This window comes from Mixophyes fleayi, chromosome 1, assembly GCF_038048845.1.
Source record: "Mixophyes fleayi isolate aMixFle1 chromosome 1, aMixFle1.hap1, whole genome shotgun sequence".
NCBI classification, from domain to species: Eukaryota; Metazoa; Chordata; class Amphibia; order Anura; family Limnodynastidae; genus Mixophyes; species Mixophyes fleayi.
This window is the reverse complement of record NC_134402.1, coordinates 44,227,085-44,371,263: the sequence shown is the minus strand read 5'-3', so window position 1 is coordinate 44,371,263 and position 144,179 is coordinate 44,227,085. Positions and strand designations below refer to the sequence as shown.

The 144,179-nt window shown below is 42.0% G+C and overlaps 2 protein-coding genes across 3 annotated transcripts; both read right to left on the bottom strand.

Moving 5' to 3' along the window:
- Positions 1 to 54,666: 54,666 nt before the first annotated feature.
- On the bottom strand, positions 54,667 to 71,626 carry LOC142136539 (ADP-ribosyl cyclase/cyclic ADP-ribose hydrolase 1-like). Its single transcript, XM_075194683.1, has 8 exons — positions 71,327 to 71,626; positions 66,707 to 66,836; positions 65,632 to 65,767; positions 63,964 to 64,046; positions 62,304 to 62,380; positions 58,835 to 58,927; positions 57,360 to 57,446; positions 54,667 to 54,805 (listed from the first exon to the last, which is right to left on the bottom strand). Exons 1-8 carry the CDS (start codon positions 71,515 to 71,517, stop codon positions 54,736 to 54,738), a joined length of 867 nt encoding a protein of 288 aa, XP_075050784.1. The 5' UTR covers positions 71,518 to 71,626; the 3' UTR covers positions 54,667 to 54,735.
- A 21,947-nt stretch (positions 71,627 to 93,573) lies between these two features.
- LOC142104335 (ADP-ribosyl cyclase/cyclic ADP-ribose hydrolase 2-like) lies at positions 93,574 to 137,566 on the bottom strand. 2 transcript variants are annotated; one of them, XM_075188946.1, is made up of 9 exons: positions 137,199 to 137,566; positions 119,751 to 119,961; positions 117,866 to 117,995; positions 116,754 to 116,889; positions 113,996 to 114,078; positions 111,329 to 111,405; positions 110,542 to 110,634; positions 109,544 to 109,630; positions 93,574 to 93,851 (listed from the first exon to the last, which is right to left on the bottom strand). In XM_075188946.1, the coding sequence occupies exons 2-9, from the start codon at positions 119,927 to 119,929 to the stop codon at positions 93,704 to 93,706; spliced, it is 933 nt and encodes a 310-aa protein (XP_075045047.1). In that variant the 5' UTR covers positions 119,930 to 119,961; positions 137,199 to 137,566; the 3' UTR covers positions 93,574 to 93,703. The 2 variants fall into 2 exon arrangements, with proteins under 2 accessions (XP_075045047.1, XP_075045056.1); XM_075188955.1 differs by lacking the exon at positions 137,199 to 137,566 and adding an exon at positions 125,376 to 125,651.
- Between the last annotated feature and the right edge of the window lie 6,613 nt (positions 137,567 to 144,179).

Sequence of the window (144,179 nt, the reverse complement as noted above, 5' to 3'; positions counted from 1 at the left end):
CCCCGTCCTAAGCGTACCACCTCCCGCCCTGCCCGCCTCAGATCTCTCTCCCCCGCTGGTTCCTCCCGCCATCTTGCCCCCGTTCAGTTCTCCCTGGTTCCCCTGAACCTGAGCGCTCGTCCCGCGGCCCTCCTGGCTGCTGCATCCACCTCCTCTGCCCGCCCATCGTCGGAACGCCGTCCCAGGTCCTCTTCAGGCCTCAGGGGACGTGCATCTGCCTCCCGTTCAGCGGCCGGGACGCGCATGCGCAGAACCAGGGCGCCATCGCGCCCGGCCGCGGCAGCCTCAGACAGTGCAGCGGGAGGGAGGAGGGGGGAAGCTGCGGGCAGCTACTATCCCCACGAGCCTGCTGGCATCCTTGTGCGGCAGGCTGATAGCCTGCACGGGCTTAGTACAGCGGCCCTGGTGGGTAGTTCACCGTCCAGCCATGTATCTGCACACAGGGACACATCCTTCATACAGTGTCCTATTACTCCCCCTGTGTCATCCCGGGGTATGCCCCCTCTCAGTCACAACCCTCCGGCCCTCCACCAGTTGCACTTTCCACCAAGCCCCTTTTTGCCCCACAGCGGGCGGGGCTCTGCATGGGGGTCTCAGTACGTTCCAGATCCACGGGCAACTAGGGGTGGGTACAGCCAGCCCCTGACTCCTGGCGGGCCCGCTAAACGAGTCAGTCGGGAACGGGGTTTCACTGGGGCGGATCCCTCGGACAGGGTTACCACACACACTTTCCCTGACAGGGTATTGCCCGTACGGCACTCCATGACCCGTTTTAGCCTATCTCCACCGGGGAGGGGTTTATGGCCGGTACATAGGGAATTTGTTTGGGATACTTCCCCTAGTGGCCCGGTTGGGGTACGTAGCCCTGGCGGGGACGGGGTTATTTTCGATTATCACCATGTCAGCTCGTCTCTATTTCCCCTCAGGCCCCCCCTCACCATGACACCGCCCGCTCTGGTAGCCACCGGGTGGGTTTCCCGCGGTACTCCAGCCCTTCCACGTCACGGCGGGAGGATGTTGGGGGGTTTCCCAGTTCGGCCCCCTATTCGGCCCCAACACATGAATACAGCGGCGAGAGACTCGGCTCAGCGCGGCGGCGCTTAGACTATTTACCCAGACCACAACTCACTGCTCCTATTTCTATTTCAGAACCGGCTCATAGAGGATCAACGGTCGATCCTGGTGGACGTGCCGGGTTGGAGTCGCGTGATCAGAGGGCGTCCAGAGATGGCGATGAGTTTGCATCAGGGACTTCAGGGGGCCTGGTCGTGCCTGCAGGGGAGGCTGTATCGCCTACCGGAGCTGGGAATCCTGTTATCAGCGGTGAGTCTATTTCCGCTACTACACAAAAAACACAGTTGCTGGGATCCCCGGTTCTATCCACCAGCAGCGGGTCATCTGACTCCGAGGATAGGTCTAGAAAATTGATTAAATTGTTGGAGACTCAGTTGCTAGGAGATCGCAGTAAGCAGACTAATCGGGTAGCTGACACCGAACAAACAGTAGCTCGCAGTGCGCTAGGGCAGGTAGAAACGTTGGAAATTACGCATGGGATCAGGCCTAGCGTGAGAGATAGGATTAGACGAGGGAAGTACGTGGACATGTACGCACTGACGGGGGAGGATAAGAAGGCATTGGCGGCGGCTTGTGATAAGTCAGGTATGGGGGAGGAGAAGTACCGTTCTTTCTCCAGATGGGTGAATGCCTTCTCCATTTTTGCAACAATTTATCTTGAAAGTAGGCCCAGCGATCAAGCGGAAGTATGGCGTTACATGCACCTGATTAGCGGGATGTATGTGAAAGACGGACCACGAATTTGGAGGTGAGCTTTTTAGGAAGCGTATGAGCGGACGCGAGAAATTACCTTTAGGGTCGAAAGACATAGACACCTGGCTAGAATTGATGAGGCCGGGTAACCAGACGGTGGAGGGCAGCTTAGGTAGGCGGTTTCAAGGGCCGGGGAGGGCGCAAACATCCCTCCCCACCAAAGGACGGTGCTATGATTTTAATGCAGGCACCTGCCAGCGAGGGTCATCCTGCAGATTCAAACACAACTGCTCCTCATGTGGCGGACAACATCCAGCCTCTGATTGTGCAAAGGCCCGAGGAAGTGGGGGCAGGGGAAGAAGCGCAAGTTCAGCTTTGCAGAGTCAAGGGTCCATCGCCAATTAATTTGGCCGAATTGGACAAATGGCTCGCGTGGTATGAGGATAGAGATACCGCTGCCCTCCTTCACGACGGTTTTTACCTCGGCTTTAGACTCCCAGTGCAGGGCAACATTTCTAAGGCAGCGCCGGTTAATTTGAAGTCAGCACTCGCTCTACCAGAGGTGCTTGATGAAAAAATTGGGAAGGAGGTTGTTTTGGGTCGCATGATTGGCCCATTTCAACTTCCTCCTATCCCCAACTTGATTTTGTCCCTGGTAGGGGTTGTTCCCAAGAAGGCGGCGGGGAAATTCAGACTAATACAACACTTGTCGTACCCCGCCGGCCAATCCGTTAATGACGCTATAGACGCCACGCTGAGCTCAGTTAGTTACCAGTCGTTTGAGGCAGCGCTAGCTTTGGTGCAGGAATGCGGTGGGGGTGCCCTGTTAGCTAAAATTGATATCGAGTCGGCTTTCCGGTTACTGCCCCTTCATCCAGAGTCGTTTCAGTACATGGGTTTTCGGCATCGTGGTGGATACTATATCGATCGCTGTCTTCCCATGGGTTGTTCGATATCCTGTGCGCTATTTGGGAAGTTTAGCGGCTTTTTGCACTGGTGCATACAGACGGGAACGGGATGTCGGTGGATAGCACATTATCTTGACGACTTCTTGGTTATCGGGCCAGCTGATTCCACATGTTGTCGGGATGTGCTGTTTTCCACTGAGGCCCTGTTCAAGGTGTTAGGCGTTCCTATTGCGGCTGACAAAACGGAAGGCCCAGTCACGTGTCTCTCATTCCTCGGAATTGAGATCGACACAGCGGAGGGAATTTGTAGGCTCCCGGCTGATAAGGTTTCCAGGATGTGCGAGGCTATTGGGGAGGTTTTAGGATCCAGCTCCAGTTCACTTAGGCAGGTCCAGTCCCTGTTAGGGAGGTTTAATTTTGCCTGTCGGGTGATCCCCATGGGAAGGGTATTCTGCAGAAAGCTACAGAGAGCCACAGCGGGTAGGTGTAGGCCGCATGCGGCCGTGCGTCTATCCCAGGTGATTATGGAGGATTTGCAGATTTGGCTCACCTTTCTGAAGGAGTTCAACGGCAGTCGAATTTGGCCGTCACCACCCGTAACAAATTTTAATATCAATCTGTTTACGGATGCCTCCGGAGCATGTGGCTTTGGGGCTTACCTGGATGGGCACTGGTGTGCCGACAGCTGGCCGGATGAGTGGCATAGGCTGGGGATTACCAAGAATTTGTTGGTCTTGGAACTGTTCCTCATTGTGGTAGCAATTGAACTGTGGGCGCCTGCTTTGCAGGGGAAACACATTGTTTTTTGGTGCGACAATTTGGGGGTGGTCCAGTCGATCAACAAACAGAGTGCTTCGGCGCATCATGCCATATCCCTCCTGCGTCACCTAGTATTGCGCTGTCTTCAGCATGACATCTCATTTAGGGCTAGACATGTTCCGGGGGTTCAGAATGGGTTGGCCGATGCGTTGTCTCGCTTCCAATGGAGCAGGTTTCGCAGTTTGGCTCCCCAGGTGGACAGTGTTGGTATTCCATGTCCCTCTTGTGTTTGGCAGATCATCAAGCCGGCATAATTGGGCTCGTGGAGCAAGCGGTAGCTCCCTCCACCCTGAAGACATACCAGTCGGCATGGAGACGGTGGTCACTGTACAGCGGGCAAAAAGATCAGTCTGAGGCAGGTCAGCGTGACGCTATTTTAGCCTACATGTGGGATAGGTACTCCAGCGGGGAATCTAGGGCCGCTATGGCATCTACCTTGGCGGGGATATCGTTTATGGCTAAGCTGCAAGGTCTCCCTGATGTCACCAAGGGATTTATGATCAGTAAGGCCTTAAAGGGGTGGGGTAGGACAAGACCTGCACACGTCGATGCACGCTTGCCAATCACCACTAACATTCTGGACAAGTTGATAGGGAACCTGATTTTAGTTGCAGTTGACGATTACGAGAGGCTTTTATTTAGCACGGCTTTCTCCATGGCCTTTTTTGGAGCTTTTCGTGTTTCCGAGCTGGTGGCTAGGTCCAGAAGGCATCAGGAGTCCGGTTTGAGGGCAGATTACGTTATCCTTTGCGAGGGTGCTGTGTCATGTAAATTACTTAGATCTAAGACAGATCAGTGTGGCAGGGGATCGTGGGTGCAGTTACACAAGCAGCCAAATCGTAATATATGTCCGGTCACTTTAGTGTCACAGTTGATGAATAGGAGGCCTCAGGCCTGCTCGTTTTTATGTCATTACAATGGTATGCCTCTGACGAAATATCAATTCGGGGCCATTTTGAAGCGAACCCTGCAATCCCTAAATCTGGACAGCGCAATGTACGGAACCCATTCGTTTAGGATTGGTGCGGCTACATCTGCTGCCATGGCCGGATCCTCTACTGAGGACATAAAAGCCATAGGCCGTTGGAAATCTACAGCTTATAAATCCTATGTTAGGATTGACAGTGTTGATGTTTGATGTTGTGTTTTACTAACTATAATGTTGCCTCCACAGTTTTTCCTTTTTCTTCTTTTCATCCTTTCCTGTGTTATCCCACCCACCCCATTTTCCTACCCCATCCCGTCTTCTCCCTCCATTTTGGTGGGCTACCCTGGGCTTTTCCGCTCGTCGCTTTGGAGCGGGGGCGCGAAGGGATTTTCACCCGGGTTTCCCTGGGCGTAAGTCCTGATTAGTGGTGTGCTGCCGGGGTTTTTCCGGGTGTTGTTTACCTTCGCCTGGGTGGCCTGCTCCCCGTACGTGTCTTTTAGCCTTCTCCTCCCCTGTGGACGGTATTTCATCATTCTATCCTTCTGGTGCTTTATGCTAAGCCTGACCTGTCTTCCTAATAAGGTGGTATGTTTTTCTAACACTGTTTTTCTGCTTCCAGGTGAGAGTGCTCCAACTAGGAAAGTGTGGATCATCGGCCATTCCTTTGTTTTCTGGGCCGCTGGCCATCCCAGGTCTAAGGTTATCCCGGATCACGAGAGCATAGTGATAAGCTGGTGGGGCAAACGAGGTTTACGATGGGCCGAGCTTATACCTTGGTTAGAGAAGCTTATTGAACAACAGGGCCCGCCGAATGTTCTGGTAGTACATGCGTGTGGTAATGACTTGGGAAAAGGAAAGTCACTTGATCTTATCATTGAGATTCGGGAAGACCTTAGGCGTATTCATGAGGCGTGGCCAGACATCATTATTGGTTGGTCAGCATTAATTCCCCGGCTGGCATGGAGAACGAATATACCCTTACAAAAGATGACAGTTATGGTCAGGAAACTTAATAGCGCCATTCGGAAGGTCATACGGTCCTTGGGGGGTTTGATTATAGAGCATCCGGGTTTGGGGGTAGAGTCACCCCAATTTTTTAGGCGGGACGGCGTGCACCTAACGGAGGAAGGTATGGGGTTTTTTGTAGAGCGGATTTGCGGAGGAGTTGCGGCGTGTTTTGTTTAGTTGGTGGCGGGCTGCGGCGTCTGTGGGGCGCAGCGGGGTAGGAAGGCACTGCGTTCAGCGGCTTATTTGTGGGCGCACAGGTAGTTGGGCATAGGTCACTGTTCCCTAGGAGGCACTAGTAACTCCTTTTTGGTCCTTCGGTGAGGAGGGTCCCTGTCCGGCTCGGTGAGGGAGGGCAGAGTGAGTTTTAAAGGGGCAGTCACTCTGACGCCAACTCAGCGCCAGTTTTTTGATGGGATTTGTTCCCCTGTGTGTGGACGTACGGCGGTTTGCGCCAGTCCACTTGTGATTTAGTGTTACCAGCTTGAGAGCTGTTTCGCAGTGCCCTTTCTCCGCCACCATAAGTTTAGTTAATTTAGAAAATTCTAATAAAGTTCTGGCAATTTTTTAATAACTTATTCAAGTCTCCGTGTCATTATTTGCATGCAGATGTTTAGAATATTAAGGGTTATGTGAGGTTTATGGGCACATACACAGTGAGCCCTTTAGGACAAGTGAGGCCTCATGGGACGAACGCACTTAAAGGGCGACAGGGTTTGTAATAAACCAAGCACTAACCTGAAGGATTTAAATTTGGGTGGGGTCCGACCAATGGTTGATCCAGGGGGAGGAACCTTGATGTATATAGTTGACTGCACTTCCTGGAATGTCCATTCCACAACACGAGATCCCACCCACCCACTCCTTGGGGTACATTTTGGACTAATGTTGCGGTAGGAAGGCACTGCGTTCAGCGGCTGATTTGTGGGCGCACAGGTAGTTGGGCATAGGTCACTGTTCCCTAGGAGGCACCAGTAACTCCTTTTTGGTCCTTCGGTGAGGAGGGTCCCTGTCCGGCTCGGTGAGGGAGGGCAGAGTGAGTTTTAAAGGGGCAGTCACTCTGACACCAACTCAGCGCCAGTTTTTTGATGGGATTTGTTCCCCTGTGTGTGGACGTACGGCGGTTTGCGCCAGTCCACTTGTGATTTAGTGTTACCAGCTTGAGAGCTGTTTCGCAGTGCCCTTTCTCCGCCACCATAAGTTTAGTTAATTTAGAAAATTCTAATAAAGTTCTGGCAATTTTTTAATAACTTATTCAAGTCTCCGTGTCATTATTTGCATGCAGATGTTTAGAATATTAAGGGTCATGTGAGGTTTATGGGCACATACACAGTGAGCCCTTTATTCTATCTCCCTTACTATAATATCAAATCTGTTGGTCAAACACTATTGTAATTCATAACACTATGTGGGCACTATCTGTATTAGTAAGAGGATCACAGTGAGTGCAAGACGCTAGACACAGCAGTCAGTCACTGAAGACATCTAAGACTACTGATATGTGTGTCTCTTGCATTTCATCTATGTGCAAAAGACCACTCATCTGTCAATCAGTGGTCAGTGGTGTCAGCTGGTGCAGTAAGAGGCAGGCATGCGAATGAGTTGGCATGCAGAGTGGGTAGCGATGGAGAAGTATTAAACTGCAGTCAGGCAATGAAATTAAGTTTCCACACAGATTTGATAATCCTGTGAAAAAATCATAGCTTGGGATGTGGTTTAGTGACAATGATATTTGTGACATCACTGTGAGAGGGACATGACATCTTAGGGGCCATGGTCAGGTCTGGAATGGACTGCTAATGCGACATTGAGCAGGCAAAGTGATAGCAGAAACAACTCCCTAAGTTTACTCATACCATACACTGAGGGATAACAAAGCTATGTCATCATCATCATCACCATTTATTTATATAGCACCACTAATTCCGCAGCGCTGTACAGAGAACTCATTCACACTAATGTCTATCATATACATACACTACATTTACCCTGTGCTAGGCACAATTAAGCAAAGAAAAGTGTGAAGGCTGCAGCTCCTTTACTATTCAGTGTATTACCAAAATCAGCCTAGCAGTAAACCAGTTTTACAACTTCCTATTTCTTCTGCAGTTGTATAATGTATGTGAACTCCCTATGCAGTTCAACACCAAGCAAAGCACAGAGATATTGTATACTCTGGGGCCGATTCAATTCGGCCACGTTAGTCTAGGATTAACGGGGCGCTAGTACTATTACCTTTAATACGGTAATTTTAACCCAGATTTTTACTCACAGCCCAGAGAGCTGCGAGCAAAAATCAGGGTTAAAATTACCGTACTAACGTTAATACTGTGCACTTTTACCGTACTAACGGTATTAGTGCGCATGCCGCGTTATTCCTAGAATAACACGGTCAAATTGACTTAGCCCCTATGTGTGTCTGATGGCTGTGAATCCACAAGTGCTGTTAACTCTCTTATACAACATATTAGTAAATATATATTTTTTGGTATTTTTAAGATATGCCTTGGTGGGTAATTTAGTTACCCATACAAAAGTTAATCATAGTTTTTTTCAACTATTCATACATAAGTTCTATAATATATTCTTGTTATCATTATGTATTTTTAAAATAGTGGCTGAGGGGCACATGATATCTGTATTGTGTGGCATTTACAAGGAAGATCTCCATTTTGTGTGACCTGTGAGCAATCAAATACAAGTCAGGCAGACACGCCATAACTAGTACTTTATTGAAATACCAAATCCTGTGAGGTAAAGGCAAATTAAATCGGGCAATAGATGAGGACTGAAAAACATGCCTAACTGTGTTTGTGACGCTCTGTATGTTTGCCACTTCCTTGCACGCATAGCAATGCAGAAAGAGGGTGGAGGGCGGAGTTACATTTGCTAAACACAAGTCACACCCTCTACGGGCTAATCTAACCTACTCTGCGGACAGGCCATGCTCACCACTATTTGTCCCTGGCTTTCATTTGAAAAAAATCTGGTCACCTTATTTTAGGAAAATAAGGACATTGATAATATAATCTCCTGGCAGTTCTGAAACAGAGTGTGGACATTCCATTACTATTTCTGCTAGTGTAAAGGTGGCTATCAGCACTTTGGTGTAACCCTAACATGTCCCTAGATAATTGTAATAAATGTGCTGCTAGTCATTCATAACTACAATATAGGGGTTTATTAGGGTTGGCCCAGACAGAAGCACAGGGCTAGATTTACTAAAAGGTGGTTTACTACAAACGCCACTTTTCGCCCATTTTTCTGATTTACTAAAGGCCAAACCGCCATTAAAATGGCCAGAATTGAAATTTGGGAAAACCACCACTTTACAAATCGCCATCACGATTTTAACAACGATGAACATACAGAACATACAAACTGCCGGATTTACTAAGCTGGGTTTTGCAAACCATCCAAACGGGCAGAACAAAATAGGTGCTTGTGATAGGCGAAACTGATCAAACTGCATGCTGTTTGAGCTATCTTGCCATTCAGAACATAAGAATGGGAGCAAACATTATTTATTGAGTAAAAAGCAAAATTAATTTACAATTAACTTATGGGGGCAAATTTTATTTTTCATTATATTATAGGGATAATATTATTGCATTATATTATGGAGAAATATGAATATATAACTAAATTAATTCGGCAATGACGATTGTTAATGGTTGATATAATTATTTATGATGCACAATGTGGCCCATAATATAATAATTCAATAATTTTGTCCCAATAATATTTAAAAAAAAAAATTTGCCCCATAAGTTAATTATAAATTACTTTTGTCCCGTAATCAATTAATAATTAATGCCCCCAAAATGTATATGTCAATGGTGCTTCTTCTTATGCTCTGAATGGCAAGATAGCTCAAACAGCATGTTTGAGCTGTCAAGCCAATCAGAAGCAGGCATTTAAAAACCTGTCTTTTTAATGGCAGTTTTGATGGCAGACCTTTTACATTGCAGCCTCAAACCGAACAACAGTAAATATGGTGACTTGGAGCACTAAACTGCGAAAACGTGTGGTGGTTTAAAACCGCCACCAAACACGATTCTTAGTAAATTTACCTCATGGACTTTTTTCAGTGTTGAAATGACTGCACTCAGTAACCCTGGTAGCAACTGTGTTATGTGTCAGTGATAATTGGATATAACTGGCACATACAAGACGTCAGTTATAACTTGCTTTCCTAGGAGACTTCAGTAGAATACTAAAGGAGGAAAGAACTTCAGCCTTGTCTTGAATTGCTAATGTATTTCTACATTATTTCCCACAAAGGCCTATTAATGTAAATATGAGGGACTTCTCTCCTAAATGTAGTTTTACTCAGAGGGAAAGAGACCTGTAGGTCCTGCTTTTAACTTAAAAAGCTAGTAGTATTATATCTAATGTGATTGCATTGCTCAAGTCATTATTTTTGCCTTAAGGACTTGTTACTTTAGTTACACAATAGCAGCAAGAAGCTACTGAACATATGTCAATACTATATTATTCATTACTGCATGAGTACAAGCATCGGAATTCTTTACTATCTCCATTAATTGATTTTTGCACACAATGTTCTGAACCCACTCGACCTCCTTTATAAAGCACATTGGTTTTGTAACTGCGCACCTAGATGGTCTGATCAGTGTAACTTAAGGTGCAACTCTACTCTGCTCTCTGGGAGAATCTTCCGTAAACTAGAAGAACAAAAGTGAAGACGTCACATCAACATCCAACCTCTTACCACTTTGCTGAATTAGACGTTTCCACACAAGTACATCATAAGTTACTCGAGTCCGGGAACGTTGTGTTTTTCCAGATGCTGTCTGCTTTATTCAATGCGCTTAACACATTCAACGAATCCAATATAAAATTCTTCCACTAACTTACAAGGCCATCAACAAAATTGCAACAACATACATTTCCTCACTTGTCTCAAAATATCTCCCAACTCGACACCTCCATTCCACAAGATCTACGTCTCTCTTCCACTGTCATCACATCCTCCCATTCTCTGTTACAGGACTTTTGCCGGGCTGCACCCACTTTGTGGAATTCCCTCCCACGCACAGTAAGACTTTCCTCTAGTCTTCAAACCTTCAACCGTTCTCTGAAAACCCACCTCTTCAGACAAGCTTATAATATTCCTCAACCACCATCTTAGTCTACCTAGATTACCCTATTACCACCGTCTACACAGCTAACGCACGACAACAACCCTCTGACCAACATTGCCACACACACAGCGCGCTCAATACTTTTACCTTTGCATTCTAGCTAGTCCATTGTGCAATATGATGTATAACATGCCCTTGTGTTTCAAACTCCCATTGTCCTATAGATTGTACGCTTGCGAGCAGGGTTCTCTTACCTCTCTGTCTGTACTACCCAGTATTGTCTTATTAATGTTTGTTCCCAATTGTAAAGCGCTACGAAATTTGCTGGCACTATATAAATAAATGTTGATGATGATGATGATGATGATGAAATGCATTCAGATCAAGGAGTGATCTCCAATGACCTCCCAAAGGCTAGTAAAAATAACAACTGCATGTCAAATGGGTTTGCATTGGACAATCAGTTTTTCTGGCAGTAAAACTTGCAAATTAAACGCAAAATTAAATGCCAGAGGCCACCTGGTATTACAGTGGTGAAACTATGGGCCTGATGCAAAGTTAGGAGCAAAGCAAAACTAAGGAGCAAACTTGCAACTTGGCAAAAACCATGTTGCATTGGAGGGGGAGGTAAATTTAAAATGTGGGGACACATTTATAGTAGGGATAGGGTATATCCTAAATCAACTTTAAATTCAGTGTGAGAATAAAGCTAACAAGTATCTGTGTGCTATATGAAAAAGCAGCCAGTATCCTTGTGTGCACAAAAAGTAAGGTTTGTCCAGGAGCAAATGTACTCTATGGGCTAGATTTACTAAGCTGCGGGTTTGAAAAAGTGGGGATGTTGCCTATAGCAACCAATCAGATTCTAGCTTTCATTTATTTAGTACCTTCTACAAAATGACAGCTAGAATCTGATTGGTTGCTATAGGCAACATCCCCACTTTTTCAAACCCGCAGCTTAGTAAATCTAGCCCTATGTCTTCGTTTGGCTCCTACTCAGCATCAGTTCCTATGTGTTCTATATCTGCATTTTGCCCTACAGCAGCTACTTATTGTCTACTAGTATTGTTAAATCCATTTCTATCTATGATGATCCTAGACATTAAAGTCTAGTAGCTGTTACTAAGCCCTAAGTACATTATCTTATCATATGTTATTTCCCTGCTTAATTTGTCATTTCTGTAGTTAATTGATTTCCTGCTCTGTGGTAATGACCATGGTTTAGTGTCATCTGAATATATGTACTCCTTACTTTCGAGAGCATTCACAATTAATTTAATAAAACATTGACATTGACATGGTAAGTGCTGAACTCTATAGCACTGTACCCCACTGATCTTAACCTAATCATTCTGTCTACTTTAGACCCTCTCTAGTGTGCCTCATTTTACTCCCGCTGCTGTTTGCCTTTCTTATGGTTTTTACTATATATATATTATTGGATTATTATTTTTTAGTTAATACTGTGCGTTCTGTTTGAATATTATTTTTTGACACATTAAAAAACATGGGCAACGTAAGAAATATGGGGAACGTGTGCACATTTACTTACTAGGTCTTGTTGACCCATTGACCAGTACACAAATAGCCCCACCCTGACCTGTGGTTTGACAATCAGCACGGTCCTCGGCAACAGGACCAATTTTCATTGTCTGTACCCTCCACAGGGGCGCACGCAGGGGGGGTGTTCTGGGTCTCCAGAAACCCCTCCCCTCCGCTAAAAAAGTGCCCTACATAGCGGCACTGTACTATACAGCAGCCGCGGCGCTGTCAAAGAAGCGTCTGCGGCGGTGCAGTATTGTATACAGCTTCGCCACGGATGCTTCTTTGACAGCGCCGCGGCTGCTGTATAGTACAGTGCTGCCGAAACGGAGCTGCTGCGCATGCGCGGCAGCTCTCGCTTTTTTTTTTTTCCCCTTAAAAATCCTCCGTTCCAGGTTTTGTTTTTTTTTTTACTGCAGCTTCCCAGGGAAGCTGAGAACCCTTAAACTTGTATTTATGCTACATCAAAATTGACTTCTTTTTTTTTTTCAAAATCCCTACTGTAGTGTTTTAATTTGTGTAGCATGAAAAATAATGTATCACACTCAGGCAAAATCTGGCATATTTGCAGTGATTGGTGTCAGTTATGCACATATACAACAGTAATAAGTTTATGTTCTACTTCTTGACATGAAGCTGAAGGATTCTGGGATACCCTCATGAGGAGCAGATAACACATATACAAAGGGTGTGATATGAGGGGAAGGTGAGAGCAGAGAGCGTGAAGTAGTGACACACCCAAAGTTCCCATTCACCTATTTGGCAGAGCCCTGGCCACGCCCACCTCGCATTCCTCTCCTACGTCAGAAATTGGCGGTGACTAACCCAGCCGTGCAGTTCTCACAGGACTCCGCCCCGCCCCCTCCCGCGGTTTATCCACTCACATGCGAGCGCCTGATATCTCCTCAGCTGCGCCGGCCAATGGGCGCTCAGTGCGTGCGCTCGGATGTTGTCCTTCCTCCCCACACACCTTGATAGAAAGTTTTGGCTGTGGACCAGCTGATAACTTTCCCATCATTTCAGTCAATGTATATGGGACTGTGGCTGCCAACACACCTTCCACGTGTGTCCAAAGGCACAGCCCAGATGTACTCCTACTTGGCCAGATCTGTGCTGTAGCAGACATGCCATAGTGTACATGGGAAACACATGTACTGCATCTCTAAACATAATAAAACCAAATAATATATAGTATATGTGTCATATTATTTGGTAGGCATAATATGTATAATAATAGATGCTATAACAGTTCATCTGTGGATTTTCAACTTCAAGGCAGGAATAGGGCACTTAAATGCTCACATTCAAATAAGGTGATAATAACTATCATTTAGTTTTCTCGAGAGATTATTGTAATAGAGGAACAAGGTTGCTGTACATGATCCAACAGATACCTCTGACAGACTATTGTCAGTCTCTGAATAAAGAATTTTATTTGTTAACATACCTATTTCCTTGTCTTTGATCTTCCGAATATTGACGTGTCTGTACTTTGAAGCTATGCATGACATTTAGAAGTTAATGGAAGAGATTGTTTGCTGATCATTTATTACAGTAGGTGGTGTGGGTGGTATAGGATCAATGTGTAAAAAATGACATCTTTGGGGCAGCACAGTGGCCTAGTAGTTAGCACCTCTGCCTCACAGCACTGGGGTCATGAGTTCAATTCCCAACTATGGCCTTATCTGTGTGGAGTTTGTATGTTCTCCCTGTGTTTGCATGGGTTTCCTCCAGGTGCTCCGGTTTCCTCCCACACTCCAAAAAACATACTGGTAGGTTAATTGGCTGCTATCAAAATTGACCCTAGTCTCCCTCTCTCTCTCTGTCTGTCTGTGTGTGAGTGTGTGTCTATATTAGGGAATTTAGACTGTAAGCTCCAATGGGGCAGGGACTGATGTGAATGAGTTCTCTGTACAGCGCTGCGGAATTAGTGGCGCTATATAAATAAATGATGATGATGATCATAGCTGTCATGTTTAGTAGGTAAAGGGAAATCATTGTAAAATGGCTGGTGTTAGTAGACATGCAGAAGTTGTTTTGTTTTTTAGATTTCAATGCAATATTGTAAAAGGTAATGTCCTTGTTTTATAGTGTCCTCTCATGTGCGCAATATGGCAGCTGTCAACAAACCTTGGTCATATGACACATTGAAGAAGAATTAAATTGTCTTTAGAAAGACAAATCATACATTATAGTTTTTCAGTGTTGGTCCATGTATAGTAATTATGTCTCACCGAACCAATCACTTTCAATCTACATCCTGTAAAATGCACTAGGACACAGTCACTCAGGTTATCCCACTATGCAGAAATACCTATGCAACAATCGCTACCACTTCGTCAGGTATGGCATTTTGTCACAAGTGCATTTGATAGAAGGAGCAATAGACAAATATATTTAATGTCGTTTTCAGGCCTTTGTTCTGGAAACCAGTTATGTGGATTTATGGATATATGCATGCCACAGGAAGGAACAGTGACTCCAAATTAGTACACACAATTTGTCTAAAATGTAGTAAGGATCTACAATTTTCTTTTACTTCGCTTGCAGGCATTTAAAAATATGGTCTGTTGCACAGAGAAAGATTACAAAGACTGTGAAGTAATTTCTCATTCAAATCCTTCATAATTCTGAAATCCGATGAAAAGTATAAACTATTCATTGTTTAAGCAAATTGTTGGTATATTCCTTTTAGAAGAACCTTTGGTTCTCATCTGATGTGTATGTTTGTTCTCTAGGGACAGGTCCTGCCGACTTGTGATACATAACTTGAAAGTAGCTGTCAGTGAAGACACTACCCGCCAACAGACCTTATGCAAGCAGCTTATTTGATTAAATGGTCATTGGATGACAAAAATGCATATATTTTTTCCTTTCAACCCTTTGCGCTTCAGAGCAGTGATTGAGGTAATTGTTTGAATGGAAAGCTTTGTTCAGGGTCAGAAGTTGTTGAATAGTAATGCAGTGTACACACAGAGACGCAGTATAGTTTTTTGAAAAAGGTAATTTACGAAGGAGCAAAATGTGCCTCATGCGTGTTTTGGTTTTGGATCCCAATTTTTTTTTGTTGCTTTTTTCCCCCCTATATTATTATTAACCTCAATAACATTTCAAGTCATTTGCAGTCAATTTTGACCACATCACATGTCACATTATTTTCATACACTTTCAAACAAAGACTGCAGCGAGCTGGCTGGATGCTAAGCTACAGAGCAATGACACAAACACACAGCAGTTCATAGCACATCTAGGAAACATTGCCACACACCAGTGGCAGAAAAGAAAAGTGGTGCACAATGGAATTGTCCTTGGGCCCTCCCACCCACCCTTATGTAAGATATTGAAAAAGACATGTACAGTTTAACAAAGCAAGCACTCCAGCAACAAGCAGTGCCACTTTTGTGGCTAAAGTGCTTGGTTTGTTTGGGCCCCCACAAAACAAACTTAACAATGGGCTTAAGGCACCTAAGCAAACAGTGCTGTTAATGAACTCTACTGTGGCAAGTCATGCACCAGTGGAAACAGTTCTTGCCAGTGATAAGAAGAAGGCCATTGTCATGCCTGGGCATGTGTGGAATTATTTTTACACAAATCCTGACAACAGTTGTCTAGCCATTTGAAGCATTGTAAAGCCACAGTCAGTAGAGGTAGGGATCTTAACCATCTAGGAACCTTATCCATGTTGCGCCATTTGAAGCGAGTTCATGGAAAGCTTTTGTGAATATCAGAAACTTATGCTAAAATATAACAAGCAGTCCAGCATCAGCTACCTCCCTTCTCTCAACTAGATCCCAGCACCTGCAATCCACACCCCCAACATGTTCATCATCAATATCCTCACAAGTGATCGGAGAAGGTCCTGCATGCAAGTTTCTAAGGAGAGATGACTTGTCCCCTATTCGGGACTCCTCAGAAGAATCCTTGAGCGTTAGGCCCACTACTGCTGCTCCTGCTGGTGGGGGTGGATCTTCAACTCAGAAGCAAACCAAGAAGAAGACTACTAGTAGTTTACAACAATTGACTGTTAAACAATCCTTTGCAAGAGGAAGCAAGTATGAAAGCTGTCACCCAGTTGCAAAGCGGATCACAGATGCCATGGCGACTATGCAAGTATTAGATCTGCGTCCAATATCCTTCTGTCCCCGTTACCAAATTCTATCACAACACCATTTTACTAGAAAAACTATTTTTAAAAATGTAATTATTGGGCTACCAAATGAAATTCTACCCACTGTACACTTAACCACCGATATGTGGACAAGCAGAACTGGGCAAACTAAAGATTATATGATTGTGACAGCCCACTGGGTTGGTGATTCCCCTTCACCTGCAGGGACAGCAGCTGCATGTACCCAAGAATGTGACATTTTTCAGAGGCAGGCTACTCTGTGTATCATCTGCTTTGTTAAGAGGCATATTATTATTATTATCGTAGATTTGTAAGGCACCACAGTGCTCCACAGTGCCGTACAATAGGGAAGACAAGGACATATATAAAACAGGACATACACAAAACAAGAACAGACAAAATGAATGGAGACATGAAAACAAACGGTATGGAGGACCCTGCTCATTAGAGAGCTTACATTCTAAAGGGTTGAGGGCACAGCTGAAACAAGAGGGAGCGAGTGTGGCTCAGAGTGGAGATTGGGATAGTTGTGAGGGTGCATTAGTGTGAATAGTGTTATTGAGGATAAGGTCACCTCTAAAAAAGAGAGGGGTTTTCAAAGAGCATCTAAAGATTTTAAGGTTGTGGGAAAGTCTGATTGAGCATGGTAGGGAATTTCATAAGTGGGAAGCAGCATGGGAGAAGTCTTAAAGGCGGGAGTTAGAGGTGGTTATCAAAGACGATACAAGGTGCAGGTCATCGGTAATATCGCTGACAACCTCTTTGAAAAACTAAGGGATGTCATTGCAACATGGCTTATCCTGCTTGGACTCTCCTAAGGATATGTGATTTCTGATACTACCAACAATATTGTTAGAGCATTACAGCGGGGGGAAATCCATCACATTCCCTGTTTTGCTCACACAATCAACTTGGTGGTAGAGAACTTTTTAAAAAATGAGAATGACATGCAGGAGATGCTGTCTGTGCCCCAAAATATTTAGGGTCATTTTCGGATTCTGCAACAGCATGTAGGAGAATGCAAGAAGAATAGAATTTAGAGGGAATGTACTTTAGTCCAGCGCAGTGGAGAATACTTTCCGTTTTGTGCAAGGTGCTGAAACCACCCAAAGTAGTCACCTGTGAATAGAGTGCAGACACTGTTAGCTTGAGTCAAGTGATTCCCCTTTAAAGACTTTTTGTAAAAGCAGCAAGACAAATTGAAGGAGGAAATGAAACAAACTAATTCCACTAATTATGTTGGCTTGTAGATTAAGTACTTTATTTGCTTAGCCAGGATCCAAGAGTTATTAACATCTTGAAATCGGATCATTACATTTTAGCAACTGTGCTTGATCCTAGGTTTAAGAGCTATGTCTTCTCTTTCTAGTGGTACATGACACAATGCCTTCTCCTTCAGTTTCTCTGGAAATTGCTGCTAGGAAGAAACTTAGCTTTCCCAAGACACCCAGGGGTGATGCAGATGAGTCTGCACAACATTTTGACATTTGGTCTGGTCTAAAAAAATTGCCCAAAAATTGTGACAACTCTTCCGTAAAAAGAACTACAAATTCCATGAGGAAGGCCATTACCAGCAATTGCATCAAAGTACACAGACTTCTGCAATGGTGGAATCCAGCGGGGATGAATTAGTATTGTTTGAGGATGATGTACACACTGATAAGGGTGAATATGATGACAGTGTAGATTGCAGGTGCTGAGATCTAGATGAGAGAAGGGAGCTAGCCGATACTGGTATGCTTGGTAATACTTTGGGTAGAATGGCATGTTGGCAATTTTATATTTTTCTACAGTAACAAGCCTTTTATTTACATTTTTGTTTCCCTGACTTAAAACCACTATGCACTTGAACATAGGCTTTAGCACATGAGGTAGAGGGATTAATATCATCATGACTGAGACTAGAGAGTGACAACAACAATGTGACTGAAAACTCTAGTGTGAGAAGGACACTGCCACCCCTCCTGTTTCTCTTTAATTAATGACGTTACCTAACTGGTGTAACACTCCGGTCCCGCAAATAGTACCTGTCTCGTTACCTGCATTTCATTCATCTGGAAACTGCCATGTCCCAGCATCAGACACTCCTCATTTCATTCATTCAGCTATATCCAGATCTGCGCAGGTCCAAGTCTATTGCACTTCAGGACCTCCTCCCTCTTTTCATTGGCTAAGCATTTCTGGAGCACTATTTAAACCTCCTGGATTCACCTGTCTGATGCCTGTTCTTCAAGCTCACTTCCTGCAGCCTGTGGTTCTGGTTCCTGTTCTCCTTGTGGTTTGCATGTAGTCCAGCTTGCTCTCAATTCGTGGCCTGTGCTGAACCTTCGCTGCTCCAGTACCTCTCTTATCATCTCCAGTGTACTTCATCGTGACAGCTCCGGTTCTCTCATCGCTACCACTCAGAGCCGCTACTATGCCTGTGACTCATCAGCTGTTATTCCGAGTTGCTTCCGCTATTCCAGTCTGCTCTCAGTTTGTGGCCTGTGCTGAACAATCGCTGCTCCAGTACCTCTCTTACCATCTCCAGTGTACTTCATCGTGACAGCTCCAGTTCTCTCATCGCTGCCACTCAGAGCCGCTACTACACCTGTGACTCATCAGCTGTTATTCCGAGTTGCTTCCGCTATTCCAGCCTGCTCTCAGTTTGTGGCCTGTGCTGAACCATCGCTGCTCCAGTACCTCTCTTACCATCTCCAGTGTACTTCATCGTGACAGCTCCAGTTCTCTCATCGCTGCCACTCAGAGCCGCTACTACACCTGTGACTCATCAGCTGTTATTCCGAGTTGCTTCCGCTATTCCAGCCTGCTCTCAGTTTGTGGCCTGTGCTGAACTATCGCTGCTCCAGTACCTCTCTTACCATCTCCAGTGTACTTCCTTGTGACAGCTCCGGTTCTCTCATCACTACCACTCAGAGCCGCTACTACACCTGTGACTCATCAGCTGTTACTACGAGTTACCTCCGCTACTCCAGTCTGCTCTTAGTCTCTGGCTGTGTTGAACTATTGCTGCTCCAGGACCTCTATTACCATCTCCAGTGTACCTCATCGTGACAGCTCCAGTTCTCTCATCGCTACCATTCAGAGCCGCTACTTCTTTGGTGAGACTCATCAGCTGTTACTACGAGTTACCTCCACCACTCCAGTCTGCCTTCAGTCTGTGGCTGTGTTGAACTATTGCTGCTCCAGTACTTCCATTACTATCTCCAGAGTACTTCTATGTGACAGCCTCTGTTCTCTCACTGCTGCCTCCCAAAGCCACAACTACATATATGACTCATCCGCTGTTGTCCTGAGTTACCTCCGCTTCTCCAGTGTGTTCAGCTGATGTCTAGTTTTGAACTTCCGCTGTTCCAGTATCTCTACTACCTACTCCTGAGTACACCATTATGACAGCTCCTGTTCTCTCATTGTTTTACCGCAGGGCATCTATTCTCCTAGTGTCTCATTGGCTGCTGACCATCAGCCTTATTATTGTTGTTCCTATATCTATACCACTTACCTGTGGATTCCATCGTCTCTACCCACTTCACCTGGCTCCCCTACATCGTTCTGCTGTTCACCCACTCTCGGGACCGCGACCTGCAGGTTTGTTGCCGCTAAGATCATACCTCCTTGCGGGGGTTCCTGGTGAAAACCACCTGCCTGTTAGACTCCACGACCGTTGGTGGGCAAAGCCATGTTCAGCAGAGCCTAGGGATCTATTTCCAGTAAGCCAACCGTGACAACTGCACTGGAGCTATGGCACAGTAAAATGTGACTGGAGACTTTTAACAACAATGCTTCCCCTATTATTTCTGTTTCAGCACTGAACACTGCCACCTCTCCTGTTTCTATTTGAGCTATTGCACAATACAATGTCACTGGAGACTTTTAAGAACACTGCCATCCCTCCTCTTTCTCTTTAATTAATGACGCTGCCTAACTGCAGTGGAGACTGACAAGAACCCTGCTAAACCTTATGTGTCTCTCTGTGAAATGGCGCCGGATCTCCTTGGAGGGCGGTACTTATAGAATCCAAAACACTGCCAGTCCTATTATTTGAATTTCTGTTTCAGCACTAAACACTGCCACCTCTCCTATTTCTGGGTGGCTATGGCACACCACAATGTAACTGCAGATTTTGAAGAACACTGCCAACCCTAATTTTTCTATTTCAGCTTTGACAATTAGTAATGGAGCTCTCCTGTTGGTGTGTGGGATATATAACACCGTGCAATGTAACTGCAGATTTAGACCAAGACTGCCAGCCCTATTATTTCTATTTCAGCAATGACAATTAGCAATGGAGCTCTTCTGAATGTCACTGGAGACTTTGAAGAACACTGCTACCCCTCGTCTTTCTTTTCTACCTATGATGCTGACTGTGTCCCTCTGTGAAATGGCGCTGGATCGTCGTAGAGGGTGGTACTTATAGGATCCAAAACTCGCGAGATCCGACAACATAACAATGATGTTTTGCCTCGTTTTCAATCCGAGGGCGCGCGAAGGTACTCGGATCTGCTAAGTTCGGGTGTGTTCGGTTCTCAGGGAACCGAGCCTGAGCATCTCTAGTTTAATTTTGCAGGACCAGATTATATGAGATTTAAGGGATATAGAGGACACTTTAAGGGTCATTCCCTGTTTAACAGTTGTCCACAAAGTATTTCTCCCAACAAGTGAAATTTATTTTACACATCCTCGGAGGTAATAAACCAAACATTAGCCTATACTTTCACTTGGATGCCTTTTGCACCTTGCAAAAAAGTGTTTTTCTAGGTGCATTTCGGCCAATGTATACAAAACTTTCAAACACACAAAAGTGACACATATCATAAAGACGGTCGCAACGACCCCCACCGTCATGACTAATTTAAGAAATGAGGCTCAAAAGAGCATTCATGTTAGGAGAAAAATTGAGGGGCTGAGTCATTAAGGAAAGTAAGGCAAAAAATGAGTAAATGTTCTCTGGGACAAACCATGTTACAATGCAAGGGGTGCAAATTAGTTGATTATTGTGCACATAAGTTAATTACTGGACGTTTTCTCATCTAGTACACAAATACTTCATATTTTTATTTTTACACCAAAACTTGAAGTTGATCTAGGATATGTCCTATCCAGGGGCAGACCTAGACATTATTTTTAGAAGGGAGGGATTTAGCATAGACACGCCCCCTCCATTCTGATTATCTGGCTCTGGTTGGCCCTGCCCCTCAACCACAATTGGCCACCTCCTCCCCATTTTGATTGGCGTCTGGGACACAATTGAAAGGCAGGCTTCTGTTGCTAGTGGGGGTGCGATTTTCCCGATCGCATCCCTATCCCCCCTGGATCTGCCACTGGTCCTATCCCAAGTATAAATCTGTCCCCACATTTTAAATTGACCTCTCCCACCAATGCAGCATGATTTTGCCCAGGTGCAAAGTTACTTCTTTTTTATGCTTTGCTCTCCTTAATGACTCAGACTCTCAAAGTTTAAATACATGAAGTGGATGGTCCTAAAGTGCTAGTAGGATAGACTTATAGTGGCTTTTGAATCTTTCCACCATTTCCAATCGGACCTGCAATTCTGAAAAAGTAGCAACTATTTGTTTTCTGGAAGCAGTTTTCAAAACCAGAATGTTCTTATATATGTGTGAGGTGGACCAGTAGGCTCCTTTCTGCACAATCATAAGCTATCTATGCATGCCCTTAGGTTTTGCACTGTTGTAAATGGGATTTATTGTCCTTCATGCTGGCATAACTAGTACGAAGAACATTTTGACATTCTGGGAGAACGAGTCTCCTGTGCAGCTAAATCTTTGTCTGAAATTAATTGTACTATATCTAAAAGAAACTGTATTACCAAAGTTACACAATATTGTAAAAATAATTTTATTTCAACACGCTCAATTTAACTTTATACTACCTTCCCATACAGGGGCGAGTTTCTGAATGGAAACAGAATCTGGTGTCTTCATAAATATTTAACTATCTTTAATAGTCTTTTGAACATTTTTGTAAACTGAGACAAAGTTGTAACCCTCCCTGAAAATTACTCTGCTTTCATCTATGTACAAGTGGTATAATCACCTTATTAAACAGGTTGGAGGTCTGTGCCTGTACATGTAGCACAGTTCACATGATTACTGAAGAGGGGTGGAGGTCCTGCTTAATGTATAAAAACACACACATCCACTTTTGGTTCATAGAGGAGAATTCCATTCAATGAATTAAATAACAATAATGCACATGATAATTACTGACCTGAAAATTATTACAAGTGCGCACACCATAGCACACCTAAAAATTTAGTATTTCTGAAATGCATAATATGATATGTTGTAGAGTGTAACTACTGTCCTGATTGTTACTTGAACAGTGCAGTTTACACAGTACTTAGTAGAAGTTTCTGTATAACACTGTCATGTTTCTGTCATACTTGCCAACTTTATAATTCTCCAAGCCGGGAAATCTTGGAGGGGAGGTCAAGTGGCCAATGAGGGGGGTGGTGCAGTAAAATACGTAATTTTGGCGAACCACAGGTGCAATCTGCTGTGAATTCGGGAATAAAGGCCTGCTCTCCTGGTGGTCCGAACTTTTGTAAAGTCTCCCACACATACCAGGAAAGCAGGTAAGTATAGTGTCTGTGAAAGTCTGTCTCACATGTTTTTACTTGGTTCAAATGTTGCACCCAGTAGCTGGATTTCCTACTTGCTCCATCCGCATCGTGACAATCAGCCTAAATCTTTCTTCCCTATTACTACCTAAAACACATTACCAACCACTTTGAAAGACATCATCATAATATGTCCATATTGACCAAGGGCATCACTTTCACAGCGGAATCTCCAGTATAATAGGGGAAAGGTGCAACCTATTAACTTCAATATTACATTGACTGAGCAAACAATCACTTCACAATTCGGCAGTTTCCTACTTACAAAATCCCAGCATTCCATATAGCCCGTGTTACCCTGCCTTAAAGATGAAACAATAAAACCAATGTAAATCAATATTTATTACCCATTTCTCACTTTCACAAATTAATAGATTCCAGAAGCTTCATAATAAGTGTTTTCATTTTTTGTGTATCTGTATTGCAAATGCCAATTATTCGTTTATGGCACCATGTTAAATGTCACATCAATATACTTAAAAAAATTATATATAAAAAATTACAGTTACTTTTTCATTGGGTTTTGAGGAAGAAAATGTTAGAAAATATTAGGGATGTGCACCGGCGACTTTTGAGGTCTCGTGTTTTGTGTTTTGGATCCGGATTTTCGTTATTTTTGGGGTTCGGATTTGTCTCGCAAAACACTTGACGAAAGGTCTCGGTTCGGATTTAAGGTTTTGGATTCGGATTTTTTTTGAAAAAAACATAAAAAGTTTAAAAATCAAGTTTTTGGGCTTATTTTCACTCCTAGGCTATTATTAACCTCAATAACATTCAATAACAAGCATTTCCACTAATTTACAGTGTATTCTGAACACCTCACAATATAGTTATTAGTCCAAAACGTTGCAACAAGGTATCTTTCTGGACTGCGTAGAGGAGTGGTTTACCACAATATATATTAAAAACCCTGAACTTTTATGATTCGCACCAATAAATGTACCTGGACTGCGTAGAGGAGTGGGTCACCACAATATATATTAAAAACCCTGAACTTTTATGAATCGCACCAATAAATGTACCTGGACTGCGTAGAGGAGTGGGTCACCACAATATATATTAAAAACCCTGAACTTTTATGAATCGCACCAATAAATGTACCTGGACTGCGTAGAGGAGTGGGTCACCACAATATATTAAAAACCCTGAACTTTTGTGAATCGCACCAATAAATGTACCTGGACTGCGTAGAGGAGTGGGTCACCACAATATATATTAAAAACCCTGAACTTTTATGAATCGCACCAATAAATGTACCTGGACTGCGTAGAGGAGTGGGTCACCACAATATATTAAAAACCCTGAACTTTTATGAATCGCACCAATAAATGTACCTGGACTGCGTAGAGGAGTGGGTCACCACAATATATATTAAAAACCCTGAACTTTCATGATTCGCACCAATAAATGTACCTGGACTGCGTAGAGGAGTGGGTCACCACAATATATATAATAAGAAAACCATCAACTTGTATGATTCGCACCAATAAATGTACCTGGACTGCGTAGAGGAGTGGGTCACCACAATATATTAAAAACCCTGAACTTTTATGAATCGCACCAATAAATGTACCTGGACTGCGTAGAGGAGTGGGTCACTACAATATATTAAAAACCCTGAACTTTTATGAATCGCACCAATAAATGTACCTGGACTGCGTAGAGGAGTGGGTCACCACAATATATATTAAAAACCCTGAACTTTTATGATTCGCACCAATAAATGTACCTGGACTGCGTAGAGGAGTGGGTCACCACAATATATATAATAAGAAAACCATCAACTTGTATGATTCGCACCAATAAATGTACCTGGACTCCGTAGAGGAGTGGGTCACCACAATATATATTAAAAACCCTGAACTTTTATGATTCGCACCAATAAATGTACCTGGACTGCCTAGAGGAGTGGGTCACCACAATATATATAATAAGAAAACCATCAACTTGTATGATTCGCACCAATAAATGTACCTGGACTGCGTAGAGGAGTGGGTCACCACAATATATTAAAAACCCTGAACTTTTATGAATCGCACCAATAAATGTACCTGGACTGCGTAGAGGAGTGGGTCACCACAATATATTAAAAACCCTGAACTTTTATGAATCGCACCTATAAATGTACCTGGACTGCGTAGAGGAGTGGGTCACCACAATATATATTAAAAACCCTGAACTTTTATGATTCGCACCAATAAATGTACCTGGACTGCGTAGAGGAGTGGGTCACCACAATATATATAATAAGAAAACCATCAACTTGTTTGATTCGCACCAATAAATGTACCTGGACTGCGTAGAGGAGTGGGTCACCACAATATATATTAAAAACCCTGAACTTTTATGAATCGCACCAATAAATGTACCTGGACTGCGTAGAGGAGTGGGTCACCACAATATATATAATAAGAAAACCATCAACTTGTATGATTCGCACCAATAAATGTACCTGGACTGCGTAGAGGAGTGGGTCACCACAATATATATTAAAAACCCTGAACTTTTATGAATCGCACCAATAAATGTACCTGGACTGCGTAGAGGAGTGGGTCACCACAATATATTAAAAACCCTGAACTTTTATGAATCGCACCAATAAATGTACCTGGACTGCGTAGAGGAGTGGGTCACCACAATATATTAAAAACCCTGAACTTTTATGAATCGCACCAATAAATGTACCTGGACTGCGTAGAGGAGTGAGTCACCACAATATATTAAAAACCCTGAACTTTTATGAATCGCACCAATAAATGTACCTGGACTGCCTAGAGGAGTGGGCACTGGGCACCACAATAAAATATATAAAAAACCTTCAACAGGTCTGCATTACACTACACATACGGCTGCTCCTCCATCCTCTCCATCATATACATGTTGGAGTTTTAGCGTGTGACAACCTCTTGTTTTTGATAATGTCAGTGCATTTTGAATATTTTTCAATTTGCCCCACACCACTGAATGTACTTTATCTATGATACGCATCTATCTATCTTGACTGCGTAGTGTGGTGACCCCGGTACACAATTTGGTACCGAGGCCACAATATAATTAAAAAACCCTCCACGTGTCAGAATTCCACCAAAAAAGGGTATGGACTGCGTAGTGTGGTGGCCCCGGTACACAATTTGGTACCGAGGCCACAATATAATTAAAAAATTGGGCATCAACTGTCACCGTTGTTTAATATATGATACACCTAAATATGGACTGCACAGTGGAGTGGCCCCGGTAGTAAATTTGGTGCCGGGGCCACAATAAAATAAATACACCCTCAACTGGTCTGAATTCCACCAAACAAGTATCTGGACTGCGTAGTGGGGTGGCCCCGGTACCCAATTTGATACCGGGGCCACAATACCTCCTCCAAACATGGTACAGACAATTCGTCATTGAGATCCCATCAAGTATGTTAAAGACAGACAGGGTCGAAGTGTTATTGGTTGACTTTGTAAACCAAAAAACTGTCCCTGTTGCACATAGTCGTGCAATGAAGACTGACTTTTTCATTTAAAGGCACCATCTTTCAAGTGTAGTGTTTGTAAGTCTAAGTCATATTATACTTTTGGTAAAATTGGTTTATTTTGTTCCTCTTTATGGTAACTACTAATAGAATTAAAGTATTAAATAGAAGCGGCAGTTCCTCTTTATGGTAATTAGTAATAGAATTAAAGTATTAAATAGAATTAAAGTATTAAATAGAATTAAAGTATTAAATAGAGTGGTATAGAGTTGTAGTGTGGTATAGATAGAGTGGTCCCCACAATATAATAATAAAACCCTCAACTGGTCTGAATTCCACCAAACAAGTATCTGGACTGCATAGTGTGGTGGCCCCGGTACACAATTTGGTACCGAGGCCACAATATAATTAAAAAAACCTCCACGTGTCAGAATTCCACCAAAAAAGGGTATGGACTGCGTAGTGTGGTGGCCCCGGTACACAATTTGGTACCGAGGCCACAATATAATTAAAAAATTGGGCATCAACTGTCACCGTTGTTTAATATCTGATACACCTAAATATGGACTGCACAGTGGAGTGGCCCCGGTAGTAAATTTGGTGCCGGGGCCACAATACCTCCTCCAACTTCCAAGTGTAGTGTTTATAAAGACAGACAGCGTCGAAGTGTTATTAGTTGACTTTCTTAACCCTAAAATTGTCCCTGTTGCAAATATTCGTGCAATGGACAGTTACTTTTTTATTGAAAGACTCAAGCTTTCAAGTGTAGTGTTTATAAAATATAAACAACAATACAGTAGTTTTAGAGCACGTCAATACCTCTTGTTTTAAATTATGACACGGCATTTTACTTTTGGTTTAATTTCTTGAATTTTTTTAAATTTGGTTTTACTTTTTGAACATGGCAAACGACTGTTGATTGGTCATATAATGCAAAAAAAAAAGGTCCAAGATGGAATTGTCCTTGGGCCCTCACACCCACCCTTATGTTGTTGAAATAGGACATGCACACTTTAACAAACCAATCATTTCAGCGACAGGGCCTACCAAACAACTTTGGCTGAAATGATTGGTTTGTTTGGGCCCCCACACCAAAAAAGCTATTCATCTCTCCCTGTACAGACTAAACAGGCTCTACTGAGGCAAGATGTCGTCCTCATCCTCAACCTCTGATTCCTCTCCCCCTACAGTGTGTACTTCCTCCTCATCACACATTATCAATTCGTCCCCGCTGGACTCCACAACCACAGGTCCCTCTGTAGTATCTGGAGGGCAGTGCTGTACTTCATTGAGGAATTGATTATTCATTTTTATAAACATCATTTTTTCAACGTTCTGAGGAAGCAACCTCCTTCGCCGCTCACTGACCAGGTTCCCCGCTGCACTAAAAACTCTTTCCGAGTACACACTGGAGGGGGGACAACTCAGGTAAAATAGAGCCAGTTTGTACAGGGGCTTCCAAACTGCCTTTTTTTCCTGCCAGTAACAATATGGACTGTCTGACATGTCTACTTGGATGGTGTCAGCAAAGTAATCATCCACAATTTTTTCTATTGTGACAGCATCCAATGCAGCGAGAGTAGACATGTCTGCAATGGTTGGCAGGTCCTTCAGTCCGGACCAGATGTTATCAGCATCCCCGCCAGTGCCTCTTTTAGGAAAACTGAGCTTTTTCCTCGCAGCCATAGATGTGGAAGAAAATGAGGGTGGAGCTGTTGGCATGTCACGGTCCTCTTCAGAGGACAATCTCCTGACCAGCAGGTCTTTGCACCGCTGTAGACTTGTGTCCGCCGGAAACAGAGACACAACATACGCTTTAAACCGAGGATCGAGCACGGTGGCCAGAATGTATTCCTCTGACTTTAAAAGAGTGACCACCCTCGGATCCTGGCAAAGCGTACGAAGGGCTACATCCACAAGAGCTACATGCTTGGTGTAATCGCAATGGCTTACCAGCTCCTCCCTCACTTTCTCCAGCTGCTTCTGCAACAGCCTGATCAGGGGAATGACCTGACTCAAGCTGGCAGTGTCGGAACTGACTTCTCGTGTGGCAAGTTCAAATGGCTGCAGAACCTTGCACAACACGGAAATCAGTCTCCACTGCGCTTGACTGAGGCGCATCCCCACTCCTTTGCCTATGTCGTAGGTGGCTGTGTAGGCCTGAATGGCCTTTTGCTGCTCCTCCATCCTCTGCAGCATATAGAGGGTGGAGTTCCAGCGCGTCACAACCTCTTTGAGGTGATGGCAGGGCAGGTTCATGCTTTTTTGATGTGCCTCTAGTCTGCGGTAGGCACTGGCTGAATGCCGAAAGTGTCCAGCAATTTTGCGCGCCACCGCAAGCATCTCCTGCACACCCCTGTCACTCTTGAGGTAATGCTGCACCACCAAATTAATGGTGTGGGCAAAACATGGGATGTGCTGGAAATTGCCCATATTTAATGCCCGCACAATGTTACTGGCATTGTCTGACACCACAAATCCCCATGAGAGTCTAAGTGGGGTAAGCCACTGGGAGATAATTTCCCTCATTTTCTCTAATATGTTGTCAGCATTGTGCCTCTTATTAAAGCCTGTAATACACAATGTTGCCTGCCTTTGCACGAGCCGCCATTTTGTAGTTGCTGCTACTGATGCAGCTGTTGCTGTTGCTGCGGAAGGGGATGCATCTACCCAGTGGGCTGTCACAGTCATATAGTCCTTCGTTTGCCCAGAACCACTTGTCCACATGTCCGTGGTTAAGTGGACAGTGGGTACAACCGCATTTTTTAGAGCACTGAGGACACTTGATCGTACTTCTCTGTACATTTTTGGTATCGCCTGCCTAGTGAAGTGGAATCTCGACGGGATTTGGTACCGGGGACACAATACCTCCATCAACCCTCTAAATCCCACTCCACTGATGGCGGACACCGGGCGCACGTCTAACACCAACATTGCAGTTACAGCCGCAGTTATACGCTTTGCAATAGGGTGACTACTATCGTATTTTGTGGTCATGGCAAACGACTGTTGGACGGTCAATTGTTTTGTGAAAGACTTAGCGGTCTTACGACTTCCCCTCTGGGAAGATGACCGACTAACAGCAGCGACAGCAGCAGTGGCAGTAGTAGGTGTACCGCTGCAGGATTCCTCGGATGAATCCCGTATTGAGGAGGACTCAGTCTGGCTGCTGACTTGGGCTGCAGGACTGAATCTGATGGAGATTGTGGAGGAAGTTGACGAGGAGGGTGTTGCTGGTGTGTATCCAACTGGACCACGGGATTTAGGTGTCCCTGTACCGATGAGGGTCCTAGCCCCAGTTCCTGAACTAACCACTGAACTATGAAGGTTATTCAGGTGACGTATAAGGGAGGATGTTCCTAGGTGGGCAAGATCCTTACCCCTGCTTATTTGAGCTTTACATAAGCTACATATGGCCATACATTGGTTGTCTGGATTTGGATAAAAATAACTCCAGACCGAAGAGGTGCATTTTTTGGTCTTCTGACCAGGCATGACGATGGGCTTTTTCATCCCATGGACATCAGCTGTTTCCCCCCCTAGTGCCTCATTTACAATAACCACATCACCATCCTCATCATCAAGTTCCTCCACAGCGCCAGCTACATCATCAATAGCCTCCTCCCGAGCCACCTCTTCCCGTACAGTGATGGGAAGGTCAGGCTTGACAACCACCAACATCCTTGGACTCGCCTTGTGGATTTGTGATAATTTCTCTTTAGAAGGCAGAGTTGTTTGCTGTTTTGTTGCTGACAGCATAACTCTCTTCAATTTTTTGTAGGGGGGGGGGGGGGAGGAGGGCTAAGATCCGTGGGTGAAGCTGAACCACTAGTCATGAACACGGGCCAGGGCCTAAGCCGTTCCTTGCCACTCCGTGTCGTAAATGGCATATTGGCAACTTTACGTTTCTCCTCAGATGATTTTAAGTTTCTCTTTTTGCTACTTTTTCTTAACTTGGGCTTTTTGGATTTTACATGCCCGGTACTACGAGATTGGGCATCGGGCTTGGAAGACGACGTTGATGGCATTTCATCGTCTATGTCATGACTAGTGGCAGCAGCTTCAGCATTAGGAGGAAGTGGGTCTTGATCTTTCCCTACTTTATCCTCCAAATTTTTGGTCTCCATTATATGTAGCACAAGATACTGCAGAATGTGTGAACTTGGTAATATTGCAGTACCAATGGACTTATACTGCTGTATTGGTTTTGCAAATTTGGTTATAATTATTATATATTTTTTTTTTTTTAAATTTTTTTTTTTTTTTTACTTTTTTTTTATTTTTTAAAAACTTGGGAATAATGGGGAAATAACTATGCCCTTAGAAGCACAGAGCACAGGACACAGCACCACTGGACTGAACAGGACACGGCACAGGACCCAGCAGCACTACGGAACTCAGCAGGACAGAGCACAGGACACAGCACCACTGGACTGATACTGCAGAATGTGTGAACTTTGTAATATTGCAGTACCAATGGACTTATACTGCTGGATTGGTTTTGCAAATTTGGTTATAATTATATATATTTTTTTTTTAATTTTTAATTGTAATTTTTTTTTTTCTTTTTTTTTATTTTTTAAAAACTTGGGAATAATGGGGAAATAACTATGCCCTTAGAAGCACAGAGCACAGGACACAGCACCACTGGACTGAACAGGACACGGCACAGGACCCAGCAGCACTACGGAACTCAGCAGGACAGAGCACAGGACACAGCACCACTGGACTGATACTGCAGAATGTGTGAACTTTGTAATATTGCAGTACCAATGGACTTATACTGCTGGATTGGTTTTGCAAATTTGGTTATAATTATATATATATTTTTTTTAATTTTTAATTGTAATTTTTTTTTTACTTTTTTTTTATTTTTTAAAAACTTGGGAATAATGGGGAAATAACTATGCCCTTAGAAGCACAGAGCACAGGACACAGCACCACTGGACTGAACAGGACACGGCACAGGACCCAGCAGCACTATGGAACTCAGCAGGACAGAGCACAGGACACAGCACCACTGGACTGATACTGCAGAATGTGTAAACTTTGTAATATTGCAGTACCACTGGACTTTTACTGCTGAATGTGTGAACTTGGTAATATTGCAGTACCAATGGGCTTATACTGCAGGATTGGTTGTGCAAATTTTGTGGTAATTAAAAAAAATTAAAGTAGTTTTTGGTATTTTTTTAAATAACTTTTTTTTATTTTTTTAAACACAGGGGAATATTGGGGAAATAACTATGCCCTTAGAAGCACAGAGCACAGGACACAGCACCACTGGACTGAACAGGACACAGCACAGGACCCAGCAGCACCACTGACCTCAGAAGGACAGAGCACAGCACACAGCACCACTGGACTGATACTGCAGAACACAGCACAGCACAGAACTAAACAGCACAGCACAGAACTAAACAGCACAGCACGAGATCTACCAGGACAGAGGACCACCTAACACACCCTCCCTCTACCCTGATCAATGCCCGAGTGAAGATGGCGGCGACTAGCGGGGAATTTATAGGATCCGAGTATCGCGAGATCCGACAACGGGATTATGAGTCAGAGCCTCAGTTTCAGATTTGAATTTGGCGCCAATACCCGGATCTGTCTCGGATCCGACTCGGATCGGCAACGTTCGGGTGGGCTCGGATTTCATAAATCCGAGTGCGCTCATCCCTAGAAAATATAGAAAAAAAAAATTAGAAAAAAAATAGAAATACTCAGATAATGATATAATTTATAATATCCTGCGGTGGAAATAAAAGCAAAACTCTAAGATGTTGCTTTATTAAAATGTGGTGATAAGGCTGATTTAAGCTGCAATGTCAGCTGGGATGCACTAAATGTAATATCTCACTTGCAAATATTGCAAAATCCTCTGGCTTGTTAGCAGTTGTCCCTTTGGAATTAAATAATCAACTTCACTGTTCCTTGGGAAGGAAGGTGAGAGATATACAGGAAGCTGTTAGTTAACCAATATTCATAGGAGCTGGGTATCACACCAGGAACAAAGATGGGGAAGGGAGAAGGGAGATGAGGTTAAAGCAGAAGGTAGAAGCCATGCCCATTACTATGAAGTGGGATTAACCAGGGAATGAATTAGTTGAGGGGCTCTAGGGCACAATGGAAGCAGTTTAACCAGAGTATTGATAATTTATCACTCTGTACCGATCCACAGATTTATGCTAAATATGTCAAATTCTTTAACTAGGTTCAGGGGGGAGATTTGTGGTCTTGTGATAATGACTAAAAAAATAATTGCAAATAATGCAGATGTGTGATATTGTGATCTAATGGTCATTATATCAGGATTCAAATGAATGGGAACACCATACAAATAATGAAAAGGAAGGTGGAAAGATAACATCCTTAAGCCTGGACTCAAGCTGGGAAATGCCCCTTCACTCTATGACCAACGTGCATGCAGTTTCAGGTCAATGTTTAATAGGGATTAAGGTCTGTAACTTGGTTAAATGTTGGGGGTCTTTGTCTGGCTTGGGTAGGACATAGATATGAGCAGTAAGAGACTGAGAAGAGAAGGGAATAATTGGTAGCTTTAAGTTAAAGATGAAGCAGTTCGTGCTGGAATGTTTTATTAATGTAATATTAAACCAGGAAACTTTTCAGGCTTTTCTCAATAGTTTTTTTTTCTGGCAGAGCCTTATGAAGTTCACTAAGGGTAAATGGGAGCCTAGCTCCTTTGCTGTTTGATTAGTAAGAGTGGGTATGTCCACCTTGTCAAGGTATGTCTGGATCAAATGTGTCCTGGATAGCTTAAATAGTAAAGTATCAGGTTACTTTAGAAAATAGAGAGTGGAGTTAAAACTCACTGGCAGAGTCAGCTGAGGAGAATTTAAGAAAACATTTATTATCAAATATTGTGGCACAGTGGTTAGCATTGCTACCAATGCTAACCATTGTGCCACATTGTTCCAACCAGAGCACTGTGTGGAACTTGTATACTCTCCTGGTGTTTGTGTGGGTTTCCTCTGGGTGCTCCGGCTACCTCCCATTCTTACGTGTGTATGCGTTGTAGAGAAATTTGACTGTAAGCTCCACAGAGTAGATGCTGATGTGAATGATCATTTGTCACAAACGCCCAGCCTGTCCTAGATACAGCGATCTGAACAGCTGGCCGTGACTGGCGTCACCTTCGTTACTTAGCAATGAATACACCTTTTCTGCCACCACAAAGGATTTATTTTGGTGTCCTTACGTTCACCAGAACCACTTATTAATGTTTCACACTTAAATCATATACACCTGTAGCATGAGCCTCCCAGGGCTTCGTAAATTTACAAAGAATCACAGAGAACACACTAGATTAAATTTATTTAATATGAAAAATGCTTCCAAGGCTTAGTTACAAAAATTAATAACAAGGCATACAATATGTTTGCACAAATAAGTTTCAGAAAATAAAATAGGAAATAAAATCAGAGTCACTACTTACTAGTTAAGACCTGGGGGTAAATGTATCATACTCCGGTTTTTTCAAGCTGGCGAGTTGACAGCAAAAATTTAAAGCGGCGCTGCCTTGTAAATGGAAACTTGCCTAGAAAGTATTAGCTCCCATAATGAATAATATACAACACAAAAAGACAGTTGTAAGCGTTTATCCTTAACACTGTATATATATGTGTGTATCTGGCAAAATGAAAACATGAGGTATTAGTTCATATTTTGATTAAAACATTTAAGCCTGCATCCCAGCGTCAAAGGCACCTCATTATGCGCAGGTCCTACACTGATCTATATGTTTCAAACAACATTAAAATGCAGTTAAAATCACATGCACTCACCCACTCACCTCCCCAGGTATAGGGGCTTACATCTAGTAATGGCTGGCTTGCAAGCCACACCCAAATGAGCCTTAAATAGGCTTGAGGGACAGCTGACAAGACAATATAAGGCAATATTTTGAGACAAAGCCAGAGAAGAAATAGGCCCGCGCTCGGTATATCCCATTTTACATATAGTACCAGCTGTATGGCAATATAAATGCCCATATATGTATACAAAACAAAAGGACAGTTGTTGTCAGCGCTTATCCTTAACACTGCTTACCTGTGTGTATCTAGCAAAATGAAAACATGAGGTATTAGTTCATGTTTTGATCAAAACATTTAAGCCTGCATATATATGGGTTATAGATTTGTACCAAACATTTTAATATATTCAAATAGGAAGATCTGATAGTGAAGTTGGCCAAGAAATTGCAGTCCCACCAGTCCAATACTCAGTGGTGTGGATAAGAATGTGAAGCTTAAAAAAATCTGATAAAATGTCTAAACAAAGCAAAGTGTAATCAACTAGAAGAACCTGCAAAGCATTACAAACATAATGGTAATTATTGTTATCTTCAAACCTGCTCTCCACGCTCTAATAAGCATAAAAAGAGTAACTGATTAGTGTAATAACTTGTAGGGGTGCCAGCTTCTTTGAATATCCATCAAGATAGAGGGAACAGCTCCTATTAATGGTAAGGTGAATACAATGAATGCCTCTACAGTCTATGGCTCAAACAAACATGTTCAGATAGGTGAGTCTGCCGAACATTATTAACCCGTATCAACCATTAATTGAGTGATGCATGTGGACAAAAAGCATGAGGTCAACTTTCAAATACTGCAACCAGCACCTGAATTAAGTCCCAGGAAGCCTTAGCAGCAATTGACTGCTGGGTCATGCTGGCGCTTTTTAAGCTACAACCATCTGCATGCCCATGGCTACCAGTGGCAATGGAGGTCAATAAAGTTCTTTCATTGACAACAAAGGGTCAATAAGTGAACAGTGAATCAGTGGTTTTCCCATGCTAGAGCCAATCAGATGCAAGTGATTAACTATTCACATATTGTCCACTTTTCATTCATTTGTGCTGCATCTCCGCTAGGTGCAAGTAATTGTCACTCATTCTGGTTCTTTATTTTTTCATAATGGATTACTTCAGGACAGAAAAAAAGAAGAGTCTATATGGATTTAGGTGAAAAAAGAGGGATTTGATGTGTATTTATTTCAACCAAATATTAAAATATGCGGTTTTTTTAATACTATATATATTTGTTGTGCTACATATTTTAGTTGGCCCTGGCTGTCAGGGTACTTGCAGTTCCACATACATAATTTTTTAGCACTTGAACATTGGGCTGGTTTGCCTTGGGTGTGGGGGCCTGCACATTTTCTTGTTGGCCCAATTCCCTTTGGGAATTCCATCTCCTGCTGACCAGTCTGGGATTGGCATCACCTGATGACAAGAGAAACGCCATACTCCGGTAGCGTTAAGAATCATTCTAAGCCATAAACCTACACAATATTTTGAGCTGTATTTTTCTTGAGATATGTGCAACTCGAAATGCATGTACCCAATTTTGCAGACATAAATTTACTCTTAAGTTCATACTGCAAATTTGTGGCCTACTATAAATGAGGCCCTTGGTATATATGTTAGAAAATATAGACACTTTTTTCTCCTTGTTAATGGCAGTTTATAATTACCAATTAGTACAAATACAGAGAATAGAACAGTTTCAAATCTCTTTGGATCATCAATAAAGACCCTCATTTTATCAAGAACTGCATGATCTTGTTTGCATGCTGCCAATACCACCAGCCGCCCACAGTCCTCCTGTTACATCAAAAACTGAATGTTAATATATTCCTGTGAGCACTTAAATAATTTAACTGCCTTTTAAAAAAGACTGGTTTTCTTTTAATATAAAAGTCATATAAACTAACATTCTTAACAGTGCATGACTTGTGTTGTGCAGAGCATCATTATATACACAGTTGCACATATTTTTACTGTTGCATACACAACCAGACGCTACTTCTATGTGTCCTTAGTCCAAGTCTATTGCAAATTTAAAGGAACATGTCTTGTAAAAGTAAAGACATCTCTACCAAGCAAGCCTTGTATTATATTTTATATTATTATTATTATTATTATTATTATTATTATTATTATTATTATATTTAATTTATAAGACACCACGAGGCTTCTGCAGAGCTGTCCACAGTGGGATAGAACTTACAACAAAATTACATAAGTACATACAGTTAAGAACAATGCCGCTCCTCCTCTGCCTCCCCTCTCTGCCTTGCCCTTCACTGGCTCCCCTTCCACTACAGAATTATTTTCAAACTCCTCACCACCACTTACAAGGCTCTCTCCCACTCTACTGCCCCTTATATCTCCAACCTCCTCTCCATTCACACTCCCGCCCGCTCCCTGCGCTCGGCCAATGACCGTCGCCTCTCCTCCACTCTGATCACCTCTTCCCATTCCAGAATCCAGGACTTTTCCCGTGCAGCCCCCCTTCACTGGAATGACCTCCCTCGCTCCATCCGCCTCTCTCCCACTCTGTGCTCCTTCAAACATGCACTCAAAACTCCCCTCTTTCTCAAAGCCTACCACCCATCCACTTAACCCCTATCTCCTCCGCTCATTCTCCCCTCTCTCCCATTGCCTCAACCGGCTCCTCTTGTGCCTGGTCTGTCAACCCAACCTTAGGATGTAAGCTCGAATGAGCAGGGCCCTCTTCCCTCCTGTCTCCTTACCCATTCTTCTGCTCCGTGTCTATTGCATCTGCCTGCCTGGAGTTTCTGAAGTCTTGGTACTTTTTGTTTATTGTTCTGTACTGTTATACCCTGTATAGTCTACTGTTTGCACTATGCCTCCCCTCTCTGCCTTGCCCTTCACTGGCTCCCCTTCCACTACAGAATTATTTTCAAACTCCTCACCACCACTTACAAGGCTCTCTCCCACTCTACTGCCCCTTATATCTCCAACCTCCTCTCCATTCACACTCCCGCCCGCTCCCTGCGCTCGGCCAATGACCGTCGCCTCTCCTCCACTCTGATCACCTCTTCCCATTCCAGAATCCAGGACTTTTCCCGTGCAGCCCCCCTTCACTGGAATGACCTCCCTCGCTCCATCCGCCTCTCTCCCACTCTGTGCTCCTTCAAACATGCACTCAAAACTCACCTCTTTCTCAAAGCCTACCACCCATCCACTTAACCCCTATCTCCTCCGCTCATTCTCCCCTCTCTCCCATTGCCTCAACCGGCTCCTCTTGTGCCTGGTCTGTCAACCCAACCTTAGGATGTAAGCTCGAATGAGCAGGGCCCTCTTCCCTCCTGTCTCCTTACCCGTTCTTCTGCTCCGTGTCTATTGCATCTGCCTGCCTGGAGTTTCTGAAGTCTTGGTACTTTTTGTTTATTGTTCTGTACTGTTATACCCTGTATAGTCTACTGTTTGCACTATGTGCGGCGCTGCGGAAAGCTTGTGGCGCCTAACAAATAAATGATAATAATAATAATGGGTACAGATAAGCAGAATAATTAATGCATGGATCTAATTAACAGAACAAATTGCATGGTATACAAAAACAATTCAGTGTTAAGCTGGGTACACACTACAGAAATTTCGACCAACTTTTTATGCAGAGCGATTTTACATGCGATCGATAATCCGATCGCTCGGTCCATGGACTGCATACACACTAGCCTTGTTTAGGACGATAAAGGGAAGAGCGGACATCCCTATAGCGACTTTTTACAGCCATGTTGTGGTGACCAATGACTGTAATTTTGTACTCACTGTTGTGGATCAGTCGGAAGTTTATACACACTGCGCAGCGGAAACGAGATTGGACCGAAAATATTAAATGGTACGAGCAACCAAATGAGGCGATAATCGTCCATTTGGGCAGACTTTTGACCATCGTGTCACTGCACACACTGACCCGACTTTTAAACGAGCGGTCGTATGTTGGCTGTTTGAGCCGATTATTGGATGAAAACAGTGTAGTGTGTACCCAGCTTTACAAAATAGGGGAAGAGAGGAGATGAGAGAGTGGGCAGACATGGGACGTAGAGTACAGACATGAGACATAGGGTAAAGGACCGTTCCTGTGAGATCTTACATTATAAATAGAAGAGGTAAGGAGAGTCAAAAGGAGCAAATGGGGAAAATAAGTATAGTGGGGTACACTATGGTGCAGAGATCTGCAAGGTACATAGGTCATTGTGTAGAAAGGCCTAGATTAGGCCATGATGGGTCAAGGGCCTAGGTCAGGTCTGGGTAACCTGTGGCTCTCCATGTGTTGTGAAACTACAAGCCCCAGCATGCTTTGCCAACAGATAGCACGCCGATGGTTGGCAAGGTATGCTGGGACTTGTAGTTTGACAACATCTGGAGAACCACAGGTTGGCCAGGCCTGGCCTAGGTGGTACAGACTCCTGGAGAGTCCAGATAGTACAGAGGCCTATTTGGGCAATTTCCAGGATGGTGCAGGGGCTATGATGGTGTCTGAGCTTAGTTAGTGTAGAAGCCTGGATGGTCACAAGGGAGGTATGACAGTGGCAATGTGGTAAAACTACGGTAAAGTAATGTTATGGTGGAGCCATAACAGCCCCATCAATTAAATTGTTTGTTTTCACTTGCACTGCTTTAGTTGTATGTTTGTTGCCAATACACAGGACTCACATAATTTAAGATCTACTATACTAAGAAATGTGTGACTATTAGTTCCTAAGAAATAGGTCTATCGAGATCCTTAGAGACATTTATTATACTAAATTGCAGAATTTTTTGGATTGGTATTATATGTCCCAGCCTATAACATCCTTTGGATCAATTACCAACAAGGAAATGTTTGCTCTTGGAAGATTTACACTCAGCTCTGTATCAACTAATTTTCCCTATTTTAATTGAATATGAATATATACTAATGGTGATAGGTTACAATGTATGTAGTATACTGCAATGATTTTATATTTTATGTTTGTTGATATACTTTTAATAAAATATTAATTTTAATGACCCGGTTATTAGATATTTTTCCTGATATACTCTTTATAGTGCTGTTCTAAGTTTCATTGTACAAAATCAGCAACAGTGTCACTGCCATAGATCGTTATAATATCTGATCCCACAAAATGAATTGTTGCCTCCACCCTCTGCTCAAATCCACCCACCCTCCCACAACATATGTACTCACAATTCTATAGTCTTAATAATAAATATACAATACTGTGAGGATACCACCCTTAGCTGGGATGGCAGTTACCCTCTGTGGGATTCAACTCACTCGGGTAGACCAGAATATATCCAAAATAAGACTTTATTACGACAACACAACACCACAAGATGTTCACAAGTTACAAGGTAACCTGTGGTAGCAAGTATCCTCCAGCAGCCTCCTGCAGTCAGCACTCCAAAGTAATAATCTCATTCTCTTTCAGAGTCTTATCCTCTCGCAATATTTCCACTACCGATTAGCAAAACAGCTATGGTGTCGCCCAGCCTGGGTTACTGGCTCACGCCAACCCTGTCCTGGTAGGAATTCCTCCAGTGGCACCACAATGCCTGGACCAGAGTCCTTTTCGCTTATGTCTTGTACACCAGGATCCTCCAAGCTAGAATAGCTCCCCTGGCATTCTGCTCTCCCTATATTCTTCCCTTGTCGAAGTCAGCAAATTGGATAAAGTTATTTCAATTAAAATCGAGCAAACTTGGTTGTCTTTGTCTGAAAAGATGCGGTACGCTACGGCGTACAAGGGCACACTACGGCGTGAAAGGGCGTAAGCAGCTACTACACGTGGCAGCAACAGTATTTGGTCTTTTGCCATACATTCGCACAAACACGCATACTTGTAAAATAGTACACATTAATGGTAGTTGCAACACATAGTCAGTTATGTCGAAATATAGTAGTATTTATGTGTTATATTAAAGTTACATGCATATTAGTGAAATATATGGAACAGGTTGAAGGAATCATATCATGAGTGGTATCATAATAAACCTCTTTACATTTCCTACTGTTTGGTTCACTCTGCGAAGGAATCGCAGAGTGCATACGCAAGTTATGAATGATAGGGAATTATGGACTACTTAAGACTAAGGAATCGTCGCGGGAAGAGCAGAGCATACCCCCTGGAGAGATGACCCGCTCCTTTGGATTCCTTAGAATGAACTAGCCAATGATTGACAACCCCTTGGACCTTCCTGAAACCTGGACCAATGGAAGCAAGCTATACCATCTTCATTGTATTACTGTATTTCTGTGTGCATATAAGCAGCAGCTTCACATCTAGTGTTCAGACATCTTGTCCCCAGACTTCAGGATTGAATGACTGTACACTGGATCCAGAGCACCTGCGATAAGTAACGGCTGTACTTATTATTATCTCGCTTGAATATATTTTGCTACTTTAAGAGAATAAATCTTTGTGCGTTGGAAACACAAATCGAGATTCGACAATCGTTATTGGTTAGCGACAATACGCACTTAACACCCTGTATACCCAGGAAGTCGGGTCAAATGTCTCAAACTTCCCCCTTACAGCAGGGACACTTTAGCTGCTAGACATACTGTCCCTGTTACCTTGATTATACAATAGAATGGCTTAACTCAATTAGCTATTTTGGCTGGATACACTAAACATGGGGTTACAATATTACAGCAGGGAATGACACTGCACGCTTACATGAAACAATAAGACTTTTGACACATTGTATCAGCAGTGTCACGCCATCTGAATCTGTGATACATTTTGATGCAATAACATTTATATTGATACATTTCCCAATGCTATTTTCACCCAATATATTACTGTGGAGGCACATTTCATATCATTTAGAAGTTCTAACCTCATTGCCTCTCAGATTACCTGTTGACCTAGCTAATTAACATGGGCTGCCAGCTAGTTAACTCAGATATTATTCTGATTACAACCAAATCTAAGCTGCCCCTCATAACAATGGACATTTGAGACAAATGGTAATAACATTAGCTAACACTAGCAAAATTACTGTTGCTGTCCTGTTATTTTCACACAGTATGGTAATATTCTTTATATCTATACTACATACAATATTGCAGGTAATAGCAAGGGCAAAATGTACCTAATAACATGAAATAATAATACACATAATACACCGATGCTCTGGTGTATATACTTACACTGAGCCAAGGATTAAAAAGTACATTAAACCGAGAAACGAGTGATGAATACAAAGTCATCAGTCCAGTAGCACCCCGTTTCCTCACAAATACAATTATTTTTCTTCTTTGTCTTTTTTAGAAAACGATGCAGTTTGTCCCATTTACCAATGGGACATAACCTCTGTAACAGACCTCTTTGATCGCATTGCTTTTTTTAAAAACAAATTAGTGAAAAATACAAGTCTAAGTTGCATGACAGGTTCAAAGTAGAATTGATCCTTCCTGTACCAACAATAATCCCCAGTAACACTATCCTTATCCTAGTCATTTACTGTTAACTACTTTGGCAGACTTAGAGACATCCCGCTGAGTGGGAGGAAGTATAACCACATATATATATATATATATATATATATATATATATATATATATATATATATGTATATATATTTATATATATATATATATATATATATATATATATACTTATGTCCATTCCATTAGAGTATTTGAAAAGCTTGTCAGTCACATCTTGTGGTCAGCAGTAACCTGTAAGAATGCATAAATACAGCATTGCTTCATTATCTGTGGGTAGAAAGTTTGCGCTACAGGGAACTGCTAATTGGATGCACCTTAGGCATCATGTGTAATAAGGTTATTTGAAGATTTCTATGAGGAAGCACAATGCACTAACTCCAAGGAGAGTTTTCTTGTTGTTAATTTGCATGTGTACTTCCCCATAGAGATCAGTTAACCAAAGTTCATATAAAACTTAGGACGGTGCTATAAAGAGTATATCAGGAAAAAATCTAATAACCGGGTCATTAAAATGTGTTATCTGCTTTCAACAAGCGACAGGACTGATTGTAGCTCATCCTTACTGTACCATGGATGCTGAAGCAGTGGTGTGTGCACACAGCCTTAGGAAACAGGCTAAATGTGCTTACATTGACATCTATATAATTGCCTTTAAGTGCCAGTATTAAGTCTGTTTGTACTGTGGACGATTTGTTGCTGGTATTTGACAGACAATGCTGTAACAATACATATTGTAGAACATTTATGAAACTTGTCACAGAGAAAAGGTATTGTCACCAATAGCAACCAGTCAGATTCTTAGGGCTAGATTTACTAAGCTGCGGGTTTGAAAAAGTGGGTATGTTGCCTATAGCAACCAATCAGATTCTAGCTATCATTTTGTAGAAGGTACTAAATAAATGAAGGCTAGAATCTGATTGGTTGCTATAGGCAACATCCCCACTTTTTCAAACTCGCAGCTTAGTAAATCTAGCCCTTAGTGTCAGTTTTCTAGTAAAGTAAAATCTGATTGGTTGCGTTTTTTGCCAGTTTTCCTAAAAGTCACTGAGTGTCTTTAAACCCAGTTTATATGTTCATGTTGAGCTATGTGGGAGGTCAGTCACTGTCTGATAAAACAGTTTGCATCTCTGGCAATTAAACAGGTGGGACGAGTACTGTCGACCGCGTGTTGTAACCACAAGCACGTCTGTACAAGGTTTACACAACTTGGAACAAAAGCATAGACATTAAAAGGTTAGTCATATTAAATGCTACAGGATTTAGCTTTTCACAAGAGTTACATATAGTTCTTCCGGTGGTTTACAAGTGTCTTATTAAGGGTTTATTGTAACGTTTTATCCAGACAACAATTCATTTTATGCGTAGGCATTTTTTTTGCTTCAGTTACCCAAAAGGAGTTCACATATTTATTAGTAAAATTGCCCTTTAAATCTGTTTTTCTAGTGGCGTTCTGTGTAAACCCCTAGCATCTGAGCGTTCTCTGATACATAAATCCCATGACATCAAAATTTGTGTTTTATATGATTTGTAAGTGACTTTCTGGCTCTGTGGAGCTTTGTGGTGCTTTACCAATAATATATAATATGTGGCTTACTAAGAAATTTGTCAACTTCCCCATCATAATTAAGATAAGCAAGACGTTATTGAAAATAGAGCAAAAAGTCATTATCTTAAGAATAAAATATATACCGGAGTTTGGGGAGCAAGATCCATTGGAATAATATTTCTGCAGCATTCCGAAATAACAACTTATTTTAGATTGACCCTCAAACCACGTTTTCAAGATCCTTAGACTACAGTGATCCTTAGAATACATTTATATATAATTAAGGAAATGATATTGCAAATGTTGGACAGCCATAAAGTGTAATATGGAGCATACATTAAGCAAGGGTTAACATGACGATGAGATGAGATTGGACAAGAAGACAGGTTTATCTGTATCCAGATGTACTTGAGTTGCAATTACGCAAACATACCTATCTTGTACTTGACCTACGGCTTGCCTGCCTCCTCCGTCACCACTCCTGGTGTAAGGAGTCTTTAGTGTAAAAAGTCTACATATGGACATAGGCGTATGTTATTTTGTTACATATGTGCAGTATAGAAATGCGTATCTTATTAAAAAGAAAAGCACACGTACGTCGAACTTTACATAAGTCCCTTAATATCCATTAAATCCTCTTCAGGGTCCCTGCCATTAAGTTCTAATAAGATTATAGAGGTATATGACACCAATCTATACAACTCTCTTTTGCAACTCACCCCTCTACTATTCCTCTCTCACCCTATTAGAAGCAAAAAACGATTTTTTAAAGCAATGTGCTCTCCCTATATTTATACTTTTTTGTTGAACAAACTCAGCCTCGTAATATCTACAGAAGAAATCATTCAAACTGTGATAAAAGTCAGGTAAAGCTCTGGGACCTAATGTCTCACGGCAGCCTGTTAAATGTCTTTTTCACTAACATGAAGCTCAAAGCTCTAACTGGTTCACTCAGAATTCAAGGAGAATGAAGAGTGGGAAATATGTCCCAAATGTTCCTATTGTCGGGAAAATATATTTACAGAAATAAATAGCACAACAAGCAAACTATAATATTAACTGCTTGCGCAATGTCTGCCAGTAATTTTGAGTCAAACTATATTATGAATTGAAGTATTTCCAATATCCTAAATAAAAAAGTATGGGATCTCCTATCTGAAAATTGTTTGTCCAAAACATCTTAGGCTTACTGCTCCAAATTATAGAAAGATCTCTTATGCAGAAATGTCTAAAAAATAAAAACAGATTGTTATTTTTATATCTGTTGTAATAAATTAGTCCTTTCGATGAGTCTTACTATTTAAACTATTATCCTCTCATTTATTATTTCTATTTTTATTTTATTTTTATATGATTTATACTTTGTAACATATGGTAGGATTAAGCTGAGCGCCTCTATTTTGTTGTTGTTTACTGAACAAACTTAGTATGTTGCCAAATGCATGATCAAAAGCAGGGCTGCCAAGAGGAATTCCGGGCCCCGGTACAACAACTTCATGGGGCCCCCCTTATAGTTGAGCATTGTAAAAAAGTAGGCCTTCCTCCAGCCCCAACATTAAAATAATAGTATTCCCATTTAATAAATATACCTATTTCCCTTCCTCCAAACAGTCCCAGCAATAAATTAATGGTATTTACATTTCATAAATATACCTATTTCCCGCAACCATCACCGCCATTAAATAATTCATAGTCATATTTACTAAAGAGATCTTATTCTCTCTAAGCTCACCCCCACATTCAATAGCCCCCAAACCACCCCATCTTAAATTTATAGTCTCTACTATTACATTGCCCTACCATCGCCCCACAAACAAAATAGCGCCCATTAATTAGCCACCACCTACCTCACACACACTACATTGCCAAAAGACCCCTGTGCCATCACACACATATTACTGTGCCCCTTCATCATCACCACAGTATGCTCCCTTATGATCACACTGCGCCATCCGTGCTGCTTTACCCCCCTTCACCTGGCCCCCCTTCATCACACTGTGCCATGCTGCTTTTGCTCCCCCTTCTCCTGGCACCCCTTCATCACCCTGTGCCTTTCTGCATTTGCCCCTATTCGCACTCTGCCATACTGCTTTTGCCCCTCTTCACACTGTTCCATGCTGCTTTTGCCGCTCTTCACACTCTGCCATGCTGTTTTTGCCCCCCTTCACACTCTGTCATGCTCTCCCACCCTTCATCGCTCTGTGCCATGCTGCTACCCCCCTTCATCACTCTGTGCCATGCTGCTCCCCCCTTCATCACCCTGTGTCTTTCTCTACCCCCCTCTTCTTCATCACCCTGTGCCTCCCCCCCTCTTCTTCATCACCCTATGCCTTTCTCTCCCGCCCCTCTTCTTCATCACCCTGTGCCTTTCTCTCTCCCCCCCTCTTCTTCATCATCATGTGCCCCCCTCTTCTTGATCACCCCTGTGCCTTTCTCTCTCTCCCCCCTCTTCTTCATCACCCTGTGCCTTCCACCCCTTCTTCATCACCCTGTGCCTTCCACCCCTTCTTCATCACCATGTGCCTTTCTTCCCCCCCCCCCCTTTTCATCACCCTGTGCCTTTCGCATCACCCTGTGCCTTCCTGCTTTCCTCCATCTATTTTATTTACCTTTGTATTGGCTTCTATCAGCTCATTTCTTTCCTTTTCTTCTCTACTCTCTTCTTTTTGAGGACTCCTCTCTGCGCCGCTCCTCGCTGAATGTCGTCACGCACGACATTCAGTGCAAACAGCAGGGAAGAGGGACGCCGGCGCCGAGATCACATGAGTATTTGTATACTCACATGATCGCGCCCCCCCCCCCCACCCGCACGAAAGGAGAAAAAAAATCAGCTTAAAAAAAGTCGCCAGTGAGGGCTCAGGTAATTAGTACCCGCCACCCCCTCTCGGCGGCCCTGATCAGAAGCATATTTTCTATTGAATGATGTACGCGATATAGGGTCTAACTTCCCACACCTTGTTGAACCCTTCCCCTTTGTTTGTTTCTGTACCCCTTCCCCTCCCATCCATATTCACCCTCTTTAAATTCATCATAAATCAGTTTCACTTCCCAAAATTAAAATAATGTAAAGTCAGGAATATTTTATTTTTCAACCAAGAGTTAAAAAAAACAACAATACGTCAAAGATTCCTTAACAAGTCAAAAGTGCGTGAAGAAAAGCTGAAGAATTTACTCTGATGTAAAATTCGGATGAAAAACGATAAACAACTGTCGATGCTTGTAATTTAGAGTGGAAAATATGCAGAATCATCACTTTAATCCTTTTTATATAGCCCACTCAGGTAGTCTGCAGGGCTGGGAGGGACAGTACATACAGACAACTGTTCCAGAGAAAGGTTATTCACTATGAGTGTGAGTAATCTTGTTGTAACTTTTACATTTATTAATTTCAAAATGACATTTTCTCAGGCCACTAGAATATATTAGTCTGTAGGTAAATAGTTAAAGATTTGGCCAATACATATCCTAGCACAAGCAAATTCTCCAATCATTTGTATCAGTAGTGATCATTATCTATCATTCAGGAGCGGGCTGGGCCGGGGGGCAGAGGGCCGCTCAGTCTAACCGCTGTTTGGGCCGGCCACCGCCCCCCCCTCCTCCTGTGGATGCCAGCTGCACACAGGCGGTCGCATCACATGACATGCGATGCGGCCGCATCATCAATGACGCGTCGAGTGTCATGTGATGCAGCCGCCTGTGCGACCCCCGGGCTGGAATTTGCCAGGCCGCCCCTGCTATCATTCATACTTATTTTATTTCCTTTTTTCTACTCAAATTGTACAAGCAGCCAGCTATTCACTGTCTCCTCAAAAGTCACATAGATTTATTATCACCCATACAATAATAATACAATAATAATACAGGTATGAAGAAAAAGACAGAAGTATTTGCATAAGCACTGACCTGTTTACATAGTTACTTGCAGATACAGAGACACAAGCAAATGTGTAACTGTGTTTGCAGTGTAAATACAGGCACAGTAACACTGTTTTCCTTAACAACGGTCGGAAGGAACTTTATATAATTATATAAAACAGGTTATTATGCACGGCTAACATACCAACATTGCCAAACCTCACAAAATGCGTCATATTATATGTTTAGGAAACAGAACAATACATTTGGTAGTTTACCCATAAAGATTTATACTTTAGGCCCTGGAAAGAGACAGTTTGGAAGGAATGAGTGAAGAGAGTTGTGAAGATACCGGGTTTCCTGGCCCAATTCTACCCACTTCACGCTGGCTGGCCACACAGGGGTGCCTTACAATGCCAGGGAAGCCTACCAAGTACCTTCTAGGGTTTGTATAGTCACTCTGGCAAATGCAGTTGGAAAAGTACAACAGTACATTTATTGTAATAAAAACAACACTAGAATATTATGTACAAAGAGTAAATAAATCCACTAGCTTAAGGAGTTACAGTCACCTGGCTGCCCTGACTTGAAGACCCATGGATCTGCAGATGTAGTTCACTGGTAGAGAACGGCAACTCAAACCAGCCACCCTGCAGCTTCCAGCCATCAATCCCCAGCATGAACATCACCTTGCCCCCTGGAATGGCTCCTTATATCTAGGCTCACATTTCCATAGTGTTTTTCCCTCCCTGTGCAAACCCCTGGGTCTCTTCTTTTAAAACATTGGTGAGTTATGGACTAGGGGGGGTTGGAGGAGTGGAGATGTGCTGTTATTCCACAGTAGCTCCCCTGCGGTTTCCCAGACAGAATGTCTCAGGTAGTCCTGTGGAGGACAATGGGTACTAATTGGCCTTCCCCACCTCCAAATATCAGATAACAGTTAACTCCTCCTGAAATTAACCCCTTACACTACTTTATAATGTCACAGGGTCCACAGCTGTTCCATGCTTCTTGTAGAAAAAGGAGGAGGAGAATGAATGTAGCTACAGCCCCTGTATCCTGGAATCTCATCCTTACCCATAACCCACCTGGTTTCACTTTAAGAATAATGAATAACACAGCTTCACTGCAATATCAACAATATAAAATAACCAATATACATATTTACAATGAGCTTCAATGTCCCCTTATCCACATGTAATTAGACACTGCAGTACTCTGGTGAGTTGGGGAACAAAACCAGGGCTATAAAAAGTACATGTCGTAATCCACATTTTGGGAGAAACGAGGGACAGGCTGGTTAAGGTGTTATCAAACTCGTTTCATTACAGAAGTTTTGAGTCCCAGGGGTAAATTTATTAAGCTGAGGGTTTGAAAAAGTGGAGATGTTGCCTATAGCAAACAATCAGATTCTAGCTATCATTTATTTAGTCCGCTTTTACTGTAAGGTGTTATTTTGAATATTCAGATATTTGCTACCAACTAAGATATATTTATAGGCAATTGTCTTAATTGTCATATGTGCACATAGTTTTTGCCAATGAGGTAACCCTGACGACAGAAGGACTTCTTTGAGGTGTCTAAATGTATTTTATATGATTTTTATCAATAACATCTATGTTACAATAATAATGTTTTTGGTTTTCTTTTTGACATATAGCAATGTTGGAAAATATTAGGCTCTTATTAGAATCTTATAAATGAAAACTCTATGAATGATCGCTATTGAAGAGGATTGGTTGTCTGTAATTTTTAATTTAGGTTTTTATTATTATCTTATTATATATTATATTTTATTGCTTTTTCAATAATACAGGTTGTCTATTTTTCACAAAGATATTTGGGGATAGTATGTTGGAAAGGAGTCAATAAAATGTGATTGGACTAAGAAGGTCAATTAACCAATGATAATCTCTGTCACCCTAAGCCCCATGTATATTAGGATGCGCTGAGGTCCTGGAAGTAGCTTTGAGAAAGTCCTGGAAGTACAGGACCAAACGTGTCAGCTAAGCTAAACTTAGCATAGGACGATAGTTCCTTTATACCGCTAGCTGATTAGGAACTTTTCTATGTGGAACCCAAATCTTGTTCTCTTCATTTTTGGATGGAAGTGGGGGATGTACAGCGCTACTCATGCAGTAGCTTTAAAACTACTTAATAGCAGGAAAACCTTCAGGTATTTGCTGAATTAGGCTGCTATCAGTCCCTTCGAAGGGCGTATGAATTAAGACCACTTACCGATAAGAGGAGTTTTTTTCTTTTTTCCCCCCTCTTTGGCGTATGAACTATTGATTTCGTTCAAGCGAGTCTCCACAGGAGAGACAGGAATCTTATATATTTGAAATGCCCAGTGGAAACGGATATTTGCTATACCAAGTTCTACTTACAGAGACTATCTTGGGATCGGTACTCCAACAGTCTTATATCTTTATCTGAGAACGCATTGTTCTCTAATATGTTTATGGAGGATTCCCAAAAGAGTGTTTTTGATATTTATCATGTCTGATGTTCCACGGATTGATGATTCAATCATCTTATTATTTGCTATATACTAAAATCAGTGTTTATAAATGTATGTAGGTGCACCTGGCATCCTATGCCAGCACAGCTGGCATCTGGCATTGTATATGTTGCTACTGAGTTCTGAAACAAAGGCCACAGAGCCAAGATCTAGATCAGAGAAGGACGAACGGATCGTATATGACACTCTGTAACCTCCATGTGTTTTATATGTGACATTTATGTATTTTACCTCTTTAGTGCTAAAGATAAATGGGTCTATCAACAAATGGTCCATGACTTTCTAGGAATATCTTTGGATTTTTATTTACGTACATTTTCCTAATAGCATGTACCACTCCTTCACTGAAGTAATTGGGACTCATTTAGATTTGGATTTACACCAAGTTAGTTGTATAAGATGCACATTTTCCAATATGTCCCTCTGCATATAGATGTTAGTGTCGTTGCATCCTCTTATGCCTCGAGGGGCAGAATGGGGTCAGGCAGCGGCGAGTAAGCATAGTCTGAGGACAGCAAGGACATGGTCACGTAAGTGCCACATTATAAGACATGCATCCATATATGTGTCTTTTAGGAGATGTGTCGCTTGAGGATACTGGAGGGTTAGTACAGTAATAAGCATTGAGGGTGATGACTATCAGCAGCACTATCTAGCCATTTCTGTTTGGCTTATTGCACATTGACGCCTTCAACTGATAGTACTTTAATCATTAGCATCACAGCTATAGTATATAACGTAGTGGATGTCTATTCACATTATTTAATTACCATTTCCATTTGGACTACTGCAGGAAAGCAAGAAGATTCCCATTTGATTTGGGTGTGGTTGCATTTATTTACATTTTATGTGGACATGTACCTCAAGCATTTAGTAATTACCGTTAACAAACTAGCCACTCTTATCTATACGATACTTCCATTTATTATTATATTGTGTACAAATAGGGTAATGTGATTTCAGCATTTACTACTATCATTGTCAAGCCACATCTTGTATGGTCTATTGTTTGTATTGTGTACAGTGCTGCGGAAACCTTGTTGTGCCTTATAAATAAATGATAATTATACTGATAATAATCTTGGGCCTGATTCATTAAAGATCTAAACTTGAGAAACTTCTTATTTCAGTCTCCTGGACAAAACCATGTTACAATGCAAGGGGTGCAAATTAGTATTCTGTTTTGCACATAAGTTAAATACTGCCTGTTTTTTCATGTAGCACACAAATACTTGATAGCTTATTTGTACACTGAAATTTAAAGTTGATATTTGTGTGCTACATGAAAAAACAGGCAGTATTTAACTTATGTGCAAAACAGAATACTAATTTGCACCCCTTGCATTGTAACATGGTTTTGTCCAGGAGACTGAAATAAGAAGTTTCTCAAGTTAAGATCCTTAATGAATAAGGCCCCTCTACACCATTGCGGGGCATATACACACTTGTACACCTGACGCACATCTGGTGAAAATCCTACTGTGTTTCATCTGGATGCATCTTGACTGAACAAATATGTCATAGGCCCCGCCCCCTAAACTGTCAGCGCCAATTTTTGTGATGACGAGTCAATCGCATCACTAAGCCCCACCTCCTCCATTCAACTTACTGAACTGAGGTTGCTCTACTCTCCTGGGAGTCCGTGGGGAAATTCAGGAGTTTCCCAGACATTCAGGGAGAGTAGGCATCTATGGTATACATGGATGATATCCTACAGTGAATTACTCAAAATGTGACTAAAAACCTACACATACTGGCTGTTCATCCTCAAAGCATTTATTGATGCCACTGTCTCTATTCACCCCACCCCCCTCTGGACATTTCTCGTGGGCAGGGTTCTCTCTACCTTCCGTCTCTTGTCTGCGCACTGGCTGTCATCGTCATGTGACACTTGTCATGTCACATGCTGTCCTTTGTCATGTCTTGTTGAACATTTCTGCAGGCCTGAGATTTGTTCTGTGAATTGCATCCAGGCGTTTTTTATTCTGCTCTTTTATTCCCAAATACTTGTTATTATGTTTACTATATTATTGTTTGTTATTTATGACAAGTATGTCAGGCCCTACACAATCTGTAATATATTAACCGTTATATCTATTTTCCTTTATATCCATCTATTGTATGTTTGCCTTCTTTCTGGGTGTTTTTATCTTCTCTGCATACACAAAGGGGCTTCTACTTTTTACTGGGGGTAAGAAATGCTCATTGCTTTTAGATGTGTCTACCAATAATATGGTTTTATTGACATGATTTATGTTGGTTCCATTCTTTTTGACATGTTAATTTTTGATGTTTTTAATGTCTTTTAGTGTGTCCATTAGCATACTTGCCAACCTTTTTAAACTTCTTTCCAGGAGATCCCAGGCAGGGGGGCGTGGTAGTAGGGCGGGAGGGGCAGGGCGCGGTGAATCGCATCATTTTGACCCCGCCCGTGACAAAAATTGCCATTTTGTCGCGGGGGTGGGGCCAAAATGACGCGGTTCACCGCAAATTGCGTCATTTTGACAGCAAGATGTCGTTTGCGGGATATTTGCCAGCTCTCCCGGGAGCCCGGGAGACCTACCCAAATTTCGGTAGTCTCCCGGACATTCCGGGAGAGTTGACAAGTATGTCCATTAGGCGATGTATCTCTTGCTGGGAATATCTATTATACGTGTCAACACCATAAATATTCCCCACGTTGGGGAACATACATATTTTATTTTTGTCGCTTAGAAGATAATGTGTCCTTTTTCACTCTCAGCCACCTAGTCAAGTGCATTGTAATATGTTAATGGGCCTAATGCGGTTATGATCCACTGTCTTGGGTAACTTGCAGCTGTGATCATTATGTATTTGTGCTCTTACAATTAATTCAAAAACTTGTCTAGTTGGGAGCATCTAAGACAGTGGCAAAAATTGTCACTTAACAGTGCTGCAGGTTATTGATTTATTTTAGTCACTAATCAAAGTGATGCTATACAATTATAGCACAGCTGTGCGGTAGATGTAGCTCAGTGCTAGAAATAAATCACTTTACTTCATGTGCCATCCAGTGTACATATTAAATATTGCAGTTATTGTACATTTAAAATAGAGTCTGAGCTGCTGCGCCCTCTGCTGGTGTACATTTTCAATGCACCATCACTCATTAGAGGCAGCTTAGTGTGCTTGTTCTTTGATGCAAACCAATGGTATACTCAAGAGAAAAGTGCTATGTGCATTTTAAAGGTAAATACATACAATGTATATGCATTCATCATGGCAATTATTCTCAACCACTAGTCTATAGACTTATACCGAGTTATGTAGTACGAGTTCCAATCAATGGCGCAACCTACTGAACCCTATAGACTTCTAAGGTTTTTACATATGTTTTATTTTAAATCACAGCAAGTAATTAATTATGTATATAAAATATAAGCACGTTGTTTCAGTGTATCAAAAGAAATGTTATACTAGAAAGAAACAAGGGATATAATAATGCAGAACAAAAAATGTAAGCTTGAAAGGTGCAAAACTAAGTTATAAGAGACAAAAAAATGAAACGTAATTATTGCAGTGTTTTGCCTAGATTTTATAACTTGACCATGCATTAATGTCAGGGATTTAATACAGTATTTAAATCTTAGGTAGTGTTTTATTGTTCATTCATGCCATCCAAACAATTAATATCTGTGTGTAAGTTTAAGAAATATTTACAATACTAACCTTTGTAGTAAATAAAGAATAATACAAACTAGCCTATTGCTGAATATAGAGATGTAAACATTCCATCCTATTCAAACAATTTTGATGTCTGAAGATCACCTGCAAACAGAACTTTATTAGACGCTTCCATTTTTATGTTTCCCAAGGAAGCCACATTTTATTAATTAATTATGGAGCAGACTGTATTGTACATACAGCTCAGCTTCAACCAATATTTTTCAATACAAAAAGATGTGTTATTAGTCTGTAATTGGAGAGCAGTAGGAGACAAATTTTACAATGCAGTTCCTCAGATAACATTAGGCATTAATGCTGACTTAGGAGGAAAAAAAAAGTAAATTTTCTCCTGAACAAAACCATGTTGTAATGAAAGGGGTGCAAATTAATTTATTTTTTGCATGCAGCAAAATATTGCCTGCTTATGCATATAGCATACTTGCCTACTCTCCCGGAATGTCCAGGAGACTCCCAAATTTGTGGGAGGTCTCCCGGACTCCCGAGAAAGCAGGCAAACATCCCGGATGCAGCCATCTTCGTTGTTGAAGAAGGTAGGGGTGGGGCCCCGCCCCCTGCTGCGATTGGTCAAAATTGTCTGAGATTGACAGGATGGCGCGACACACGTGGCCACGCCCCCTCGACGGACCCCCTCCCGGACAGCTGCCTTCAAAAGTAAGCAAATATGTCATACATACTTGCCAACCTTATGTTGGCCAGGTCCAGGAGATCCTGGAGGGCAGGAGGGGTGTATGGGCGGAGGGGGCGGGGTTTCACGATTTGCGTAATTTTTGCCCCGCCCCCGGTGATGTAATGCCTGTTTTGGGTCTTTTTACCCAAACAAGCATTACATCACTGGGGATGGGGCCAAAATGAAGCAAATTGCGAAGCCCCGCCCCCTCCGCCCGTACATTTCAGCTCTTATTTTATTGAAGTGGGCAGATGGACCAGATGCGGGAGAATCGCCAGCTCTCCTGAGAGTCCGTGAGAATTTTGGGAGTCTCCGGGACATTCCGGGAGAGTTGGCAAGTATGATGTCATATAGCACACAAATACCGAGTAGCTTAACCCTGTACACTACAATTTGGATCTGATATAGGGCTTGCCCCCTTCATACATTTTACATTTGCCCTCCCCCTGCAGTGCAACATGGTTTTGCCAAGGTGCAAATTTGCTCCTTTTTAGTTTTTTTCCTAACTCAGCATCAGGCCCTGTATATGCAAGAAGTGCGTTTATTGCTCCAACGCCCACTTAGCAGATTTCAGACCCATCACTTCTCCTTCACATAGGAGGCAGCATTGGTTCCCTCAAGGTACATTAGTCCATTGGCACTTTATATTATAATGTAATGACAAAACTTTGATGGAGGTAATAATGACAATATGAAATATACTGACCTACCCATTTATAAGACAACATTAAAATGCAAGCTAAGGGAATGTGATTGTGTTGCTCAATAACCCATAACAGGTAGAAACTTGAATTTTTAATATCATTTCTTGTAATAGAGAAAGAGAAATGCATCTTAGATAATATTTTATTTTACTGGTATTTGCATTGATTGCAGGCAGCCTGGTCATAGTTATTGACGCACTGCAGAGCTTGAACTGGCCTGTGGAGTACACGAGACAAAATATAAAACATTTTATTAAGAAATCATATTTATCATAGTACAGCGACTTAGAGCAACTCATCTTTAAACACTACGGAGCTGATTCATCAAGGTACGTATACTGAACGCAACGTGCATTTGTTTTAAAAGCACAGAATTAGGATATACGAACGCCTAAATTAAACAGGGAGCGGATCTGAAGATACTCGGGCTGATGAATTCGGGTGTAGGTCTGCTCAACTCTACTACACAAGACCCTGCAGGATACGTCTTATAGCTGTGTGGGATATACATTCTCAAAAGAAAGCACAGAATAAAAAAAAACCCTATTCAATTAATGTCACATGTTAATAATTAGCTCACTGACCCCCGTGAACTGGTTTTGGTTTTGGATCTGGATTAGCTTCGTGTTTTGGTTTTGGTTTTGTATTTTTTAGAAAAAATCCTAAAATATGCTAAAATCACATAATTTTGCATATTTTTTTGTTTCTACATTATTATTAACCTCAATAACACTAATTTCAAGTCATTTGCAGTCAATTTTCACCACCTCACAGGTCACAATATTATTTTCATACACTTTCGCATAAAGATTGCAGCGACCTGGCTGGATGGTAAGCGACAGAGCAATGACATAAGCACACGGCAGTTCCTAGCACATCTAGGACACATTGGCACACAGCAGGGGCAGAAAAGAAAAGTGGTGCAAGTTGGAATTGTCCTTGGGACCTCCCTCTCTCCCAAGATGGAATTGTCCTTGGGACTGCCCTCCCTCCCACCCACCGTTATGTTGGATCTTAAAAAGGAATCTAAAACTCGTGAGATCCGATGACGTTTTGCTTCGTTTTCAATTCCGAGGGCACTTGAAAGTACCGAGCCGAGCCAGGTCAGTACTCAGATCTGCTAAGTTCGGCTACATTCGGTTCTCGGGGAACCGAGCCTGAGCATCTATATTAATAATATAGGCATTAATGATAAAACAGTTAAAAAAAAGAAGTGGTTTTCCCATGAAATACATTTATTAGGATGTTCTTAATGTCTACTGAACATAAAATACATTTTTACAGTTACTCCTAATTGCAAACACATGTTATAGCATGCATACAGCAGAAAAACAAGTAGCTGGGAGATTGCCAGAGCTTGGTGCGGATGTGGCTACATGCACTCAAGTTTGGCACGTCCTTACTGTACATTGTCTGTGGGAAACGCCCCTTCCTCGCCCCATTGCCTCCCAGATATTGTAAGCTGTAGTAAGTGTCCTTTGCTTATGAAGATGAATTGAACATTTAGTTGCATATGGTCCGGTTGTGGGCATGAGCCAATTAACTTTGCGGATTATACGCACAAAATCGTCATTTCCGTCCTTGATGAATCCGGCCCTACAATTATTGACTTATGAATATCATCCATGTCTAAGCTGATGTATTGAAGTGCATTGACTGACACATTGTTCAGATGTGCAGCCTGCATGAAATGTCCCCATTCACACAGTACTATACACACGTCCCACAGACCAAACATGAACATTTTCACAAGATCTATAAATATTTGTCGGTCAAGGAGTAGAACAGAGTCAATAGTCTCCAGATGATCAGAAAGAGGACACAATGGTTTCTAGTGTAAGAACCATTTACATGCAATTTCCTAACGTTCAAGATGCTAGTAGACTCCTGTAATAAACGTCAGGGGATGTGAGCTCTAGTAGGAGTCTGAAGGAGCCCGGTGAAGGATTAACTTTAGAAAGAATTCTAATACTGCTCAAGGCACATGGGAGTGTATGTTGTTGGATCATTGTGTTATTATGTTATTATTATGTATGGTTTATTCTCTGTATCCATGAACGTTAAATAGGATGTTTGGATTGAATTTGGAGCATGTGGCTTAATTGCATATTTGTGAAAGGGAGAACTGCGGAAAATCATCATTTAAAGAAAAATATAAGACAAAAAACAGTCTCTGTGTTGGAGTAGAGACTATTGGAGTTTTCACAGTAACGTCCCAAATAGTGCAGGACCACATCCTTACAGTGATAATACTTCTCCTTCTATTCCTCCCCATCCGACCGGTGTCAGACACTGCCAGCCAGCCACATGTATGGGGCCGCAAGCAGCAGTGATTGTCCTATACACAGCACCAAGCCTCATGCACACACAAAGACCATTCTCATAACCTGAACTCAGTCATTACTACAACACAACATTTACCTGAAATCAATTATCAGTTCATGACTTTAGGAATGGTGATTGGCTGCAATAATGTCAGCCAATCAGACCATTACACTGATTCCTATTGTAGGTGGTGGGACATTTCTTTTTGGCATTGCCTCTGTGTAGCCATACACCTCATATGTCTACCCCTCTATATACCTACATCATGCAATATCTATTAAGATTATGCTTCTATCCACGTTGTCTCATATTTACCATAATTACACTATAACAAACTCATACCTTTACTAACATGTATTCCGAAACTTGTGGTTCACACCAGGCAATAACCTGGTCGTTTTATTAATATTTTATATACAAATGGAGCAATAAGGTACTGTACTTACTTGTAGTTATCAATGCAGGAATATTTAAGCTTGTGTTCTTCAATGTATTTCTTCAGTTCTAATAACGACTCGCTATTACAGGAATTTCTGAAACACAAAAAAGAGGTGGTGATATATAGCAACAAGTAAAGTGTCTTAAGTTACAGAGTGTATTCTTTATTCTCTGTATACAGAAAAAAGATATGTAACTGCTAATGCCCCCCCCCCCTTTCCCGCAATGAAGGATCTATACACTGGAGTCATAGGGCCTGATTCATTACAGAAAGTTAAATAAAAATTGAGTAAGTAGTCTCCTGGACAAAACCATGTTACACTTCAAGGGGTGCAAATTAGTTTTCTATCTTGCACATAAGTTAAATACTGACTGTTTTTTCATGCAGCACAAATACTTGATAGCTTTACACTAACATTTAAAGTTGATATGTGTGTGTTACACGAAAAAACAGACAGTCTTTAACTTATGTTGGTCTTCAGTGGTACAGCTAGAATGCCAGGAGCTCCTATGCAGATTTTGGCCATGGAATCGCTTCCTCTATGCACAGATCTCACTTTGTGCACCTTGTTAGACTTGTCCTGGTGACTAGTATTCAACACAAGCTCTATATTGGTGTTTGGCCATTGAGTCCTGGTTTCTCTATATTCAATATGGTTACTCCACACACCATGTCATATGTTATTAATCATATGTGTGGCTTGAATTGTTGTTCTGATTTTGCACTGCTACCAGTATGTGGTTCTTACTGAAAAGGTTTGTGCACTGTCATTACCCCATTCTAGCTGCAGGGTGGCTACAGTTTTACTAACATTTGTAATACTGGAAAAATGCAGGCAACTGGATCTAAAATGGAAACCATTGTTTACTATGAACCCATACACACCACACTTCCTAACTCGCTACCAGAGTATTGCTGCAGTGTTGCGTTTTTCTGAACAAAATGAAGTTAACAACCAACCGCATATCAAACACATTTGCATCTGACATGTGACTTCACTGGCGTTTTTATCTGCATTTCTTAATGCAAAGCAAACACCTAAATGCAATAAAAGGAATAAAGAAGAAGAGAGAGGTTGTGTAAATGTTGCCTTTCAGCTCCTTTTCAGGGTGCCTGGGGACCCCAAATAAATACAACTATGCAGTATTATGTTCTAACACCATAGTTGCCTACTCTTACAGTATGTCCGGGAGACTCCCGAATTTCTGGGAGTCCTTCCGGACTTCTGGGAGAGCAGGGCAACCTCCCGGCTCCCAGCCAGTTTAGCAAGTTGAATGGAGGGGATGGGGCTTAGTGACGCGATTCTTGCATTATAGTGGACAAAAATGTCAATTATGCGTTTCTCCGAGCCCCGTCCCCACACGTCCACCAACCCCCCTGACCTCCCTGGTAAGAAATTGCCTATGTTGGCAAGTATGTCTAACACTAGATGCAAGGACACATGTTAAACCTTTTATTTATGTTACTATCAATTCTATTTACCTGTCCTCTCCCGTAATGTCATCAATCACCCAAAGCTTCACTTCAGAAACATTAGCTGGATCCATACTGGGTATTTCAACTGTCCTTAAAATACTGAAAGAAAAAAATATTGTACAACTTTTTATATTGTGAATTTTCAGTGTATGTATGTGATGAAGATGTGCAAATAAATAGTACTCAAGTGTTAACCAATGAACGCTTACAAAGTCATATTTATGTGAACTATTCAAAAGAAAATTAAAAACCAAATTATTCGCTTGTACTCATGGGCAGTTTTATATCCACCTGTGGTGAATTGCCCAAGAAGGTGAACAGCCCAAACCTTAATCTTATGTTTACCATGCTGCATACATCCCATGCTTGACAAACAGATACTGGGCCAGTACGGGTCCATGGAGGGTGGGGAGGTGGGGGGGTGATTGGGACAATTCCCGCCCCCCAGCACTCTACATACCTTTGAACTGCGGCTGAGAGGTCCAATCAAAGTGAAATAGGGATGGGACCAACCAGTCAGAGTGAAGGAGGGGTGGGGCTATATTAAATCAACCCCTCTAAAAAAAATCTAGGCCCTCCCCTGTACTGAGCCCCCTAAAGGTGCAGTTTTTTATGCCCTTGTGACGAATAAAATAAGTTTGTATCGAAGAATATGTGGTTCCGACTGGGATTGATTCACAAACAAGTTAACTTTTTCTTAAAGTAGTGATCTATTTATCCTAATGAAGAATGTTTTGTCAATACTTAGTATAATTCTTCCAAAGTGCTATGAATATAGGAAAAAACATTCTTCGTAGTGATCAATAGATCACTACTATGATATACTTCTGGGTTGCAAGATTGGCCAATTCACTATATAAGATACATGGCTGCTACCTAATTTGGTTGGACAAGAGAAGTGCATGGCAGGCTCTTAGCACCCAGTCCAGAGGTTTTCGGCAGAGTTACAGAGTCTGAGAGCACAAAGGTCTTTGCACCAGGATTGAGCTTTGATTAAGGGTCAAATATTCAATTGTGTGCCGTGACCGCCGAAAAACGAGCGCTCGAAAACTATTACCGTTTATACGGTAATATTGCGCGTAATTACCGTTCATACGGTAATTTACTCGCTCAATTTCAGCTCGCTGCTCAGGGAGCTGCGAGCTGAAATTGAGCGAGTAATTACCGTATAAACGGTAATAGTTTTAACGCGCTCATTTTTCGGCGGTCACGGCAAACAATTGAATACGCCCCAGAGGGTTCAGGTGGAAACTAGAGGCTGCCATCCCTCCATCTGCTGCATATCAGTGGAGTCACTCAGTTGAACACCTGAATTATTATTATCATTATTATTATTCTTTACTTATATGGCACCACGAATAACAAGATAGTGATGTACAACAGGGATCTTTGAGAATCTATGTCTGCTGCTTTTTCATGAAACAAATGGATCACAAACACAGAACTTTAGAACAGACTGTTTCTATATCTGTAGTTAAAAAAAAACATAAAACCAGTGAGCATAGATCTATTTTCCACTATCTGGTAATGCCTTATTAGCCAATCATTCAACTGAGAAAACTCAACACAGCTGTCACTGAGGGATGCTAGTGTGACCACACCCTACACCAGGCAAGTTATAACTTTGTTAGTTCTAGGAAAGCCAAGATGAATGGCAAAATCACCGTTAGTGGTTCTCAAGTGAATCTACACTATTGAACCTTTGCTATATATCGTCTCAACTGATTTTCTCAAGCAGCGCAACGTGAGTCCTTCTTCATCAATTCGGGATCAGACTGCAACAAGCTGGGTGTTGCGATATTTATACACAAAAAAAAACCTACTTAGACTCGAAAAGTCGCCCTATTATAGTGGTTGGCACTCTCCACTCTGTAGTGAGCACCATGGTCTCGGTCTATGCTTCTAATTAGGGACATTTTAGAGACTTTTTCTCTAAAATGTTTTGGTGTATTGATCGGTTAGCCCAGAGACATATTATTGTAGGAGGCAATTTTAATATCACTCTTGACCCAGCCCCTTTACAAATCTTCCTCTCCCTCCTAAAATTTAGATACTACACCTTCCAAGGACTCTCTGGGCCTGAGTTATTAAGGAGAGGAAAGCATAAAAAAGGAGTAACATTGCACCTGGGCAAGACCATGTTGCATTGGAGGGGAGGGGGGGGGTAAATTTCAAAGTTGAGGACAGATTTATAGTTGTGGTGGGGCATGTCCTAGATCAACTTTAATTTCCAGTGTAAAAATAAAGTATTTGTGTGTTACATGAAAAAACAGTCAGTATTTAACTTATGTGCAAAATAATTAACTAATTTGCACCCCTTGCATTGTAACATAGTTTGTCCTGGAGAACTTTTTTGCCTTACTCTCCTTAATGACTCAGGCCCTCTAACTCTATCTTCCCTACTCAAACCACACACCCTGTATGATTCCTGACGCTTTAAAAAGTAAACAGGCGCCAGGAATCCACACCAGGGGGTATATTTACTAAACGGCGGGTTTGAAAAAGTGGAGATGTTGCCTATAGCAACCAATCAGCTTCTAGCTGTCATTTTGTAGAATGTACTAAGTAAATTAATCTGATTGGTTGCTATAGGCAACATCTCCACTTTTTTAGACCCACAGTTTAGTAAATATACCCCCAGGTATATTCTTACATCGACATGATTCATGTCTCTCATTCATTGTCATATTTGACCGTACAAAAGGGTATTACTCCCTTTTCTTGGACAGAACACGCAGGATTCTATATCCTTCTTGACCTAATCCGACAATTCTCCCGCCCACATAGATGGCGACTAAGTGACTCGCTTTTATTGAATCCGACCGCTTTCTCTAATATCAAAACAGCGGTCTCTAATTATTTCACAGAGAACTCGTGTGGGAGGCTCGTGTCCCTGTGGCGCTTTACAAAGCAATGGCAATAACTTTAAAATGGAGACATTTTTCCCTCCATTTCTCAAGCAGATAAGATCTCTTTAGAACATATCATCCCGTATAATTGGTGACTCCCAAAAAAAAATCAAATATCTTGAAGTATCTACAACCAAACGCTACCACCAGCTTTTTCAGGCTAACTTTCCCCAATGTACTTTCCCGAATCAATTCAGACCTTACTTCGTGGTCCCATCACTCTATATCTTGAATAGACAGATTCAGCACTACCAAAATGAACATATTCCTTGGACTTGCCTAGGATAAGCTAGCAGGGAATGTTTAAGGGGTATATTTACTAAACTGCAGGTTTGAAAAAGTGGAGATGTTGCCTATAGCAACCAATCAGATTCTAGTTGTCATTTATTTAGTACATTCTACAAAATGACAGCTAGAATCTGATTGGTTGCTATAGGTAACATCTCCACTTTGCAGTTTAGTAAATATACTCCTAAATCTCCTCATAGTGTCCCTTACAAAGACAATGATATTGGGTATTATATGTATTATATCTTTATATAAAAGTGGATAATGTGACATGGTACCTTTCTTTTCTGGCAATTGCACCATCTGTGGATCCGTTCAGCATCACATTCACTACTCCACACGATGTTCTGGCAAACTGAGGAGATAAAACAAATACCGCTAGTAACAGTTATCTGAGTCTGTGGAATATCACATACTTGCTAGCAACAAAACTGCAAACCTGCAAACGCTATTTTGGGATGTCACATGCTTACTTTTGACAAATGCACCTGGTTTTATAGGTGTGCACATGGATATACCAAGAGGGCGGAACCTCTTTGGGTGCGGAGCAGGGGCATTCTTTACAGAGTACAAATTATTTACCTTGGTGTACCTATTTTTGCACCCACATCAAAATCAAGATTTAATTTTGTGGGACAATTAGGATTTGGATAAGGCACACAGCCCTTTTCTACTCGCAAGAGGACTTGATTGTTCCAGCATCTCCGAGGTGGTGGAGATTGGGCCTTGACCTATACTTTTAACATGATGCATTTTTCCCCTTCTATATTCACATTTGCAAAATTTTGCACCAGTGAAACACCACAATGTTTTGCGATGCACATACAGTGCGTCTATAAATAGATTGTTATGTTAGTATGGACCTATTAGTAAGGTCTTGCTTGGGATAGCTGACAGACAAGACAGAAACATTACGGTGGAACAAGGCATGGGTAACTACAAACACAAGGAAAATTATATCTCTACTGTTATTGTGGGTTATCTATAATATGTATGTCCAGTTTTGATACTATTTTATCTTATATATTAGTGGTCATACTATTTTATCTTATATATTAGTGGTCATACTATTTTATCTTATATATTAGTGGCCGTACTATATTATCTTATATATTAGTGACCATACTATATTAACTTATATATTAGTGAGCATACTATATTAACTTATATATTAGTGAGCATACTATATTAACTTATATATTAGTGACCATACTATATTAACTTATATATTAGCAGCCATACTATATTATCTTATAGATTAATAGCCATACTATATTATCTTGTACACTTGTGTATGTTGATTTGTACTTTTGGGGCGTTGTGTAACATCTGTATAGCCCTTATTAAACCTTTGATTGTGTGTAGTTTGATTTACTTTTATTTAGATCCATATGTTAATGTTCTTTACTGTACGCAATTCTTTCTCATTGGAAATTATGCTGTTTATAACATCTTTATTGTTTGTACTGTGTTGGGTTCTATTCACAGTTTGGGGGGTATTCAATTGACGGCGGGATCGCCGAAAATCCCGCGCTGAAAGAGTATTGGCGTTAATACGGTAATCCTGCTCGTAAATACCGTTAATACGGTAATTTACTTGCTGGATTTCAGCTCGCAGCTCCCTGAGAAATCCAGCGAGTAATTACCATATTAACGGTAATATTCTTTGAGCGCGGGATTTTCGGCGATCCCGCCGTCAATTAAATACCCCACCTTGGAATTGTATTACATTTTGGCTTACGGTATTCCTTAGTTTGTGAGCTGTGTGGTGTCTCCCATAAAAAAATCCTTTTGTAAGGATTGCTATATTGCATTATTATAGGGGCCTATAAGCACCTCCACGTCAGTGGCTGCTGACTGTTCAGTTCTGGCTAGCAGCGTGCTGACTGTTCAGTTCTGGCTAGCGGCTTTCATGAGTTGTATTTATTAGTCACTTACTGTAGCAGATGCCATCTTCCAGAAAGAGGAGATGGCGTTGTTGTCACATGCATTCCAGGCAGGACAAGACTTAAAGTTCATCCCTGAAATGAATCACACATAGGTATCATGTATGTGCATTATAAAGAGTTGCTTCATACAGAGGTGCGTTTCACACAGCAATTTTCTCATATCAGTTTGACAAATGCCTCAAATCAGTACTCTTTACTATTAATGTTCAGATGCTCAGATTGGCTTACAGACCTGCATGCAGGGCTTGGCTCAGCTAAAGTAATCTGTGCTGCAGTTAAAGGTGTAATGCTCTGATTGGCTACAAAATCTTTATGCCCACCTATTTAACATACATGCCCATCTGTGTTTTGAAAAAGGAATACGACAGATACTCTAGCCCTAGTCAAACATCTAAACATTTCAGCAAATTTCAGTAAAGCTCCACCCACTTTTAGTTACACCCCACCCCTTTCACAGTTTCTGTGAATTGAGATGTCCCGCCAAAATCAGGAGAGTTGGGAGGTGTGCTGGAAGCAGGAAGCATTCACAATTGAAAAGCTGCCGTTACCTGTATACTGAATTAACAAACACTGACATATTTATCAATCTTTAAACCTATTGACGACTGACAGTGGTAAACTTATATCGGCAGCCATTTACCATCGCTACTTTATTCACGTGCCTTGATATGGCCATCACGCCCTGAACCCATCTATCAAGGACAGTCTCATGTTCCAGCGACGTAGCCAGAAACCATCACTTACTGGCCTAGACTTCCCGACCGAGCACAGGCAGGAGACCTGGTGATGTCACAGTGGTGATGTCATCAGGAATGACTTCTGCTGCTCAGAGCCCTTGGTGCTGATGTGGGAGATCTGTCTCAGATCTACCCCTTTTTGTCAGTACTGGAATATTTAGTGTAATGTGGATATAACAGCTGCTGATAGATGGTGTTATATCACGGTTACACTGAATCTATCAATGCTGATAATAGGGGAGCCCTGAGACAGGCTCCATGGTTAAAACACAATAAAAATGAAAAGAACCAAATGCAATAAAAAAAAAATTAAAACATAAAATCTAACTTTATTTGTAGGCCTTATAACTGTGTCACACCTTACATATCGTACACATATTTTGTATCATAATACTGGCATAACTATTTTTTTTTTATATTTAACTTTATTTCTAGGGATGCATTATATTGGTAACAAGTAAATATTGGAAGAATTATGGCATATCATTTTTTTTTTGCATTTTGCCTATTTTTCCCCAGATAATCCAATTAAAATATAAAGATTTATGTCACTGTGCTATATTAACAACAGAAACCTCATCTGTCCCGTGTGTGAGGAATGAAATTCACCAGGCAGTTCACCACTTTATCTAGAGAGGATATAATGAGAACACATTTATAACACCCCCTTCTGTTTTTATCACACGGGCAACAATCAAATATGTATTTAATAACAAAACACACAGTTTAATCATTAAAGGACCAGTAAACATATAAACCACATTCACACATAAATATGTTTATGCTTATTCTCTGCATAAATTATATATGTTTGTTAGGATAAATGTGAAGCACAACCTGAAAGGAAGAATTAGTTTTTCTGTTTTTAGAGTGTATTATGAAGGAATAAACAAGGCTATAGCTTAATCCTATGTGTTTACCTGGCCCAGATGTCTTTCCACACCACATAAGGCCGTTGAACAGGAAGCCCAGGAAAGTGTCTTCTAGAGTGACAAAGTTTTCAGTGGCTTTTGTGTACCGGTGAACGAGATCGTTGGTCCTGCTCCAGAGAAGGGTCTAATTAAGGCAAATAATGATTACTGTACTGATTTATAGACCACAGGTAACAGCAACTTGATTAAATATGCAACATACATCCAGAAAAAAGTGACAAAAACAGTGACAGTATATAATGGTATGTGTAATATTAAAGGCATCAACATCAACATTTGGCCTTTCTCTGATAATGGTGGCAGGGGCAAACGTAGGATTTGTAGAGGAGGGTTTCCACACCACGCCACCAGTGGGCGTGACCATGCACGGGGGTGTGGCTATAATATTAGCCAGTGCTTGGCTGCTCTCCAACTCTTCCTATCCCTATATATACATACATGGGTAATGCTGCGTACAGTACTGTTAGGTACACACAGCTCTCCCTTTTCAAGCAGAGCTGTGTGAAGCAAGGGCAGGGTCCAGCCACCTCAATTATACAGTGCCCCAGGCTTGGAGGGGGGTTTCCAGGCACTAGGACCCCCCCCCCCACCCACCCACCTCGGTTTGCCTTTGGGTGGGTTAGTATCACAGCAGTTACATAAGGGATAGGCAGCCCAGAGTAATAACAGAGAAGGTTTTACTTAGTTTCTAGCCTTTTATATAAGAGTGCATCTTGTAAATCACTGATGTTTCAGACCCTTCATCAAGGTTACGCAAATTTGAAACCTTGGTGTGTACACTCCTACTCTTAAATAAAAGGCAAAATAGTAAGTATGTGCCTGTTTGTTATTATTTTGTACTGTCTGTTCTTTCTAGTATCGCTGTATCTTTTTATTTGGTGTGATCACTCATTATGGTGTTGCACCCTCTTGTTTTATTTTGTTTAGAATCATGTACTGGTAATGGGAAAATTCACAAAAGTTCATATTATATAGGAAGGTTTAATAAATAACACCTTCACTTCATAAGTATACTATTACATACTTTTTGGAGTGAATAATAAAAACATGTGTTTTTTGTCACCTTATCACATGGTATGGTCTGTCCAGTCACATTTGCTAACTGCTCGTAGTCTTCTTCAGTGATGTTGCATGGATTTTTCCTGTACACAGCATTTATCAGTGCATCCCATATTCCATAGCAGTTCTTCTGCCTTCAAAAGGGAAACAATAATTAATAATTAGTTTGTACTCTGTGTACACAGTAGAAATATGAGCTTGTAGTATGCCGAATGCTAGCGTCACCTGTAATGTTACCAGCAAGGCTGGATTTACACCACTGGTGCTTGTAGACTCACAACCCTTGTATTCTATGTCCTGTCCTATCCACTAGCCGCAAGTCTTTTATAGAGAATATGTAGTAGCACCTTTCCTTACTCAGACAAATTTACTTTTTCATTCCCTTTGTTAATTTTCTTTGTTGATATAGCTTCCGCTTAGCCTCTGCTTTCCCTAGGTACAGACTTTATAGTAGAGCATACTTGCCGACTTTTAAAACCTTTTGGGACTTGGGGCTAGATTGGGACTTGGGGCTAGATATACTAAGCGGCGGGTTTGAAAAAGTGGGGATGTTGCCTATAGCAACCAATCAGATTCTAGCTATCATTTTGTAGAAGGTACTAAATAAATGAAAGCTAGAATCTGATTGGTTGCTATAGGCAACATCCCCACTTTTTCAAACCCGCAGCTTAGTAAATCTAGCCCTTGATCTTTACTGCTGTATACCAGGTGATTAAGACACATGTTTTTTTTTTTGGAACTTACGAAACTGTCTTGATATGGATGTTTCTTGATTAGCTTCAATTTATCAGAGCAGCAAGCATTTTTAGTATGAAATTGACACCCTTCATTTTATTTTTGATTACTGATATTATTTATTAATTTACTTGTTTATCCCTATATCCTACCCTGATCCTCATCCATTCCCTACCATTGCATCTATCGCCCAATGTATATGAATACATAAGTACTTAGTAGATATTGTCCTGCCTATCACAATGTTCTGAGTGAACTGATCAATTTACATATTTGATATTGGCCACCTCATAATCCTGAGCAGTTGACAGTAGACAAAATTAACAGGTGGTGTCCTCAATGTTTTAGTGCAAGGAAGTTAATGCTAAATACAATAAAGTCTCCTTAGTAAATTTCAAAGAGTGTTGCTCTAATTCAACCCCCCAAAAAAATGTTTGATATGCACATATGATATCTTCAAGTGGCATTAGTCATCGTGGTTCTGAAAAGCTAAGTGTCGCGATCTGCCTCCAGCTGTTCTGCAGCATCTCCCTTGTGGATGCTGCTTGCCTCCTGCAGCTCCTGTCTGCCAAGAACTTTGTTGGACTTTGCCATTATATGTATCCAGCCTGCAATACCACAGTCCCACCAAAGGGGCCACTGTGGTACTGGGACTGCTCTCCTACCTGCCAGAGTTTAGCTCGTTACTCAGGGATGCTTAGCACCTGTCTCTGGCCTATAAAAGACTGCCTTTTCCAGAAGCCCTTGCCAGTTCATCTGTTGCCTTTACTTCTGCTGGTTCTCCTGCTTGTAATCCTTGATTGATTTCCTTGTTTTGACCTCTGCTTGTCTCTCCATTTTGGCACCTCTTTCGTGACCCCTGACTCGGCTTTCATCATCATCATCATCACCATTTATTTATATAGCGCCACTAATTCCGCAGCGCTGTACAGAGAATTTATTCACATCTGTCCCTGCCCCTTTGGAGCTTACAGTCTAAATTCCCTAACATACACACAGACAGAGAAAGAGAGAGACTAGGTTTAATTTTGATAGCAGCCAATTAACCTACCAGGCTTTGTTGTGACTCCTCTCCTGCTTCTCACTGGTATCGTGGTGAACCTTCTGGCTTTGTTCTCTGGCTTGTTTGACTCTTCTGTGTTACTGTATCTACAGTGTATTGCTTCCCTAGCAATCCAGCTTCTACAGTCTCTAGCAGCTATCCAGCTATCTGCAGTAGTACACCTCTGTGTCTTATGCAGTCTCCTGGCTGTCTGCCTACCTGTGCCTCGTGCCTCCTGTGTAACCTGAGTCTATTTACTGCATATATGGCTTTGCGAGTTATCTATGCTAAAACTGCCATACCCTGCTGTACTTGTTGCCAAACCATTTATTGCAATCTAACGTGTGTACCTGTGTTACTGGTAGACCATTTTGTTCCACTTACTCTCTCTCAGTGGTCTTCATATTGGGAATCCTGACACCAAGCTTTTCGGTGCTTGATACATTTGCCCTCACCATTGAGTATTATGGGGTTTGCGGTATTATGTGGTAATTTGTCTAAGGAAGGAGATATCGCCGATATCTCCTGCATTAGGCTCTTGTTTAATTGTTAATTTACTTAAAAATGCCTACACCATGCGGAAAAAGCCATTTCCGCATGGTTTAGCACTTGATAAATAGGCCCCTAGATGATAATATATTCAACAATTCTATTACGAGTGTATGTGAATTGTGGACAGTATATGTGAATTGTGGGCAACATCATTGTACAAGATAGAAGAAGTACAAAATTGATTCAGTGACGACAGAATGCTAGCTCTCGTCAGATATTCACACAAGTTTAAATTATTAACTTTGTTTTATATCAAGGTGTGTTTGACACCACAATCTTCCTACATCGATTTCTCAGGAGCCTCACATCTCTACTCTGTTGTTGGACAACCCTGCTCCTTCACACTGTGTACTGTATATTATCAGAGCTAATCTCATTGAGTCTTGTAGCTTTAGTTCCAGTATGCAAACATCTGGTTTGAAAGGGCTGCCGTATCAAAAGATCTATTCTCACAACCTAGGAAAGGTGAGACACACATACCTTATTCTGTAGGTATGCATGTACATTTTTTAATGCTCCTTTAGACAGAAGAGCATGTTTTATACTAGCTTGAGGCCATGTCGGAACTTGTTAGTCTTCTTGAATTATATGTTAACAACAAGCAGAAAGGTAAATACACCTTTAAGTTTAAAACATTTTGGTATTTTTACCCATGTCTTTTCCTTGTGTACATTGTCATTTAAAACTGTACCCTAGTACATATTATTGTTTGCTATGCAGTTTACCAATACACCGATACCACCAACACCTAATTTACAAGCTGCAGGTCTTATTTCTGGTTACCAGGAGAGAGCTTTCACATCAGATCAGTGATGTGTTGAGGTCCCAGCATGAATGATGTGTCAAGCTGGGGCTTTGAATTTTGGGCATTTGAGGCACTGGGTAGGGAGATTTCCTGAAAAGAATAGTTACTCTTTATAATAAGGACAATGCCATTGAGCAGCTACAGCGAGTCAGATAAATGTGACTAGAAAACTAAATGAGACTGGGGTTGGTGCAGTTTGCAAAGCTTATGTCTCAGACAAAGGGGTCTACCAAGGCTACCTCCGCGTCTCCGGCAATAGCCTTACCCATGTAATGCAGGAAGCCTATTTAACAAGGCTTACAGCGGTAGATGTATCCCAGTACTTTTCCTTTGGCTATCACCATCTCAGGAAAGAAATAACAGGAAAAATAGAAATTATTATCTAAATAAAGCATTTTTTCCAATCGGAACTTTTGTAAATTATTTTTTTTTTTTCAAAATATTTTTTTTAAACTAGAACTAGAATCAGGACAGAAATGCTATCTGGTGCCCCAGCCACTATATTCTGGATTCTTATTGTATTTGTAATAAATTGCTGTATGTAGTTTCCACTTTGTATACAGGTCTGAACCGTCAAATCAGGTGACACTTGCGCAGATGCCCCCAAGACTGGCCGGTGAGGTGCTAAGAATACTCTTATCACCGCCAAGCAGCTAGGACCCTACTAAGTCTGACATACAGAAGACATGTAAACGTGCAAAATGAAGTACTGTAACACGCTACAAAGGAAACATGTTCTTAATATACAGACTCAACAGCTGGATAATACTTTGGTGTAGAATTTGTTCTTTACATTGTTTAAAGGCCTAATTTATAATGGAAATACAAATTCACGTTTATTAATACAAGGGAGAGATGTCGCAGCAGCCGTTCTTGCAATTCATAATGACGTATAGGGTCTCATGGCGTTAGGAGTAAATAGCAGGTGCAATTTTGTACCTTGGGAAAGCCACATTGCGCTGCAGAGGGTGGGGTTGGGGGTGTGCGGGCAAACTTAATATGTGACGACAGATTTACAGTGCGGAGTGCAAAAGCAATCAGTATTTTCATTGCTTTCAAAAAGATACATTTGCACCCCTTGCATTGCACCATGGTTTGTCCTGGTGCAGATTTGTTCATGAGTCTAGATGAGGCGCATTATCGGTGGATTTCAGTAGAACAATGCCAACCAGTAAGCACATTGCCATGCAGAACAGTAGAATGTTATTATGCCGTATGGTATTAATAAGCAATAACTATTCAGTCAAACATCTCTACTATATAGGAGTACCAGGGGTTTTTAAAACAACCAGTGCTTCAATAGCAGTGCCAGCTCCCTCTCACCTCTTACATGACACTTTACATTAATAGAAGAGTTGACAGCATCCAGATGCTAAAAATAAAATTTTAGTCTTCATAGTATCAGAAAAGCTCTTTGAGCACTGAGCAAAACTTTAACATTAATCCAATCACAATTGCAAATACTCTCCAAAGAGGTCATCTAAGCTTACCCAACGTCCGGATACAAGGACATATAGTGAAAGCAGCGTCCAACAAGGATGTTTCTCAGGTTCTGCGATGTTCCTGGTCCGCTCCATTTTTGAGGTTGCTCTTTTTTACTTGGTGCATGAGAATTAACTACACAGGGTGTCAAAATGATGACGGCCAGAGCAAGTATGCTCCGTGTCCAGTGCTGAGACATACTGACTTCTATCCTGCAAAGGATTAATATCTCCACTGGGATACAGTACTGGCTTCTGATGAGCTACACACTATCCAGCCTATCGAGCTAGACCAGTGACTGAGGGGCACTGCAGCTGAATTTATATTCTGTTTGTTCCATCCCTCCCACTCTTGTTTTTCAGTTTAAACAGCCATACAGTACAGGTCTTTGTGAAATATAGTCCAGCCAGTTTATCTACATGAGTCAAGGAATTTCCAAACGAAAAAATGTGAACTATCTTTATTAATTTTAAGTGTTTTTTGTAAAAAAAAAAACATGTTTCTTTCTTGCGATGTGATATAATATTTATTTAGGTTCGTTCTACATATACACCAATGATTCCATAGTTAGAACTTCCGACAATAAAGTTCTAACTGTACCGTAAATTGGCAATAAAGAAAATGAAAATATAATGTTGTACTATTGCTAATAAGCATTGCTTGATTATAATTATTTAGAGAAGTTGATCACTGAACACAGGGGCGGATTGGTCATAGGCACTACCGGGAATTTTACCGGTAGGCCGATGACCGGATGAAGCCGCCCGTGTGCCGCCTGACGTTTTTTTTTTGTTTTTTTTTAAAAACAGCCACCTTCCTTCTAGTGGCCGCGGATCTGTCCCTCCCTCCCCCTCTGCGTGGCCTATCCTGTAACAGCTAAGTATCACATGGGACGTGCCCCATGTCACAGGTGCTGTCCCATGTGAGCAGAGCAGAAAGCGTGGCTGGAAGCGGATGACAGGTAAGTGTGAAGGAGGGGCTGATGTCAGTACAGTGTGTGTGTGAAGGGAGGGCTGATGTCAGTACAGTGTGTGTGAAGGGGGTGCTGATGTCAGTACAGTGTGTGTGAATGGGGGGCTAATGTCAGTACAGTGTGTGTGAAGGGGGGGCTGATGTCAGTACAGTGTGTGTGAAGGGGGGGCTGATGTCAGTACAGTGTGTGTGAAGGGGGGGCTGATGTCAGTACAGTGTGTGTGAAGGGGGGCGCTTATGTCAGTACAGTGTGTGTGAAGGGGGGGCTGATGTCAGTACAGTGTGTGTGAAGGGGGGGCTGATGTCAGTACAGTGTGTGTGAAGGGGGGGCTGATGTCAGTACAGTGTGTGTGAATGGGGGGCTAATGTCAGTACAGTGTGTGTGAAGGGGGGGCTGATGTCAGTACAGTGTGTGTGAAGGGGGGGCTGATGTCAGTACAGTGTGTGTGAAGGGGGGGGCTGATGTCAGTACAGTGTGTGTGAAGGGGGGGCGCTTATGTCAGTACAGTGTGTGTGAAGGGGGGGCTGATGTCAGTACAGTGTGTGTGAAGGGGGCGCTGATGTCAGTACAGTGTGTGTGAAGGGGGGGCTGATGTCAGTACAGTGTGTGTGAAGGGGGGTGCTGATGTCAGTACAGTGTGTGTGAAGGGGGGGCTGATGTCAGTACAGTGTGTGTGAAGGGGGGGCTGATGTCAGTACAGTGTGTGTGAAGGGGGGGCTGATGTCAGTACAGTGTGTGTGAAGGGGGGGCGCTGATGTCAGTACAGTGTGTGTGAAGGGGGGGCTGATGTCAGTACAGTGTGTGTGAAGGGGGTGCTGATGTCAGTACAGTGTGTGTGAAGGTGGGGGCTGATGTCAGTACAGTGTGTGTAAAGGGGGGTGCTGATCTCAGTACAGTGTGTATGAAGGGGGGGCTGATGTCAGTACAGTGTGTGTGAAGGGGGTGCTGATGTCAGTACAGTGTGTGTGAAGGGGGGGCTGATGTCAGTACAGTGTGTGTGAAGGGGGGGCTGATGTCAGTACAGTGTGTGTGAAGGGGGGGCGCTTATGTCAGTACAGTGTGTGTGAAGGGGGGGCTGATGTCAGTACAGTGTGTGTGAAGGGGGGGCTGATGTCAGTACAGTGTGTGTGAAGGGGGGGCTGATGTCAGTACAGTGTGTGTGAAGAGGGGGCGCTTATGTCAGTACAGTGTGTGTGAAGGGGGGGCTGATGTCAGTACAGTGTGTGTGAAGGGGGGGCTGATGTCAGTACAGTGTGTGTGAAGGGGGGGCTGATGTCAGTACAGTGTGTGTGAAGGGGGGGCTGATGTCAGTACAGTGTGTGTGAAGGGGGGGCTGATGTCAGTACAGTGTGTGTGAAGGGGGCGCTGATGTCAGTACAGTGTGTGTGAAGGGGGGGGCTGATGTCAGTACAGTGTGTGTGAAGGGGGGGCTGATGTCAGTACAGTGTGTGTGAAGGGGGGGCTGATGTCAGTACAGTGTGTGTGAAGGGGGGGCTGATGTCAGTACAGTGTGTGTGAAGGGGGGCTGATGTCAGTACAGTGTGTGTGAAGGGGGGGCTGATGTCAGTACAGTGTGTGTGAAAGGGGGGGGGGCGCTGATGTCAGTGTGTGTGTGTGAGGGGGGGCTGATGTCAGTGTGTGTGAAGGGGGGGCTGATGTCAGTGTTGTGTGTGTGTGAAGGAGGGGCTGATGTCAGTGCTGTGTGTGATGACAAGGGGGCGTGTGGCAATGTAATGTGGGTGTGAGGTAGGTGGTGGCTAATAGGTGCTATTTTGTTTGTGGGGTGATGGGGTATTGTAATTTAATAGTGGGGCCTTTTAATTTAAAATGGGGTGGTTTGGGGGCTATTGAATGTGGGGGTGAGTTTGGGGACAATGAGGTCTATTTATTAAATTTAAATATGAATTATTTAATGCCAGGATAGTTGTGAGAAATGGTTATATTTATTAAATGTAAATGCTATTAATTTATTGCTGGGGCTCTTGGAGGGAGGTTTATTTATTCAATGTGAATGGTAGTATTTTAATGTTGGGGTTGGAGGGAGGCCTTATCATTATATGTGAGTTATTTTGATTTAACACCAGAGCTCCTTAGAGTTTTATAAATTTCATGTACCCATTTTCTTTTCTAGATAGGGCCCCCAGCATTTCAGGATCCAGACAAGCGGCAAACTGAGCAAGAGACACCAGAAACCACAGGTAGGGAAAGCCGCAAGAACAGGTAAGAGAGAGCAGGACAGTCTATGGACCCAAAAGTTTGATGTTTTGATCCCTGAGCCACTTAGTTATCACTTTTGCCTTATGATAAGGTATCCATCATGCTGGAAAAGGCATTGTTCACCACCAAACTGTTCTTGGATGGTTGGGAGGATGCTTTGGTACCATTCTTTATTCATGGCTGTGTTCTTAGGCAAAATTGTGAGTGAGCCCACTCCCTTGGCTGAGAAGCACCCCACACATGAATGGTCTCAGGATGCTTTACTGTTGGCATGACACAGGACTGATGGTAGTCTTCACCTTTTCTTCTCTGGACAAGCATTTTTCCAGGTGCCCCAAACAATCTGAAAGGGGATTCATCAGAGAAAATTACTTTAGCCCCGTCCTCAGCAGTCCATTCCTTGTACATTTTGCAGAATATCAGTCTATCCCTGATGTTTTTACTGGAGAGAAGTGGCTTCTTTGCTGGCCTTCTTGACATCAGGACTTCCTCCAAAAGTCTTCACCTCACTGTGTGTGCACTCACACCTGCCTGCTGCCAATACTGAGAAAGCTTTGCACTGGTGGTGCCTTGATCCCGCATTCTGGGGTATATGCAAATTGCCATCATAGAAACTGAGACAGCAGACTTTGTGAAAATAATATTTGTGTCATTCTCAAATTTTGGCCATGACTATATATTGTGATGACATTTTCTGTTACTGGTTTACTACTGCTAAATTTAGTTGCTCATATTGTCCTACTTACTATGTATTAGTGAAAGTGTACCCATCACTCGTACACAGAGAAGGCAGCCATTATGTGGGTGAACCAATAATCATACCACCCAACTGTCCCGATTTTAGTGGGACAGTCCTGATTTAGGGTTCTGTCCCGTCCAGGGACATGTTTGTCCCATGGGTGGGAATGTTGGATGAAGGGTGCTATGTAAAGGGGAGTCTAGCACTTTACAGGCCTCTGGTGGCATAGTCGACTTTGTACTAATCCCGCCTCCTTTTGTGCTTGCCCCGCCTACAGTTGATATGGCCCCGCCCACATGAGGCCACTTCCAGAAATTTTTCCAGGGCCACTTTGAGTTCCTAATCCACCCCTGACTGAACAGCTCTCCAAAGATAGCAAATGCTTTAACGTTGACTACAAACATCATAATGTTGATGCTTCTTTCCACTGCACAATAAACCTCTTATATCACGTTAAACGTATCACTCTGATAATTAAATAAATACACCGCCACAGATTGATGAATTTGGCAAAAAAGTCACAGTTTTAATTATAATTAAAAAGGGTGGTGGATAAAGCAAAATGCGAGTTTGGCTAAATATACTAATACTAAACCAAACGAGCGGATGGCCAACTGGCCCAGAATCCCCTAAACCGAGGATATCATCTCTTATACCGGTTTCATACTGCCGCCCCGGCAATATCCCGGGTTTTTCAAGCCGGGTTTTTGCCGGGGCTCGGAGCGTCCCAGCTCAGAAACACCATTCATACTGCACCTCGGACCCAGGAATTTCCCGGGTTGACCCCATTCATACTGCACAAGTCTGTGCCCTGGCAATTTGTGGGAGTCATCACCAGAGCAGTTTTCATTGGCTGAAAAATGGTGATGTTATTGAAAGGTGACTGGTTTTTTGACGCATAAAGATGATGCAAAAGTGGGTGGTGATTGTTTACCACATTACTTTTCATCATGGCCGACGACTCACTTTTGTGTAGCCCAGAGTTACGGTGTGCACTCTAGTGCATGAAGTCACCACGGCATTGCTGGAAGCCCTGTATCATCACTTCATCTCCTTACCGCAAGGTCAGCGCCTGGATGATACAATTGCAGGATTCCTGAAGCGTGGGTTTCCACAGTGTGCTGGAGCCATAGACGGGACACACATCCCCATCATTGCCCCCACAGACAACCATGCGGATTACTACAACCGCAAAGGCTGGCATTCCATCATTCTGCAGGCTGTGGTTGACCACAACTATTGGTAAGCATTTTTTATGGGGTTTTTTATGTGACTGTGCCATGTGTAATGCGTATTGTAAAACATTGCTATATGTATTTTTTGTATGTCAGTTTCACAGATGTTTTCATCTGCTGGCCTGGACGTTCCCATGACGTCAGAGTTCTAGCAAATTCAGACCTTTACCAAATTGCTGAGGAAAGACAAGATGGCTGGCTGTTCCCTAGAGAGGTAAATATAGGTGTAATGTTGTATCATGTTTTTGTAATTGAAGCTTATATACTATTGTTTGCTATCAATATTGTATGTATTTACTGCCCCTTTTTATATATAGATGTACCACTTTCAAAATGCATTTTCACCATATAGTACCAAGTGTACTGCGTTATGTGACCAATATTTTTAACATGGTGACGTGAAACTGCATGTTTTTATTTTCAGAAATCTACGTTTGTTGATGGTGTGGAGATACCGGTACACATCATTGGGGATGCTGCTTACCCTTTGAGGCACTGGCTGATGAAGGGGTTCACTCAGCAACATCACCTGTCTCAGGAACAGATCTGGTTTACACATACCCTCAGCTCGGCTCGGATGGTGGTGGAAAATGCTTTTGGGCGCTTCAAAGGACATTGCATTGGCGCTGTCTATTGAAGCGCAATGACATTGACACCAAGCTTGTGCCCCACGTGGTTGCTGCTTGCTGTATTTTACATAACATTTGCGAAATACAAAAAGAGCAATTTCTACCTGAGTGGAATGTGCAGGAATCTGAAATGCCAGTGCTGTCAGTGGACTCCAGTACTTTTGAAGGAGAGCGCACCAATACCTCTGCTGAACTTATTAGGACCACCCTCACTGCCAATTTGACCTCACTTGTTTGAATGTACCACACAAATGTAAAAGTAAAAAAAAAATGTTTATTTCACATATTGTATTTTGTTTTGTACATATTTCCTCATATATCTCTTCACAAAAATATAAAATGACACAATACAAAAGTGCTTACTTGCATGTAGAAAAAAATAATAATATATACACAAGTAGTAAACAGAAGACACAAATGTGCCCAAACAGTAAGGGCAAATTTTCTTTTCCCGCAATATGTGAAGCTAACGGCGTGATTCCAGATCACACGTAACATACATGATAACAATTAACTGTTAAACATTTGTCCATAAAACATGATTATTACAATTGCCAATATTGTGGCCTTTCTGGTTGTGGAGTGGTTTGGTTACCAGGTGGGTATTCTATGTTGGGGTTACCCATAGGTTGAGCATGTTGTGTATTCTGTACCGGGTTTGGAGGGTTATTGTTGCCTAACATGGGTTGCCCCCGCTGGTACATAGGATAATGTCCGTCATAATAGAAAGGACTTGGAGGAGGTGCCTGCACCCGTGAGAGGAGTCTGTCCATGAATCCCATCATACAGTCACGATTTTCGCGTAACACGCGTTCCTGCATGTTCATGATTTGCATGAGGAAAGAGTCCTGGAGATCCCGCTCATTGTCCATGAAACGCTGCAGTTGTGTATTCTCGTGTTCCCTCATATTACTCTCCATCTCCCGCAGTTGATCCATCATGACAGTTGTCATTGTTTTAGTTGCTTGCTCCATTTTGTTGGGCCTTTTGCGTTTTTTAGGAACGTTGTAAACTGTACGTAGAAAAAAACACAGTAAAACATACATTAGAATATATAATGTGGCAGAACAAAAAAGCAGTGTTGTAAGCTGATCTGTGCTTGAGGCCTCCTCCCTCTTGCCCAGTAGTTTTGCACTGCAACATATGCGTGTTAATGTTTTAATACTTTGGAGTGTCTTTTGGGCTTTTTGTTGATATAGTTCTGTTTTTTAAGTTATGTAGATATATTGGTATTTGGTTTGCATTTATGTTGATATACTTCTCTTTTTTTGCCAGTTATGTTCAAACATTTTTTTTATTTTAAAGTTATGTAGATATATTGGTATTTGGTTTGCATTTCTATTGATATAGTTCTCTGTTTTTGTCAGTTATGTTTATACAGTTAATTTTTTTTTTGCCAATTATGTAGATATATTGGTATGTATATATAGTTGGTTATTATGTGTGATTATTAAAGATACTTACTGTTGGAGCGTAAACTGGGACCTGGTGTAGACTTTGACACCGGCACTGGTTCTGGCTGCGTTTCTTGCGAAGTATCTGTAACGACTTGCGCAGCAGGGAATGGCTGTGAATTGTTCAGTTCATCCAAAGAAATGTTGGTGTCATCTGTTGTGGCAGAGCACTCCAGTTCTGGGGTGTCTTCTATAGAATCTTCTATTATTACCGTTGGGGCCTCGCTTGTCTGTGTGCTCTCTGGTGGTGTTGGTATAGCCGCATCCACATTGCTAGAAGATGACAGTGCAATTGGATTTTTCAGAGGAGAATGTCCAAAGACCATATTGCACTGGTCATAAAAGGGCCAGTCCATTCTTGCAGCGCCACTTTTGCGCCTGTTGTGGTCATGGACTTTAGTGTACTGCTTCCTCAGGGACTTCAATTTGTTCAGGACTTGTTGCTGTGTCCTCTTTATGCCACGTTGTGTGAGTATTTTGGTGATGTTGTAGTACACTGTGGCATCCTTCACAGTCCCAGTCACTTGCCTTTGAATTTCTTCCTTCCCTCTGACATTCAGCAGCTCACGCACCTCTTCCTCCATCCAGTGTGTCATAATTGCTGTTAGTACACACTTTTTCAGTAAAATAAAAGCAATTTTCTCCCAAAAAACTCCAATTCTGCTTCAGCTTGATCTGCACTCCTAAACTCCTTCTCCAATCTTCCACGGGCTCCCACCGATGACATCATCCTCCAGAGACAGGCAGACAGCCAATCAGCTTGTTTTCTGTGCAACCCAGGTTGAAAAACCCGGGTTGCACCATTCATAGTGCAGGCAACCCGGGTCCGACTCGGGAATTACCCCTCGATAAATCCTGGGTTGAAGACCCGGGTTTTTAGACCCGGGATTTTGGACTTGTACCATTCATACTGCACCAAGACCCGGGTCGTTTGAGCTCGCCCCGGCAAAAACCCGGGATTTTGGTGCAGTATGAATGGGGTTTTACTGAATGTCTGGATTTTAATCTGGCGTCAGAGAAACAGCGCCCCCTCTGGACTCACCGTGAATGTGTCCACCCAAAATAAGTCAAGGGGGCCTCTACACAAAGGATCAAGAAAAAAAGTACATTGAAGGGGGAAGTTATCTGCGGCCAATCAACGAAAATGCCTTGTATTAGCTGATGACTGCAATGCTTTCCCGCTAACTTTGCCTTGTCTGTAATGAGGGAGTGCGTTCAGCTATAGGGGCCTCTCTTCTCATTAGTATCTCTACGCTGTTGTGTGGTGCAGATATATACACACGTAGCACCTGTCATATGCTTGATTCAAATACGTCCAACTGAACATATGCACGTGACGGCACTATCCCTTGTGTGCATCTTTTCCTGTGTATATTTGATTGTAAATGTCATAATAATTGGACATTAATCAATAACATTGTCTATATTTATTTGCTGATGGGGCTTGTGGTCCAGTATAACATTCCATATAGGTTACAAGTGGCTTAGTGGTTAGCACTTCTGCCTTACAGCACTGAGGTAAGGAGTTTAAATCCCAACCATGGCCTTATCTGTGAAGAGTTTGTATGTTCTCCCCATGTTTGCGTGGGTTTCCTCTGAGTACTTCGGTTTCCTCCCACACTCCAAAAACATACTGGTAGGTTAATTGGCTGCTAACAAATTGACCCTAATCTGTTTCTGTCTCTGTCTATGTGTATGTTAGGGAATTCAGACTGTAAGCTCCAATGGGGCAGGGACTGATGTGAGTGAGATCTCTGTACAGCGCTGCGGAATTAGTGGCGCTATATATAAATAAATGGTGATGATGATAATGATAACTATATAAATCTGAGAATCTACCAGCATTTAGCTGATTGGTCATAATGGGTTCCAGTACATCATTGCTCTATGTATCACATTAATAAATACTAGCACAATGCTGCGACCCAGAGCAACCAAACGTATGCTTTCATTTTGTAAAGTGCAAAATCTATTTATTATGAATTACATCTCTTTTGTCATAGATAATGCACACAATATTGTTAAATACAGGTTGTAGTGTTTCCAGAGCAACATGGATGCTAGCCATCGCAAATTCTTTTCATATCAGAAGCACTTAATTCAAATGTTTTTGAAAATATAGCAACATTATTTGTTTTATACCTGCCTACATTTCAAATGAAGCTGTAAGTCACAGCTGGCTCTGAAGAGCTGGCCAGTGACCAACATTCTCTGCATAATTATTGTAAACCAAAACTTTTATCTGCAATAACTTTTGAAAAAAGTATGTAAGAATTAGAGATGGGCTGGCTCGGTTTCCCGAGATCCGAATCCATCCGAATTTAGCCTATCCGAGTACCGAGCCGAGCACGCTCGGTACTATCCCGCCCATTCGGAATCGAAATCAAGGCAAAACGTCATTGTGACGTATTCGTATTTTTGAGCTTGGTTCTCGCGAGATTTGAAAAGCATAAATAGCAGCCTCCACAGCAATCCATCGCCATTTGACAGAGGGATAGAGCAGGGTTAGGTCACAGGCTATATCAGCGCAGGGACAGTGCAATAATTGGACACATTATTGTTTCTATTCTATACAATTCTAATCTTAATACCAATTGTTACAACAGTAAGAGGAGGATAGAGGAGGGTTTTTTTTCAACTTCTGGCACTCCAAGTGCTTTTGAAGTGTCTCTTATTCCCCATTCTTTTGCAGTAATTTTTCTGGATGTCAAAAGTCATATTTGTCAGCAGTATCTAAAACATTTTTTAGCACTCCAAGTGCTTTTGGGGTGTCCCATATTCCCCAGTGTTTTACTGTAATTTTTCTGGCTGTCAAAAGTCATATTTGTCAGCAGTATCTATCTAATACAATTTTGGCACTACAAGTGCTTTGGCCTCATTAAAATGGATTCAAAGCAGTCCACATAGGAGCAGAATCAGCAACCCGGTTCTGTCACCAGTCCTGATGATAGTGTTCCCAGTACATCATCTGGGAAAGGCGATGTCAAAGTACATAGTCTTTTTAAATCAGGGAAAAAAACACACACCAAAAAAAAATGTACCGTGTTGAAGCGAAAAAGAAGTGTAACGGAGGAAAAGTCAACTGCCGATAAAAAAAAATTGCCAACATGCCATTCTACACATGCAGTGGCAAAGAAAGAATGAGGCCTTTGCCTTCCTCTATTAGTGGCAGATCCAAAAATGTTACCGAGCCTTCTTCTTGTACGGTCACTCGTGACCAAGCAAGACCAAGTAATTTGGAGTCTAAAAGTGGCGCACAACTACTGTTACGCGTCAAAGCCGAGCTGCAAGAAAACAGTGAGGCAGTAGAGGATAATGTATAATCAGAATCAGAAATGACACCAATCCCTGTGGAGAGTCCATCCACCAGTGGAATGTCTAATCGTAAGCATTCTGTTAGTGTACCCATAAAGAAGGGCCCTTTCAGCAGTTCTCCTGATGTGTGCCTGAACAGCCCGAGTGTAGCCGGTGATACACCAAGGGAGGATGACACTTTGGAATTAGAAGAGGATGAGGGGGAGATTTGGGTAGCCGACGAGGGCGCTGATGAGGATGCGGTTGATTGTGTAACTCCTGCGCCAGTGGCAGCAGGGTGGCACCAGTGGCAGCAGTTCTGGCACGTGAGGTTCTGGCACCAATTTGCACTTTCCAAACACAAGCAGAGATGACGCAGGTGGCAGACCACAACAGTTTGACATCTGGGCTGGTTTGAAGGATTTGACAAAAAATGTGTGACCTTGCCCATAACTGCAACCAATCCTACTATTAGCATGCAAAGGATGGTGGAGGGCCCAGCAGCGATTAAACTGTATTTTTCCTAATTTGCACTAATACGGTTTGGGTGTAATATACACCCAAAGTCGAGTGCTCAATTGCTAAGAGTCATTGATGAAGAGGAAGACAAGCAGGCTTGTCTGTAGAATTTGCAGGCAAATTCTAGTGCGTTATATAGGTAACACCCAAAGAGAAGAGCTCCATTGCTAATTGTAATTGCTGAAATAGAAATAATAGGGCTGACACTCTTGGTGTAAATCTGCAGTAACATTTTATTGTACCATAGCTCACTCAGAAACAGGAGAGGTGGCAGGGTTCAGTGCTAATCTTCCTCAAACAATACTAATTCATCCCACCATCATAGAAGTCTGTGTACTATGATGTAATTGCCGATAATGTCATTCGAAATGGAATTAGTAGTTCATTTTAGGGCAGAGCTGTCATGATTACTGGCCAATTCTTTTACAGCAGAGCAAATATCTAAATGTTGTGCGGAATCATCTGCATCACCACTGGGTGTCTTGGAAAAGCAATTTTTTTTACAACAAGCAGTTGCCAGAGAAACTGAAGAAGACGTCTAAACAAGATGTTGATAGGTCTTGGATCCTTGCGAAGCAAATTAAGTATTTCGTCTACAATTAAAATATAGTTGGCACATTTACTTTGTTTTATGTCACTCATTAAATTTCTGTAGCTCCTTCTCAAAATGTATTAAGGCAATCACTTGACTCAAGCTAACCGTGTCTGCAGTCTCTTCACAGGTGACTACTTCACTGGACTAACTTACATTCCCCTCAAATGCTAGTCTTCTTGCAGCTGCTGCATTCTCCTACATGCTGTTGCAGAAAACAGAAATTGCCCCTAAATTTTTACGGACAAAAACAGCATCTCCTGCATGTCATTTTTTAAAAGTTTTGTAAAACACCAAGTTGATTGTGTGTGCAAAACAGGAAATGTGATGGAATTCAACCCTGCTGTAATGCTCGAACAATATTGGGGTTGTCATCAGAAATGACACATCCCTTAGTTTTTGGAACAGATTGTCAGCTGTATGCCTCTTAGTGAAGCCGTTGATACAGAGTAACCTACTTCTGAAAAATGTGACATTCTTGGGTACATGCTGCTGCTGTCCCTGCTGGTGAAAGCGAATGACCAACCCAGTGGGCTGTCATAGTCATATAATCTATACTTTGCCCAGTTCCGCTTGCCCACATATCTGTGGTTTAGTGTATAGTGGGTAGAATGTCATTTTGTAGCCCAATCATTAAATTGTTAAGAACTTTCTGGTAGAGGTGAGGAATAGCTTTTCGAGTAAAATGGTGTCGTCATGGAATTTGGTAATAGGGACAGAACACCTCAAGTAACTGTCTAAAACCAGCTCCATTAATAATGGACATTGCACGCAGATCTAATACTAGCATAGTCCTTATGGCGTCTGTGATCCGCTTTGCGACTGGGTGACAGATTTCATACTTGCTGCCTCTTGCAAAGTATTGTTTAACTGTAAATTATTGGTTATGGGGATATTGATGATGAAGGTGTTGGGGGGGATAGATTGCAGGTGCTGGGATGTAGATGAGAGAAGGGAGGCAGATGATACTGGACTGCTTGTTGTTATTTTTTTTTAACCTAAGTTTCTGATTTTCCCAACAGCTTTCCATGAACTCGCTGAAAAATGCCGTAACATGGATAAGGATCCCAGATGGTTAAGGTTCCAACCTCTACTGAGTGTGGCTTTAAAAATTCTACAAATGGCTAGACAACTGTCAGCATTTGTGTAAAAATAATTCCACACTTAACAGGTGGATTTTTGGTCTTATGTCCAGGCATGACAATGGCCTTTTTCTTATCACTGGCAAGAACTGCAGCAATTTCTCTTTGAAAGTGTATAAAAATCATATTGTGACCTAGGAGGTGGGCAAAATTGAATGGAAATAACTGAAAATTAGTGTTAGTGAGGTTAATAATAATGTAGGTATAAAATAATACCTAAATTATGTGATTTTAGGCCAAAAAAATGTAATTTTTTTAACAAATTGCAAAACAAAACCAAAACACGCAATGGCGGTTTGGCAAAACCAAAACACAACGGTAATCCAGATCCAAAACAAGGGGGTCAGTGAGCATCTCTAGTAAGAATAGTGTGGATATCATCACGTTAGACAGATCTGTTTACATATACTGTTAGAGGCTTATGTCAACCAGTTGTTAGTTTTCTTTTCATACCCATTTCCTGTACTGCGCATACATACAAACAGTTTTTTGCACATCTTACACTTACAACTCATTATGATTTGAGAGGCAGATTGATTTTTGTACAGTTTTTGTATGTTTTTGATGTTTTATTAATTCTGTATTTTAAGTAGTAACTTGATTACATTGTTACCAAGGTCAGGGTTACTGTTATCAAGCGCGGGCTGGGAGGTGTCAGCCTGGGGGGGGCGCACAGGCGGCCGCATCACATGACACGCGATGCGGCCGCCGGTAATATAAAAAAATTATTGCATCCAATGAGGGGGGAGGCGGCCGGCCTGAACAGCCGTTAGACTGAGCAACCCGGGTGCCCGCTGCCCCCCTGCCCCCCGGTCCAACCCGCCCCTGACTGTTATACATAAGAACCATTTGCATAAAATTTCTTGTGTTCCACATTACTTGTCCTTTCTACCCCAAACAGTGTGAAAAGAGCATAGATCATGGTTAGCATGATCGCATCACTTAGACAACATTGTGCAATTTATTTCAATTCATTTGCTAATAATAAGTTCATTTGATCTGTATGTTTATTTTATTCTCTAGCACTGTCCAATGACTTCACTAAAATGAGAATGAGATAAAACACCAAATTATATGGATTAGGCATACAAAAAGCAAAGTCCGTTTAATTCTCGTTAATACCTGCCACAAAGAGCATTTTGTGATCACATGAAGTGAATTTCATCCTAATCACAGGAGAATTGAACAGACTTTTGATTTTGTATGCCTAGTACTTTTAGGACTTTATACCATCAGTATATAAGTTGAAATTTGATATATATATATATATATATATATATATATATATATATATATATCCATTCCTTGGGAGTTACTTATTTATTTTTCTTAATTTCAGCAGGTGACTGTATTCCGGTTGTGTTCATATTGCATATGCATATATATTTTTTCTACTAATATTTTTCATTTTTTTCAATCTTTTGTAATATACTGCAATAGTGTTTTTAATATTATTTGTTTGATGCTTTGTACCATTAATACTGTGGTTTATTAAATATTTTCTGGCATACCAGCGTTTCCATCAATATTTTACTTTATCTATCTTGAGACATTTTAGTAGAATGTCTATTGGAAGCAGCTAGTTCAGCTAGACAGATATACATCATCGGATTCCAAGGTCGATTGTATCAATACTATAAAGCGCTACAAATGCGAACTGCGAGCTGTGAGAGGGGATTCCCGAAAGTGAGTCACAAACTTCAAACCACAAAATTGAATTGATAAACTGGCTAAATTCAGCAAAATTATCAAAATGGTAAAAAACATTTTTTTTTCATATTATATCGTGCAGACTTTGCATAGTTTAACAAAAATTCTCAGTATGCAACAAAATGACATTCCTGTTGCTCTACTCCTTATACTGTGTGAGCTCAAGGTCAGTGAATAGGAGGGAGGGGATCATTTCACCCTCACCTACACGTTCACGCTTCAGGCTTTTGCCCTTTAGTATATAGATGTAAAAGTCTATAGAAAGGTAGGAGGGTATCACCTCCACTCCAAGGACACAAAGCCCTTATAAAGGACAACTCTACTTTTGGGCCCATTTGGGTCTATTTTCCCAACACAATCCCCTCCTTATTTCTAATTATTTGTTAGATACACATATATTCTAAAGTTTACGTTTTCTTCAAGAAATCGACCTTTTGTAAATTCACAATTTTTTTTAAAGTCGTCCCCCCCTCCACCAACAGAATTTCAGGTACATATTAGATGACTCTACTAGAGAGTATAATTAACACATGATGAAAGTCAGGCAGGGGGTTGTGTTTAGAAAGTAGATCAATGACTGTATTGCATTTAATCCTTGTCCCATGGTGGACATATCCTTTAAGTATATTAGTGCTGAAGGTGTATTTACATGATATATGATGGGACAGCACAGTGGCTAAGTGGTTAGCACTTCTGCCTCACAGTGCTGGAGTCATGAGTTTGATTCCATGGCCTTATCTGTGTGGAGTTTGTATGTTCTCCCGTGTTTGCGTGGGTTTCCCCCGGGTGCTCCGGTTTCCTCCCACACTCCAAAAACATACTGGTAGGTTAATTGGCTGCTAACAAATTGACCCTAGTCTATCTCTCTGTCTCTGTGTGTATGTGTGTGTAAGGGAATTTAGACTGTAAGCTCCAATGGAGCAGGGACTGATGTGAATGAGTTCTCTGTACAGCACTGCGGAATCAGTGGCGCTATATAAATAAATGGTGATGATGATGATATAGTCCTTTTTTTTAATAGTAGCTTCTGAGTGACTTATAGGCCGAGGGTAGTTCACAAGTCCAGATCTAGATTTGATATAGCATCCATAAATGAACTGAAGCGTTTATTCTATATCAGAGGTAGGCATGCTGTGGATCTCCAGCCGGTGTGTGGCCACAAGTCTGAACAAGCCATGACAGCTAGCCTCTATAGGAATGCAGCCATCTGATTCATTAGGTAAGAGTTTTATATTACATGATGCAAATTTAAATGTCAAAACTAGAAGAAAAAGTATTACATTTTTTTTCTGCAAACAGGCTGTCAGTGCATGCTGGGACTTTTAGTGCTACAACAGCTGATGAGACAGAAGATGCTTTAGCTATGGACACTCTTTACATAGTATATGCAGCATTCTTAAATATCCATTATCCACCCACTCCTAAAGGTGTGGCAAGGCAATGTCTGTTACATTAGTCGCAACAAAGAAAAAGAAAGCACTGTTAAAAGGGACGTATATGTAGGGGAATACCGGTGGTGATAACATCTTTTTTTTTTTAATTAGTTTCTCAAAAGTAGTAGTAAATAAAGGGAAACAGAAAATAAAAATGGGAAGGGGGGGATGGGGTACTAGAACAACAAAAAGTTAATTCAAATAAAGAGCCAAATATGATCATTATGTCATAAAGCACAGCTAAATAGGACAGTTACTATCCGGACTATAACTTGCCTCTGGGAATACAGAAGACCTTATTGCAAGGTGTATGTGTCTCAATGTTTTGCTGAAACCTTAGATCAGGCCTGTCCAACCTGCGGCCCTCCAGATGTTGTGAAACTACAAGTCCCAGCATGCCCTTCCAGCTATCAACAGGTTGTCTACTGGCAAAGCATGCTGGGGCTTGTAGTTTCACAACATCTGGAGGGCCGCAGGTTGGACAGGCCTGCCTTAGATGTACATGTTATTAGGTGGACCTCAACCATTGGTTTTCTCAGTGGGCCCTTCATGCGCCAGTCCAAAACTGACCCCTTCCCACTTCTATTCCACCTCTCCAAGCGCAGACTACTAAGTGTAAGATGTGTCTGAGTCTACATAGGCACCTAGGTTTATGCAATGTTTGTGCACATGCGCAGTAGTCAAATGTGTATTTTATGCAAAAGATGGACTTACGGCAACTGTACATGAGGCCAATAGTTGTTTAGGTTGAAAATAAGGCATATCAAGTTCATCTTTTCATCCACAAAAAAAAGCTTGTGGTTCCAGAGGCCAAAAACTGCAATATAAAAGCGTAATTCAAAGTGCTGTAAGAAAGGTAAAATTTGTTCCTGACCTCATACCGGCAATCAGATAATTCCCTGAATGAACATACCATATTGTGCCACTTACAATATCATTCGTCTGCACAGTACTGATTATCTGATGCTAAATGTAATATCTGTTATTTGTTCTTGTGCTGCATATTTCTTATGTGAATATTTATTTTTAATTTAAAGTACATGGTTATATTCCTGGATGATGTTAGATTTAGGCTGTACGTTGTGTTTATTTCTGAAAAAATCTGTTTGATGTGACTGGTAAAGTTGTACCTTCCAGGACAACCCATCACAATCCCTTCAACCATGGCATAAATAGATTTCTTAACCAAATTTGTACCAATGCATTTTCTTCCATACTTGGAATCCACCAATTGGTTTTAAATGACTGCACCTTGCTCTCCACATGAATGAGTGTTGTGCTTGGTGTCACGCATTGATACTCTGATGTCTCAGATACTGTATTTCATTTGATACCATCCTGGATTAGCATTCTGTATGCACATGACACAACCAATAGCTTCCTTGGAGCATGATAAGAATACAAAACATTCTCCCTATTCACTTGGAAACACCAAGGGAAGTGTCTATTTCTGTGATAGAGAATGTTATATCTTATACAAGCTATAATTCTGGGGAATACATAAATATACTGTAGTTATACTCATAATCTTTGATTCCATTATTGAACACTTTTAAAATAAGTCATTTGACCTACGTCTTGTTTATTAATTACAGTCAGATTAACTTTGTGATAGAAAAGGTGATTTTTACCACTAGTAACACATCTAAAAATGGTGTGTATAACCTGCCTCTAACAGTCTACTCATCCTTCAGGTTACTAGTTCGGAGGCATTTACAGTGTTAAAAAATAAAGCAGCACATTTATATGTAATTACATCTATTTTAATTTTTGTAATCAACTTTATACCATTCCCCTCTGGAATCGTCATCAAGTGGCAAATGTAGGGGTGGTTTTGTGCTGCAAATCTTGTTGTTTTGGCCCTGCTTCCTGGTGCAAAGCCGTGATTGCGTTATCAGGTCCCAGGGGGCGGGGTCAAAATTATGGGATTTGCAGTGAATCATGCCACTGCAATGAGGCTGATGTCCTGCCTATTTCGTAGGGAAATGGGCAGGAAAGTGGTAGGGTGGCCTGCTGTTCTGGGAGTCCAAGAGAGGTACCTGGAATTCAGGAGTCTCACGTACAGAACGGGAGAGTAGGCAAGTATGATTTTAATTCGCTGCACATAAGCTTACACCTGCAAAAGTGAACTCATGATAATGATAATTTCAAAATATATTATCAGTGGAACAAAAACAGAGGAAACTTTCTTTACTTCATTCGCGCCGGAGAACATAAACACTCGCACAGGTAGGGTGTAGTATATGCTCTGAGTTTTTCAGAAACATATAATGTTTCAGTCACGTAGACTTTTTAGCACTGCGCAAGTGTGAATCACAAAATCCAACATCAGCAAATATTACTAAGAACAAAGAAAGATATATACATGTCCTGTGAAACTGGACATAACTGGCACAAATCATAGTTGCAGTTCTTGCATATCCTTGAAACTTGTTAATAAAACTAAAGCCTGTTATTTTTCAACACATACAGTATTTCTTTGATTTAAACTATAATTAAAATGTGAAGCACTCTTAAAGGTATAATATACATTATTAGATGACTTCTATATTCTAATTTCTTAATACATCCGTGCAGACACTTTGAAATGACTGCAGGTATTTTTTTCTACTGTAACAGAAAAGTGCAATTTTCTGCTCAAAACACTGCCTTTTATAACACTTTGAACCCTCCTCCTCCCATTCATCAATGTGAACTAATTTTATGTACTGCAGTAGTACTGCTCGTTTTGCCCCATGTTAAGCTATTATATAAACGAAGAACGATTCATACTCTTTCATTTTAAGCTTCAGAATGATTTGGTCTTCCAGCAGAGAACTGTGCCCATGTGTTCTACGCACATGTATATATGTATGTTCTATGCAGATACCCCACTGGTTCCCACCTTTTCTGCTATGGTGAAACAACACAGGTGCGGCATAATTCATTATTTCACGATACACCAATGATAAAACGCTGTCATTAATAAAACCTGAAATATGAATAAATGTGAGTAAGTTTTAAAGCCATAGAGAGTTGCAGCTAACTTGTCTCATTCGTAAGTTCACATTTAATCCCTATTGCACATAGTCAAGTTATTGTTTATGGAACTGATGCAACTGAAAGCCGGAACAGGACTCCTTTGCACATGCAGTGGCCACGTACATGTTCAGAACAACAGAGCAGGGTCTCCAGAGGGGTGAGCAGACACGATTTGCCTTGTGCACCCACCTCTCCCACAAAAACATTTTGATAAAAGGTCCCGCGACTGCCTGTTCCACGCCTGGCTCTCTGTACTGTGTAAAGGACACTGGAATGCTATATACTCACTAGAATTGCCTCTGTATTGAATAATAGTCAGATGGGACTGTTAGGAGTTATATTTGATCATAGCTCTTTGAATAGTAATTTTTCACATATTTCATTGGCTATATAAAACCACAACCACATTAGATAAACAACCCTCATAGTTTTCATCATGCCCATTTTTCCATTGCAGAACGCTTGCAGGGGCTGCTTGGGCCTGACAGTCCTCCCCTGACAGCCAAGGAAACCTCTGCACAGAGCAGCTCCAGGGGCCCTGGCTTGGGGAAGAAGGAGGTTAGTAAGATATAATATGTAGGTGGTAATGCAGCTTTAACCAGCAGAGGGCGCACACATATAACCTGTGAGAATTAAAATGCAAAAAATATAAGATCAGTATCTACCTATTGCTCTAGGAAGGAACAAAAGTGAAGGTTCTTTCTGTGGTGTTAAGTGATATATATTTCCAAAACAGCTTCATTTTAAATTATTCTCCTTATGTAATTTATAATCAAAACCAAATAAACATTGCTTGTCTACTTCTTTTTAGGGGTCAATATGGACCAGTGATGCTCCTAATTTGCAAGGCATGGCATTAGAATTAGTATATAACTAAAGACTGATTGGATTGGACAGTTAGTGGAAGACTTTGTCCTATGTAGAACCTTGCATATTACAACACATGTAACATTATGTAACTTGTCAGGACATGGGTTTATTTTCCCCAGGAAACGTGTCTTCCAAATATTTGCACAATCGATTTATTATACTGAAAAGAAAAAAGTCAAATAAAGCATTAATCATCACTGTCTCCAAGCACTGGGGCCATGGGTTCTAATCTGACTGGGTCACTATCGGTGTGGAGTTAGTATGTATTTCTCTGTATTTCAGTTTCCTACGGAGGGTCCGGTGTCCACAGACATACTAGTAGTTTAATGTTAATATGTAAGCTTGTGTGGTGGAGAATTTCGACTGTAAGCTCCACTGAGACAGAGATAGATGTGAATGATTGAAAACATTGGGGTCTATTTCTATCGAGCCAGCAGTAAGGATGATATTTGACAGCGGTAAGAGCACCCTTACCACGCACCAGGCCAGTCTGGGGTCAATATACGCATCTTACCAACGCAGTCCAGGCTTGGGCTTCCAGTTCCAGATTAAAAAATAAATAAAGTTGTATAAAAAGTTGTGAAAAATAATAATATATAAATAAAATAAACTTTATTTAAACAACAAATGAAAAAAAAGAGTTATTTTTCAATTATAAAGCATTAAACCTGCACCTCAACTATCACCAGGCTGAGATGGCAGTAGAAATAAGGAGTACAGCGCTAGGTACGCGTACCAACCCGGCTCATGTTAAATAGACTTTGCCATGCTTTGCATGGGGAAGTGGGGGGGCTTTTTTTATATAAGGTGAGCGAAAGTTCTTGCCAAATTTAGGGCTTTTCAACCTATTCACCCATAAATAGACCCCATTCTATGTAAAGCTAGAAACCAGTATGTTGGGGCTATATTAATAAAAGTATTATTTTTTTTTTTCAAGTGTTAGCAAACCTGGATGCCATAACAATACAGACTAGGTTGTGTCAGTCAGCAGCATTAACCGGGAGAAGGGGAAATCAAGGACAGCAATTTATAAATGAAAACTCTATTGGGGACATTTATGAAAAGTGGTTGCTAAGGACGAAACTTTACATCAATCGTGTTTGTTTTATTTTTCTAAACTGCCTGTCAGTATCTCCAATAATTAAACCACTGAGAGAATGTAAGCGGAACAAAGTGGTTTATTATTACACAGATTAGGGATGCAATAAATGCTAAGGCATCAAATACAAGTCAGCAGAGTATAGCAGTTACAGCAAGGATTACTCTGGAGACAGGATGCAATGGTCTGCAGAGCATTACCACTAGACAATGGAGATGATACACAGAGTGCAATTGTCTGACCAATACACAGGAGATACTGGAGACAGGATGCAATGGTTACCACTAGACAGTGCAAATGACACACAGGGCGCAATGGAATACAGATACAGCAGCTGGATATGCCACTGAGTGTAGGTACAGGATTACTAGTGGTGCAATGGAATGCAGACACCGCAAAGCAGGAGGGTCAAACAATCCAGGGGTCAAAGCCACACGGCCAACCACGATACCAGGAAGAAGGCAGAAGAGAAGTCACACCAAAGCCAGTTCTGGCTCTTAAGATGAGGTGCAAAATGAGGAACCGAGCATAGGTCAAAACCAGGAAATCAATCAGCATTCATAAACAGGAAAACCAGCAGCAGTAAAGGCAACAGATGAACTGGCAAAGGCTGTTGAAACAGGCAGACTTTTATAGGCCAGGGACAGGTGCTAAGCATCCTGGAGTAATGAGCTTAGCTCTGTCAGGTAAGAGAGCAGTCCAAGTACCACGTGGCCCCTTTGGTGGAACAGTGGTACTGCAAGCTGGATACATATCAAGGGACTTTACACTGTAAGCCCCAATAGAGCTGGGACTGATGTGAGTGAGTTCTCTGTACAGCACTACGGAATTAATGGCGCTATATAAATAAAATGATGATGATGATGGCAAAAGTCCAACATTGTTCTTGGCAGACAGGAACTGCAGGAGGCAGATTGTGACACTGCACAGGGGCCTAGTGGTTTGCACTTCTGCCTCACAGCACTGGGGTCATGAGTTTGATTCCTCACCATAGCCTTATCTGTGTGGAGTTTGTATGTTCTCCCCATGTTTGCATGGGGTGCTCTGGTTTCCTCCCTCCAAAAACATACTGATAGGTTAATTGGCTGCTATTAAATTGCCCTTTATCTGTCTGTGGGTGTGTAAGTTAGGGGATTTATATTGTAAGCTCCAATGGGGCAGGGACTGACAGTTCTTTGTACAGCGCTGCGGAATTAGTGGCGCTATATAAATAACTGATGATGATGATAATGCCCTAGAAAAATGATAGACCTCCCCCCACCCTTATTTACAAATGTGTATTTTAAAATGTTTATGTTACCTTATGTACAGCATGAGCAGTATGCTATTTCCCTATATGCTTAGTTCCTCCCTTATCCACATTACGAACACAGCTAGTTTACTTACAGTATTAGCGGCGTACCAGGCTATAAGGTCAGACAGCATCACTGACTCAGAGTGCTACATGTGCCATTTTTATTAAAAGTCAATGATATTTCCATGATTAATAATCAAAGCCAGCCAAGCAGGAACCATTGTCATCCACGGAATTAAAAATCCACTCCTGTTATTTGTGGCACAGTCAGGGTGATGAGGAAAGTCCACACACTGTAAAATCCTGACTGGTCTGTGGGGAAGAAAAAGAACTGTATTGTTATGACAATAAATGTAGAGCAGCGTTGTTAAACAACTTGCAATCAAAGCTCCCAACAGTGTACCAGTTTACACCACATGGAGACAAGGCTAAAGTGCTAGGCTACCTCTTCTAAATGAACATTATATTGCCACAAGTCAAGGCAAATTGGGACTGTCCCGCCTCTATTAGGTCTGTTGGGAGGTATGAGCAATATATTGTCAGATCAGTCCAGCAGAGTAATATCTTTTTGAACAGTTACATTACTAGAAACACACTTTTGTAAACTTATTCATACTCAGAAGCATAGACAGACCACAGGTTTCCCCTCCAATTGTGCTCACAGTCTGTGTCACCAGTTGTAAATAAAACTTGTAACAACTACAAGAGGAGTCCGTGAAGCCGACATCAACACAGCACTGTATGTGGTACATTTACTATGGAGCCCTATTGAATGAAACGCTTAGCTTGAAACATTGTATTTGTGCACGGCACATTATTAGCAGTCTGCATGCAACATTATGTCTCCCTGTTGCTATATTGTGTTGGGGTTGTCAGGTCAGCTATTTAAACATATTGCACATATACAATACATATAGGCACAGCTGCACTAACTAGTTCAGAATAATGATGTATATCTGTAGAGTAACTAAGAAAGGGGCATCCAAACTAATTGCACAGCAGCATGTGTCATGCATAGGTGCTCAGTATCCATGAGACGCTGAGGTGCTCACATTATCATACACTAAGTAACAAGAAGCCCATACCCCTGCTGCAGGACAAAAAAGAACAGAACCTTTGTATATGTATATATATATATATATATATATATATATATATATACACACAAGTTAACCCGTGCATGATACTCATGCGTTCTAGTCAAATCAAGCTACTTAAGGTGTTAAAAAGGTTCTTGTCATGCATTTGGGCCTAGCCCAGGCCTCCTCAGGGGAAGAGCGTTACTTCCCGACGCAAGCGCCCTTTTTTAACGTGGTTTTGTCCACATGTCACCACCTCATCATTTTTCTCCATCACCTCATCCTTCATCTTCATTGCCACATCCTTCATCAAGCTACTTAAGGTGTTTGAAAACTCCCCACTATCACCCCCGGCAACCACCAACCACTCCCAACTGTCACTTCTCCTTCAAGAAATATATAGGTCAGTGTATAACTCTGCCCATCAGGTGGCGCTGCAGCTTGTTTTGTTTTTTTTCACACACTCCACTAGGCATTTATATAGTAGATATATATATATATATATATATATATATATATATATATATATATATATATATTATATATATATACTAATGCTGCATGAAGATAATTGGTTATTTTTAATTATAAGCTCTCACTTATGTTTACAGCTGCTGCAGGTTATTTACATAGTTGCCAACTGTCCTTAATTCCCAGGTACAGTTCTGCTGGGTTTTGAAGAGCTATCCCTATTTGTACTGGAAATGTCCCTATTTTTTTGTATTGGACAAATGTGTTATAAAATTAACCATTTTCTGTATATTAAATGCAATTGTTATCCTCTGGGCTTTGTAAGTTTTATATTTGTGAAGGCTATTTGAGATGCAGAAAAAGTACATGGTAATAACATTCAGTAAACATGACATGATGGGGATTGTGGTTTACTGCTGAGACAGTATTGGGAGTGATGGGCTTAGATGCACCAGCTCAGCAGCTTGGTGTCCTTGGGAACTATTTTAGAATGTTGGCAACTCTGGGCCTGATTCATGTACGGAAGTATCTTGCGTGAAATAGCTCTGCACAGAGTCTAAAACAGACCTTACGCAGTGAAAGCAATTGCATACAATTCATGTCTGAATGCAAACAACACTTCTGCCTATGAGCACAATAGGGGAGGGAAGGGGCTGATTACCATAGGCCATGTACTGTAAGGGGGTGCCGAGGGCGTCCCAAAACAGATGCAGCAGATTCAAGTCTTGGGTTCGTCATACGTACACTTGTTTCAGCTGTATCATTGCACCAGCTACAGGTCAGGTGCAAGTGCCGACTTATAGTGATGACTGACATGTAGGGGCAGGCTGGGCTGAGCGGCAGGGGGGCATCTGCCCCCCGGGCCGGTCCCATAGTGGGCTACCTTGGGCTGGGTCACTGGGCTACCTGCGTTTTTTTCCTTTTAAATAGGCTGATGAGTCAAATCTTGCACCCCGGGCTGAAATTTGCCAGCCCCCCTGCTTTGTATTGAAAACTACACATATGTGTGCCACTAGCTAGTGAGGAAAATGCTTATGGAAGTAAGATAAAACATAAAAACGCATTGTATGTACATTGTATGTACAGTATGTATTAAGAACATCTTGATTTATGTATTCAATGTAAAGAAACAATTTTGTTTTTTTAACAATCCATATTTTTTATTAAGGATTATGCTGTTTAGAGTTGTTAATTTTTTTTTCTATAACAGAAATGTTTATATATGCGTTCTGATGGGTCTTTATATTGCACATATGCTTGTGCGTATACTGAACTCTGTTAATATACAGCAAGTAATGTTTAGGCAGACTGTACTTACACCCAGATTCAAATGGAAACCTATCTTGAGATCCGCTTGGCTTTGAATACAGTCATAACTAAGCACAAGCTGTGTGCTCTTTTTTTAAATACAAGTTGCGTACAGGTTGTGTATGAATATGAATCAGACCCTATGTATTTAGACAATTTGGAATCATCATACAGCAAAGAACATCCTTGTGTGAGAAAATGTATTTACACTTAAACTCCTTCAGCCATGTAGTGTGAAATGCTGTGAATATATTGTGAATATGGATTTCATTAACACGTTTTACAATGCTATTTACAAAGCTATTAACAGTTATGTACTATGTATAACATACACAGACACTTTGGAACTGTGCTCTATAGTGACCATTTTACAGATTTTTCATCCAGGGAAGTATGAATGCAGTTCTCCAGCCTCAGATACATACTAATATGCTATATCTAATAGAACATTATACTACTATGTTTATTGTAATGTGCTGTGAAATACATAGCACTATGGTGTATTAGAAAGAGGCAGTGTGTATTAGAGCTGCAAACCTATGTAATTGTTACCATGTATGCTGGGAGCAGGGTGATGAGTGTGCAGCTTCTGTACACCATTCTATAAACCCTATTCTATAAACACTGGATGCGTACTAGGTAAGTACAAATAAAATATTATTTAATTTTACTAAGGGTTTATTTAGAGTTGGATGCAGGGAGATTATTCACACCCGTATTAACCTCTGAAGATTCCTGGAGTCTGTAATTTTACCTTGCACATCCTTCAAGTACAAGTATTGCCTGTCTGGGATTACTCTGTGGTCAAAGTAGTGACAATAGAAGAGCACACTGATGTAAGTACTTAGTATTGATAGGAAGACTTGTGTAAGTGCAGTGTCATGGGAGAAAAATCACTGCAAGTCTGGTGCTGCATGTACAAAGAGCCAGCCGGACCGTCTGTTGTAGATACAAGATGTCTCCACGGCGATATGGAACTGATTGCCCAGACGATCCTCCTCTGAGGAGCTTCAGCTTAAGCCAAGTGGCTGGTTGCTCTCACGAGAGATGTAGGGTTGGGAAAGCTGAAGGAGATGATCTAGTGCAGCCCCCAGTTAGTGGGAATGAAGATCAGCCCAGAAATGGAGCAAGTTGGCCCCAAATATGCAGATATGGTAATTGAGGAGATAATAATGAAGATCAGCCCAGAGCCACTGCTAAAGTGGAGCAACCAGCAAAACAAATGTGAGTGAGAACAGTGCGCAATCCTGTGACATGGAAAAATCAAGCATAATGCAGACAATAATTTGTTCAATGTGCACCACAGTAAGCCAAGAAAAATTGGTAACCCCCTGGGAAGTGGCACCCAATGGAAGGCACCATGAAAATGTTAGGAACCCCTCCAGCCGGCACAACACAACCCGGAGTCTACTCTGCCAGTCAGGTGTTCACTGGAGCCCCTGATGGTGGGGACAGACTGGGCTGCAGACTGACAGAGGGTCGTGAAGTGTGTACCGGCTGGGGAGAACCCAGGCAAGAAGAGTCAGGTCCACGCAGAGGTCAAAGGCCGGCAGCAGGTAACAGTAATGATGAACAAGCTGAGGTCAGAGGTCACAGGCAAAGTAGCAGAACGGGTAAACAAGCCAAGGATCAGGGTCACAGGAAACACAAGCGAAGTCCAATACGAAGCCAAGGGTCATACACGGGAAGACAAACGTAGATACAGGATACAGGAACTGGAACAAGCAGGTCAGCAGACTGGAGCACAGAAGCTATAACCGGCAATGAGGCAGCAGACCTCATTGCCTTAAATACCCAGCTGAACCAATCACAGGTTGAACACACTCCTGTAGGTTAATAGAGCAGTCACTAATAGAACCAATCAGGGCTTGCCCCTGGCCTGCACAGTTGCAGGCTAATGCCTGTAATTGCCTCCTATGATCTGCCCCTATTAATTAGCCCACAGGCTGTAGAATCGCTGCGCCCGGCTTCCTCCTATTGCCGGGACGCAGCTCTGAAGCGTCTGTTGGTTGCCCCGGCAACGGCCGGGTTATGGCCGGAAATGACGTCCCGGTCGCCATGGCGACGGCCGGGACGCGGGTGAGTGAGTCGCGGCGGCTGGGCACTGCCGTGGCTCGTAACAGTACCCCCCCCTTGAGGAGGGGTCGAGGGACCCCGACATCCTGGTTTCCTAGGGAATTTTTTGAAGAACTCCTTCAGTTTCTTTGGGGCATGGAGTTGTCTCCGCGGAACCCAAGATCGCTCTTCTAATCCGCGATTCCTCCATTGTATAAGGAAATGCACCTGTCCTTGAACATTTTTAGAATCAAGGACCTTTTGAATCACGAATTTTTGTGGCCCACTGGAACCTCTCCCAGGCACACTTGAAGACTGGGCTTGACCAGGATAAAGCACTGGCTTCAATAGAGAACAATGAAAGGTGTTTGGAATTCTTAACGAGCCTGGAATTTTTAACCTAAATGCGACGGAGTTCACCTGCTTGATGATAAGAAACGGCCCGATGAACTTAGGGCCCAATTTCTTGCAAGGTTGTCTGAGCCTGATATTTTTTGTAGACAGCCAGACTTTCTGGCCAACCTTAAGGGAGCAGGGGGTACGGTGTCGGTCCGAAATTTTTTTTGCAACAAGTGAGGCTTGTTTTAAAGATGAATGTACTTTCTTCCAGACAACTCTGAGATCCCTGGCAGTGGAACGGATCTCCTGGATACCAACGGACTGGAGTGAATACAAAGAGTTAGATCTGGGGTGGAAACCATAATTGCAAAAGAACGGAGAGGTTTTCGTGGATGAGTGACAGGAGTTGTTACAGGCAAATTCTGCCCAGGGCAACAAGGAGGACCAGTTGTCATGGAACTCCGATATGTAGCATCGCAAGAACTTCTCCAAGGACTGGTTAACCCTTTCAGTCTGCCCATTTGACTGAGGGTGGTATGCAGATGATAAACTGACCTTGATTCCCAGAAGGGTACAGAATGATCTCCAGAACTGCGCTATGAACTGGGAACCCCGATCGGAGACGATGTCTGTAGGGAGTCCATGGAGGCGGAAAATGTGTTGAATGAACAAAACTGCCAAATCTCGAGCAGTAGGCAGCCTAGCGAGTGGAATGAAATGTGCCATCTTGCTGAACCGGTCTACCACGACCCAAATGGTATTGTGTCCCGCAGAGGGTGGCAGATCGACTATAAAGTCCATGGACAGATGTGTCCAAGGTTTACCAGGGGCGGCCAACGGAACTAACTGACCTACCGGGCGAGTCCTGGGAACTTTGTTCCTGGCACAAACTTCACAGGACCGGACGTGACTCTTGACGTCAGCAGACAGAGACGGCCACCATACAGTACGGGAAAGGATTTCCAGTGTTTTGTAGACTCCAGGATGCCCAGCAGTCCGACTGTTGTGTGCCTCAGCAAGGACTGTCTTCCTTAAATGAACTGGGACAAACAAACATCCTGCCGGAGTGTTATCAGGAGCCAACCTCTGGAACCTTTGTAAGGTACAGCTCAAATCTTGAGTTAATCCGGCATGAATCATAGACACAGGAACAATAGGCTCTGAGCAGGTGACCGGAGCATGATGTGCCAGGAAACTTCTAGACAGGGCGTCCGCTTGAATATTTTTGGAACCAGGACGATAGGTGATAATAAAGTTGAACCGAGTGAAGAACAACGACCACCGAGCCTGTCGGGGGTTCAGACGTTTGGCTGACTGTATATACTGTAAGTTCTTATGATCCGTTATAACGGAGATCTGGTGTGCAGCGCCTTCCAACCAGTGTCGCCATTCCTCAAAGGCCCATTTAATTGCCAGCAATTCTCGGTTTCCCACGTCATAGTTGGTTTCCGCTGATGAGAACTGACGGGAAAAAAAGGCACATGGATGTAAGCGGTGGGTCTGGGGGTCTTTTTGTGACAAGACAGCCCCAGCACCGACGTCAGAAGCATCTACCTCAAGAACAAACGGTAACCTAGGATCCGGATGTCTGAGAACCTGAGCAGACACAAAAGCTTTCTTCAGGGTTTTGAATGCATTTATTGCCTGTTGTGACCAAACAGTTGGATCACCTCCTTTGCGGGTCAAGGTGACAATAGGAGCCACGATATCAGCAAAGCCGCCAATAAACCTCCTGTAGTAATTGGCGAATCCCAGGAATCTCTGGACCGCCTTGAGGTTATTCGGTTGAATCCAATCCAGAATTGCTTGGACCTTGGTTGGGTCCATGGAGAAACCTTCTGAGGAGATTAGATAACCGAGGAAGGATACCTTCTGGACCTCGAACTCGCATTTCTCGAGTTTCGCGTAGAGGTGATGTTCCCGTAATTTCTGTAGGATTTGTCTGACATGACCCTGGTGCGCAGACAACGATTTTGAATATATGAGGATGTCATCAAGGTAAACAACAACAAAGTGTCCCAGGAACTCACGTAACACCTCATTAATCAAATCCTGAAATACGGCAGGAGCATTACTCAGGCCAAACGGCATGACCAGGTATTCGTAATGGCCCGAGAGCGTGTTGAACGCCGTCTTCCACTCATCACCTGCTCTAATACGTATGAGATTATAGGCTCCACGAAGATCAATTTTTGTGAAGATAGTGGCTCCTCTTAATTGATCAAAAAGAACGGAGATGAGGGGAAGGGGGTAGGTGTTCTTAACCGTAATAAGGTTCAGCCCTCGATAGTCGATACAGGGTCTGAGTCCACCGTCCTTCTTGGGTACAAAGAAACACCCTGCTCCTACTGGGGACTTGGATGGCCTGATGAAGCCCTTCTCCAAGTTTTCGTCAATATACTCCTGCATGGATTTGGTCTCTGGACCGGAGAGAGGATACAAGCGTCCCTTGGGTAATTTAGAGCCCGGAATGAGCTCAATGGCACAGTCGAAATTGCGGTGCGGTGGTAGTGTGTCAGCAGCCTTTTTGGAGAAAACATCCCAGTAGTCATGATACTGAGAAGGGAGCTGCTCCGGAATAGACTGAATAATACGTAGAGGTAGTGTCAAGCAAGACTGTGTACAATGGGGGCTCCACTGGACAATTTCTCCTTTTGCCCAATCCATGACGGGGTTATGGCAGGATAGCCAAGGGTGGCCCAGAATTAAAGGAACCGATGGACATTCGATAAGACGTAAGACTATGGATTCCGAATGGAGAGCGCCAACGTTCAACTGTAGTGGTGGGGTCTCCCAAGTAATCTTGCCTCCTGGCAACGGACTACCATCTAAGCCACATACCGTAATGGCAGATTGGAGTTTAATCCGCGGAATCCCAGCAGAGCGGGCAAACTCGATGTCAAGGAAGTTGCCAGCAGCTCCACTGTCAATGAAGGCTGATAGTTTCGTAGAACAAGCACTGAACGTGAGCTGTGCAGGGACCAATAGTGCATTTTTCTGGGAGACAATTTGTAGACCTAAGTGAACTCTCCCCTCGTTCCTTAGGCATGCCCGTTTCCCGACTTGTTTGGGCAAGAACGGGAGAAGTGGCCTCTTGCGCCACAATATAAACATAAGCCTTGTGACCGTCTCCTGTCTTTCTCCTCAGAGGAAAGACGGTATGCTCCCAATTGCATTGGTTCCTCACCATCCTGGGAGATAGGAACGAAGGCGGATGGAGGTGATGACGTTTCCTTTTCAGTTTTCCGCTCTTTATATCTCCTGTCAATTTTAATGGAGAGGTGCATCAGATCCTCCAGAGAGCTAGGAGACGGGTATTGCACTAGCGAATCTTTAATCTGTTCAGATAGGCCGACACGGAACTGACTACGTAAGGCAGGGTCGTTCCATCCACTGTCAGGTGACCATCTACGGAATTCCGCGCAGTATTCTTCTGCCGACCGTCTGCCTTGTTTCAAGGACCGTAGGTGAGCTTCCGCGGAGGCCACTCGATCCGGGTCATCATACAGTAAACCCAATGCCTCAAAGAAGGAGTCTACGGACTGCATGGCCGGACTGGTCTGTGGCAAAGAAAACGCCCAAGACTGGGGGTCACCCTGTAGAAGGGAAATAATAATCCCAACTCGTTGCTGCTCTGAACCGGAGGAGCGGGGTCTCATCCGAAAATAGAGCTTGCAGCTCTCCCTGAAGTTCCGAAACAAGGTTCTATTTCCGGAGAACCGATCCGGTAAATTCATTTTGGGCTCACAGATGGGATCTGGAGGAGATTGTGAAGCTTTTGTGGCTTCTTCTTGAACAGACATACGCTCAGCCAATCCCTGCATCATCTGATACAAAGACTCAACATGGCCTGCTAGGGTTTGTGCCGGAGACGGTGTGGATCCACTTGCATCCATCCTAATCTTATCTCCGTGAGTGGGCCGGTTATAATGTTAGGAACCCCTCCAGCCGGCACAACACAACCCGGAGTCTACTCTGCCAGTCAGGTGTTCACTGGAGCCCCTGATGGTGGGGACAGACTGGGCTGCAGACTGACAGAGGGTCGTGAAGTGTGTACCGGCTGGGGAGAACCCAGGCAAGAAGAGTCAGGTCCACGCAGAGGTCAAAGGCCGGCAGCAGGTAACAGTAATGATGAACAAGCTGAGGTCAGAGGTCACAGGCAAAGTAGCAGAACGGGTAAACAAGCCAAGGATCAGGGTCACAGGAAACACAAGCGAAGTCCAATACGAAGCCAAGGGTCATACACGGGAAGACAAACGTAGATACAGGATACAGGAACTGGAACAAGCAGGTCAGCAGACTGGAGCACAGAAGCTATAACCGGCAATGAGGCAGCAGACCTCATTGCCTTAAATACCCAGCTGAACCAATCACAGGTTGAACACACTCCTGTAGGTTAATAGAGCAGTCACTAATAGAACCAATCAGGGCTTGCCCCTGGCCTGCACAGTTGCAGGCTAATGCCTGTAATTGCCTCCTATGATCTGCCCCTATTAATTAGCCCACAGGCTGTAGAATCGCTGCGCCCGGCTTCCTCCTATTGCCGGGACGCAGCTCTGAAGCGTCTGTTGGTTGCCCCGGCAACGGCCGGGTTATGGCCGGAAATGACGTCCCGGTCGCCATGGCGACGGCCGGGACGCGGGTGAGTGAGTCGCGGCGGCTGGGCACTGCCGTGGCTCGTAACAGAAAAGGAGACAGATAAGCAATCTTTTTAGGGTGTGCCTGGGAAGCAGTACCCAGCTAAGAATCCCATTGGGGAAAAAGTGGCAACAAACTTTTTGGATACTGCCTGGCATACCCATCAGAATGAAGGCACGGTTTACCTTCCTGCTCCTGAATCAATATTCAATAAGGTTGACGCCCATCACTATACATGGAAAAAAATAAGTTTGCATTAGACCATTTGTTGGAGAATTCAATTGGTGCACAGTTGCATCAAGAAGACATGGAAATGGTTTCAAGACTGCAATGTCCTCAAGCATGAGGCCCTGATCATAAATGAGCATGGAGGTGAGGCATGGTAAGGTGGGAAGAAGTTCAAGGAGCAGCACTAAGGCTGCTTCAATCAGTGGGTCTCTTAAAGTACTGTATTTTATGCTCTTGTTGTTTGGGAGATTTGTTTGAAAAGGTGGGCTCCTTGAGTGCTACCAGTCTCTTCTGACACAGGAAATCAGGAGGTGGCTTTAACTGTGGTTGAAAAGTTCCAATTAATCATACACTAAACTGTGTGTGTAAAAGTCTGTCTGCTCAAGAGCTCTAGAGCTGGGGATCCCTGGATTTACATCAATTGCATTTTAGTTTTACTTAGAGTTTACTTGGATTGCAAAATAATAAAGATCAACCAAGTACCCTGTGTGCAGCTTTATAGTCTGTTAAAAGTAGTGTAACTATTTATTTATAGACATATATAAATATTTATTGCTGGGAAATGTACATTTTATTGTAGAGATGATGTAACTGCTGTTATCAAAAGTATTTTATGTGTTTAGACAGTTTTATATTGTGACTGTGCTTGTTATTTATTGCACAAATAATTTAGTTGTACAATGCATCCCTGCTTTGTGTGTGGGAGTGGGTGAAGGGAAAACTAGAATAGGAAGTAGCCATAGTCTAAAGGGGTGTGTGTAATGTTTCATTTGGATAGATGTATCTGAGTCAGGGGCGCACGCGAGAGAGCTGCTGCGCATGCGCCAGTTTCGGCAGCGCTGTCCTATACAGCAGCCGCGGCGCTGTCAAAGAAGCATCCGCGGCGGTGCTGTATACAATACAGCACTGCCGCGGATGCTTCTTTGACAGCGCCGCGGCTGCTGTATAGGACAGTGCCACTATGGTGGGCACTTAGTTAGCGGAGGGGGGTGTTTCTGGAGACTCAGAAACCCACCCTGCGTGCGCCACTGTGAGTGACTCCTCAGAACAATGTTGTATGAAAGCCTTTCATTGAAAGGAACCTGTGGGGTGGCCAGGATTGTAGTGGGCAGAACAGAAACATTTAAAATGTCCACTCTGGTGCCTTGGAAAAAACTTAGGGCCTGATTCATTAAGGATCTTAACTTAAGAAACTTCTTATTTCAGTCTCCTGGACAAAACCATGTTATAATGCAAGGGGTGCAAATTAGTATTCTGTTTTGCACATAAGTTAAATACTGACTGTTTTTTCATGTAGCACACAAACATCAACTTTAAATTTCAGTGTACAAATAAGCTATCAAGTATTTGTGTGCTACATGAAAAAACAGTCAGTATTTAACTTATGTGCAAAACAGAATACTAATTTGCACCCCTTGCATTGTAACCTGGTTTTGTCCAGGAAGGCTCTGGATCTCAGTACGTGGCTGAGAGAAAAAGTAAGATTGCTGTAAGCAACAGTGTGAGATTGGAGGCACTATCCAGCCTGAAGCTGTAAACTGGACTTGTCAGTGAGTGAACAGTGCAGGAGCATAGATGCCTCTTGAAGAGGCATTTTTAGCTCAAGGCAAGGAGAGAGTCCCTGGTAGCGCTGAGACTTAAGAGAGAGTGACAATTATGATCACATATAGTGCCAGCTCTGGGGACAAGAACTATGCAGAAGATAAATATGTAATAATGTAATAAAAGTAATTAATTATTTCATCTGGGAGAGGACCTGATCCCCATTCATTTGTCAACTGTAACTGTGTTATGCTACTAATACTGTTTCAGCTTCACTAAAACTGCAAGCGCAGGGGAATCTGTCTGATTACATATCCACTGTATATTGGGAACAAAAGATCTGAACTAAGCCTGGGAGGCGATATGCAGTGATGTAGGCAGATTTAAGTTTACATCTGTCTTGTATTCCGCTGGTCATTCAGATCTGTTATGCACTTCAAGTGTGTCTTCCTGAGTGCTGATTGGAAGCCTCCACTTTATAAACCCTCACAGGCACTCATTGCCAGTGATAGAGGTTTACACACTGGCTTCCTGGTTCTTGTATTTGTTCAATTTACCTTGCATCAGTAGTTCATGGCTCTGCATTCATTTGTCTCCTGATACCTGACTTTGCATCTTACAAGTTTGCTGGTTCCTGGCTCTGCTTACATTTGGCTCCTGGCTCCTGTTATCTGATTTGCATCTGCACACTATTCATATAGCTCAACTCAGTATACCAAGGCATGGACTATGGTAATTATTGCTTTTAGTGAGCTCATCAATCCTTTGGTGTATTAGGGTGTGCCACTCTTTAAGATCTCACTGCTCCTGATGTGTTTGCTGCACAATTGAATGTCCAGACACTGTGAACAGCTGTGCTTTGAAGACCAAAGTCCCAATAGTGAAAGCTCTTATTTCCTAATGCGTTTCTTCGCTAGTGGCGATTTCATCACCTTTAACCCTTATTTTTATTCCTATTTTTTACTATTATTTAAAAAAACTTTTTTAATTCTACTTAAGAGCACAGCAGGCATATTTCTTCTACTCCATCTGAGTATATGCACCTAAACCACCTTAGAGGTTGGCTATAAGTAAAAACATATAACTATTATACATATCAGTGAGGATTTGTTTATGCAGACAAGCTCTGGTGCACTGTGTGTGTGGTGTGTTCACCACTCAGATAGTATGTGTATTAGTGTAAAAGAGTGTCTCCCTGGAGCGGAGCCGATGAAGAGGGCAAAGAAAAGGAGACCCGTGGAGGAGCTGGAGCTGGCCAGGTGACGAACAAAAGAAGAGGACTCTAGTTACCAGACCTCTGATCCAGCATAAGTCTGGTTCCTCTGCGGTGCTTCCCGTCAGTGGTGACAGCGAATCCAAACAGAGATGGCGAGCAAATCACAAGTCACTGTGAACATCTGTTATTTGAAGACCAAGGTCCCAATAGTGACAGCTCTTATTTCCTAATGCGTTTCTTTGCTAGTGGTGATTTCATCACCTTTAACCTCTATTTTTATTCCCATTTTTTACTATTGTTTAAAAAACCCTTTTTAATTCTACTTAAGAGGGCAGCAGGCATATTTCTTGTACTCCATCTGAGTATATGCACCTAAACCACCTTACAGGTTGGCTATAAGTAAAAACATATAACTATTATACATATCAATGAGGATTTGTTTATGCAGACAGGCTCTGGTGCAGTGTGCTTGTGATGTATGTTAACCACTGAGTTTATATGTGTAGCAGTGTAGAAGAGTGTCCCCCTGGAGTGGAGCCAATGAAGAGGGCAATGAAAAGGAGCCAATTGTGGCTCATTGCATTACTAAGCCCCACCTCTGGCTTTGGTCTGTGGAGACCATTGCTGGAGGCAGTAAGACCAGTAGCTCAGGATAGCAGATGTCAAGATCAAACAAGAAGACGGCGGAGGAAGTCAGAAGATCAACGGTTGAAGATAGTAGACGCTGACAAGCAGAAAAGAGCTAGGGAACAACAGGACTGTGAGGACACCGGGGTTAGAACCGTAGTTCTCTATGTACCTGGCCCTCTAAGTTCACTGATAACACAGGTAAGGAGGCAAAAAAGATAATAACCTCTTTATTTATCAAATGTGTACACACAAAGTCAATGCAACAGTGCTCTCCAAGGAGAAACATATTTCCCCAGCAAATATAACAAAGTATCAGTAACTTCACCAGTATCGGCAAAAACCCCAACAAAGTCACCAGCAGGTTACCTCACAGCTCAGAGTCCCCTGCGAATGTAGGCTCACCAATTTCACAGAATCTACGAGTATCTCCTATGGAGTGATGACAAATCAGTCCCAAAGATATAGAACCCGATCTGATTGAGCAGGTTTCTGGTTCAAACGATCTTCTCAGGCACTGATAGAGTGCAACTACTCAATATTATTCATAAGTCCTTCTCCAAGGAAATCACACAGCAACGACCACAATGTCCCTCCAGGGTTCCCATTTAGCTCAGTTCAGAATCCTCCAGTCCTTGCCCTCTACCTTGGTCAATCACCCGGGCCGTGATCCCTTTTCATTGGTGGTGGCTGGACTCTGGGTGGTAACAGGGGTGGGGGTAGAATATGATCTCAGCAGTAGCACACCAACTGTTTCCCTGCAATCGAGTCTGGTTTTGGAACGTTCTGGTACAATGGTTGGTCAACAATTAAATCCCACCTCTTGATCTTAGGAAGAGTCCAAACCATCCCGCTCTTAACCCTTTCACTACGTTGTGATGTGTCTGGGTTCCCAGCTGCTTCATACTTTCTCTGGGCAGCCTCCCCCTGCCTTGATGGTTACAAAACAATGCTGGAGCCAGCCACCAGGCGGCATTTAATAAACTGGGTAGACCGGTGTAACCCACTTGGACCACTGACTGACAAACCAGGTTGGCCTGATATTCCCACTGTGGTGCCCGGTCTTGTCACAAGGATCAAGAGAGAAGACATCTGGAAGCCATCCACAGGAGAAGCAGCAGGTGGAAGAAAATGTTCTATCATGGCTCCAACCAGCTGGCGACGAAAACTGCCAGAAAAGAAGTCAGGGCTTCGGGCACCATTTTTCTTACATTTAAAACAACATTCAGGCACATTTTTGAGCACTAGGCCCAAGGCACAGTAGTCGGGCATAAGGCACAGGAGCTCTTTAGATATATTTCAGATCCCTTCTGTTTATTACTTATTATACAATTATTCAGCCTTAAGCCTGGGGGCACAGTATTTCAGGCTGAAGCCTGTCCAACATTTTACTAAGCTTAGAGCCTAGGTAGAGACACATAATTCAGTCTTTAAGCCTGCCTATTCCTCTTTAGGTGATTAGGTTGGGCATATTCTTCAGGCACTAGGCCTGTGGGGGTAAATTAGGTACTAGGCCAGCCAGCAGATAGAAGATCAGTCCCAGTTCATAAGAGACCACACCCGGTCTATCCCTGTTATCTTGGACCCTACAAGGAAAATCAGTACAAGAGGTTATGGACAGTGAATACACCCCAACCAGGAGCCCTTTTGCAATTTCCCCAGTGGTTGCATCATGATCAGGTGAGATCTGTGAGTATTGTTGTCATCCACAGGTGTTACAGCAGAATAAACTCATGGTTTTGTGATTGTTCATTCAGTGTACCACTCTACCCCCCATTCACACACTAATGGGTTCTAAAGTCCATCATGCTGAGAACAGTATAGTTATAGTCAGAGCCATAACTTTTTAGTGCCTGGGGCAAAAAACCAAATACCCCCCCCCAGCCCTCAATTTTAACCAAATGAACCTAAAATATTCATAAACTGCGCCCTCCTTCAGTCTTGCACCCTGGGCAGTCGCCCCTATCGCACAGCCCTAGTTCCGGCCCTGGTTATAGTGAAAGAACAACTTAGGTGTAGTTAGACCTCATTTTTTAAGGGAAGGGGGACATAAAAATGCCTTTAATAGGAACAAAGACTCATTTGGGGTTCACAATCAATAGAGTGTGTTACAGTACTTAAGGGTCAATTGTGTCCAAAACATCAAGTTATAAAACAATCTTAATTTATGTTTTGGCTGATACAAACTAAGCTCTTTGATTAGACACCTCATTTAAAACATGAGAATCTTCTCTTTGAATATTTTTAGGGTCCCAGGAATGTCTCTATCAAAATGACCCTGTCTTGGAGGACAGTGTGTGCCCAGCATTTGGTATGGGCACAGATCACCTCTACAAATGCATCACAAACATACATTCATTATTAAGCAGTTTTCTTTAGAACTCCATCCAACTGAAATGCAAGAATGATTATTATGATATTTATTAGCATTATCTATATACAGTACTCATATATCATTGCTTATTTATAATGCTCAGTTACTGACTTATTTTGTTACTTGCCTATAATTATTGTAGCATTTGTATGGAAAATGTCTGGATGTCAGAATAGATTCCAATATAGCAGTGCTATTCTCTCCACACGAATCCCTGTACGAAATACAGAAAACAGATATGAAACAGAAAATATGCAAAACATTATGAAACATGTAAAGCTTTGCAATCTTTTTATAAGGTGTAGCATCCGATACCAACATTTCTATATTTATGTATTTATTACAATAAGGCGCTGCGTCATTCATTTTCATTGACATTGTTAACATAAAAGTGAAACCACTAAATGTAAATTAAAAAAATGTAAAGTACATAAAAATGGAAACGAAAAGATTAATATTTTACAGCAAAATAATAAATATATAATAAAAATCTTAATTTGATCCCTATTTAATATCACAAAAGGGGAAAAATGTAACTCTGACCTGGCTATTATCTCTTATGCCCAACACTTAGAAGTGTGTTGAGATATCGTCTTTATTAAAGGTAATAATAATACAGTTATGTGAAACAATAGAACACGGAACTCAACTATTTTATGATATATGATAGTTCTGATGATCATGACATTTGTTAATGTATTGCAGGGAGGTAGTAGAGAAGGTTTACATTGGTATAGCATTAAGCCACCAAGGGGCTTGGGGTATCCACCACCCAAGCACTAGTAGGGGGCAGAGGACCAGACTGGCAGACCTCCAGAAAAGCGATTAGAGAGACCTTAAAGTAGGGAACATGGTGTAGAGGAATTAAAGTATTAATACTGTAATACACAGCTATTGACATATATTAATATCAAACAGTGGATTTACTTGCTCTTTAAGATGATATGGAGGGGTGACTAATTAAGACCTGTATAGTGAATAAGTGCATTCTCCCCTATTACTGCTGGTCCCACTGCGTGTGTAGCCAGGATAGTGTGAGTCTTATTTGTTCTTTTGATGACTTGCTTTAGTTTTTCTCTTATTTAAAATATTACTGTACTATAAGTATATGATGTTTTTGCTTACACATTGACTCCACCAATTTCATCCATCACCCAGATATTAATGCTGGATACTTTGTCTCTTTGAAAATGTGGAATTTCATAGTCAGCTAAAAAACTAAGTAAGGATTAAAGAAATTAAGTTAAAACATGTTTCATCATCATCATCAGCAGCAGCAGCTATTTATATAGCGCCACTAATTCCGCAGCGCTGTACAGAGAGCTCACTCACATCGTCCCTGACCCATTGGAGCTTACAGTCTAAATTCCCTAACATACACACACACACAGACTAGGGTCAATTTGATAGCAGCCAGTTTGGTATTAAAAGCCTGAAACAGAGCCTGATAGGGACGCGGTAACTGCACTGCTCTGCCCCATATCAAAATTTGGTGGAGGGCCAGCGATTCCGGTCTACCCCCTAGAGTCTTCTGCCCTGCTAAGTATGTTTCGGGCCAGCACATGCTAAGTGAAGCCTTGTAGGCACATACTCCGGTCCAAGTGCTTGCTCGCTGCAGTGGAGCAGGGGCCCCAGGAGGGTGACTCAATATTACCATGCCCTCTGACCCCTGGGTCCCGTCACTGCCACACCCCTGCAGTGCTTTCCCACCATACCTTAGAACTGTCAAAGTTATTAAACACTAGTATTAGCCAGAGGTGTGAAAGAGGGGAGTGTGATAGAAAAGTGTCAGTGGCTTTTTATAGTTTTTTATTGATAAGCCAACCCATTGGGGCGAGTCTGTAGCAGACAGACATTGTGCCTACAGCTTGATTTTAATACAAATAGGACTAATAAAACTATTTATTCTTACCTGGTTACAGGAAAAGCACCACCCGGCGTGGACCCATTCAGCATAATCTGTATCTCACCAGAGCTGTATTTCGCATACTACACATGGAAAGGAAACATTGAAATATAACATACTTGGGGAGGATATTAATCTAAAAGAACATTAGCATTCATCGATTATTGGAAACATTGAACAACACATTTTACAGAGGAGAATCTGACTATATTGTGATATAGAAACTACCCTTTAAAGTGGACCTGTCACATTTGCATTTAATGCCAGTGGTAAAAGAGATTGAGAAGACAGATAAAAAGTTGATTGAATCAATTCACTTCACAATTTCCTTGAGACATAACTGAGGATTGAGCTATTCCATTTGTGGCAATGGAATTGGTAACTTAAGCTAGTGTTGCATTGTGGATTACTGTCATTAACTTATTGATGAGTATTTGTGGCTACTTTCATAGACAGTGAATGAATGTTTCTTTATATACATGCACCCAGTCTCTTTGTTTTCTAATGTTGTGTAATGTGGATGTCTGCTGTATAGGAACTAGCATCATTCATAAGGCTGATTGTGAAGCAGTAACTATGTCTTAGCAAAATACAATTTTCCAGCAGTTATAGAAATACAGCATAAACATGAATTACTGCTTCCAAGCAAAAGTAAGATGAAGTGCAGTGCAGTCATGTGCTATTAGATCCAGGCTTTCCTTATAATATATTACTGTTGTAAATAACCAACTTGTTCCTTGCCCAAACATTGTCACCGACACCAGCGGTGGTGGTTACAAGGTACCCGGGCCTTCAATAGGAGCCTGGCTTTGAGACTCACCACCACGGCTGAACCAGATTATGTGCAGTGAAAATGACTGTGTGGTTCATTGGCTACCTGCAAGTACAAGGAGGGCACGAGAACCGGTAATAATGGGGCTGGAGATCACTTTTATTATTATTATTATTAAATATTATTATTATCAGTCTTTATTTATATGGCACACAAGATGTCCGCAAATCCATACAGATTACAAACAATAAGACCGTAGAGGGTATAACAATAAATGAGTAACATTATAACTCCTAAAGCTCAGAGCACAGCTACACTATTCAGCTACAGGAAGGATGAAGGGGGAGGGTAGCGCAGGGTAAATTCGACACAAGCTGAGAATCTGTGCCTAAAAGTGTGGGTGCTGCTAACAGGTAAGGAGCTACCGAAAGAGGTGCAAATATATGCAGGAGTGGCGTCAAGGGCAGAAAGCCCAAGGAGAATGTGGGTAGTGTAGCTGGAGCAGAAGTAATAGGTAGTGAGAAAGGAGGGAAGAGGGCCCTGCTTATAAGAGCTTACAATCTAAAGGGAGTGCAAACAGACAGCAGACACAAGGGGGAGTTGGTGAAGGGGATCTGGGGCAAGAGGAACACGTAAGAGGAACGGAGGTAGGGAGAGGGTGAGATAACCAAGTAAAGAGATGGTTAAGCAGATGGTTGGTAGGCTTTCAAGAATAGTTGAGTTTTCAGTGCCTGTTTGAAGCTGCACAGACTAGGAGAGAGTCTGATAGAACAAGGGAGATCGTTCCAGTGGTGGGGGGCAGCCAGGAGAAATCTTTGATTCAGGAGTGGGATGTGGTGATCAGAGGGGAGGAGAGGCGTCGGTCATTGGCCGATCACGGGATGGGAGGGAGTGTATATGGAGAGAAAGTTGGAAATGTATGGAGCAGTGGAGTGGGCAATTGCCTTGTAGGTGAGGGTGAGAAGGATTCTGTAGGGGAAGGGGAGCCAGTGTAAAGCTAGGCAGAGAGGGGTGACAGATGAAGAGTGGCGTGAGAGGAAGATAAGTCTAGCAGCCGTATTTAGTATAGAGTGAAGGAGAGCGGGGAAAGCCAGTGAGGAAGAGGTAGCAGTAGTTGAGAAGGGAGATGATCAGTGAGTGGATAAGAGTTATGGTGGCATTCTGGGAGAGAAAGGGCCGCATGTGAGCAATGTTATATTGGACAAGAGATTGAATATGAGGTGCAAAGGAGAGGGAGGAGTCGATGGTGACTCCCAGACAGCGGAGTTGGGGAACAGATTAAATAATGGTATTGTTACCAGTGATAGAGAGGTCAAGGGGGATGAGAATCTAGATGGAGGGAAGACAATGAGTTCAGTTTTGGCTATATTAATTTTGAGAAAACGTGAGGACATCCAGGAGGAGGTGACGGATAGGCAACTGGATACCTGAGAGAGGAGGGAGATGGAAAGATCAGGGGAAGAGAGAGGTGATGAGATCACCCAGGGAGGTGCTATACAGAGAAATGAGTGGAGGGCCAAGAACAGAACCCTGTGGGATGCCTACGCTGACAATGGGGGGGAACCAGAGGTGGAAACAGAGAAGGAGAAGTTGGCGAGGCAGCTTGCACCAGTCCTGACCAGCACAAAACCACACCATCCATATGTGGTCATAACATTCTATGGAATAATTAATTTAAATAGTATTTTAAGTTATTTTGAAGTATATGTAAAAATGAAAACTAGTCTGGTCATGAAGAGGTGAGAAGAGCTCATGGATCATAACCCTTAAAGTTGTGTTCCTGATTACCCATTGAAACAGTAACAGTTCTTGAATACTCTGTATTTAATACTTTTGGATTTAAAAATGTTATACAATGTTTTTCGTTTGCTATTTAATAATTATCCAGTGGAGGAACTTACAGTAACAGAAGCCATTCTCCAGAAGGACTCCTCAGCATTGTGTTCACATTCTGCCATAACGGGACATGAGTCGTAGTCAATCCCTAAACCCACAGAAAGGAATCATAAATTCCAGAAACTGATAAAAACTATTCATTGATTTAACAAAGAGGACAACAATAAATGGAAAAGTGCAAATAAATACCTTGGAGGGACATTTCTACAACCAAAGCCTCTGCTCTGGGGAAAAACGCACAATTTTATAGTATGTACTGTATCTAAATCATAGGGAAACCTTAGTATAAATATTACTCACACCTAGTAAGTAAAACATGCACTGCTACATTTAAGGATTTCAAATACACCCTATGGATATTGTGTAAATTAGTGCTGTCGGGGAGGGGTAGTTTGCCCATTTTTTTCTAGGGTCCCCGTCGTTCGTCCCATAGCCCCGAAAACCGGGCTGTGTGATGCTAATTTGGGAGCTGGGTGACCACAGAGTAATTCATGCTTAAGTACTCCTATTGATCCATGCAACCCCGTTCCCTTTCAGGTACTTTTTTAAAATGGCAAACAAGCGGCTACTGGTAATGCACCTTAAAGTGCTGATAATATGTTAGTATGATAGATAAATTTTTTGCAATATAAAATATACATTCTGACAAGGATACTAAAATTTGACCATAACAGTTAAATATGCTGTAAATTCAAATACAATTGTATACTATTCTTCAGACATAATAATTTTTCTGCCAAACAGTTTTATATCATATGGGATATCCCGTAGGGGAAGTCAGGTGGTAAGTGCAGGAGGGAGCGTGGAGTCCTCCTAGACTCCCGGAAGTGTACTCAACATACTGGATTCCGGCAGAGGCAGGGCTTAATGAGGCGCTTGAGGTCACCATGGCCCCGCCCCATGCTATGTAATGCTGAGATTCATGGCATCATATAACAGGGGGCGAGGCCTGATGACGCAAATCGCATCATTAAGCTCTGCCTCTGATGGGATCCAGGGTGGTTCCTAATATCCCGGGAGCCCAGGAGGACTCCCCTAAATTAGGGAGCCTCCCAGAATTTCCGGTAGAGTAGACAAGTATGTTTTAAATATCAACACAGATTTAAACAAAAGAACAAACATAGACAGAAGGGGGGGGTAAGAAAGGCTGGGGAAAGATCAAAGTCTGCGTCTATTTTGTTTATAGCATTGTGGCAGATACTTGATAATAGGCTCCTCCTGGGATTTCCACTGACAGTAAGGCGTTTTTCCTTCAATAAATTGGCCCCTAAATATGTTATAATATTAAGACTTACTGATTTCTCTCCAGGTAGATAAAGGTTGCCAATAATCCTGTGTTACCTGGGGCGCAGCATATTAATCTTATCCAACACACAGGGGCGGGCTGGACCGGGGGGCAGCGGGCACCCGGGCCGCTCAGTCTAAAGGCTGTTCGGGTCGGCCGCCTCCCCCCATCCCCCCCGTGGCCGCCGGTAATATTGACGTCTAATAATCACGTGATGAGGCAGCGCGCAGGCTGCCGCATCACGTGATACACGATGCGGCCGCGTCATATGACGGGCCAAAACCTGCCAGCCCGCGTCTGCCAACACAGGACTAAATTTGTCCCGTCTCCTTGCTCACGTTAGAAAGCTTCTTCTTTTATTTATCTTTACAAAAAAAGGTTATGAGCAAATGATGAACAACCTTTCTCCCTGCTTCTCTTCCCAATAAATAATCAAACAACTATCAGCAACTTATATGACTGGCTGATAGTTTCATAGTTGCTTGCGTTACTTTCCACTATGAAGTCCAAATGGCTGTCAGAGTTAATTGATTCATCAACCAATAAGCTGATAACTCTTGTGAGCGGGACCCGGTGAGAGAAATCTAAGATGCTGTCAAGAAGAGAGTGTCAGGACAAATATATTTGCCACCATTTAAAGTAAAGATGCTCACTGACCCCTGGATCTGGATTAGCTTCATGTTTTTGCTTTGGTTTTGGCAAAATCACCCTCGTGTGTTTTGGTTTTGGGTTTTTTTTATAAAAAAATCCTAAAATATGCTAAAATCACATAATTTTACTCTTTTTTTTCCCTACATTATTATGAACCTCAATAATACTAATTTCAGGTCATTTGCAGTCAATTTAGACCACCTCACAGGTCACAATATTATTTTCATACACTTTCAGACAAAGACTGCAGCGACCTGGCTGGATGGTAAGCGACAGAGCAATGACACACACACACGGCAGTTCCTAGCACATCTAGTAAACATTGGCACACAGCAGTGGCAGAAAAGAAAAGTGGGGGTCCGCCCTCCCTCCCACCCCTCGATATGTTGGATCTTAAAAAGGAATTCAAAACTTGCGAGAGCCGAGATCCGACGACGGCACAATGACGTTTTGCCTCATTTCCGATTACGAGGGCGCGCGACAGCTCGGCTCGGTACTCGGATCCCCTAAGTTCGGGTGCGTTTGGTTCTCCAGGAACCGAGCCTGAGCATCTCTAATTTAAATCTCTTCATATCAGACCTTGCACCAAGTAAGGCACTTCCTATGCACAGGGGGCCTAATTAATAAGTATTGTGATGGTACCTGTTCTATTATCACCATCCCACCATGTACCAGACAAAAGCATTTAAAAAATGCTTTATATAAACAACACTCAGTGCCTTTATAGCAAAACACCTGCACTCCTATTTGGAAGATAAATTGCTAGGAACCCTAATGTAGAATGCTATTTGTAGCCAATATTCAGATATTTTCTATGCTTCTCTAACCTGAATCACTGGTTGATCCACAGAAGTACAGATTATCTGCCAGCCACCCCATTAAGGTGTCACCCAGAGGCATGTAACGATTTGCTCTCTCTGAATATCGGTGCACCAGTTGCTTGTTGTTTTCCCAGAAAAGAGACTGCAATAGACAAACATGAGAGAGAAATGAATATTATAAGTCTTCTTACTGCATGGACCTGTATGTAGAATATATCATGTCATAGCCAGCATAGTAAAGGTTCTGCAGATGGGGCGGCACTGCCAAAAAGGAACAACAATGTGCTGTAAACCACAGCAACCAATCAGATATCAACTTTTACCAGTCTAGTATATTCAAATTCAAAGCTAACCTGTGATTGGCAGCAATCGCACACAGCACATTCCTTTGTTAAAAAGCTCTACTCTACTATCATTCCAGATTGCGGTCTCTTCTTTTTATTAATATTATTGTAACTATTTCTTTAAACATTCAATCACAGGATTTTATTCTACAGTGCATGGTGTAAATAAGCAACAAGCTTGTACTGCGTTTTTATCAGAAATTATTTGCAGGATGAGAGTTAAAAGCTGTTGAGGTTCAGGAAAATAAAGCATCAAAATAATGTAGGAGGTCCGTGGTGTAAAATTGGTTTGTATGTTTTATTGGTTAGTTGTAATAGTATTCTGCTCTGTAGATTACCGAGAGGTAAATGTGCAAATTATTCATTATTAAGTTCATCATTATCAAAAGTAAAGTGAAACTTTGCTATTGATGTATTCATGTTCATCTCTTGCTACAATTAGATAAGTGCATATTTACAACAAAGCTCGATGGTTCTTATTATTAGCCCTACTGATAAAAAATATACTTTACACATATACCCACTAGGCCAGTGGATCTCAAACTTTCTCAGTTCGAGGCACCCTTAAGGTCGTCATATTTCTTTCCAAGCATCCCTAAGCTAAATAATTATCAAGCAGTCCCCCGTCTGACTTACCCAGCTTACCACTGGCCCTGGAAGTGGCACCCCTGTGAGATCTCCGAGGCACCCCAGGGAGCCTCGGTACACAGTTTGGGAACCGCTGCATTAGGTGCTTGTATTATGCGTCTTGGTTAATAAATTAGATAACAGAACCTTATTTGCTGGGATGTCATGGAGCGTCAGGTTGATATACAATTCATAATTAGATGGCAGTACAGAACATGGATCCTTGCTGACAAAGGCACTCTTAAAGGCGGCCCATATAGCAGAGCAGTTCTTCTTACTGTAAGACACAAACGTAAAAGTGGGTGTTAAATGGTGTATTATTTGTGCTCTATATTGGCTACATTCTTTGTTACAGTGTACCCGCAGCTGGAATGAATTAATGTATACAAAACTGTGGCCAATCAATCTATTGTGCTTCAGTGATATTGCAGAGTTTCTGCAGCCCATAAATTGGCTGCCTCTAAGTGTTTCAGCGAGGGGCATTGGTAGGTCCTCATAAGACACAGGGCCCAGGTCCACAAATGTATTAAAGACATTTGTAGTCATGCCCAAAATAGTGTGGGTATATATCAGCAGAAAGACTGTGATACAGCATCAGTAACATTACTGCATTATGTACAGTGTAGTATGTACAATGTATCACTACCGAGTCTAAAGCTCCACGACTTAGGCTGGGTACTTACTACAGAAAATTTCTTCAGATGTGATCTCCTTAATGACTTTTCCAACGAATGAAAGCCCCAATCAGCATGCCGATTCATGTGTACACACTATACACATTTTACAAGACCTCCAGATCTGTGCTCTTCACTTGTCATAACCATCAGCTGAAAAGATTGTGACTCTGTAAACTCTATGGTGATACACACTGCAGAATTGGAACGACATCGTTCCATCGTGTACAGAGTTTTAGTTTGTTTATAAAATCAAACGAAACGATGTTCTTTGGAACGACAATCGTTGATTGTTGGAGAGTACACACTAATGAGATATCAAACTGAACGGACAGTTATCGTGTGATTGACCCGATAATCTGGTGAAAATCCTGTAGTGTGTACTCAGCCTTATGCTTTGTGACAACACTGAGTGGTTTGATTAATTTTGGCTACTACATTCACCGGAGAAGGTATCCTAAATTGAATGAATGTGTGTTAGCTTTTTAATAAGCCATCCCAAGTTTTTGGCCAATCGCTAGCAGCTGTCAGGCTCTTATATGATAAAGGTTGCGAAGACCTAAAACAGCAAGGTTGAGAAATATCTATGTAACACCAACATAGCTGGGTGTGCTGATGCCCCTGTGTGATGTGTGTAGGAGGGAACTACCTCTGGAGCATGCCTAAAATGGAGTGGCAGGAATGGAGCATTGAAATATTCGCTCCAGTGCCTGGGCAAATACTCTGAGCCAGAGAAGAAAGACCCCCGTCAGTGAGAGGTCCATTCGATTCCCCCTTCTTCAGATGCTGCTCTGATGGACAAAAGCAGTTAAATGTAAGTCAGTCTGTTCCCAGGGGGAGGTCCCAGCTCCCCGTGATAATAAGAGGAGGCGGAGATTCTGCTGTACGGTGCGGTGACAGCTCAGAGGGAGCAGCCGAGCCAGGTGCTGTCATACTGAGTTGTCAGATAGATGAGATGCAGGCAGACAGGGGCTACATCTGTGATTAACAGTTTGACAGGCAAAGGTTTGTTTTTTGCTTTTTGGGTTTTTTTGTATGAATTTTTTGAATGTATACTTAGGCTAAAACAAGGAAATATCCAAATTCTGCAACTTTGCTCACTTAGGTAATTATAAAAAAAATAAAATGACATTTTCTCTACTAATACACAGTTGCAAGAAATATAGCTGTAAACCTGGCATGTTAATTAGAACAAATGAGACAAAATTATAATACATAAAACCAGAATATTTGCACAATGCCTATTCGTTTTAAATGAAGTTTTTTATTTTGAAAGACTGAACTAATATAGTAATGTGGGTCATACTCTCAATTACTTAATAGACATCATTCAAAAATATTCAGAGGAAAGCACTTACCCCACAGAAGGATTCACTGTTTCAATGTAATCATAACACCTGCCAATGAGAATGTTCTCCAGGTTGGGGGTGGTACCTGCCCCCCTCCATTTCTTTCCGGCTCCTCCTTGTAACTGTACAAGATTAAATGTACTAAGGAGCAGACTCCCCAGGGCCAACAAATGAGAGATATACATCATGAGTCAATGGCAACACGTCAAGCTGAAACAACCTGTACAAAACATAAGCCACAATCATATAATTCACACTTCCAGTAGGTTCCAACATGGGCTATATATATATATATATATATATATATATATATATATATATATATACTGTTAACAAAAAAATGTGTAGCTATATTCCAGCTGGGTCACTGTTATCGTTGTGTTATTTATTCACCATTCTTGGATTTTCAGGGTATTTCTATTTTTTTAAATCATACGTTGCAGAAGTCACTGTTTCCATAGTTATGGATTTAGCAGTGGTCAAAAGCCGCCTATTGACAATATTTAAAAAATACTTCAAGGACACTTTTGCATCCAGGTAGATTACAGGCAGCGCTGACTTAGCGGACCTTGAGCACAAGAAAACTTTCCTATCATGTTTACTGAGTTTGAGAATAGTGTAATATTTGCATTTTAAATATCAATTTTCTACAAATGTTATGTTCTAAAGCCTGCAGAATAAGTATGGATCAGTGGTGGAAGTGGACATTTAGAAGTGACGCTATGAAAAATGTAATGGGAATGTGATAGTGTTACAATGAAGGCAGCAGGAGAAGTGACAGTATGACATACCACCATATACACCCCACTTCTACCACTGTATATACTGTATATATAATGTAAGTGACTGGAATGTGATAGTGTTACAATGAAGGCAGTAGTAGAAGTGACGGTATGACATACCACCGTATACACCCCACTTCTACCACTGTATATACTGTATATATAATGTAAGTGACTGGAATGTGATAGTGTTACAATGAAGGCAGTAGGAGAAGTGACGGTATGACATACCACCATATACACCATCACTTCTACCACTGTATATACTGTATATATAATGTAAGTGACTGTAATGTGATAGTGTTACAATGAAGGCAGTAGGAGAAGTGACGGTATGACATACCACTGTATACACCCCACTTCTACCACTGTATATACTGTATATATAATGTAAGTGACTGGAATGTGATAGTGTTACAATGAAGGCAGTAGGAGAAGTGATGGTATGACATACCACCGTATACACCCCACTTCTACCACTGTATATACTGTATATATAATGTAAGTGACTGGAATGTGATAGTGTTACAATGAAGGCAGTAGGAGAAGTGACGGTATGACATACCACTGTATACACCCCCACTTCTACCACTGTATATACTGTATATATAATGTAAGTGACTGGAATGTGATAGTGTTACAATGAAGGCAGTAAGAGAAGTGACGGTATGACATACCACTGTATACACCCCACTTCTACCACTGTATATACTGTATATATAATGTAAGTGACTGGAATGTGATAGTGTTACAATGAAGGCAGTAGGAGAAGTGGCGGTATGACATACCACCGTATACACCCCACTGTATATACTGTATATATAATGTAAGTGACTGGAATGTGATAGTGTTACAATGAAGGCAGTAGGAGAAGTGATGGTATGACATACCACCGTATACACCCCCACTTCTACCACTGTATATACTGTATATATAATGTAAGTGACTGGAATGTGATAGTGTTACAATGAAGGCAGTAGGAGAAGTGTCAGTATGACATACCACCGTATACACCCCACTTCTACCACTGTATATACTGTATATATAATGTAAGTGACTGGAATGTGATAGTGTTACAATGAAGGCAGTAGGAGAAGTGACGGTATGACATACCACTGTATACACCCCCACTTCTACCACTGTATATACTGTATATATAATGTAAGTGACTGGAATGTGATAGTGTTACAATGAAGGCAGTAGAAGAAGTGGCGGTATGACATATCACTGTATACACCCCCACTTCCACCACTGTATATACTGTATATATAATGTAAGTGACTGGAATGTGATAGTGTTACAATGAAGGCAGTAGGAGAAGTGACGGTATGACATACCACCGTATACACCCCCACTTCCACCACTGTATATACTGTCTGCACTGGTAGACCAACAAGAGTCAATAAGTGGGAAAGGAAATGAAGATAAAGGTCAAGGTCAAAGTGCAAAAGAGGAAACAGTAAAACTGAGGAATAAAAAGGTAAATCTGCAGAAAGCACTTGGTGCCGAAGTCACAGATATACAAGAGAAAATTAAGATCATGTACCAGGTTGAAAATGTTGGAAAGCAATATAAGACTCAATATGAAGGATTAAAGATTCAGCATGATAAGCTGGTTGCTGAAACCCTCCTAGCTCAGACAGCACTATTAGAAGAGCGAGCTTCTCAAACAGAAGTACAAGAGTTAAGAGATTCCCATGACCAAGCTGAAATAAAGATATCTGCACTGGTAGATCAACAAGAGTCAATAAGTGGGTATGGAAATAAAGATGAAGGTCAACGGGAGCAAACCCCAAATATTCTAGCAGAATTGTCCACAGTTCAAAAAGAACTACAGTACGCTACTAAATATATTCAAGACAATGTTAAGGATAACTGGGAGAAGTTTGCCTATGGCTTTGAGACACCTTCCACTTGGGTTTCAGGAAAAGTAAAGCAGCCAAGTGAACCAGGATTGTCCAAAGTTTTACCGGAACCTCAAGTTACAATCACTCAAGAAATTAATAATATGCTTCAAAAGGTACAGCAGACTGCGATTACTACTGTCTTGCCTCGGCAACAGTTAAAGGGATTGCAGAGTCAGTTATGTCAGGAAGCTGAGTTCCTGTCCTTGTCTATGGCTCCTTTGGAAGTGGTACAGACCAAGTATGTAGCAACAAAAGAAAGGAAGAATACACCCGGCCAGCCTCTAGTTCGGAAACGGCGATCTCCAGTGGATTCTGGTAAGACTGTTCCAGGGGAAAAGGGTGCTGGGCGGTGGAATGAACTGAAATATACAGAGACTGTAGGCTCAGAACCTGGAGATTGGCCAGTTATGCCAAGAAGGTTCCGGCCTCACAAGAGATATGACAGAAATGTGATTACCTGTTTTAGATGTGGTGGCTTAGGCCATGTTGCTGCTTATTGTTCCAGTACCTTTGAATCTATGCAATGTAATAATGCTTATGTACCGCGTAGAATGTCTTTATATGCCCAGCTAGCCTGTGACGCTGACAAACAGGCTGATAAATTGATGTGTGAAGTCACCATAGAAGGTAAAAAGATAAAGGCTCTGCTAGATTCTGGCAGTATGATTTCCCCTGTGAAAGCAGAGTTAGTGAGTCCCTTAAAATGTCAAAAGGGAAATGTTGGGGTAACCTGCATACACGGGGATACACGGCATTCTGTTACCACGGAAGTAAGCATAAAAACACAGTATGGTTTTGGGGTAGTCACTGTGGGTCTAGTTCCTGGTTTGAAATTTGACGCAATATTGGGGAGATACGTTTCCCACTCCTGGAAACTATGGGAGACCCACTTGGTTGCAAAAATAAATAGACCAGCCCCAAGTAATAATACTGATACAGTGGTAGCAGGAGTGTTCCCCAAGTCAAATGTGTTCCCTCTATCCAATGTGGTTAGTGAGTCAGGAAATGACAAGGGCAGCAGTAGAGGACAGGATTTTGTACCTCCTATTGAAGGGGGAATAATGGTTGAACATGTTGACTGTGTACCCGGGATTAAAGTAAGGAAAAATGTTTTTTCCTTAAAGCAGTTAAAAGATCCCACCCTGGCAAGGGCCAGAGAAAGTGTGAGGATTATTAATGCGAAGCCAGTAGAACCTGCTAATAGATTGTCATACCCCCACATGGCGATAACCCAGGGGTTATTGTGTCTGTCATTTAAACGAGGAAAAGACATTTTGGAGTGGTTGGTAGTTCCTAAACTATATAGAAGAGCAGTGTTGGACTGGGCTCGTGGTTCTACAACTGCCAAGCATCAGGGGGTAGGAAAAACCCTAGATAAAGTTTTACAGAAGTTCTTCTGGCCAGGGGTTAGAAAAGATGTCCAATGGCAGCTACCCCAATTTCCCCACTAACCGGTGTTCCTTTGGGTTGGAAAAGATCTGTAACCAATACCCTTGCACCCAGTTTGCAGCGTAAAGCTAAAACGTTTATGGGAAAAATTAAAGGAGCATTTAGGGTTACACGTTTTCCAAGCGTAGGTTGAAACAAAGGGGGAAGGGATATGTGACAGAATCACTGGAAGGAGGCTAGATACAGAAGTATGTGTCCCAGGCTTCCAGCATTGTATACATAAGGCCCAGTCCGGGTCTTATGTTCTATCAGTCTCTAACAGACTGATCAAGGGATGCACCTATGAGGTGCTTGTAATAAGGCAGCTGGGATATGCAGCCAGTGTCTCAGACCTGGGAGCAGGTGAGTTGCCTCCTGAGACAGTCTGCTGCAGTGAGCAGCGATTTACATATGGTTTGGTGTATGTGTGGGACATAAGTTCCTACACATGAGAGGGGCCTTCATAAATGTATTAGCTAGAAGCCAGAGGGCTAGGGTTTTATTTGTGTTTTGTTTCTGTTTACAAGCTGGTGAATAAACTGGCTGTGGCCGTTATCCTGAAATTCTGGACTCGTGTGTCTTTCTACTGCTGGTCACCCAGGAGATGATACCTGTTCCCCTGGCTATACTACTATATATATATCTATAATATAAATGTCTAGTGGCGTGTGTTAGTCTGTCTGTGTGTGTGTGTGTGTGTGTGAAAAAATAAAACCAAGCTGCAGCGCCACCTGCTGGGCGGAATTATACACTGACCTACTAAATTCTTAGTGTGTGTGGAAAAAAAATTCAGAAAGGGCTGAAATTTGGTATACTAAGATGTTTTTAATTTGTTAATTTAATTTGTTAATTGTTAAAAGTGTTTATAAAGATTTAAAAAATATATATATATATTTCTTGAAGGAGAAGTGACAGTTGGGAGTGGTTGGTGGTTGCCGGGGGTGACAGTGGGGGGTGGTTGCCAGGGGTGACAGAGTGAGAGGAGTGTGATCGCTGAGAGAGATCCCTGTGTCTGGATAGACATCTGGATAGATGTGGCGATGAAAATGAAGGATGAGGTGATGGAGAAGAATGATGAGGTGGTGACATGTGGACAAAACCACGTTAAAAAAGGGCGCTTGCGTCGGGAAGTAACGCTCTTCCCCTGAGGAGGCCTGGGCTATGGCCCAAATGCATGACAAGAACCTTTTTAACACCTTAAGTAGCTTGATTTGACTAGAATGCATGAGTATCATGCACGGGTTAACTTGTATATATATATATATATATATATATATATATATATATATAGTTTTATTTTGCTGATTTGCCATGAACAGACAAATAGAGTTTGTCCATCTGTACTTGAGTTTTAAAATGAAGTTGTGTAAGTTGAGAAGTAAAACAGGCATGTTATGACAACCATAAGTAGTGATAACACATTTCCGTGTGCTGAGGATACTCCTCTGTATATTTCAGTACGTTAGGTAAGGATCACTTGAAACTGTCTGGAAAAGACAAAACATTTCTTTTCTTACCATCAAGAAATTATGAGCTGAAGCAATGTCCAAATGAGACTTCTTTAAACGCTGACTCTGTAGTCAATAAAGCACCACAATCCACAATTCCCAGCAGTCCCAATTTTTACGGAAGGGAAATGGAGTGTGGTCTCATTGGAAGCTGGTGTTACCTGAGTGGAGTACGGATATGTCCTAATCCGTCTCAATAATCCAGTCAGGACTGGTGTGGGGTATGTACAGTATATAAGGGTGACGGATGGTAAAAACAAATCAATAGGTGTAAATGTTAGACAGTAAATACTGTAAACCTCTCCTGTACCCGAGAGTCATGTGCAGGGCCGTAACTAGGGCTGTGCGACAGGGGCGACCGCCCAGGGCGCAACGCTGAAAGGGGGCGCAATTTAGGAATATTTTAGGTTAATTTGGTTGAAATTGAGGGCTAGGGGGGCGGCATTTGTCTTTCTCGCCCAGGGCACTAGAATTCTAAGTTACGGCTCTGGTCATGTGTTATTAGTCTCACCCATTACACTCCAAATTACTGCAGCTTCTCCTATCACAGGCTGCTGACGTTAGCACATAGCTGTGTAAATTACTGCCATTATTTATGCAGCTTATAATTATTAACTTACTAATCATGCAAGACAGAACATGTTAAATCTGACAAAGTGACCCTACCGGTTTCAGTAAAAAGTACTGTATATTCCTAAGATAGGCTTATAAATGAGATCCCAGTAGGTAGAAAGAAAAATTTGGGGCAAGGTATTTTTATTAGACTGGCACATGGGGTTATTAAAGGAGCTTTGCCCTGGAATGCTAAAATTAGATAGAATGTTCTTTTCCATGAGCTGAGCCCTGGGACATGCAGGTTACAATATCCCTACCTAGAAGGTGCAAAATGCACCCCATTAAAAGAATAGGATGAGACATGGTCTTTGGTAGAGTGGACATGGCTCTGTACTGCATGGATTGCCCCTAAAAATGTGCCCACCACCACTTCTATCTCATTTCAATAATATTGCTCTGCCAAAAGAAATGAAACCTACTTTGTACCTGGAATACCCTCACTCTGCCCAGCTTCTCCCTTCTGCCGATACAGGTCCCCTCAGCAATTGCCCCCATCTTGTTCACACAGCTATGAACCCTGGCAGAAATCTAGGTGCATCTGCACAATTTAAGGCCCACAGTGCACCATAGAGGATTTTGTGTGTGCCATAAATAACCTCCTGTGCATTTCTGCAAAGCCAGTCTGTAAGCCGGTCAGTCACTCTTTGTCTGCTCTCTCAGAGATCTCCTGACATGGTAATCTGCTGAAGAGGAGGGAAAGAGGGCATGGTGAACATATATAGGTGAGTATTAATATTTATGTCTGTTCATGTATGATTTTCAGCTCAGTCATACACAGCTTTTAATATAAGCTGATTTCAATGTGTGGCTTCAGCTACTCTCTAACCAACTGACCACAGTATATTTACATTGGGCTCTATGGGGCCTAGTTATTATTAACAGTCCCTTGATAGTAATAAATAGGTTTTTGTTATCACATCGATAAAATTGTCTGTCCAGGTTAAGTTAGGAAGCTGGTGAGATGGATACCAGCCAAGTGAGATGATCTGCAGACACAGAGTGTCTGAATGTCCAGGTAAGCTAGGAGCTTGGAGCTGAATACCAGGAAGTAGCAATAGTCTGCAGGCATGGGTAGCACGGGTGTGCAGGTAAGCTGGGTAGTTTGGAACTGGATACCAGGTGGGAGCGATAATCTGCAGGCACAGGTAGCTTGGAGGTCCAGGTAAGCGGGAAAGTTTGGAGCTGGATACCAGACATTAGTGATAGTCTGCAGGCACAGGAAGCACAGGTGTCCAGGTAAGCTGGGAAACTGGATACCAGGTGGGCGAGACAATCTGCTAGTACAGGTTGGATGGAGGTCCAGTTAAGCTGGAATGCTTGGAGCTGGAAACCATCATCATCATCATCACCATTTATTTATATACCGCCACTGATTCTGCAGCGCTGTACAGAGAACTCATTCACATCTGTCCCTGCCCCTGTGGAGCGTACAGTCTAAATTCCCTAACATACATACACAGACAGAGAGAGAGAGAGACTAGAGTCAATTTTTGATAGCAGCCAATTAACCTACTAATTAACCAGGTGGTAGCAATAGTCTGCAGGCACAGGTAGACTCATGGGAGAATCAGACAAGCTATGGATCAAAATGTCCACCATGATACCAGGGAGAAAGCAGGAGTGAAGTCACAACAAAGCTGGGTCTGTGTCATAAGATGAGGTGCAAAAGAGAGGGACAAGCAGGAGTCAATACCAGGAAGTCAGTCAGGATCAGAACACAGAAGTTACAAAGGAACCAACAGCACAGACAAATGATGAATAGCCACAGACGGCTGGGAGAGGCAGTCTTTTAAAGGTCAGAGACAGGTGAGGACAATACAGATCCAACAACAAGAGCTTAACCCTTAGTTGGCAGGATCAGAGGAAGGCACCGCAGTATCCACAGGGAAGATGTTGCTGTAAACAGAGGCAGATCGTGACACATATGTTTATTATTTGATAATTTTTTTAATATATATATTTTAGTTTTTTTTATTCTAAATGTAATTGTTATTTTACTTATTTGACCAATGCCTTTTTTGTTGCTGAAAAAATGTTAGTCCTTGCTCATTTTCATTGTGCAGCTGGGTTTCCCTTGGTTTATGCCGTTTAACTCTGTCAAGGTTTTTTCATGATTTCCATCGATTTCCTTTGAAAAGACGCTTGACCCTTTTGAAAAATGGGGCAGGTAGATTACATTTACACTCAGTAAACACTAAATAGAATTGAAAGCAAATATTTGCTGCTCTTTCAAAAATAGACCCTTTACTTATTCATCTTTCCATATATATCCTGTCTTATTTGCGTGTTTCACTCTTATGCCAGTGGAAAAATATGGCAATTTGTGGGTGGAGTTTCTGTGTAACTGGGTGTGGTTTGGGTGGTCAGGGGTGGGGTTTATTTTGTCCAGCTTTCGGGATTCTGTATGTTGGGAACTATGCTATTGGGTCATTGTAATAAGTCAGCCTGAGTGTATAATACTGTCCATTTTATCGCACAGCAGCAGCGTGGTTCCCAAGTAAGCAAGTGTCCCTGGATATTGGGATGTTATTTGTGAAAGTGACCGTTTGGACCGCAACAGTGGGACTGTGAGGGTCCCTGCTATGGGATGACGGGACAGGGAGAATCCCTGGATAGTGGAATGTTGTTTATCCTAGTTGGAGTGGTTGCAAGAACTTCTCAAGCATGTCTATTGTTTGCTGACATCTGTGAGAGAGTGCCAAGTGTTTTCAGCATTTGTGGAACTACTGAACCCAGCAACACTGGGTATGTAACTGTGTTAGTACGGATAGTGGACTTATGTAAGAAATGTGCAGGTGGAATAAAGAGTAGAATGTGAGAGTACTAACATCTGCTGAAGTTTGGAGAAGCTGTATGTGTAACCGTTACGATATCTGTAGGAGGAGAAGGATGTAATAAGCAGTATGTTTTCTATGAGATGCTCTGGTGCCCAGCTTGTATTTGATTTTTGCACCCCACTAGTGTCCCCTCCATGAATTTTGTGTAAAACAGCTGAGAATCCAAGGGACCCTCTGGTCGCGGATGCCCCACCCACACCATAGCTGGCGCAGAAGAGGAGGGCACCAGCAAGTGGGGTACCACGCTACATCCCGGCACCCCAAGTAAGTGATTGTACATAACACCAGTAAGTTTTCACATAGTAGTATCGCTGACCCTTCATTGTATAGCTCAATATCCGCAGGAAACTTCCACCCCTCCACTTACACCAGTCCTCTCCTACTTAAAAGCCACAGTATTTATCCTTTTACATGTGAGCAGCAGAACAGATGTCCTATAGGAAACAATTCCCACTAGTCCTTTCAATCAAGTCTCATAAAAGATCTTATTTATACGTAAGGAAGTATTCTTTATAGGTGTTCGGTTTTTGGGAAAACATAGCAGCTCCAAGTATGAAAAATTGGAGTCTTCGTCTTATTTTATAGAATTATATTTTAATGCATTAACTAACTTATATTTTTGCTTACATCACCAATATATCTGGTAGCGCGAGGTATAAACTAAACACTGTACATTGCATCTCATAAACGGAAGAAATGATGGCGTAATACAAATGTTTATCGCCTTGCGAAACTGTATGTTTTCAATCCAGGCCCCAATCCAGGAATTTGTGAGCGAGCGTCGCCCACATCCTGAAGAATGTGACACCCACCCTCCCTGTAAGCACTGTCCAGTCTGCCATGGTAGCTGAGCATTAGATAGTGTTTACTCACAGACCAGCACATTTCTCCCCTGTCTCCCTGGATCACTGGTAGAATCTTGAGTGAATTTGAAATTTTTGTTTGTAGACAGAGATCTGAAGTCTTTTAGCTGAGAAACATAATTTCTCGTAAATTGCTCTAGTTACAACGCTCTCTTTAACAGCGAAAGAGAGGAAGGTAGAGGAAGAGGCGGCAGCCCATCCGAGGTTAAGCCTCAGGAATGTCAGTAATCCTATTATTTGTTCTGAAGAGTACACGCAATCCACCCTCACAGAGAGGGTTTATTATTCAGGAAGCATAACCATAACTGTCACTTAATTGTCCAAATCTGAGTGTCTTTGTTCTAACTCAATGAATATATGGCCCCGATAAGACGTTATCTCCTTGTTATTCCTGCTGCTTCTTATTCTAATTATCAGGATAATCACGCTATTTAGAGGTTTATTGTTAAGCAGTGAAGCGATTTTTGTATGTGTTTTCTGACTCGCATTGACAGGCTAGTTCTTGTACAACTGTATTCAATATGATGAAATTGTTTGGTGCATATTAACTAATATTTGGTAATTTAAGCAGACTTAAAGTAGAAATCTGTAATTGCAACAGGCAGCATCTACAAGTTACTGGCATAAGAGTATCCAGTAAAAGGATCCTATAGTCAGGGCTGTCTTAACGCATGGGCATGCTGGGCAGTTGCCCCAGGGCCCCAAGAGCATAGGGGCCCCATTGGCTTGCTTACTTTCCAGTATATTATTCTGGAATTTGCACTCAGAGGGCCTGAGTCATTAAGGAGAGCAAAGCAAAAAAAGGAGTAACTTTGCACCTTGGCAAAACCATGTTGCATTTGAGGGGGAGGTAAATTTAAAATATGTGGAAAGATGTATAATTGGGGAAGAGCATGTCCTAGATCAACTTTAAATGTCAGTGTAAAAATAAAGCTATCAAGTATTTGTGTGCTACATGAAATACAAGCAGTATTTTCCTTCCATGCATTGGTTGTTCCAGGATCAAATTTACTCCTTTTTTTGCCTTTTTTTGCCTTGATTTCCCTTGAATCAGGGAAATCATGTGCATGACGGTGACCAACTGTGCAGGAGAATGTTCATTATTATTCATAATGTTCATGTTACTTGGACATGACAAACCAATACCTTGGTGGCAGCAGGATGGGATAAACACAGCCTGGTATGTTCCCCAAAACATGGAAGCAGAATAATACGTCTGCTGAACACCAGTAGTTTAAGCAAGTTTTGTATGAACTTTGTTTCATCCCATAGATTGTAAACTTGTGAGCAGGGCCCTCTTATCTCTCTGTCTGTTTGTATTACCCAGTATTGTTTTATTACTGTGTTTTGTTCCCAATTGTATAGAGCTACAGAATTTGCTGGCACTAAATAAATAAATGATGATGATGATATAGAGGCGCGTTTGACACCACTGCTCTCTGCTGTTGTTAGTGTTTGGATGCACAGAATGACACACACTGACCCAGTCCACTTTGTTACTTTCTACAAAATGAAATATTCTGTGCTGCTGTCATTATTTTGCTGCATGTTCTAACCCGTCTACTTCATCTCCTGCCTGTTTTGTAAAATTACAGCAATGGCTGCTCAGAATCAAGGCTAAAGAACCTACAATGAGTAAATGCTGCTTAAATGGAAAGCATAGCTGCCAATATTGCACAATGTCAATAGGGAAATGGAGCACAGTGTATAAAATGTCTAACATTCAAGAAGCATAGATGAGGGAGTCCTTCGAAAGTGCGCACCCCCAATGTCACAGGTGCAGTTATTTACTTTTCCTCTAAAGTGCTTGAAATTACCAAATATTTTTTGATAATTTTTAAAATCCTTTTGACTTCTGTATATTGACCATCTTTTCCATCCAAGACAGTATACAATATACAGGGCCGGTGCTAGGGTCCTCGGCGCCCTAGGCACAATGTAAAAATCCCCCCCCCCGGCACAATGTAAAACACTCCCCCCCCCCCCGTCTTTCCTTACCTTGGCTCCGTAAAGCTGGTCCTCTCTGCCGGGTCCCGTCCCTCACTGACACTGTCGGGCCGTGATGATGATGTCACGCCCGACAGTCAGTGAGTGGAGGGGAGGAGACAGAGCGCCCCATCAGCTGTTGGAGGGGAGGGCGGCGGTGGTGATCCATAGCCCCTCCCCCTCCCCATGGATCGATCTCAAGCTGTCCGGCGGCCGTTTAAGGTATGCTCAGCGGTCGCCGCACAGTTTTAAACTACAATAGTAATTGCAAACAACAGAAAAATACCCCTGATGTGGCGCCAATATAATACAAATAAAGATAAATGGAATAGAGGGGAGACAACTAGTTAATAATGTACTCCCAATGTTATAATAGATAGAAGACAAGCTGCTGCATAAACCAAGTGGCTGCGCCCACCAACAAATAGAATTAGCAACAAAAAACGAATGCAGCGCTCAAATCTAACTATCTCCCAGTAGAACTAGTAAAGCATGAATAGCAGATCACGAGTGGTCAAATGTATAAAATAGTATTTAATATCACAATAAAATCATACATATATTACCTATTGATGCTTAAATGATGGTAATAGGAGGAAAGATATACAGAATCTACGTCACAGTGCACTGTGACATAGAGAAATATAACAATTCATTGGCTGTAAAAAAACATATGTTATAGTGCTCCCGAGTCTATATTGTTGGAACCACACCGCTACTATTAGCAATATGTATAACAGCTGTATACCTTGTAGCCAATATTGTGGTCAAAAAATATATAAGAATTGAGCATTGCTCTGCAAATTCCTCCCAGAAAAAAATGCTGATTATTGCCGTAGTTATTAGTCCACATATAATAATAAAAGACTTTTTCCGATGGATAATAATATCTATATAGCCATATGTATAGCTCCGTACGGAGTAAAGATAATCTGAAGCCTCCTCTTCCAGTTGGTTTTATAGTATTAGTTCACCATGAAAAGTGTATTCCACTTCATACCCCGCTTGGCTCATAGATGGAGAAAGACACATAAATGAGTAAGATATGTTGTAATACTCACTGTCTCTGATTGGAATTAGATGCGTCGTTCTACACACCCGTTAATTTATACCATTAGAGAATCATCTCCTTAAGATCACTGTGTGTCCGATGGTTATAGGTTGGAGTCCCACTCCTTCATGATGCAGACTGGAATCGTGGGTGAATAATATTGTAGCCTTTTAGGCTTTAGCGGAATACTCTCACGGATAAATTCACGCACTGCATCAGATGATGGTCCTTGTGTAATCCGCGGTTCACAGCTGCGTGTGTAGCCGCCTGACCCACCACTAACTGTGGTGGAAGAAAGCTCCAAGCGGAGAGAGGGGTATGAAGAGACCGTAGGATTGCAACGGAGTCAATTATTTACTTCCAGATTGATCCGGTGATGTCAACTCCTGCTTATGATGAGTGGAATTAGCCGGCACTTGAAGCATATAGAAAATGAATAAAAAATAGCACTGTGTCATCTGGGTTCCAAAAAATTGGCGCCCTGTAAATGCCCAATTACCAAAGACAACTAGGGACTCCCTGTTGGTGTAGGACAAAATGTTAAAGGCCAATTCTATGACTCTGGTCCCGACCAAAAATATCTCCTTAGCTGCAGTGGCTAAATTAATTCCTAATTTAAATCTCAGCCTATGGGTATCAAATGGAATATCCTCATTCTCTCAATTACTAGACGATCAGAGTTTACTATCTTTTACACAAATAAAGGAAAGATTTCACCTCCCTTCCCAGGAATTTTATAAATACCTGCAGCTCAGACACTGGTTTAACTCCCTTCCCAGACTAGGTCTACCCATTACATCACCACCGCCCTTGCTGTTCACTAAATTAACAAAAGGAGATAATAGAGCCAGCATTACCTTCTGGTACCACTATACCCTCCCCTCTACATCAGAAAATAAAACCAAAATACAATTGCAGTGGGAATCTGACCTTCAACTAGAGTTGGAAAGGGAAGATTGGGAAGCCATTTTCACAAACTCGTTCCGAATGTCCAAATGTATAAATCACACAGAAATGATGATAAAATGAATTAATAGATTGTATCTTACCCCAACTAGACTTCATAAAATGTGGCCCTCCCAGTCTAAACTTTGCTGGCGGCAATGCAATATTCCGGGGGATTTGATGCATATATTCTGGAATTGTCCCCATATACAGTCGTTCTGGGTACAAATCTTCCAGCTAGCCAATAAGGTTACTAGACAAAATCTCTCTCCTACCCCGGAGGTTGCGTTGCTGCAGCATTACCCCCCTCAGTTTCCATCACATGCTAAATATGTCTTTAGTCATATTCTGATTTCTGCAAGAGCCTCCTTAGCTCAAGGTTGGAAGTCACCACAGATACCCTTGATATCGAAAGTAGTGGCCAAGGTGCAATTCAGCTTTGAAATGGAGACAGAGGGGATGCCCTACTCCACTGCCACCTCGTCCCCGATAATGAAGTGGTTCAGCTGGCATGTGTATGTTACGGACGGAGAGGGAGCACGTCCAGAGCGAATAGACTCTAATTTACTACCTGCATCTCCTACACTTAGCGAAGTTCCCCAATGTCCCTATTAGTAGTTCCATGGTGACCATTCGACCAGTGTAACTTTCACGAATTGGAAGGGATCCTATTAGGTTCCCTCCCTCATGTGTTCAATATGGTTTAACAGCAGAATTGTTTAATGTGTTCCCCCCACTATGTACCCCTTCAATCCTTCCCCTTTTTATTTTGTGTCCTTTCCTTACCCCCCATTCCTTTCTTCTTTCTGTACCCCATAATTTTTGAAAAATTAATAATAAAAATACTATTGAAGTTAAAAATAGCACTGTGTCAAATGTGCTGACTGGCGGGACAGGGACTCAGTTCCCTCAATTCGGCACTGTGTTCCCTGAGTCTGGACAGTTAGGTTAGTATGCAGTATACATTAATGCCCTCATGTCTTCAGGATCAAGTACAGACCCCATGTATAGCTCCCATGGTCCCCCTATATATCACAATACAACTCCCATTCCCACATTATAGAGTATGTTCCTGACAGTATACAAGACAGATCCCATGCCCACAGTATGCAGTACAGATTTTACATCTTCATCAGTATAGATTGCTTTGTCTATGCCCCAGAACACACTACATCCCTCATACTCCAGGCAGTATACAGTACACCTCCTATGCCTATTGTACTCCTCTATCACCACAATATGCAGCCCACCTTCCATGCACCTAGTATCAGGGCCAGCGCAAGCATCCTGGGTGTCCTAGTAAACCCCCTTTTCTCAGAAAAAAAACCATTGAATGAGTGACATTATGAGAAAATGGCCAGTTTGCACTGGTGCACCTAGAAATCTGCCAAGTTGCATGGGCCGGAAGGTGGCGAAAGAGAGGGCGTCCCGTGCCAAGTACGGAGCACAGGTGCACCTAGTTATCCGCTCCACAAAAACACTCAGAACTGGCGGAGCTCAGGTCTTATACTTTTAATAGGATGCATTTTGCATCTACCTGTTGCACTTTTTTTTAAAGTGCATTTCTAGGGTCACTTTGCCTAATGCAAAAAATACTTCAAACATACAAATGTAATAAAGACACCCCCAATGTCCCCTTGGTCTCATGAATAATTAATTATCCATAAATAAGGCAAAATCAAGCAGTATTTAACCAGAACAACTGAGGGTCACTGAAAACAAACTTAACTTGTGGTTTGTTTGTTTGTTTGTTTTTTAAAAAAAAAACCACACCCCTTAATTGGACATGTGCACGCAACTAGGAGCGAAGATGTCTGTTGTTGATTATGGGTTCAGGTCCGTTCTGCTCAGACAGACATTACACTGCAGGATGCGTTCAATACATGTGTAGAGTATACAGTCCCAAAAGAACAAATAGTAAAAAAATAAAAGTATTCAATGATCGTCACCTGTTATAATATAGTCATTAATGACAAAATTGTAAAAAAAAAAAAATTGTTTCACTCCAATACATCTATCAAGAAGTTCTTAATGTATTCTGTACATAAAGTGCATTTTTACTGTTGTTACTGTTTGCAAACACATGTTCTAACATGCATACACATCCGTCATCACTAGTAATCAGCGCTTACACCCGACCTGTAGCTGGTGGAAGTGATACAACAGAAAAACATGAATCTTAGAGATGCCCAAAGCTTGAATCAGATGCTGCTCTGTGCGCTCGAGCTTGGCACCCCCTTACTGTACAATGCCTACATGTGTACACCTAGTCCCCTCCCCATTCCGCCAATGAAATCATAGGGTGTCATAAGGGTCCTCTGCGCTCGAAGATTAATTGGATGTTGATGTGTTCACTGGTCTATAGTCCGGGTCTGAGCAAATGATTTTACACAAAATACAACATGTATCAGCATTAATGAATCAGTCCCTGAGTGTTGTATTTAAGTGGGTCTATAGTGGTGAGGAATTGGACCCTTGATGTGACATAAACACTTTTGCATAATGGACCTCTTCAGATTTTATGACCTCTTCGTAAACCTTTATTTACTGATGCGTCTCACTAAAGCAGAATAGCATGCGCCTTCATATGCACAGGACACCCCATCTAGGCGCACCGGAAAACCAAGGCATTCCGCGTTCCATGCATTGAAAATGAGGTCAACTGTCAGCATGTTTAGATAGAGAATCACCTCCTTCCTAATATGGTAATCAGCTGCAGAGGAGTGAGAGAGCATAGTGGACATATATATTGGAATGTAAGCATTCCAGTTATTTCATGTATATTATTATTCAGCTCAGCCTTTTACACAAATTAATGTTAAATAGTATCTTTATTTGCTTTTTAAACTTTTCAGCTTCTCTTGAGCAGTGTTTTCCAGCTTGTTTTGCATAGTGCGGTAACATTGTTTCAACAAAATGGAAATGTAACCATAGTTGCTGGCTTCTTCCCACTTTATTTATAAAGAACAGAGAAGAGAATGGAACGTAGAGCTAAGATCTATCTTTTCACATATCAGCTAAAATTTCCATCTCACCTGTATATTGCTGAGGGACAACTTTATATATTTTACATCATAAACAGCCAAAAAGTTAATAACAATAATAAGCAAATCATATTATTATTGACTTGGAGTATACTAATGAAAAACAATAAACAATCTTTTGTTATGCAGTTTATAGAACAAAATCTTTTTTAATAATTTTCTTAATAAACATAGTATGAGTCACACATTGTGGGTTACTTACAAAGTGAAAACATGTAGTGAACGAAAGCAACAAATAAGTAATTAAGTTTAATCAATTTAACAAGTTGGACTATGAAGGGAAATGTCTGATTGGTTAAGTGATCCTTTAAAAATAAGTATATAGAAAATATCCAACATATTCAATGTTATCCCACATTTCAATAAGAGCACAGGTGGAGATGCTGAGTAGACCAGAAATCTCCACATTGCTAGGAGGATCTGTGACGTTCACCAACTTAATCCAACACACTACATACGACAAAACATTGGACTATAACAATGATACTCACCAATGTAGTTGCTGTGCAGAGTTAAAGTCAGCTCCTGGGCAGTTAATAATCATTTGTGCACATGCTCTTGCATACAAACGCTTTCTTTCTTCACTATCACTGCACTTTGATCCACTGGTTTGGCTCACAGGAAATATCTTCACAGGTTATCTCAAAATTCACAAGGGATTATTCACAAGGGACGAACTTTCATACATTTGCATGTGAACTTAATGGCTTTTGAATTATGTCCATTTGTGCTTTTTCCAGATAAGAACATACACATAGTAATCCAATAGTGAACCGTCCAGGCTTGGTCTGCCCCCTAGTGGACACAGCAAAGTTTATGTTAGGTGATGGCAGACACAGAACTACAATTTCCATTATCCTCTAGGGCAGGGCTATCTCCCAAAGGAGCCTGGTGGTCACCTCACTCTCTTGGAGATCAGTCAGCAGGAGGAGAGGAGCTGCTGGTGGAGCTAGCGTCCTGTCTAGGCCGGGTGCCGGCATGCAATGGGCAGAGAGCGTTTCCTGTTGTGGCCAACACTGCTGCAACATACAAGAGAGAGCCTGAGATCATTAACGATTGAAACTGTGTTTTATTCCACTCAGCCTGACTGCACCATCCTCCCACCCCTGCAGACTGGTACAGGAGCACCTCCATTTTGTCTTGCAAGATAGAGTAAATATCTGCACCGTACCCCAACATTGTGCATTCCATCAAATAATTGAACAGTGAGACTTTGTTACGTGGAGGTAGCAGTGTGTCAATGTGTGTGGAGGGTGTGTCAGTTGAGTTACTGTTGAGACTTTTGTCGTTGGTCAGGTCTGGGTGTTGACAAGGCCTCAGCATCAGTTAATTCAAGTGGGTGACAGACCTACCTACAGGCACATACACTGCTGGTATTGGTAGTAACCTTCATTATTGCTATACTGTGTATTGGAACTCAACAGTATTATTTCCATGTTATAGCTTCCCTCATCCATCACCCCCATTCATTTACCAATCCTTTCCTGCTAGCTCCCTAGTATAACCCATATAGTAAGTATGACTACAGGTTTTATACACCTGCCAAATGTGTTATTGAGCAAAGGGCAAAGCAGGCAGGTTTCCACAGGCCGTCCCCTGCCAGGCTCAAACATCCAGCTGGTCCTATACATGGCAATTGAAAGACTTGGGTGGAGGCACGAGCAACCAAGAATAAACCAAACAACCTGCCTTCAATACCCCTTTATAAAAGCCAGCAAGCCAGGGAAATATCTCCTGTTAGTATGTCATTAATTTTTATGAAGAATGAATGTAACCATGCAAAGCCCACAGGCAGTGTGATGTTATATATGTATGGAAGTAACTTTGGCCAAAACCCTGACCTCAGAAAGTGGTCAGCTCAGGCTTAGTTCCATGTCCTTCTATACCCCTTAGTTGGGTCCTGTTAGGTGAAACAGTTTCTCTGTTTGTCATATATACCCAGGTGTGTCTATTATTGGGCTGTAAAGGCTAATTAACAACTTGGAGCACTGATTCCAATTACAGTGTAAAGAGTAGAGAGAGAAAGTCTGCATTCATAGAGGACTATCTGGTCTTACATCTCATAGGGAAGTGCAGTGTTTTAAGGATTATTTGGCCATTAATTAGTAGTGGGGCAGGAAATCTGTTAAATCTGTTAAGAAGGGTAGTGTCTGGGCCTTCAATTGGCAATACATTGTGGCCTAAAATTAAGGCTACATCATCATCATCATTTTATTTATATAGCGCTACTAATTCTGCAGCGCTGTACAGAGAACTCATTCACATCGGTCCCTGCCCCATAGGAGCTTACAGTCTAAATTCCCTAACATATACACAGACAGACAGAGAGACTAGGGTCAATTTTGATAGCAGCCAATTAACCTACCAGTATGTTTTTGGATTGTGGCAGGAAACCAGAGCACCCGGAGGAAACCCACGCAAACACTGGGAGAACATACAAACATAACTCCCAATAGTCTAGATTCCAGCAGCTAGAAATAGTGTGGCTTCAAAAAAATGGTGGTCTTGTAGGGAAGTTTACATGTACATGACAGGGGTATTGTATGGTTTATCTCAATTCTTATTTAATTTGGGAACATTTGAAAATACCAAATATTGACACTTATGTTTAGTGTAATTAAACTACCCTTTCCCATGTTTGTATATGTGCACACACCCTGGCAAACTTTGCAGATAAAAATAAAAATTACATGACGCTTACTATAAACAGATATAAAAATCTGTAGAGTTAACCTCACATAAATACCCTACAGAATTAAATTTAAACTCTTCACCCTCACCTTTAAAACTCTTAGTCAATCTTCCCCTCCCTACATCTCCAATCTCATCTCTACCTACACTCCTACCCGCCCCCTCCACTCTGCCTGTGACCGCCGCCTCACTACTTCACTGATCACCTCCTCTCACTCTTGCCTTTAGGACTTTGCCCGGGCTGCTCCCCTGCTGTGGAACGATCTTCCACGTTCCATCAGGTTAGCATCTACTCTCAAAGACTTCAAGTGTGCCCTTAAGACTCATTTCTTTATTCAAGTCTATCAGTCCTCCTCCTAACTTCCTTGTCCTGGCTCTCTCCCCCAGTTAGTACCACCCTATTTGTGTCTCCCCCTTCCCTTTAGAATGTAAGCTCTCATGAGCAGGGCCCTCTTTCCTTGTGTGCTCCTTCTACTGTTTCTTCACCCTCTGTACCTCTTGGCCTGCTTCCCTAGCCCTGTTTTCCCTGTCTTCTTAAGCTTTGGCCTTCTTCTCGCTGATTTCTACCATCCCTTTCACTATCTGTCCCAGATATAATCTGATTTGCTTTACCCTGTCACCTGTGTTTGTATACATTTTTGTATCATGTTGTGTCTTGGTTCTCTTTTCTGTATATGTAATGTATGGCGCTGCGGACCCTTTGTAGCGCCTTATAAGTCAAAGATAATAATAAGAAGAATAATAATAAATACTGAGGGTGGATGACATAATATTGAATTCAGGAGCAATATAAACAGTTTAGGAGCCGCTGGAGGATATTATCTTTCCAGATTAAACCATCCCACTGAAACAAGGACCATTTTGGCTGAAAAGAAGGACAAGGGAATTCGGTTCTAGAAGAGGGATATCTGAGAGGTACATACACACAGTAGAGACAAGTTAATATTAATACAAGGGCAAAGTGTACAAAATAAACACAGCTGATGGTGATTGCGTTTGTGTGACTCACTGTTCAGAGGTTAATGGCAACTGTTGTATAGTAACCCTTATCTACTGCACCTACCTGTATAAGTTGAGGAGCAAATCAGGAGCACTCAGAGACCTATTTATTATCAGTCCGATATTACGACGATAATTGTGATTGTTTTATCACTTTTTGCCTGCATTTGTAAAATCAATATCACCAAGGGAGCGGAGTCTCCATAGTCGTGTGCATTTATGAGTCATCTTGTGTAGGTTCAATGGAACATGCAAAAAAAATTAAAACATATTATTTTATTTATGTAACTAAATATATATTTTTTAAACATTCATTTTTGTATTGCTCTTATTCTGTTAATGCAATTAACTGAACAGGTATTGTTATGGTACAAATATGTCCGGAACACTTATTAAGAAGGCTTCATCATGCAAAGGCTTGGGGAAGTCTTCTCTGGCCCTAACCTCTTACATGTAAAAAGAGCTGTTTCATAAATAGATCCGTCTATGTTAGTAGAGTGACTTAACTTGGATCCTTTTTTAAAATGTAAATGAAACATCTATGCCCTGACCAAGGCAGAATTGTCAAGCACACAGAAGGCAGAATTGGTCATTTTGTGACTTTGTGTACGGGTGTGGTACGGCATATCGATGCCGAGAAGAGCGACAAGACTAACTCCGACGTGACTATTCCGAAGGAGCTGGTTCCCGACCCTGCCCGATGACGACTCCTCTTCACCCCGACAGCAGCCAATGACAATGAAGCAAGAAGGCGGCTGCAGCTGATGACGTCATTGAACATGCCGATGGGATTATCGCTGTTGTTAAGGGGGTGAGATAAGTATGCACCCATGTACAATGTATAATCCTTTCTAAAATACATTGTACATGGGACTAAATGAAAAGGACTAAATGAAAAGAACTCTAAATGTCCATTGAAGGGTGAGTTGTTTGATTTAAATTCTGGAGGACACCGGAAGCCAGTGTAGGTATTTGCAAAGTGGTGCTACAGATATGGAGCGACAAGAGAGGAAGATCAGTTTTGCTGTGACATTTAAAATGGATTGAAGCAGGGATAGATGAGTGAGGGCAATGCCAAATATGAGAAGGTTGCAGTAGTCAAGGCAGGAGATAATGAGAGAGTTGACACGTTTTGGTAGCATCTTGTGTAAGAAATGGGTGTATTCTAGAAATACTTCTAAGGGTGGAGGTGAGAGGACTGAGAGAGACTGGATGTGAGGAATAAAGCAGAGGGCAAAGTCAAGTGTGACACCAGGGCTTGAGAGACTGTGGAAACTGTAGTTTTAATGATGGTAAGGCAGATTTGATGGTAGGTGGTGACTATGGGTTAGGGAAACTGACAATATATGTTTTGGACATGTTAAGTAGCATTGGGACATCCATATTGAGATAGCAGAGAGAAAGTTGGTCACATGAGATAGTACAAAAAGGGAGAGGTCAGGGGAGGAGAGGTAGATTTGGGTGTCATCCTCATAAAGGTGGTACTGGAGGCCGAATGAGTGAATTAGTTACCCAATAGGAGAGGTTTAATAGGTAGTCAACCAGGAAAGCACACTGTCACAAAGGCCTATGGAGTGAAGGTTGTGCAGGAGAAGAGATTGATCAACAGTGTCAAAAAATTGTACAGAGTTCCAGGAGGATGAGTATGGCGAAGTGACCCTTACACTTTGCTATAAGTAGATCATAGACCTCTTTGTGAGGGCAGTCTCAGTAGAATGATGGGGACGGAAGCCTGATTGCAGAGATAATGGCATGAGAGGAGAGAAAGTGAGATAACAGGAGTTCACAGGAATCTTTGATCTGCAAACTTTATTTGTTCTATGTAATAAGGAATTGCACACCTAGTAACAGCTAGTGGGTAGTGACAGCTTCCTGAAGAACACACTGTTCAAAAAAATAGAAATGTGAAACACAAATCTTTCTTTTCAGGCTCAAGCATGGCACTCAAGCTTGGCAGTCAGCTGATCAGATGAGATTGCAGAAGCTGAGTCTGTTAGATTGTCTGGAAGACTCTGCTCTGAGGAACAGAAGTCTTTGTGACTTGGATAGTCTTCAATAGTGTTTGACAAAGGTATGGGAGGAAGACTAGTGGGTGCATGCATTATAACTGGTAAGGGGATGCCTCTCTCTACGACCTTGATAGTGGAGGCCCCCTTGCAAGGAGTGAACTTCCTAACCCTTAGAGAGCAATCACCAAAAAATCTCCCCCAAACATCTCTGACCTTGTCTCGAGGCATACTCAGACCCAACCATTCCACTTTCCCTCTGACCTACTCCTCCCTTCACCAGGCTTGGCCTTTAGTTTCATAATTCCAGACTTGTTGAAAGAGAGACTATACTTAGGATTCATTAAGGGGGTCATCTCTCTCTAGGTCAATAGTACCCAGGTACTCCAACACTTGGGACATAAACACTCTATTGACATATGTAGAGCCTCTTGACAATCCCACTTTACCAATAGGTTTACTAGATATAAAATTGGGATCCTTATTTGCTTTAGTTTTGACAGCCAGAGTGCTGATTTGTCTATCAAATATATTACACACTCATGGATAAGCCACACATCCAATGGATTTCCTGTAATTTTCAAAGGTAGAACCAAAACACCGAAAATTATCCAACCAATCATTGAGTTAACTCTTGTTACCGATACCATTGATGCAGGATTATGCATAGAATATGCTTAACTACATACTTACAAGTCACAGTTACACACAGGAAAGACATTTTCCAATTACTCATCACATGCTGAGGAACCTACGCAGCAGGCCAACCCAATACCATAAGCAGATGGATTTTATCTGCCAAGTTAAATGTCGGGATTGAGACCTCTCAGTTTAAACTTGAACTGAATTCTGGAATGGATAGGGAGCCAGTGAAGGTATTGACAGAGAGGAGCAGCAGAAGAGGAGCAACTGGAGAGGAAGATGAACCTAACTGCAGCATTATGGATGGACTGAAGGGGGGAAAAGTAGGAGTCAGGAAAGCCAGTGAGAAGGAGAAGTCAAGATGACATATAAAGAGTGAATGGACTAGGTTTCTTTGGTTTCTTCCTGAGAGAGGAAGGAGCTGATTTTATTAATGTTATGGTGGAGGAGGTGGCAGGACTTAGTGAGAGACTGGACATGATGAGTAAAACTGAGGGCAATGGTGTCTTCAAGGCTGCAGGAGTTGTGAACAGTGGACAGCATGATTTTATCAACCATGAGGGAAATGCCAGGAGGAATAGGAATATTGACAGAGGGAAAGATGATGACCTTGGATTTGGAGATATTACGTTTGAAGAAACCAGAAATTGAGGGGCTTCCCCTGCTAAAGAGGGGAGGGTGTTTACATTTCCGTTAGGGCTCGGGTAGGCACTCAATTTCAGGTTGTGGGGCATGATGCCACCCCTCAGCATAGTCACCTTTCCACAAGCAGTATGGTAGGTGGGAGGCGGAGTACTGATAGTGTGATTAGGTCCCGGTCTGGGAGTGGGTCTGGGCATAATCGTGTTAAAGGGGACAGACAATATGGTGACCGATCTGTCAGGTCAGCACAGGGTTCACAGATAGTGGACAGGAGGGGGCAGAGGTCTGCAGCTTGTGGGTCCCTGTCTCAGGCTTCTGTCAGTAAGATGGCTCTCCCAGCTGATGCAGGATCAGACGTGGTGCACCGGTTGCCAGTTCCGTGAACAGTGGAGGACATGCCTCAGCACAATCGTAAGTGGAAGGTCAGTTGGGCGGCTCTGAGGGCGGTTCCATTCTGCAAGGTGAGATAAATATGTAAAATTTACCTGGTTA

Coding starts and splice junctions, on each gene's coding strand:
- LOC142136539 (XM_075194683.1), bottom strand. CDS start 71,517: ATGTCTCAGCACTGGACACGGAGCATACTTGCTCTGGCCGTCATCATT. Junction 66,837..71,326: donor TCCTTGTATCCGGACGTTGG/GTAAGCTTAGAT, acceptor TCCCTTTTGAAG/GCAGAAGAACTGCTATGGAA. Junction 54,806..57,359: donor TCCTGCATTGATAACTACAA/GTAAGTACAGTA, acceptor TGTACTCCACAG/GCCAGTTCAAGCTCTGCAGT.
- LOC142104335 (XM_075188946.1), bottom strand. CDS start 119,929: ATGATGTATATCTCTCATTTGTTGGCCCTGGGGAGTCTGCTCCTTAGT. Junction 117,996..119,750: donor ACAGTGAATCCTTCTGTGGG/GTAAGTGCTTTC, acceptor TGTGTCTTACAG/TAAGAAGAACTGCTCTGCTA. Junction 110,635..111,328: donor GGTGCTTTTCCTGTAACCAG/GTAAGAATAAAT, acceptor ATCCTTACTTAG/TTTTTTAGCTGACTATGAAA.